This window comes from Ischnura elegans, chromosome 5 (assembly GCF_921293095.1).
Source record: "Ischnura elegans chromosome 5, ioIscEleg1.1, whole genome shotgun sequence".
NCBI classification, from domain to species: Eukaryota; Metazoa; Arthropoda; class Insecta; order Odonata; family Coenagrionidae; genus Ischnura; species Ischnura elegans.
Window position 1 is genome coordinate 79,983,132 of NC_060250.1, and position 144,179 is coordinate 80,127,310.

Below are 144,179 nucleotides of genomic sequence, written 5' to 3' on the forward strand. Positions count from 1 at the left end.
AGTCTTGATAGCATATAATACCAGATTAAATTTCCTACATTAAAACTGCACAACGTTAAAACTGCATTCAATGATTATAAATACCAGAAGGATAATAAGTATCGGTAGTTCACAGAATTTAACATTTAATTTTTATCTGTTCTTGGGGTTAAGGGCTGATATGATACTTAGGTAATGGCCTTCAGGCCATCATTTACAAAAGTATTACACAAAATAAATAATAAATACGCTATTAATACGCAATTCTGGATAAAGGTAATGTCTCAGCATCTAAAAATGCGGGAATTAGCCGTAGTTTTTGAAGTCCTTTCCTGAAAAAAAAACTTTTGCTTTACAGAAGCAGCTTGTCCCCTAAGATTGTATGGAATATATATACAGTCATGAGACCGATAGGAAGTACAACAACCGCCAACGCGGACGATCGATGAGAATAACTACTATTTTCAACGAAACGGTCTTTTGGGATGGAAAAATTACGTCAATTTCAATAAACCCTCCCTACCACCAAATTACAATGCGCTTCCACATGAAACGTCGCTTTTCTTGCACAATTTCCTACTTCATTACAATAAAATTTCCCGTCCGGAAGCGGAAGGTAAGCATACCACTCGTCTAATATCACTTTAATGCAATTACCTTAAGGCATTTATGAATACCAACTCAGACATGTCAAATTGAAACGAAATATTTCTGGGGTTCATTCACTATCCTGTTTTTATCATGGGAGAATGATAAGGGCTGCAGACCATTACATATTAACCAGTCTACTTTTCCTTCTTCATGATGACATGAGTTTTACATGACTGATTACAAAAACGAGGACAATACGGCAACATCCTTCAATTCTGTTTCCTAATTTCTGCGAAGAACATATCCTATTTTTTACATGAGCATACATTAAACTGAATTTGAAAGAATAACTAGTGCAAATACATCATTAGGGGATAACATTGGTATGTCTACTCATAACTTAGTACTGAAATTTCTCTATTATCTTAATAATTAACAATGAATACCTCCCTTCAAAAAATAAGTCTACTGCGCCAACAAATTCAATTTTTTCATTTTGACGGCAATTTGGTTTGGCAAAGGTTTAATTAATTATTTCATGTAATGGATGGAATATGTAAAACTTCATCGATAGGAAAATATAACCTATGAACTTCTCCATTAGTAGTTTTATAACTCAATGGCCGGCTTTCCTTTTCTCTTTTAAGATTTGACGGAATGCAATCAAGAATTCCGCCTAATAATATTCAAATAAGATCATTTCGTTAAAATGCTTTGATTTTATTAAAATTCCTGTCTATATCTAAGTTGAGTGCCAGAATTATATATTTGTTCTCTTATGAATATCTGGAGATGTCGATGACATCCTGTGCCAAAGTTCCAAAAAAATCAATAAATTAAGTAAATATTTATGTTGACAATCCAACTGATCAATCAACCAATGACCCCACATTGCGGTTTTTTAACTATCAAAATAATAAAAATAGAATAGGAGCAGGAATAGAGAACTGGCTTCCCCATATTTAGTGCGAATCTAAAACTAATTTTAGTCCGAGCAAACTCTTATATACCACATACAATCATTTGGTCAAAAGATTCAGAGAAAGCTGACTATTGTCGTAAACGTGCATCAAAGAATTCCTCTTCTTAACACTTATGACTTACATGACTGACACATGCAATAATATCCTTTATTCTCATTCACAACTTCAACTCAACAAGAGTCAATGGCCTAGGGTGACGATCGATGATTTAAAAAAAATTACTTACAAAAACCGTTAAGAATACTCTTTGCAATATGGGTCAACCATACTGAGATTACTTCGGCTCAACACTCCATTGAGCTAACTTTTTTTATATCAATACATTTCTTTTTCATTACATCCTTCATCACCTAATTTCCAAAGCTAATACAGAGCCCTCCATTTTCCACTCTTCCCATGCATTTCCTTTGAGAATTGTTGTTATCTCTCCATAAATTATCACATTCTACCCGATTAAGTTATTTAGGCTTTTCATTCAAATTTTAGAAGGCTTCTCTCCCTCTCTCTTTCAAAATTGTTATGCTTTCTCACATTTCACGCGGTCATTCGTTTGGAGCTTCGTCATTCTTCTAAAGAACCGCATTCCGAATGATTCCATCCACGATATTTTTGGCCTATAGAATACGCAATGAAACTACTCAGTTAGCTTTGTGAGTCTCACACAAAGAGGTTTAAAATACACTGGAGGAAGCAGGATGAGAAATGCGAATGGGAGTCGAGAGAAATAGAAATTAATGTGCCTCGGAAGGTGAGGCATCGCTCAAATTGGCGTTATATCACCATAAGCATCGCAGCCATATTCATCGGGCGGCATTTAATCCATTCTCAATCAAATATTTCCACGAAAGACCTTATCCCGTCTTCTTAATTAATTTGAGAAGAAACTGCCCTTTCCGGTCTACTCGATACCATGGCATGCAGCTATGGTGAAGATCTCTCTATATTACCGGTTGGCAGGCTATCGGTTGATGACTGAGTGCATACGTTATTAATTTTAATTCGTGATATCGTTTGGAAGAGGACGGTGCTTAACCCTCGCGCTGCCAGAGTTCACGATTCTAGCTGCCAGCCAGTGCAGAAGAGACCCCCTTTGCAGGAGGCACCCCCTGAAACAAGGGCTGGTCTGATAGAGTTTTTGCCCCTTAGCGATCCTTATGGTGAGGGAAAGAGCTCAGCACATACAAGATATCCAGGTAGCAATGAAAATATTATGTAAATGCCGCACTCAGCGTACAGAAACGTTCCCGCACTCTAAGGGTTAATAGTGGCTGATTTACGGATAGATACTTGTAGATATCTCCAAACTTTATCGTTTAGTTCTTATTTTCCTTAGATTCTCTTCACCTCATTTGTTAAAATAAGATTTTTTTTACCTAGTCCTAGACCGACCAACTCGGTCCGCCGAATCATATGTGCGTATGACAAGGGCGGCTGGATTGAAGTGACGCTATCTCGGTATGGTATGGTGTTTAGGGGAGGCGACCGACAGATAAGATCACTTGCGCCATATGGGAGAGTCAGGAAGGTAGGGTGGAGAGAAAACCGTCGTCGACATTCTCCTTAAATTATCACGGCATCGATGGCCTCATTCCCAGATTAGACATTGTAATTGTCCAATTTAAGGATAGGCAATAGAAGGTAAGTACTGCCGTACCTTTACTTTATATTGAAATTCTAGTTTTTTTGGTGGCGAACGAATTTTGAATCTACCGCTACTCCGCGATACAGGAAGGTGTTCTCCAAATTCCTCCGTTCCTCCTTTCCAACAGAGGAACCGGAACGGAACACCGGAGACAGCATGGTTTCATGGGGGTTTTTGGCGGTTACAAAGACGCAGCTGAATTCCAAGTAAGTTTGATGTGACATCTAAATAATTTTTTCTTGGCGTTCACTGGCGGCAGTATAGTGTTTCCGCATGCTCCTTATATTTCTTATAACTCAGCCTGTAACATCTCGAGGAAAAATATGGCTCTGCTTGGAACAACATGACCGTCTTGGTAAAACCGTTACTTGGCAACTAAAGGTCGCGTCTTTTTCCGTTGTTCATGGTGAAATTTTCGCTTTTGTTCCTTGTTTACATGATATAATTTAAAGTGGTAGTGTCTGTACGCGAGAACGTATAGGAAATAATGTAAGTGCTAGCGTATAAAATAGAACCTGTTGTTTTGATAACGTAGGCTACGGCTGAATTTGTTGAAAGTCCCATAGAGGTTCCTCTATGGAAAGTCCAAAGGGTCCGTTTGGTTCCGTTCCTAAATCAAATCAAGTAGGGTCTTGGCAATAAATATAACTAGGAATTGTACTTACGTGTAACCGGGGGATTTTGCAACACGCATGTATGATTAATAGGTTTCACGTAAATTATTAATTCTTTGAAATCGGACTACACCGTGTGATTTCTTTCGATATGTATATTCACGCACGCATCGAAAAAGAACATTAATGTTATGATAGGATAACCACCAATGTTTAGCCTTTTTACAAAAAGTTTTTATACTCTTTATCTGTTTGATGGAACTAGGTTAATAATAAAAAAATTTAGGTCCTAAATAAATAAATGATCTATTATGTCAGTAAAGATAAGGCTTAGGGATTAAAAAATTACAATGCCGACGTAACTTTATAGCGTTTAATATATTTTTTCTGCCAAACTTTGCTAAACTACTAAACTATAAACTAATTTAACTACAAACTAAGTAACTGTGCTATTAGTCATCCATGCATTTAATTTAGTGGAAACTATAGGACGACTGTAAGAAACTCGGGATGAATCTAAACAAGGTCTAATTGTAAGTGATATATTGTGTAAACAAACCTTACGGCTATGTTTCATGGTTCATTTATTTGCTCAAACTGCTGCATGAAATCTTATACCCAGAAAATAGAACTTGTGCATCTTTTCGTACAGCCATCGGTACACATTTTGGTGTAGAGTATCGTGAACCTGATATATTTACCTGGAGGCATTTACTGACTATAGCTTTCATGTTGTGGAGTTGAATAAAAATAGCTTATCTGTATTTTTATTTAGTTCCTATCTCTATTTATAAGTTTGTATGTCTCTCTTCTTATAATTGTCTGTATACTTATTTGTCTTCATTCTTTACAGATGTTGCACTGAACCAGGACGATACAGCCACCAATTCTAGTGTGGAAGTTACAGTGAAGAGTTGGCTGGAACATGCTAAAGCAAGGCATGAGAGAGAGGTGTACGTATTCGTTTGATTATTATATAGGTTTGGGCAAGGAGGAATAATTTTGGTCTGGATACTTTTTTGGCAAGTTGCTCCTGTTAAGGGAGCTCATATAAAGTAAATTTAAATAATTATTAAACATCTTGTAATACAAGGTTCACCCTTCCATGCTAAAGGTAGAGAAAATAGTATTTTTATGTATTATTTTCAGATGCAGATTCCACTACCAAGTAATTCAAACATTTGAAAACAATTTTTGTTCTGCATATTGGAGGTGTAATTACCAAAAACATGGTTGAAAAGGATCTCATGCTCTATAAAAGTTCGATGTATAACACCTGTAGAACTTAAGAATGGGATAACTTATTCAACAGGGATGGTAGTTGCACAGTACTACAGAAGCTACTATTTTCTAGTAGCTGTAGCTAACTAAGATGTTTTGAAGTAGGTGTTATTGTAGGAGCTATAGAAATTTCAGTAGCTCACAGCAGGCCTTAGCTGCTATTCCCCTGTTATGTCTCTGTCGAAATGTGAATATTGCCAGTGAGCTAGGTTGTCACTTTTGCCTCGATACCAGACTACATCAGAAGATCTATTTTAATTATTAAGATTGGAAGAATTCGGAGATCTAAATCATGGAATGGCCTTAACTACAGCAAGTTTTTGCTAGTTTTTCAAAGTTTCTATTTTTTTAAGTTGCATCTCGGCCAATGCAGCTAAGTGGTTTGTGTGCCAAGTCAGTGTGGCTGTTTTCACACTAATCCCAAGAGATCTAGTCCACTTTAACTTCCTCCTTTAAATTTTCTAGTTTCCTTTACTCCTAAATCATATTCAGCTCTTCTGCATTAGTATTCCTTAGCTCCAGCTTATGTAACACTTTTCTTTACCTCCACAATTCACTCTAGTGTAGTCATAATCTTCAAGCAAAGACCAATTGTTCAGAAATATTATCCTCCATTTGAATGCTTTTTCCAATATCGTTTTCGAGACCTCTACTTAGCTGTCTGGCAAGGATGGATCAAAGAATTTTTTTCTAGATGGTGCACCAAGGTCTAACAGGCAAACAGTCTTCTCATATTTGGGATTAAAATCTAGTGCAACAATTGTTCTATGAAAAATGTTCTTAATCATAATATATACATTACTAACATATTAATATTTTTATTCAAAATCTTTTCTTATTTAAGAACAAGAAAAAGTCAAAGAAAAGTTTGTAAAATGTATTCGGCCTGTAATGGACAGGTTTCCTAATTTTGAAACCTTAAGAATGTTAAACACGTGACTAATAAGACTGTAGCGTCCTGTCTTATGTAATCGGCTTGTTACGTACAAGATACAATTTCTTGCTACAATGAAATGTTTATATACTTAATTATTACAGGAACAGTGCAGGAGAGCATGACCGCTGAAAAAGATGTGGAGGTTGCCATCCAAAACTGGCTAAGGCACGCCAAGGAGCGGTTGCAGGGGAAGAAGAAAATTAAATAATATGTATGTAGTTTCTTGCATTGTCTTATTTTAGAAGCCAAATATATATTGTGCATGGAATTGATGCCTTATTTATTTAAATTCTTGTCTGGACCTATTATTTATTTGTATCGAACAAAATGCAATCCTAACCTAAACGTGTCCTGAAGGTGTCCGGAGCGGACACTTTCAGGACGTCCGTAGGCCACCTTTTTTACTGACATGCGGACTTGCAGCGGACATCCTTTGGCATGAATTCGCACGTCCGTAGGATGTCCATAGGCCACTTGGCGGACAATCACCGGATGTCCGAAAGGTGTCCGTGTGCTGTGTGGGGTTATGTCTTCCATTTAAATCGCTGGCCAGCTTTGACAACATGGTCATCACCTCTGCGGACTTTTGTGCGACCATTAATCAAACTCATTTGGTTATTAACAGAAAATTAAATTCTAGTAATTTTATGCATTTATGTTATCACAACTCTATTTATTTTCTAACAGAATTTTAAAAGAAGCCACACTAATAAACAGCTTCAGAATACTTCCACAAAGATATCAAATTTAGGAAATTTAATATTGTTATTCAATATAACTTAAAAGTTAAAACACCAATTGACATAATATGGGAAAATTAATTGCACACTAATGCTACAAAGAAGTGAGAACTGCACTACTGATTAGGATGATCAATATGATGGCCTTTCTTCTAGGCATCCCTAAATTTGTCATGTCTAAGCCAATGCTTTGTGTAATTTTCTAATTCCTTAGATGAAGCACTTAGGTGATAAAGTCGAACTGCATCTGTAAAAGAAGGGGTATTCTCTATGACAATGATATCAACAACATGTAGTCCAATTAATCATCATAGGTAATTTAAAAAATTTTTGAAGGATCAATTTATATGGAAAATAAGGAAGAGATATGTTAGGCAATAACTTATGTAGTGGGGATGAAGAGCTTAATAAGAAATAAGTCTTACTGAAGAAAGGGAATGTTTTTTGGGGTGTTTTCACAAAGAAATATCCTTTTGATTTAGAATTGCCTCAGATAGTATCTCTCCTCTAATGATGAAAAAATGTAATATAAAACTTACCAAAAATTATTGTTTTCAGGCCAAGCTCAGAAAATACTCTTTTATTTTTGTAGCCTATCCAGCTATAGTTGGCTTCCAAGATGTCTTTCATGACATACCGGATAGTTCGTTAAAATCATTTATTTAGAAGTGCTGCCTCCAATTAGGGCCAACTCGGAAATCTGCAATGAAATTAACAAAGTATATACATTGTAATCTTCATTTTCAAAGGTAGATGCGTAAATTGTGAAAATTGATAACATTAAAACTCTTTATGACTTTCATTGCAATTTAGGCATTCGTAAAAAATGTACTGAAGCACAAATCAATACCTAAATGATAATGATCGGAGAGAGTTAAATTGATGGCTATGATTTGAACAGCTTATTAATTATTATAATTCTTCGACATATTTCCAATGGTTATACATTTTCAAGAAAAAACTCTTCGTATACGATTTAATTGAGATTGAGACTGATACTTTAATGCCATAACTAACTGCTAACAAAGTGGATTCTTCTGCGAGAACCCTGATATTTCCACTAAATCGGTCTGAATGGATTGTATTTTTACTATGGCCGCGAAAGCAAAGATCATGCTAAATTGTAATTAAACTGTGAACAAGGTAAATCTTAAATACTTATTGGTTATTGGAACAAGGTAAAATCTTAAATACTTATTGGACAGAAATTAGCGGTTCATTAATCGTATTAGTACATACGAAAGATTACATGCACAACCTCGGTGATTTACTAACGAATAGAAAAAATGTTCCATTTACTTACATTTACATGGTCAGCTCAGCAGATATGTGTTGATGCTGACAAGGATATATTCTTATATCTCTCTTCGTGCCGCTAGGATCCACTTTACCCGGTAATTCAGTACACAGAAACAGACAGGAACTTAAAACGGCGTCGATTTAAAAAGTCCCTGAAATAGTATTCTACCAATTCCTTTTTGCCAGTCTTCATTGCGAAACACGGATTATTTACTTCTTCCATTGCGTACTTCAACGTAAATTTGCTTGTAAAATAAGATTCTACAGCATAGCTTAATTCGCAAAGTCACAAAATACAGTAGCTGCGAATGTTTCAGCGCGACGGCTGTTGGGACATGGTATGCAAGATGGCCGCCGGTCGCTTTGGCCTTTGGCGCAAGTTTCAAAATACGATATTTAATCCTTTATATTAAAAAATAATAATTACATAATATAATGGTATCGCGACACAGTGGTAAAATTGTGATGACATTTGTGTCCCCAAAAATAGTGATTGATGTGTATATATTGAGTACAATTCTGGTGCATGAATAGACTGGTAACTTAGTGGTACAATCTGTGTAACATCTGATGCATCACATTGAGTACGGCTGTGGTATCAATGATGTACAGGATGCACAGACTGTACGATTTGTGTAACTTTGTGAGTAGAAAAGTGTAGTAAATGTGTAATTTTACATAATGTACCATATTTTTACACATATTTGTTACACAGATTTTTCGCCAGGGGCTCTGGGGGGAGTTTCATTCCCCAGACCCCCCTGCGCCACTTTGCTGGTGAGCCTTGATGTGGTGTTCCTTTTCACATGTATCCCCCAAGAGCACACCCTGTTACTACTAACAGAGAAATTTGATGGATACATGGTACAGCTGCTTCGCGATGTGCTGACGTCCACTTACTTCTAATACCGTGGAGAGTTCTAAGAGCAATATGATGGTGTAGCCATGAGCTCCCCCCTACCTCCTGCTATTGCCAACTTTTTATGAAAGACTTCCAGGAAAAGGCTCCAAGTTCTGCTCCATTCAGTGGCGGCTGGTGGTAATTTATCTAGGGTGTGCATTAGAGCAGATATAGGATGATTTAATTATATTATGTTAATCCTAATCCATGAGCACCATATTTCGTCGTGATAGAATACATAGAAAGCAAAACATATCACTGGTACACTCTACCCTTAAAATTGAATGAACAGAAATAATATTAGCATGTATGAAAATAATTATTCTCAGCACACCTTTACAAGTGACGGTAGTTGAAATTCTTTCTCTTTTCCTTACACCCTATGAGGAAGTAGTGTAGAAAACGGCCATACAGATGGCTCTGTAGACGGACTAGGATCCTGGGCGCAGGTAGTGTAGGTGGCGGCTACACCACTACACTACCTGCTAGTCAGTCACCATAAATATGCGCGTGCGCACTCGCATGGTTTTGAGTCTGCTCCCATCGCCCCTTTGAACAGCACATACCCCCCCGCTTACCTCGTCCCGCTAGAGCACCCTCAAGCGATCGCACAGACCGAAAATGCGCCCGGCATGATGCCACGGGATCGCACACTTGTAGAGCGGTGAATTCGAAAAGGAGATAGCTGTAGCGTTCGGAGACTCATGTTTCTTGCACATGCGGACAGTACTTTTATCCTTCGCGTTGCAAGGGAATAGTCTTCTTTAATGATTTATTCATCTTTGGGTGTGCACTTGCTAACATGCGTATACGCAAGCGCCGCCACTGGCTCCATTGCAACCAATGCTCTTTCTCCGATGTATGGACGACGCCCTCATGGTGTGGCCTAGTGACATATGGGGGCGCGTGTGTCCCCTTTGCGGTGCTGCCATAGCATTGCTGAACATAGCAGAACCACAATTGTAACTTTTATATATTGTAAGATGGCATTGTCTTGTATATATGTATAATCATTTTAAATAAAAATTTCTTAAACTTTGCCGGTGACTTGATTACTTTTTATTACGAAAAATGGAAAGGTATCCCAAGATATCTTTTGTGCACCCCCCTTGAGTTTTTTCTGCATCCGCCACTAGTGTGGCCCCACAGGAGAAGCAAATTGGATCACTTCCTCAACCACATGAACGGATAACACAGCAGCATCAAGTTCACCATGGAAATAGAAGAATGTAATGGACAACCGTTCCTCGACGTTTCGGTTTACAGACAAGCGGACGGATCACTCGGTCACAGCATTCACCAAAAACCCACCCACACTGACCTTTGCTTACACGAATGGAGTCACCACCACCCATGGCAGTGCATGGTGGTCACGAAAAGCTTAATTCACCGAGCTACCGGTATATCTCACATGGAAAGTCCCTCAAGTGTCACTGCCATATCTCATTCAAATTTAGCTTGGTTACAGGAAATGGATACCCATGGAGTTGTAGTTTTGGTTTCAGTGGCCAATGCTCAATTATTTTCGAGATATTCGCAATGGAAGGTACCAGGAAAACGCCTAAAGTTTTGAAACCCAAATCACAACGAAACACCAGCAGTGCTCTTAATCGTTGCAACGGAGTATGAGGGGGTATTGGGGTTCTGCGTGTTGCATACATTTAGCAGTTTCCTGGTACTCGGAAAGTATTTAGCGTTGGCAGTTGAAAAAAAACTGCATCTAACGGGTATCTACTTCCTATCCAGCAGACAGGTTTTCGGGGTTACTACCGCGTAGATTCATCCCCGCAGACTACAGTTTCGTCGGCATTGCAGCAGGCTTCTTCAGGTCAATCAGCATCGGTCGAGAAACGTTGGGGCCACCCAAAAATTAACGCGGCGACATAGTCCAAAAGTTTTTATTCAACATGACGAGTACCCGCGAAAGTTTTCGCGAAGAATCACTTGTACCTCCTTCGCTCCTCACCCACAAATGTATTGAGGGCCATTTCCATCTATCAACACTCAGACCTGATCTGAAGATGTGGCCAGCATAGCCCATGAAACGTCATCGTCAATCAACTTCGACGCAGCTAATCCGGAAACTATGGAGAGAACCGGAGTGACTGCGTATAAGCAAGGGAAAATTCTCACTCTACACTCATAGCCATTGGGACGATGGCCGAGTCGAACATCGAAACGACGGCATTAATGCAGTTCCTGACCCGGTGGCGATCCCGAGAACGCTCTTAAATCGCCGGGAAAGCTCTAAATATTCAGTCTTCATATTGCAAGATACCCATTTATCTGAGCTATTCACTGCATCTATAACACTGTCCTGCAAAAAAAGTTTAAAAAATACTCGGCTACCATTTAGGGCGTTTCTGGCTAATTTTGGGATCGCTGAATCCGAAAATGACCTCCGTTTTTCTACCACCTTCCATTTTTACCAACAACCCCTAAATTGGGGAAACCAACCCCGTATCTAAACTTATCGCTTTTCAATGGACTTTTACCAACATTATCTGGTTCTGATTAAAAAATCTGACGTTTTGAGTTTGTCAGGGTCATGAAAGACACAAACTTGATTGGGGTTAAAAATATTTAGGGGGTGAAAATCTAAAAAACCTTATTAAAACCATTGAAATAACAATTTTTCTTCGCTTTTTATTGCATATGATATGGTGGCTAATAGGAAAGATTTTAAGGGATGAATACACCGTTCGCCTCCGTTTTTGTAAAGGATTAATATAAAATAAAATATAAGGGGGGAAAAAGGGTTTATAGGAGGTGGTATAAAGAGTTGGCACAATACTTTTTTGTGTTATGCTATACGCAACCTTTCATTTTAAGCCCTGTAAAGTGACAAATTTCACGTTGATCCCTACGAAGTTTTACAATATTTCATGGATTTTAGTTTCATTGGGTGATCTATTTAAAAATTCTTGAGTTTTGAGGGATACAAGGCTTAAGGGCATAAGTGGCCGAAATTTGCAAAAGTTGATCAGGAAGACAATCTGCACCACTCAAAAGTTCTGACACAAATTTTTTAATAACTTGCATTTTTAATTTTTAAAATAAGAATCTACTTTTTTTGTACTGACAACAAACTAACTCCCCTTTGATGACAGTGAGAGTAAATCCAGTCAAATTTACTTATTTTTAGCAAAATTTAATATGGCATTAAGATAGTAACTGGGTGACAATAGGAAGCTGACATTCCGTCAAATTTATTGAGGCATGGCAAAACAATGATTAGATTTCTGCACCAAATTTCAAAATAACTTTTTCACTGCCAATGCACTCGACCGGAAATCGGGGGATCCGTATTCGAATCCCGGTCAAGGCGAATGATTTTTTTCTCTGTGTATTTTTCGCGTAATTTGAGCATTGTGGGTAACTCCGTAAAGTTATTACCTTGGCTAGTCCCGGTATACTTAAAACGTTACGCCCAGTCCATTGGCAACATACCTGTACAACTGCCATGTCTTATTACATTCATTAGCGTCCATCAAATGCTATTGAGTGCATGAGTAACATAACGGGGAACATTTTCACCAATATTGCATTCCCCTTGATTCACATAAGTGCTATCATCTCATTAACCGTCGCTGATGCCTTATTAGAGGTAAGAGAACCATTGCTACTTAATACATTTTACTGGGAAAAATGATGCATCGAAACTTTCAATCGATTACAGTAGACTGACAGTTCAATAATTTCAAGTGAAGAGAAGACTGCATTCTTGTATCGATCCAAACATTGAAGCTCAAATGAAATACACGAACCCGACACTCAAAAGTGTCTCTATATCCTAAAAGTCGTATTCACTTTTGCTGCTGGATGAGGTTAGAGAAGCTAAAGTCACTGGTGTTTTTTAACAATGATGCCTAATGAACGAAACAAAAAATATTTCCTAAATTTCTTATTATATCGCAGTCTAGGGCAGATTAAATATGAAGAAAAGGCTTCAAGGAAGAGGCCATTAGATCGCTGGCTACCAAAACCTTTGATAATCCACAGAATTTTCGGCATAGCTCCGTGTATCACGGTTAACGGCAATCGACGCAGATCCGAGGCTAAATATGTGAAAGCATTTTATGGCACCGCCGTCATATTATCAATAATCTTCAACGTAATTGCGTGAAAATCAATTTCGAAGAAGGACACTTTTGATATACCTTGGCCTCGTGATTAGGTGCTACGATTATTTGGTGTGCTCCATCAGCTGCTACATTTTCGTCTCCAGACTCGATTTCGTGGACAAAATCTTTCAACGCTTCATATCAATCGAGAAAACTATGCAGACGTCCCTCAGATATGATATGAATCCTACAGACGGCAGATTAGCCTCGTCGGTCCACCTGCTTTTCCTATATTTTTTCATGTCTGATACCTTGTTTTTCTCATACATCATCAAATACCCGATCCCCAACATCGGTTTCGGGCTGTCCGTGAGAATGACGATATTTTGGAACACGGCTAACTTTGTCCAGGAGTGGCAGTACTTGCACAGCATGACCATCGTTCGATCTTTCATCAAAGGTTTGAATGCGAAGACGTATGAACTGTTAATTAGTCGGCCAGAATCCATGGTAGGAGAGAAAGGATTCCAGCGGCCGGGCGATGATGTAGATCCGTTGGTGGTGGAGATCAGGACCCTCAGAAAGATCCAATTGCAATCGTTTACGCTGATGAAAAATATCCACCGAGTCTACGGCCTTCCCACTCTGGTTTTCATGACGCGGAGTCTCATGAGCGCCATCTTTGCTGCGTACTTGGGCGCGGCAGTTACTTTGACGAAACACTCTTCCTTCAGCGGTCACACGGTCACTCATTATTTCTGGACTAGCGGTACAGTCCACATTGTAGCAGTGCTGCTTCTCGCAGAATTTTGCCACAGGACAATAAAAGAGGTACAGTGGGACTTTAAATAACTTATGCGGTACTTTATCAAATTTTTAACCCTATATTACTAAACCTGGCTCAGAGTCACGTCGTAACTTTGATGGCGCTATTTTTTTTTACCTTCCAGTGATTTACAAATTTTGGTGCTTTAAACAAATTAACTTAAAGTTTTATAATTTTAATGCATATTTATTAGCCTAACTATACCTTTCATTGATATTAATTTTAATTTCATTTAAAACAAATTTTTTATATAAGGTGCTGGTGAAAAATATTTAAAATACCATTAAATACGCATTTTTATTATAAAATGCATTTTAAATAGTGATATTAAAGAGAAAAACATTGTATTTTCTATCGCTATGCGTGGCTGGCTAATGCTGGAAGGCCGACAAGACTGGAGCATTGGTTTCCGAAGCTCTTCTACAGACTGATGACCATAAGATCAGAAGGGAGGTGAGTAACTCAACAAAAACACTGATTTGTGTCTAAGTTAAATAAAAAAATAACATTTCAGTATAAAAACTCTGTATCTACGGGAAAACCTTCGCATGAAAGAGAAAATAGGTAATGGTTCTGCGCTTACAGCCTATGAAAATTCCACTTGCAGCATTTTTTCCAGGGATATTACTTGTTTGAAATTGAATGCTGCAATATTGAAATTTTAAAGTATTTAGGGAAGACCCTTGTCAAAATTCTCCTTAATACGAGGTATGAAAATTTTACCCCAGTATTTCTATGTCTTTGCACTGCCTACAAAGTAAGAATGATCCTATTTGAGGTACTGGAATGTGTTTGGAAAGGTCTGTTTTAGTTTTAGAAGATCAGAAAATCCAAGATTACTTGTTTTTAACAAAGGGAAAAATACAAAAATGGTATCCACTTGGTGGAAAAATAAAATCGGAAAAGATTCCTCTCGTACTGTATTACAAACATGTACGTTATTGGCTTCAACCATGGATTCAACTTATGGCGAGATATCGACACATTTCACTATTTATATTGAATTCAAAGTCTCCAAATATAACTAACAGTACAGGAATTATCCGAGGACCTCAAAAACATGAGCTGCGTTCGTCACTTGAAATTTAACTTACGGTATTCACACGAGAAATGCTTATCTAATGGTAAATGGGTGAAGCAGGTTTGAGGTAAACATATGTATCGTAGTAGGCTGCTCGGTAATTCCACCGGGTCAGGTTCTCCAACTGCCCTGATGACGATGGACAATTCGTACATCGAAACGCCGAAATGGAGTTGAAGTACCTGACACGGTGGAATTCCAAGTAGCCGTCCATAATTCTATACGCCGGGAAATCCTACGATCATTCTTCACATACTTATGCTTGAGGCATGGTAGCTATATGTGAACCAGGTAAGTAAAACCCAAGCCAGGTGTTATTAGTAGTGTCCTTGCCCTAATTCACCCGTTTTCTGACCTTTTTTTGAGATTATAGAAATAACCAGGGTGCTCGGGATACAGCTATCATAGCGCGAGGTCCATGAATAAAAAGAATTAAATATTTTGTATTAATTATTTTTAACACTAGGTCACAGAGTTTGTTGACTGTAAAACCGTGAAACTTGAAATAAGGTTCATCCCTATAATTCTGTGCCTCGAGTGGCGAATGAAATTAATCAATAATTTCCCACCCCATTAGGAAATGAACAGGTTTATTCTGGTCTTCGGTTCTGACACTCATATAATGAAACCATGATTGGTGCCCAAAATGTGTGGATTATGAAGAGCAAAGTTTCTTTCCCAAGAGTAATAACGTCAATTTAAAATTCTATTTCTGGACACTAGTTTGAGTATCACGTATTGAACAGCAAACAAAAAACGCCAGGGTTTTATCTATGTTTAAAGATATTTTTTTAAATGATCAATATAAATAATTATATAAATAATTATGTGGTAACTTGCAAATAATTATCGTGAAAGATAAGACGCAAAGTGTATTCAATTTAGAGAAATCTGAGAGATCTAAAAACCGCCACAAGAACGTCAAAATGACGTGTCGTGCTCAGGGGTGGATCCAGGATTTTTTTCTGGGAGGGGGACAAGAGTGTGATAGGTCTTCTAATATTTGAGATTAAAAACAAAATACAACTATTACTGTATAAAATATTTTTGGAGGTGTCGTCGGGCTCTCATCGCGGCGATGCCTCCTACCCTTTTCCCGTCCTTTGTTCTTCCTCTCTTGAGATGACGCGGGCGTATAAGTCTCTTACTTGGTTCCTGGCCCTTGAGAGTGTACCCCTTGCGGGCCCACCTTGGGTTTCCGATTCCACTGTATAAAAAATTTATATATTTATTTTGATATGAAAGTTATTAAAATTAACCCTTTCCTGCAGGCGCCTACGAAAGCAAAACGTCTCCACGCTACGAGTAGCATAAGAGTATTTGAAACCTCTCTGTACGGAGTTGTTTTTTTTTTTTGGGGGGGGGGGGGGGGGGGGGCTAGTTGCCCGGGTATTCTCGTTCCTCCGATTTGGGACCTAACTCAACGGGGCGCCCGGCCTTTATCCCTGCCACTTCAGTCGACCCTCCAACCCTTTTTTAGCGGGAGTCCATGGTCAAGTTATTGTGTTACCAATGTCTTTTTACAAATAATTACTGATTATGATGTCCGAGAATTTACTCTTTTGTAAAAATCACATACATTTTTGGAACTTAAAACGAATTTCTACCGTTGATAATAACTAAGTTAGGGCTTCTATATTTTTACTGAAGGTTAGGCGTAACAATTTGCCTAAATGTTGCACGGAGCCGATCCACAAGAGGGTGAATTTTGAAAAGTCGATCTTTGATCTGGGAGACCATTGTCAGAAAAATGGAGTTCGAAGTATCATTCCTATACCTACTCATGAGAACACCAAATATAGTAGTTTTCGTCAGCATGTCCCTGGACCATTATTCGTGCAGAGAAATTTTCTTGGTTCACGGCATCAATAAAGTAATTATGTTATGCAAAAGTTTTAATTTAAATTTTAATTATCACAGCTCCTAAAGTCTCGCCATACAATGAGCACGACCGTAGGTGGACTTAGAGGGGAGCACGAGGGCACGTATCCCCCAGAGGCTTAAAAATAGACAAGATTTCTAATACGATTATATTATTATGTTCGTTTCATTTTGTGTATTATGTATCCTCAATCATTTTGAGCCGCGGATGCGGGCTCGAGGTCGGCCTGGCCGGCCGTGGAAGAGGCATACCAGGACGTGACTGGACGACGCCTGCTGTGGATGAGCCGTGCATGCTGCCTCGAGGTGGGCCTGGCCGGGCGACAAGCTCGGGCCCGGACGACAGCAGTAGAGCAAGCTTGCTCCCCCCCCCCCACCGACAATTTGGGGGGCTTATATAAAGCCTTCCCGAGGACGAGAGGCCACTGTTTTTTCCGGATCTTGACTTGTGCCGGTCGTTGCAGCGCGGCCCTGCTGTCGCCCAGTCATCCCCGCCGCCTGGTGTGAACCTTTCCCCTCCTTAACCCCCCCTCTTTTTCGTACCAACTACACCACCACTACCTCGGACACTTACTTTTGTTGTAAAATACCATATTAAACACTCGCCAGAGGGTGGCGAGTTTTCTCTGATTTTACCCGTGGGGTTTTCCTTTTTTTTACCCCCTTCCCAGTTATTCTCCGTGAGGTGACCTACTCGTCAATTTAATTTCAGTATTTTTCACAAATGAAAGCATAAAATTTTATAATTTGTAAAAGTAAAAATGTAGGGTGTTAGATCGATAAATTGCCTAGCCCGAGTAGTTACGGAAGTTTAGAAGAATCCCTGATAAGGTTTTAATTAAAAAAATAGGATTTTTTGCCACACAAGTACATGACAACAAACTACAACAATATTAATCCTTCATTTTACAGCTCCGTCTATTCTCCCAGCAGCTACTTCATGCAAAGATGCATTTTACTGCTTGGGGTTTCTCCAATGGACAACAGCCTTGTGACTTCGGTGAATATATTAATTTTTTAATGGGAAATACTCATGTATGTTAAGCACAAATTATCACATTACCTACCTGATTTTAATATAAAACATATACCAATATGCTAGAGTAACCGCACAATTGGCAATAATTATAAACTATGAAATAAATTTGACAAAGGAGTAAAACAGTAACGATATAATTTTATTGTTCATTCCTCAAGTAAATATATGGTACTATTTCAGATGACTGCCGCAATAGTGACTTATGTCGTGATATTAATACAATTTGAAGTCTCAAAAGATACATAACGATATAGTCACAATCCTGCCAACGCCTTCTGAGACATTTCAATAAAATACTCTACGATTATCTGAAAAGAATATATGATGTACACACGAGAGATGTATGCTTGAAAGTAAATGAATGAAAAAATTAAATTAATTTTATTCTGTAGCTATATATAATACATTTTTGAAATCTTAAATACAATTTTTAAAATTGGACTGCTTGAAGACGAACAAGAATTTTGGCCTGGTGCCAGTGGCATAGCGAGGGGGGGTCCAGGGGGTCCGGACTCCCCCCCCCGAAATATAAATATAAATATATAAAAATAAAAACATAGTTACTGTGCTTTATGAAAGAAAAAATATTGAAAAAAAAAGGAATTTACGAAAGATTTCTTTGACAAAAGGAAGTTTTTTTCAATTATTCAAAGTGGAAAAATTAGTTAAAACCCTCAACTTAGTACTCGGCTTTTCCAAAACTTTCCCCTCTGGTTTTGGACCCCCCCCCCCCCTCCGAAACTCCTGGCTACGCCAACGGCGCAAGTTATTTGCCTACTAGAATTCATGTACGTCCATGAATTAGAAAGAGACTATTATATATAGTACAACTTTTCATTCAGGGAAATGAAAGCATTGGGGTTGATGCCTACCATAATTCAATCGCCTGTGAAATCAGAGTAACCGAAGAATAGGATGCATAATGATGATATTGAAGAGAAAATTAATGCATTCAATAAATGAGTATGAATTGAACGCATGGCATGATAAAAAGGAAAAGAAGATTATATTAATGTTTTGATAACACATTACATCAATTAGAATATCTCAAAATGGAAATAATATCTTACGGGCGACATGAGGAAGCGCTACGTAAATTAGATAGCAATGAAATTTTTTAAATGCAGAGCCAAATATTCGTAAAAAAAAGTGGCGAATGAAAATTTTATACCACTTTCAACATAATGTAATAACTCCTAATAAGATGTGTAACTGAAATCATTTGACCCAGTTTTTTTCAAGTATGCATCACCAGCCGCATTAGTGATAATTTCATGGTTGAGCTGCATCAATTAAACGGCTTTTTAAGCTCAAAAAACACAGCGAGGAAGAAAATTTCAACTTGGATAGAAACGGTTAGGGTTTGGTATGGGACTCAGGTGATTAGTACCGTGGCAATCAAGATTTAAAAGTTGAATTCACTACCTATTATGCACAGAAAAATTAAAAAAGTCGTATTGTCACAGAAAAAATACTTCACTAGGGCCTTAGCTTGACTTTGTCAAGGTTTTTCAACTGGACTTCTAAATTAGCCAAGGACTTCGAAGATGCAGTAGGTTTAACTCAAAGTATTAAGAATAGGTGTATGAAATGTGTTTATTTAGTCGTCAATGAATATAAGATCAAAGAAACTATCATTAAATATTTTTGAAGGCAATTCCATTTACGTCATTTTCTTTGAAACGTATCGGTTCATCTATCGACTGTGGGTATATTCCAGGAGTATCCCGGCTTTACCCCAAAAGACGGTGCTTATTGATTTTTTCAGCTTGAATTGCTGCATTGAACTGTTTTTCAACTATTGTGTGTAACTAGGACAGTTTCAGTTACATATCCTATTAGGACTACGTAGCCAAGGATATCCAATATCCAATAGGTTTGACTCAAAGTAGCATTATGTAGTATGGTCATCTTGAAGTCGCTGAATTTAAGATCAAAGAAGCTGTCTTTAAAAATTACTGAAGGGAATGTCATTAACGTCATTTTCTTCAAAACCCATCGGCTTATCCATCATCTGCGGGTATATTCCTGGAATAGCCCTGCTCCACCCGAAAAGGTGATTTTTATTAATTTTTACGGATTAAACTGTTTGATTAAATCGCTTTTTAACCGGCGAGCACGGAAGAAGTTTTAAAAATCAGCCACCAATTCGATTTTGGGATGACCAAAAGTCGAATTTTGAGGAGAAGGGCGGTTGATCTATGGCTACCGCAGCCATTTTGCCTGTACAGGCTTCTAGGAATTTCCCCATGGAGCATGCGTTCGAATGGTGAAAGTGATTTGTATCCAGAATGCGTCAAGACATTTTACATAGCAACATTCATTTTTTCCGTCGTTTTGAATGCATACCATGGAAAGCTTGGGATAACCTGGTCTTATCCGCTACCAGCAATCTTATCTCGCTATCTCAGACTGTACGATTCGTTGATTTTACCTATCATTAGCTGTACATTCATAGCGAGACGTAAAGAAGTTAAAAAAATGTTTGCAAAATTCGGCTCAATACGTTCAAACCAAAAGATTTATCAAGGAAAGGAATTGGACCCTATTTTAATAGAATCTTTCTCAATCATCAGTCCGCTATCACTCCTCACGTTCGTAACGGTGAACATGGTGCATTTGTTCGTTTTTAAATCTACGACAACTGGTGGAAGTATGTTGAATAAGTTGGCTATATTCTTCAGCACCGTAACTTTTATGCAGGTATGGCAAATGTTTAGCAAAATGAATGGCATTTGGCATTTCGTTGACAGCCTGAATTCAGACGTAAGGTGCTCGTTAATTTTCACAAAGGAATTCTCAATTGTGAAAGGTGACAGTAGCGAATCCTTTGGCATGGTGAAATTAGTGGAAGATATAAGGCGCCTCCGAAGAATTCATTTGAAGATATTCAGAGTGACTAAAAACTTGATGCAAGTGTACAGTTTACCCACATTCGTTTTTATAACGAGGACCCTCATCACTTCAATTTTCTTTGCGTACAGAGAAACATTGATTCTTCTCAAGATATTTCCCGAAAAAGATGACCCACATGCAAACGGTTACTTTTCGTCTACTTCTATTGTTTACATTTCAGCCACGTGGCTTCTAGTTTCGCTCTTCGAAGCAACGATGAAAAAGGTAAATATATATAAATTTTCTCATTTTCTTTACCGACATTTGTTTCTTTTTTTTAAGCCTGAGATAGAGATGTGAGGAAGACTAGGGGATAATTGAAAATGAGGGCAGGAATGGACACTTAAAATGTGAAAATAAGCAATTTTACTGGAAAGTTTATGTTGGGTGGGAGGCAGAAATTCTGCCAGAGGTTTAGGGGCTATTATATACCCACCAGTGAAACGTGGGGGGGTGTCCCCGTTTGTTGAAATTATCCTATGACAATATTTATTGTTTTCATTGTACTTGAATATACTTGTTTCATACTATTTTCGGTCAAGTTACTATGTAAGTTTGGGGGACCAGGGTCCCCTGGGTTTGGTACAATTAACAAGGAAAGGTATGAGTGCCAGGAAACCTGAAGAAGGCTCCATTTACCAATTATGCATGCGATACGCCATCTTATCGTATCCATTAGGCTATTACACAATTTTATTACGTTTACAAAGAAACCTGATGACAGACCAAGCCTTTTAGGATTTCAGGGAAATGACTAACCAACAAGCGGATAAACAAAAAACGATACAAAATGTAAAAAAAATTGCTAAGAGCGATTTCCACCGACACGAAATTGAACTTTCAGTTTAAACACAGAATTACGGTGGTAGAGTGTATGCTTAGCTAAAGAGAGGAATTAGTACGAAGGCATGGGAGCGTCAGGGCTAAATTGGGCGCGTCCACTTCCATATGAACCTGTCTTCAAAAGAAAACAACCCCTAATGATCAGTTTCCCAAATCGGTCGCCGAAAAGCCAGCTTGCGATATGCCTTTCTTTGATCTAACCAACAGATGAAAATTATAGAGATGAGGACGGACAAAGATAAAGGAAATAACCGAAGGAGTTCATATTGTGCAGCCTTTGGGAGATGGCCAAAAAGAGCTTGCTGAAAAATAAGGCAAAGTACGAATGGATACCGAGACCAGTATTTTAACAGATCATTAGGGATAGCCCCGTGGAATTTTGATAGTAGGTCAATTTCACCGCAAACAACGTTGAGGAAAATTTATGCTGTGGCATTGCTACTACCATGTGGCTTACAAGCATTTCTCATAGCTCGAAAATCAATGAATACGCCAAATTCCTTATTATTTTCTCTTAGGGTAGTCATACGTGCTTTTTTCACGTTGTCAGCAGCAATTAATTCTTTTATTTTTATGAAGAGACATGAGAAAGTGAAAAAAATATTCATAGATTTAACATCAATTTTTGAGAACAGCCGCAACATGAGAAAAAATAAGCTTCGCAGCTTAAATATTGCGCTAATATATCTCAGCGTATGGCTTTTATTCACATGTACGTCTTTCGCTCGCCTTTTGTTTCAAAATAATTTTGTGAAAGACATTTATGACGTTGTAGGCCACCTTATGTTTTACTTCTGGCATTCAATAGCCATTCTACAGATGGGGCAGTTTACACACAAAATTGACGTTATGTGGTTTTTCATCGTCGATTTAAACTGGAAAACGAGTAGATTAGTCTTTTGGTCGAAGAATACATTGGCAATTAGGGATAGGGAGCTCAAATATCGTAAAAGACGAGAATTTTCCGGAGAAATCAGTTAACTGAGGCGGATTCCCGCTAGAATTTTCAAGGCAATGAAAGAGATGGAAATAGTATATGGACTTCCCACTCTTGTGTTCACAACTTGGTCATTCATTGGAAAAGTTATCGCTTTATACCTCGCAACATTAGTCATTTTTGACCTGAGCCCTCAAGTTATATACGAGTCTTCCACGTACCACATGTGGTTTGTCGGAGCATGGCACTTGTACGTCGTTATCCTGCTGGCAGCATACCTTGAAGAAGTCTCTCACAAGGTAATGATTTCAGTGTGTTTGTCGTTCTTCTAGTAGTAATGTAGACTTGGTTTAATGTCCATGTTAATTGCACACGAATTTAAAGGATATTCAAATAGGTAATACATTATCTTAAGATACAGGTAACATTTTCCGCAGCTTCCAATTAAAAATAATAACCTAAATTAGTGGTATAGGCTTATCTGAAATCATAAAATTAAGACTCCTGAACTGTTTCAAAAATTGTCACCGCATAATGTATCACAGGCTATGTTGACCACGCAAGTAATACCCTAATTTTATGCCATAATTGGCATTTAATTTAGAAAATATAGATCTTAAAACTAAATTCTCGAAATGCTCTAGCACTAATAACTGGATATTCAGCAACGGGAGAAATTTTACGATAATGACATAATCCAGCCAAAACAAAATGTCTCAGCATCCGAAGCCCTGAGAGGGAGCCACATTAAGACAATTCTCCAATCAGATTTTACTTAAGTAAATGATTTGTTATCTCATACTTCAATATTTAAGTAAGGAATACGCTCATATTATTGAGGCACCTTGCTCTTGGCTCTCCAGCATGGCCAATGACTCCATAATCTCAATCAGGGAAATGTCATTTTCTAGATGATGATGCCTTGAAGGAATATCTATTAAATGCTATTTCATATGCTACGTACCCAGCAATTCTGTCGTATGTACTTAACTTTGCCAGGATAAGGTCACTATTTTGTCGGCCAAATGTTTACCGACTAAAGCGTTTAATGAGCCCAAAGGATTTCTGGCAACAATTTCTTTTCTAAAAATTAACTTCTCTAGAGCGCAAATGCGTGAATGGTAAAAAGTGGTTATATTATATATGAAATATGTTTCACGACCTACTTCATTCGCGAGAAAATCTCCTTGTATATCACGGCGATTTAAAATTATTATGGCTATGTTACAAAGATTTGAATAGTGCGAAAGATCCGCAGAGAAAAAATCATCCGCCTTGACCGGGATGATTTTTTCTCTGTGGATCTTTCGCACGATTGTGCATTGCGTGTGACTTATTAATTAAGTTATCACCGTGGCTAGTCCCGGTATACTTTAAACGAGATTTGAATAGGTTATTCCATGAACTTCACCATGGAATGAGATGAAACAGAGCCAAAAACTATTAAAAAGTACGTTTAGCTCATTAATATCTCAGAATCCTATGAGTTATAGCTAGAAGCAGTGTAGGAAAGGTGGTTTTTAGAGCTTTTTAGTTTTCTTTTTTAGGTGAACAAGCGAAGTTTTGCAAATAAAAACCATCTTTTCCATAAATAAAACTATTTTAGAATTTTGCACGGTATCGTTGATGTATTATCGCGGATAAGTGGAGACATTAAATAACAGATGTTGAATATTAGAGCATCATTAATTTAAAAAATTATGAGATTTAAAATTTTAAATGCTTTCTTCCAAAACCTAAAGGAGAAAAATCTTAACGGGTTACAATTTGTTTTCCTTTACCTTTTACAAATCTATTTTAAAGCTATCTAAATTTTATGGAATTTGGAAATACTTATCTTAAGGAACCAGTTAGATTAGCTAAGGATAACATAATCAACCCATTCAACCCTTTTTTAAATCTATTTTCACGAAAAAGCTTGATTCTAATAGCATCGGACGGCCTAAGTTGGATCTTGTGATGTTCTTTTAACAGTTTTTAGTGGCATAAGATCTAGTTTTTTCATGCGCGCGCAACACTACTACTTCTTTTATTTACTCTATCGTACCTTATAAAGCTAGCCTCCCAAAATTATGATAGAGAGTGGCACAAAATAATAATATTAAATATTGTTCCCGAAAAAAACTGAGAATATTCAGAAAAAGCATTACGATAATTTATTTATGATATTTGCCAGCAAGTAAGAAGAACTACATCTTTTTCACAGTGATAAAACTGTCATTGGACTATAAAACGCAGGTTAGTGTTAATGTAATCGTTGATCCACGAATTACTGTTCATACACGGACATGAAGATAGTAATCGCGCCTTCGAGTCACGAAAAGACGCGGTGTGGGCGATACACACGCACCTCCGGGCTGGCACAAAGAGAGGATGGGCGTAAGAAAACGTTTTAAAAATAGGAGAGAACTGAATTGGTTACCATATGCAATATTTAACCTATTCAGAATTCTAAAGGCTTCCCCAACAAATTCTTTAGAAAAGAAATTTTTCATATTTGGCGCTGCAGTAATCATATTGCCATGCGGTCTAGAGGCGTTTCTGATAGTTCGCGAATTCACGAGAGAAGCTCATACGCTGCCACAATTTATCTATCTCATGGGACGCTTTACTATGGCACTGACAGCTGGAGCCAATGCAATAACTTTTGCAAAGAGGCTGGGGGAGGTAAAAAGAATCTCAATGGACTTAAAGTCTATTCTTAAGAATAGCAGTAATATGAAAAATAATTATTTAAGGAGAAATACCATTGGTATGATAAATGTAATCAATTTAATTTCGTATACTTGCATAACAATCTTACGCGGAATCAGTACCGTAACTTCTGCAAGAGATATTTATGAAATAATGGGCCTCCTTACTGTCTATTTTTGGCATGCATTGTTATTTATGCAGATATGGCAGTTATCAAGCAAAATTGATGCAGTACGATACGTTATTAGTGATTTGAACTGGAGGACTCATAGATTACATTCATGGTCGTGGAAGTTACCAAAGGACGGAGAGGAAGTTTGGAAAGGTCGTAAAGTGGAATATTTTTTAAAAGAAATCGAAAAATTGAAATGGATCAGCTTAAAAATTTCCATCGTGATGAAATACATTAATAGGGTTTATGGATTTTGCACCCTATTGTTCATGACTCGGACTGTCACTAGCAATATTGTATCTCTTTATATTACTGTACTGGATATACTTCCTCTATTATCCCGAGGTATCCGCCGATCTTCTGCCAACTTCTTGTGGATATTTTCAGCGCTGCATACGATGTTGTCAAGCCTGCTGGTGGTACTTGGAGAAGAGATTTCAAACAAGGTACCGATCCCAATGCGGTTTTTCATTATTCCTCTTTCAAATGCTGATAAAACAATGGTTTGCTCTAATCAATATTCCTGTACTCCTTTCCAGTATTCCTATCCAGTTTTATTCAGATCAACCCAAAATCTTTACTTATAAACAGTTCATGTAATATCGTACTGACAGAACATTTTTGAAATACGTAAATTGTATCTTAATTAAAGTTCCAAAAAGTTTAATTACGAAAACTAAATAAATGAGTGGTTCCAGTTTCGGAAACACGATTTTAAGCACCACAGTTTCGTCTTAAGTTTATTTTCATTAATTATAAATTGGTTGGTTGCGTAAAACTGTGTGAAAATATAAGTACGTACCCATTCAAGGGTATTTTTAGTCAGTCAGTTTTAAATAAAATAAGTCAGTAAATCAATAAATCAGTCAGTTTTAAATAAAATATCTTTTAACATATAGTTATAATTTGTTTCATTATTATGTATTTAGGTTTTCGGCAGTTCGTTATTTGCATGAAGTTTGGATACGTGACCCACAGACTTGGGAAAATAAATGTTCTTTGCAGAGTCACAGTGTCCAGAGTACAGGGTTTATTCCGCCTTCATCCACTATAACCACTTTTATTAATTTGGATTGCTATCTTGACTCAGACCCTATGCAGTAGGGAGATTTGGCGTCATTATATGTTATGTATATATTATGTATTTAATTGAAAAATTGTACCCTAAAAAGCTTTTTTTTTTGCATTGTGCTTGTTTCCTGAACGCTCCCAATAATTCGGCGTTTCCGATAATCCGGCTTAGCCACGGCTGCATATGTGTCGTATTACTGAGATGGCAATTTACTTCACAGTCCTATCAAAAGACTGCTTTGGAGGTCAATTTTCTCAAAGCCGTTTAGTACGGTTGGAAGGGTAAAACAGAAGTCACATCAACCCAATATTTGAGGACGTTAGGTATGATTTTCAGATGCATTATACAATTAAATCTTGAGTTATGTTTTTTTAAATTTCAGGTTATATTTTTTTGCAGAATCCAGGAAAAATGTAACTGAATTGCTAATTTAAAAATCTTTCTCATTAATTTCAACGAAGAAAGTTTTTCGTATCTGAAATAAAGGTAAGTGTTGGGAAGATTTCAGTACATATCCTGTGAAAACTTTAAGACTATATCCTAAGTTTTAAGTGATTAATACGTTCCTGAACAAATCAAAATAAGATTGTAAGATCAGGAGTGATGCTTCCAATTAAGGGTTTTATCAAGCCATTTCATTAATAATGCAGAAATCGTATTGGTAATTGCTTAGGAGGTTTCAATTGAAATCAATAGGGATACACATGAAATGAATATGATTGATTGCACTAAATGTTAGACGGCAGTAACGAAAAATCTTAAGCACTTGAATTTGGTAGAAAATGACAAGAGAAAATTAGATATCTGTCACGTTTTTCCAAGACATAAACATGCCGATGACAACATTTTACATGAAAACTGTCAACAAAAGCGCTTTATTTGCTATATGAGGAATTAACGTGATATAGATACCTTGTTAATTTGAATTTTTAGTCATATAAATTGCAAAATATTGCAGAATATGTCAGCGATAGGCCGATAATTAAAGAGTTGTAAGTGTAAATAATACAAAAAATTTGTGAAAAATATTTTGACGGGAATTTTCGGTATCAGCAGATATCATCAGAATGTAAAAAGATCGGAATCACTCTAAATGGAGGAAAAAACGCCCGAAAAGCAAACACGAAACGAGACAATACATGAAAAATGGAATAAATAAGAGAATGGTGAGGTCAAAGCGTTTACGTGACCTTAAGTGTCGTCGAAGTGGAATATCAGACGCTGTGGTACAGCTGCGGCAAGAATAATTGTCGGCATAACAATTATTTAGGCTTCAATAACTCTATTTGTCTTTAATCAACATCTTGCGTGACTACGTATCTTAGATGAAATATAAACGGGAAGAAAATTCTAAAGATATGGCAAGACAATATTGAGACACGGAAAACTTACCACTCGGGCATTTATTCGCTTTGGGGCCATAGAAATTACGCACCATGAAAGTTTTACGAGAAAGCGACTTGGTCATGTTCCTACCAAAGCCTATTCTTTGCATTCATAGTTTTTTTGGGGTTGCCCCGAGGACTCATGGAGATAAGAAAAAGTGGTTTTGGTCACAACAAAAAATTAATATCTTTTATTCGTTAACTCTTACTATTACCATAAGTCAGCAGTTGTACTTGATGACAAATCTTTTTCCAAAATCGACGTCATCAGAGTTGTTTTACTTTGTAGCTACTCTACGTCACTTCGGTTCTTTTGCGGGTGGCATTAATTGCTGTCTTTTCGCAACGAAGAGAAGAAAAGTTGAAAAAATCTTTTGCAGCTTGATATCACTGACCAAAGCTAGCCGAAGAGGATTAAATCACTCTCGTTGGACCAAGAGTCTAGCTATCTTTCAAACTGTCCATTCATTATTACTCTCCGCTTTAACATTTTTACACATGAAATCTTTCTTAAATACTAAGAATCTTATCCTCATAAGTTACACCTTTACAGGCTTACTGTTGCATATAATAACCACAATGCACGCATTTCAACTACTTAGCAAAATGGTTGCAGTTAATCACATCTTGGATGAAATGAATCGTGCCACCTGCTCTTTGCATAAGGCGGTGAAGGATATTCCCGCTTTAGGTGGTGACCAAAGAAATCAAAACACAATAACACCATTGCTAAATGAAATCAGGCGACTCAAAGAGTTTAATCTGAGAATTTACATCACTAAAAAAGAAATTATGGAGCTCTATGGGATTCCTGCATTGCTGACGATAACATGGGCTGTTTGTGTCAACATTTTTTCCGCATACATCGCGGTCGTATACATTTTCGCCATAAAAAATACGGTGGAATTGGACGCCGGAAGCATATATTCGTGGGGCAGCGGATTTTTACAGTTTTCAACTGCATCATTACTGCTGATTACTGGCGAAAAATTCTTCAAAAAGGTAACGAGAACAGTTTTGAATTACACAGATTTATAACTTGAAATTGTCCAATCTACAGTGGTGAGGAGGGAAGTCAGTGAGGAGTAACTTTTGTATTGAACAGGAAGATGGGTAAGCGTGTGGTAGGTATAGATCAGGTGAGCGATACAATAGGGTGGTTTCCTATTATTTTTTTATTGCCTAAATCGAAAGATTATTACTCCTGGAGTACGTATTTCACGCTTTTAGATTTTTAAATGACGATATCTATTTTTCGCGATTAAATGAAAAGAGAAAATTTTCAAGCGCGCGAAAACGCGACGCTTAAGTATGAATGTCGGGAAGTCTCTCCGCGTGACGTATTTCTGGTTCCCCCTCCCGCCCTGCGAGGTGACCTTGAGGCGAGGCTTAGCGCTGATACGACGCAGGCTACTAGCGGCTAGCCTAGTACCCTGCTGGCTGGTAGCGCTTGGCTTAAATAAGGATTATTAATAACTTATCAAACGAGGAAAACTTTCCGACCTTAGCCAGTTTTAATAAGTGATTGTTAAGACATGTTTCCCTGAGCTCTGCGCCTCATGCATGCAATGGTAACCTCAGACGACGTATAACTCCTATCTTCTCGTATAGAAATTAGGTCCCTGTGACGTCACGTGGAGTGGCATCGCATGGGCGACAATCTGGCCCTTTTCAAATGAGGATAAAAATGGACCATTGCCATTCGTCTAACCCGGTATTTCTAAAACAAAATAATTTGTATATTATGAATACACTAATGGTGGGTAACGAATCGCAATCAATGCCTTTCGTTTTCTTTGATGAAGGAAACTACCCTATTCTGGTGGTGGAAATTGAGGAGCGATCAACGGTCCTTGTGTTGGTTCAAGTTTGCATGCTCAATAGCAACGATTGGGAGGAAAAAGTAGATGAAGTGTATGAACAACTCGAGGAAATAGTTAGAGAAACTTTGGAAAAGATATATATTGTAATGAATGGTGCCTGGAACGTCTCAGTTGGAGAAAGGAGGGATGGAAACGAAATAGGAGAATTTTCATTAGGAATGCAATACGACCGGGAAACAAAGAAGTAGAATTTTGCAGGAGAGACAAGTTATTTACCAGAAACTCGTGGTTCAATCATCAAAAAGGACGCAAGTACACATGGAGGAGTCCAGGTGATACGGGAAGATATCAAATGGACTACAGAATGAAAAAAACTGAGGTATAGGAACAATGTGAAAAACTCGCGAATTTTCTCTGCGGTGGATGTGGTTACAGATTAAAACCTAGTTCTTATGAAATACAGCTTAAGATTCAAAACACTAACGAATACTAGAAAGGCGGAGAAATGAAATGTAGAAGCTCTGACGGTGACTTGGGAAGATATTAGTGTGGAATGATATGCGGGAGATTGGAGATGGGCTTACTATAGATGAAAGGCGGGATAGGATAAAAACAGGAATGGTCAAAGCGGCCGAGAAGTCAACTATTGGTTATTTGGACCAGAGATCAGGACTCCTAGGTGGGTCCTCTGAAGGATGCAACTCACCGGGGCCGGGAACCAAGTCAGAGACTTATACGCCTGCGCTCCCGGGGACGGATTTGGGTGGGAAGGAACAAGGAAAGAGGCGCCGCCGCGATAGGGGCCCGTCTACGCTTCTGGGGTGGGGAAAGGGTTGGAAGGGATGGGACGGGGTAAGACACCTTACCGCTATAGAAGCGGAAAGGGCCCACTTACTAGCGAAACCCGGCATCAGCCATTAATGTGCGAAGGACTTTGGAGGATTTTCCCATTTAAGAGAAAAACCCAGCGATAAAATAATTGGTTATTTTGACAGTAAAAAGATATAGAAAATGTGGATATCTGAGGAAAAGATAAGGAGAATAGAGGGAAGAAGTTATTGAAAGAACGTGGGCGCAGAGGAGGGCAAAAGGGCATACAGAGAAATATGTACATACGTGATTACGGAGACAAGTAAAGAGGGCGAGGAAGTCTTGGTGGGAATGACAGTGTGAGGAAATGGAAAAGTTTCATAAGGAATGAGGAGAGAGACGCAGTATGAGCCAAGACGAAGTCACAATCGAATGGCAAAAGAGGGAAAGCCATGTCAAAAAATAAGTCTAAAGGCGGAATGATGCTAGCTGAGCAACCTGAGGTTCAAAGCAGATTGAAGAGATATGTGGAGGATTTGTATGACAGCTAGAACGGGCCGAAAAGATCCAACATAGAGAAGGAAAGTGCGGTGCAGGAGGTTAATGTTGCGTTAGCAAAGACGTTCTTCATAAATAGGAAAGAGTTGAAGAGAGAATTGTTGTGCAAGAATTTAAATAAATGGTTAGTGAAGAGTCTGATCTGGAGTGTGGCGCTTTACGGTAAGGAAACGTGGACACTTAGGAAGGAGGATGAGAGATGACTGAAGGCGTTTGACAAGTGGGTATGAAGAAGAATGGAGAAGGTGATGCGGGCGGAGAGGGGGAGGAACGAAGAAGTGCTTGGCATGGAGGGTGAGGAGAGTCAGCTTCTAGATGAGACGAGGAGGAGACATAAGGTTTGGATTCAGAGAATACTGAGCGGAGTGGGCATGCTGAAAACAGCGTTAGAGGGATGAAATTTGAGTAAACGAGGCTGATAGAGAATAGGATTATTAGATAGAATTAAATGGTGAAGGCCTTACTGAAAATCGAAGCGGGGAATCAATGAAGACGGGGAACGCTACCAGACTACTTCGTCAATATTCCATTCAAACAGACGTCACTCGGTGAAATACTTTAATAACTATTATTTTCATTCAAGCAACCAAGTTGAGGCTCGGTGATTTTTAAATATGAATTCTACTCTTATTGCGAGTATTCTATCAGCTAAGAATAGAGCACCATTGACTGTTAAACCAATTTTTAAACAAAGCAATTGATTTTAAGTAAATAAGCATAGGCCAATGACCGATAATTACGCAGATAATGTGTCGTACAATATTGCAATGGCAGCAATATTAGATAGCGGAAGCGATTGAGTGCATTAAATGTAACGAATAGGTGTATTTTTGGTTGCAGAACTCAAGCATAATTTCTAATCACTTAGCTCCAATTCATTGAAAACAATAAATTTCATAAAATAGAAAATAATCAATAAAGTACTTCTGCGGTAAAGAATTATGTATTAAAATTTTTACTTTAACACCGTATATCTGAACACTAAGTATCCGATAGTCATGAACATTTCTAAGTCGTAAGTATTTTAAGTCAAACTGAAATACTTTGCAACGAGTAGAGTTCACATATTGAATGACAAGTGTATTCCTGCCTAAAAATCTATTTGATATTTGAAGGAAAAACTGTTGTAGGAAATTAAAATTTATTTCATGGACTAATTTTTCATACTTTTGCCTCACCCTGTCTCCATTTTCCACGGGATGGAAGGCTGATCAAACCAGAGTGTTGGTTGCTGAAGCGATACTCAAGATTAAGAACAATGAGGCGAGGAGAGAGGTAAGGATAACTGTTATAACTAAAAATAAGTTTTAATTTTTCCCTAAAATAAATGGAAGGTAGCCTTCTGGCATTATGATAGCTTAAGTTTAATTATTCTATGAAATGATTTCATACGAATACCTAGGTGGTATTTTGGATTCGAATATGACAAACGCACACTATAAATATTTTTAACGAATGCAATAAAGATTTCTTATTATAATAAATATAATAATAAATTTGAATTATTATGTTAAAATTATTATTATATTATAATGTTAAAAAAATAGCAAAATGTTGTTATTAAAAGGTGATGACACGTAACAGATACATTTCATTTGCAAATCTTTAAGCAGGTAGATATTTTGAGTCATAACTAGCCAATCAAATGCGATCGTTAAAATATTTATTATAACAATCAACAGCATTTTTTAATTTTAGTTTTAAATTATTTTTTATTATAATCCCTATCTACGAGATCAAGATATTTACATCATTTTGTAACACAGACACTTAAATCAACAGATACATTGGCAAACATATAAGCGGTATCAAAAACATAGCTTTTGTTATCGACATGGATCTAACAAAATGTAATAACGATTTCTTTTTTTTACAGCTTCACCTGTTTTCTCTGCAGCTGCTCCACACTAAACTTCGTTTCACGGCCTGTGGATTCTTTCCACTAGACTACAGCTTACTGGTGTCGGTGATTACAAACTTATCATTTATTACTTTAAAACATTACACAATATCTGGAAAAAACGGAATTTATCAAGGGAAAAGCTTTTTTAGAATAAGGTTTCTTCCATAAATGTATATGCGATATTTTGTCTGCAGTAAGTTTGATCATAATATTTAAAGTACAAGAGCCTTAAGAAAAACCATTTGAAGTTTTAGAAACTTAAGAATTAAAGCAGTTTGTTAGATTCATCCAGGGACGCAGCTAAGAATTAAGGCTATGGAGGGTATCAGGCGCAACTAATTCTTTGGGGTAGGGGGTATTGCATACCCACCAGGGTAAGCGGCATTTACGGGGGCCCTTCTCTAGAAAAATTTCAAGTTTAATGTTTGAAAATGGCGAGTTTTACGGCTTTCTGAGGGATATTTGATTAATTCTAACACTATTATATAAGTATTCCTAATCCAATTAAGTAAAATATTTTAAACTTAAACATTTCTCTGAGTACTGGGGGGGGATTATCCCCCAAAGCCCCCCTCGCTACGCCACTGTCTACATCTATATACTACCCCCTAAGTCACCTAAAGAAAGTCATGATGCAGGGATTATTATGACACCAGTCGTTTATTCATAAAAAGGAAATGCTCTAGCGAAATTACGATTAACATTTTTTAAGTCCTTTATGATTCGGGGGAAAAACAAATTGTTAAATGAAATAAAATCACAATGTTTTATTCCACACTTTATTTTAAATCGTACGACCGGTTTCAACACTAAGTGTGAACAACACATGAAGCAATTCCACAAAGTAACGCCTGAGACCGTGTCTTATAGAAAAACGAATTCCCATATCTATCCGTTCGGCAAAACATTTCTCTTAATTTATCGCTTCTGTCGGACCTGGAAATATGGTGGGGCTCTTATATTATGTTATCCGAATCGCTTTTAAAAAGTCATGAAGACGTAGCAAGTAGGTACGTGATAAATTCTCTCGCGTTGTAAAATCTTTCATTTGCCACGTTTAAGTATATTTAGTATGAACTACATTGCTTGTAAAAGAGGTAACAATTTCTAACAAAAGAGGTAACTTATGGTAAGGGCTCTATACCTTCATATATTCACTACAACTCAAAGTTGAATTGAGAGGTTTAATATGAATTCTCTCGATTAGTGTTCTTTGGTGATGCATCATTCGCGTGAAACTTAAATAATGTGATCTTGAAAATTATAGGGTTATTAAATTACACCATTTTCAAAAATTTCATTTATATCAAATACTTGGAAATGACAACCGAATAAATAGTGAAATATTATAAATAGAATAAGAAAATTTGAGGTGTAGGTCAATGTTGCTAACGGTCTACTTCATTAACTCTAAATATGTCATGATGATACCATAAGTTTAAGGTGAGTGATCCGTCACCAAAAAAGACTATCGAGCAGGATGCATGTGTTCTATATATGTGTTGTTGAGGTTTAGAATGATAAACGATTTAAATTTTTCCTTATCAATAATATTCAGGAATCCTTCTCGGGCTCTACATCATTTTAATTCAGTCTAATTTACCGACGTTTCGGTAAACGGCTTGTCATCCATTCTCAAGGCGTGTTACTGTCTGAATACCCAAATTATTTTTGTCTTAATTATTTCATTTTTTTAAATTAGTTTATTACTCTACTTCATTTATTCAGGATTGACGTGTGAATGTAGACATTTAGACTGTTGACATTCAGACTAAGAATGGAATACAAGTCGTTTTCCGAAACTTCAGCCAATACGAGTGAATTAAAATGGTGTAGATCCCGAGAAGAATTCCTGAATAAAATGATGCAGTTTACGTAGAAGTTGTCATCGTTCTGAAAAGCTCAATGGTGATTAACTTATGATGTAAACTCCTCAATGTAACTTACTTTCAAGTCTCTAATGGCTATAATATTGCCTTAACTAGTTGTAACAAAATAATTTGAAGTGAGTATTATAAACGTCCGGTAAGCACCTCCAAAAAATGACGTCTTCCGATGCTTCTATTGTGAACTAACAATTATATCGCGAAACATTTTAATAACATATGTGTTTATCAGCACAGTTGTTCTCCCAATATTCAAGTAGGTAATAGCAATTTGTGCGATTCAGGTAAATATGTGATTGCTCTGTAACAATATATTCAGAAAAATATCATAAAACATATCACAAATATTTCTGCTCTCTCATAAATTTAAAAAAGCATGTGAACAATTATCTTGACTAAAACTTTACATTTTACAGATGGCAGCCGCTGTAGTAACAAATTTGATCATATTGGTGCAGTTCCAACTTGACCAGAAGAATGAAATTACATGTGGTTGTTAGTGGACTGGATACGGCAAGTACCATCAACTGCGGCCGTGGGATATAAACTTTTGAGTGGACTCTTGGCCCAAGTATCCCTACAGAAGAATGATATGCAATTATTTGAGAAATTTCTTAAGAAAAAGTGAAAAGGACTGAAGAGATTTGAAAAAATGAAAATCTCATTACTGAGAGTGAAAAACTTTATAGACTTAATGAGAGAGATGGATAAAACAACTTCATTAGGCATTTTTTAAAAGAATTACGACAGTTATAAAGAAATTGCACGTCAAACTTATGCATAAAACCTCAAAGTGGTCTGAGTGACAAAATGTGAGTCATAGACTTCCAGCACAAACAACTATATATGCCATGAGTAATTTATGACATGGCTAAAATTTGAATGCACATTTTCTTCTTGACAAGATTTCAATTTAATTCACGAAAAAATGAATTTAATACGTTCAAGTATACCGGGATTAGCTACGGTGATAACTTTATGGGAATCACCCGCAATGTATAAGCACTGCGAAAATTATGCAGAGAAAAAAATCATTCGCCTTGACCAGGATTCGAACCCATATCCCCCGATATCCGGTCGACAGAGATCCAGATAAAAAGATTTAATTATGAATTGTTCATAACGTTGCCGACGTAAAGTTTGTAATTCCATGTTCCTGATAAAATGTGTCTATGCAAGGGTTGATAATTATGTACCCGGCATTGGCAACAATGGTGTTTCTTCGTGTCATCTGGCATATACGTCTTAAATGTTGGCATTTGTTACATTATACTTTCTAAGAACGTCTTGCTAGAATTTGCTATTTGTGTTGCTTATCATTAGTTGAAAATTTCATCTCAGTCAAGCAATGAAATTAATTCGCAAGAATTTTCGTGCGATAGTTTACTACGACTTTCGACGCGGATAATCTCAATAACAGTGCATCGATCAACTCACTTCGGCTTTTGGCGATTTTGCACCAGCTAAAACCACTGAATATAACTGATTTCGTTAATTCATTCGTGGCTGTTGTTAAATCAAAGACGAATATAAAGATGATCGTCCAAAATCGATTATACCACCAGAAAATATCGACAATGTGCAAAAAGTGATAAATCACGAACGCAATTTGACATACTGCACGATTGAGGTATTCTCGGGTATTAGCATGACATCCAGACACATTATTTCACGCTAAAATTTATACTAGATAAAAAATTGTTCGCGCTGCATTCCGCCTAATTTAAAAATCACTCAAATAATTCTGGTTCCTATTAGTGCAAAGAAATTCTCAAAAATACAATTGTGCTATCTACGTCAAAAGTCGTGCATAGAATTTGGAACATTTAATCATGGATATATGCATATGAGCCCGAAAGTAAACTGGAATCGTCTACATGGGTCTCCAAGTTGAGCCAAGCCCAACAAAAGTTGTTCGTGCCGGTAGAACTTCGAAGCAAATGATTGCCTGGATTCTTGGGATAAACAGGCATGTGGCTAAAGAGCCTCTAGTGAGTCGTAGAAAGATGAATTCTGAATACCATACAACAGTATTTTTTGCGGAAGTCTTGGAATGAATAAGAAAAACAACCGGCGAGGTAGAATCATCCTTCAACATGACAATGTGAGCTCCCACACATAGATCCCAACAACTTAATATCTGACTGGTCAAAATATCAAAGTGATGGGCCATCCACCTTACAGTTCTTATTTGGCACCAAATGGTTATTTTTTGTTTCCATTAGGGATGGACGGATACAGGATTTTGTTCGGATCCGGATTCGGATCGGATCCTTGATTGCCGGATCTTTCAGATCGAATATTTTGGATCCAAATGCATTTTCAAATTTCTGACGCTGAGACTCCCCCTGCGATTGTTCAATCTCTTGGGAAGAGTCACACTCTGTGCCAGTCGTATTTTGAATTTTTTTATTTTCCACAGCGGAAATTCTCCTACGTAACCTCTGCGAGAGCTTTCAATCAAAACGGTTCATGAGTAGAACAAGAATCGCATGAGGCGGTGCATTCGAAGATAGAATCGCAACTCTTTCCACTCTTAAGGGGCGTTGCATTCACTGTAGGTACCATTTTAAATTTCGGATCCAGATCCGATGTCTTCCGCGACTTGGAATCCGATGTATCCCATGAACGGCAATATCCGCGGATATTTGGATGCAAGATATCCGCTCCGACCATCCCAAGTTTCCATCCTAGAAAAAAATACTAGGTCAACGATTTCCGATGCCAGATGATGCTATTGATTTGTTCAAAACGCATTTTTTGGAGATGCCTCAATCGGATTGTAAAAACTGCTATAAGACCGGTTCAAATATATCAATTAGCAAAATTGTATCGATCAACGAGGAGAATACTTTGTAATGAAATAAAACCGTTTTCAATGCCAAATATTTTTTTTTTATGATTTCGGAGACATAAATAGCAACCCTCGTATTTGGTAGTTGACAATAATAATTTTGTTTCAACATAAATACTTTCGATGTGTAAAAGAGCATGCCCTAGAGGAAGGAAAATGAGTGTATTCCATGAAAAAATTCAGCACATGCGATGCTGAATAACGGAAGCTCAAATTATTACTGCAAAAAGTTTTACACAGGAAATCAGGCGTTAATATATATAATCATTGTCACAATTTTCACCAAAAATAGGTATCCCTGCTAAATTGAAATCGTCAACCATTTTGAGCTAAGATATTCTTTACGTCGAAGTACCAAAAAATATTTTGAAATGGATAAGACAAAATCAATACTAAGATGCAATTCTGAAATACGAGGCACGTCCAGAAAGAAAGTTCCGTTTCAATTTATCTCCGCTGCAGCGCTGCGATCGCAGTTCCGCACATGCGCTGTAGACGCTCTGTATCAAGGAGAAGAAACGTGAGCCATTTGGGGATCGCTGTCAGTCACGTAGGCTTTGTTGTGCTTCTTTACAATGTCGGTGTTGATTGAAAATCCCGCCGCTTGTGAAATCAGATCTGTGATTCGTTTTCTGATTGCGAAGAAAGTGAAACCAAGTGAAACTTATCGGCAAATTTGCGATGTTTACGGACCAAATGCGATGAGTGATTCAATGGTGAGAAGATGGTTCCGACAGTTCAATGACGGACGTAGTGATGTGCACGATGAAGAACGAAGTGGGCGTACATCTTTGGTTACATAAGAACTGGTTCATGCGATTGATGACAAGATCCAGGGAAACCGAAGGTTTACAATTAGTGCTCTCGCTATGGAATTTTCCCAAATTTCACGATCCGTAATGCATGAAACTGTTACCGAAAAACTGAAATTCCGTAAGCTTTGCTCACGTTGGGTACCAAAGATTCTTACTGAGCAACACAAAACAAATCGGATGGGTAGTGCACTTCAGTTTTTGACCAGTTATGCTGAAAGCGGCGAAGAATTTCTGACACAGATAGTCACAGGAGATAAAACTTGGGTTTCTTACGACACCCCTGAAAGTAAGCGGCAATCAATGGAATGGAGGCACACTTCATCCCCAGCAAAAGTGAAGCCGAAGCAAATCTTGAAACCTCGAAAAATGATGTGCACAGTGTTCTGGGACTGAAAAGGCATCTTACTCATTGATTTCTCACCGCGTGGTCAAACAATCAGAGCAGATGCTTATTGCGAGACACTTCGGAAATTGCGCCGCGCGATACAGAATAAGCGCCGAGGATTGCTGTCAAAAGGTGTTGTTTTTCTTCACGACTACGCACGACCACACACTGCAAATGTGACGAAAAACCTCCTACATGGATTTGGCTGGGACGTGTTTGACCATCCTCCGTACAGCCCTGACCTCGCTTCTAGCGACTTTCATCTGTTCTTACATCTCAAGTCTTTCCTTGGCGGTCAACACTTCAACAATGACGACGAACTGAAAGAAACCTTTTACAGCTGGTTGAAGACACAGGCGGCAAATTGCTATGAAGAAGGTATACAAAAACTTGCGCCACGCTATGACAAATGTCTGCAAAATTTCGGAAGTTATGTGGAAAAGTAGTTTAAGAGTTGTAGAATTTTGTGCAATAAATAACTTTTTTGTATCTGTACACAATTTAATTTTATCTCCAAACGGAAATTACTTTCTGGACGTAATTTGTATTTATCAAAAATTATAGGATGGATTTTAAATGTCCCTATTTACATTAAAATTAAAGTTAATTTCTTTGAGAAGATCTGCTTGGCGGGAGTAAAACCTAGTGTTGGAGACCATTCTTGGGCACTTACAACCATTCTTCCGAACCCTAACTCCCGTATGTTTGACGGTAAGTGTCATAAGTGATAGCCTCACAAATCTGTGTTTGTGTGTGTCCGTATGTCCCACGAGGATATTTGTTTCATATAACAAATCTTCGAGGTGCGTGAGTTTGATTTTCCTAGTTTTCTGTATTTTGTCTCTTTCTTAGGTGTGAGTGGGTCACTAGCGTAAGCGGAAGCTTCGCAAACCTGAGTGTGCGTGTGTGATTGAGACTTACACGCAGATTTGGTCCTTCGAACAATCTACCAGGTGAGTGAAGGAGCCTGCGTAATTATTTTCTTCATGTTGTTTCAGATTAATTTTTTGTAGCTATCACCCCACTCTCATCCTTCTAGCTTCTCATTCCTCCGCCTTTTTGCCCAGTAAAGAGTTCGGCCTCAGGGGTTTTATTTGCTTCCATTGTGAAATGGCCGTAGATCGTTCAATCACCTGTATGAAGTATTCTGTTGGCTTGCCGCCAATATTTTCATCATAATTACAAGGCAATCAGATTTCTATACGTTAGTATTCCACACATTCTGATTCATCAAATTATGCGTGTGAAAACATGTATTTTCATAAGGGTAGTAAAAATTTAAGAACCAAAACGCTTTAAGGCCGTTTGACAGGGGGCACGTAATTACGGGGGTTAGCACTGAAAACATGCTGAAATTGCGAGAATGTGAGCTCAGAATCAGAGCAGGGCTGTTTTACCGTCACGCCTTCTCGCAAGTGTTCTAGCAATTCATCACTTAACACGACGCCATTTTGATTGCTCCTTCGTACTCGAGCCAGGTTGCCCAAGGACGCGACCCGTAAAAAACGATCTTTAGACTTCACAAGGCGAAATGTGTAAGAATGGAAGCCATTCGATATGAAATTATATTAGAAACTTTCCTATAGCTTATCATCAACTATTTTCAACAAGTAGTCAATAGGGAAAACACGACAATGGACCACGCAACTGAAACGCATGAATATTTGTAAGGATATTGAAATTGATATCAAGTCACAGACAGCTTAAAAGAGCATTTAAAAGGCTAAGGATACGATGAAAAAGATATCAAGGATATTTACGACTGCTGAGAACGAAAAAGGATACACAAACATTGACCTGCTTGCCGGTTGTCATAAAAACTGTCCGATATGGCCTAAAAATTTCTATTGATGGTATTAAGTGGGAAAAAAGAAGGTGGGCCGACGTGACAGCTTTTTACTTCTCGTCTCGAATGCTTACTAAGCTTCTTTCCCTTCCCTTTCTCGAGCTCGATATAAGCGACAAGAAGCGGGTTGTCGATAAGTCAAGAGGCAACTTAGAAAGGCTCTCAACATGTCTTCCCAGCCATCACCAGGAAAAAAATTGCAGCGTATTAAAAATGGACAAGTTTACTAAAGTTAATTTACTAAACTGTAAGTTTCTTTTATGAAGAAGAAAAGTTTACCAAGCAGATCTAGCAACTCAGATATAGTCATATCTGAGTTGTTAGATCTCTCCATAGATAACTACTGAATGAACAGAGATGGAAAAAGTATTTCCAATATAGAAATAGTTATCACAAAGACTTTACATCCGTCATGTGCTGCTCCAACAGTACTGCACAAAAATACTTTTATCTCAAGATAGCTGCGACCGGAAAAATGTCCCATGGAAAAAATAAGGCAGGAGCTGGATTCACCGGGCAGATTTTCTTGAAAAAGAAGATTAAGCTGAGTTCAAAATAATTGAGTCTTTAGAAGAAAGATTCTATTGAAGGATAAAAATATTTACTAAAATGAAACTTTAAACCCAAGGAATCAAAGCAGACATACAAAGAAATTTGCCAAAAGAATGTTTCGGAGATAACGCTACTCCACACATTTCTTAAAAATGCCAACTGGTGGATTGTTTCAAGCCTTGAAGCCGATGATTAATATCAACGTTTTAATTGGTGTCGCACCACCTTTGCTGTCCAGCAGTGAGGTTCAAGAGTTTTTCCCAAGATACCAACGCAAAAGCTTATTGACTTATTATTTTCTGGCCTTCCTTACGGCAGTAGTGACGACAATATTCATAGTCCTCTCAGCGTCAAAGACATCTGGAAACGGTACGAGCCGTTGTATCATGGTATCTTGGATTGTACTTTACGCTACAGTTGGTGCTCTGTCGGGATGGGTTTACGCACGGAAGTTGAAGGCTGTCGCCGGTATTTTCTACAAATTGAAGAAATTCGAAAAATTATTGCAGTCGTGTGAAACAAAGCCTCTGTTGACGACTAATAAGTCGATCAAGAGGCAGTTGATTTTTGTTATGTTATTCATCGTGCAGTGCTTTTTAACCTTTTGCAGCGTGAGTTACGATCGTCGCACGGTGTTGGATATAGTTATTACGTTTGTCATATGGTTTTGGGCGTTCAACAACTTCATGCAAAACTGGCAGTTTTATAATAAAGTTCTCCTAATTTTCAGTTGCTTTACAAGTCTTAATATAAGGATCGCGTCCCTGGACAAAGAAATCGGACTCAATGGATATATCTCTAAATACTATGAGATACAATGGTACTCATCCTTGGAAAGTGTAAAGCATTTAAAAGAACTCCAATTGAACGCATTCTGCGTGACGAGGAGTTTGAGCAAAATTTATGGATTCTCGAATTTTCTTTTTGCACTGCTGACCTTCATCAATGGAACATTCATCATGTACTATGTCACAGAAGCTGCAATAAGTGAAAGCGATGAATTCATCATGAGTGTAGGAAGTCTCTTATGCAGTTTTCTCTGGGTTGCTTTGTTATCCATCGGATTCTACAACGAAGTTTCGGCTTGCGACCACGTGAGACTAAAGGTGAATATCAATCCTTTTGATTTAGATCAACGACTTATTATATATGTCCTTTCAATAAATTCGTGTCTACCGCTTTGTAAAGTTAAACGAAGACAAACATTGTCGGGGAGGTATGGCCGACATATGGATGTGATGAACGTGGGGAGGAATATGAAGTAATTTTGACTTCCATGAACATAAAAATTTATCGTAATAAAATTTTATCCCAAAACTGCATCACAGACCGAGACACAAGATATTCTACTCCACTCTAGACGGTGCTAGAATAAATCCTGGTGATACAACGTCAAATGTCCGGCTAAAGACAGTTGTTATATGATAAGCTTTCCAATCTCTCATGAGAATATCATGCAGCATAATTTTCTTCACTCTACCGTTTTCATATTGATTGTAGCGCTCAGCACAACAAAAATATAACGAGTTAGAGTCATATAATTGCAGAGATAAAAGGTGTACAACTGAGCTAGCGAAAGAACTATGTTCGTGAAGGATTCTAATGCTATGCACCGGATATCACAGAGCTTACTCAGCTGTCACTGTTATTGTGGACTTTCAACAGTATTTATAAATGTTAATGTACATTATAATTATTTATTAGCCCTCTAAATATGTAAAAGAGGATGTCAAATAGAGATCGTAGGTATCACAATATTGTAATAATCTAAATACGCTAAAGAGGATGTCTGTTTATATGTACGCTATGCGTATCCATACGGCGGTACAGATTGCGACCTAACTTAGTACAAGGTGCATCACTTACTCTAAAACCCAAAGTGCTACTTTTAGTTGCGTCTGACGCGTCCTTTGCGTCGTTTCCTCATTACTGCTTGTTGCGTCACGTCATACAACTTCTGCGGTTGGTCATCCTGCCGGATATGCAAACCTCTTTACGAGCAAAAAGAGAAAACCAAGGTAGCTGCATGGAGGAGGATTGCTTCCATCTCATAGAAGGTTGCTTTCTGTTGCCACATTATGACTCGATGGCTAAGTTCTAACAACGCGTGTCTCAAAAATAGCAGATTTTCAGGATAGCAAAAAAACGAGAAACATTCGTTATTTGCACATTGAAATTAAATACCAAACGTTCATAAAATTTGAAAATGAAGCATTCATTTGCAAACAAAGAGTTGTATATTTCTTGTATTTTATTTTTTAACGTTATTACACTTTGCTTAAGATACCTGTCTCAAAGCGGCTGAATCGATATGTCGCCTTGAAATCGGTTTTCAAAAATGTCCGCGGTGCTGTGATAATGAGTGCAATGCGATCCACTTATTTTTTTTAATATTTTCAGTATGTTTGTAATTGCGAGAAATAACATTGCAAAGTAATGAACTCCATCGATCACCTAACCGCTTCTAAAAATATTGGTTAAACCTCCTAATTATACCTTATTTCCTGGTGAAACTCGAATTTCTTTGCCTGTTAGCGGCACGAGTGGCAACTTCGGTAAACCCATTTAAAAGTGCGGTGGGTGATAACATATTTTGAGGCCATCTTGTGGATTATTTTTTGTAATATTCGTAGAGAAAGTATGAAAATCTTACATGATCATGAAATCTAAGTTTCCCTCTTCTCAGGGCACTATTCTCCTCGAGCAACGCCGGGTGGCCTTCCAGTTAACAATAAGATCTATTCACACATCCTCATAGCTTCTTCACTTCAAATATGCTGGTTTTTATAAGACGCAAATGGTTTGACAATGACTGTAAAATCAATTTTAGACTAGAATGATTCTTTTAAGTCTTCATTTTAATATGGACCTCTGTTGGCGTATCTAGGATTTTATTTAGACTACTCTACAGCATTGGTTCTTTTATCCTATTACTTATTTTATTCTGCAGTCCCAAAAATAGGCAGTACGCCAAAGATAACATATATAACTCTGCTTTATTCCAAAGTGAAGAATTATGATAAGTGAGAGAGAGAGATGCCTCATAGGAGAGGGAAATAACAACGAATTCCTTCAGTTAATACATAAAAAAACAGTGAAAAAGAGGCTAATACGGACTACCACATTGCATATGATGGAAAATTATGCGTAAAGAGGATGAGAGTTGTAAACTTTCGAAATTAGCAGAATCAAAATTGAATTGGACGGGAAATGGCATATCCTACAAGGTCGATAACATCGATGAATGTGTTGATTACGACTCGTCACCTTACTTTTACGTTAAGTTTCCTAAGTGGGTTTTGTTTCTTTGAAATTATAGGCACGTAATTGGTTGAAAAGAGAAAATTTATAAAATTTATGTTAAGTAAAATTGGATGGAGCTGATAAATGGCCGAAATGAAATTTAGAAGTGTGTCCCTTAAGACTAATAAAAATAGGAGTCAACATCTCCGAAACGGGTATCTGGGATGTCTAGGTTGATAATGGTTCAGTTTTCTCAAACGAAATACCGATTTAAGAGATATTTATTCGTATTTTGACTTTCTTTAATAAATACAATTCTAAATTAAAGGCATATATTCCAGCCTCGGTGGGGCGGGGTTAAGTCTTTCCCTGCCACCCAAAAGGTAGTGGGTTCGAGTGCTGCCAATGTTGGTTGCCCCTATTCAGGGCATGGGTACGTTAAAGTTTAATTTGTAAGTTAAAAACCACGATGTGAAAGGTCAGTGGTGCTGTTATCGGTAGTATAGAAAAAATGTGTATTTTTTCCATGGAATATAATAAAGAAGTCACTCAATGGATGCAAAATTAAGTCCTGTAAAATCAATTCAAGTAAACTGATAAGCTAAATAAATATGGTGCTCACAAATCGAAGAGAAAATTTGTATCTATAGCTGTCACAATGAAACGTGTACAGAACTGTCTGGTAATACCAGAAAATTCTTTTGAGGACATTTACGTCAAATCCTTTGTTTGTTATTTGACAGCTCTGGCTCTTTCTGTATAATTCCACGCCAAACGTCTTTTCTTATACTTGAGTCCGATAAAATTGTAGAAGCCAATCAGACAAGCCAATCCTTTCAAAGGAAAGTCCAAGGTCTGTTTCACAGGCTTTTACCAGGCAACATCAGTCAAATTTTTCCTTCATATTAAAATATTGTAGTCATGTAGAGTCAGTGGTAGTTTTGAAGCTTTGAAAATGGTTCGGATGGTATTAAAGGAAACAAGACAATAGAAGAAACCTTAGTTTGGGTTGAGCATTTAATTTCCTCGTGAAAAAAATCCTCACTTAGGAAATCTTTCAGATCCACAGCAAATGTCATAGGCTCCGGATTATTCACAATATTCATATTAATAAGGTCATTTGAATAGAAAAGTGTAAGGTAAAGTAAAAAATATGAAAGAATACACAAATTTGGAGATGCGTGAGAACGGCGCTGGAACGAAAGGCCGTTCGGAGAAAAATTAGAGCGGAAGAAGTGGAAATTAATATAATATTAAATATATATAATATTATTGAGGATTATGCAGATACCATTTAGCAAAAAAAAACATCCAAAAAATTTTTAGGCGAAGATATCCCTGAGGAAAGGCTATAGATGGGAAATGTTTTTGAGATAAAAATTATTCAATATCTTTTTCTATAATGAAGAATGTTGGATTGTACGAGGCTTTAAAGCCGATGATCAGCGTCAACGCTGCAATCGGATTAACGCCACCTTTGCTGTCCAGCAAGGCTAATGGGCTCTTCCATGGATACCAACGGAAAAGCGTTGCCGCTTATTTTCTCCTGGCACTCTTGACAGCCATTGCCACGGTGGTGTACATAGCCCACACGGTGCACACAGAGCATAAGGACGAGACTAGTAGAAACGTGATGGTTTCATGGATTGTAGTTTACGTAGTCATTGGTGCAGTATCATGTTGTGCATATGCATTATGATTGGAGGCTGTCGCCGACAGTTTCCACGAGCTTAAAAAACTTGAGACACTCTTACAATCTTGTGACACGATGCCACTGTTGGTAGCCAACAAGTCGATCAAAAAGCAGCTAATTTTTGTGTCTTTGACTTTCGCTCAGTTCTTTTTGAGCATTTGGAGCGCGATTCACGAGAACTATTCGACATTCAAAGCTATAATTTCGTTTTTCACGTCACTTTGGGTGTTCAACAATTTCATGCAAAACTGGCAGTTTTTCAACAAAGTTCTCTTGCTCCACAGTTTCTTCACAAGCGTGAAAGCAAAGCTCACCTCTTTGGAAGAAAGAATTGAGCTTGGTGGACACATTCATGGCCGCAGTGGAGGACAAACTCATTCCGCGTTGGCTTACGTAAAGCATTTGGGGGAACTCCAACTGAGCGCTTTCAGTGTGGCGAAGAAGATGATTTCGGTTTACGGATTCCCGAATTTCTTTTGTGCGTTGTTGAGCTTCGTCAATGGAACATTCTTATTGTACTATCTAGTGCTTACTGCGCTAATTGAGGGCAATGCGTCGATCATGAGCAAGAAAAATCTCTTGGCTGCCATCGTTTGGGGGACCTTCCTATTCACCGGATTCTACTCGGAAATTTCGGCTTGCGACCGGGTGAGATTAAAGGTAAATATCTGCCCAAGCTTTGGCTCCATTCTTTTTTCACATGTACAAACAGTTCAATTCGCATTGTCAGCTGGTTAGCAAACCGAGGACCCATTGTTACGTAATTCTGCACTTCATGCACTACCACAATCCAATTCTGGATGAACTGCTGCGATCTGAATATCGAGCTCAAAGTTTCACTCCTCATGATGGGAACATCGTCAAGAGACTCATTTTTATCTCTCACCGTTGAAAAACTGGTCAATTGTTGGTTAAAACCTAAATTTGTAACTTCTGCACTTCACGCTCATAATTTAACTGCATCTCCGCACTTCTACATCCTCAAACCTTACCAAGCAAAGGTATTTCATTTTCTTAATACTCTTCATCACTTTTTATATGTATCTCTCCACCGGATCCAATTAGCTATTTTTTCATCGGACCCAATTTACCGTTCCATTCGTCCGTTTGTCCTTCGATGAACGTCATCAACAGAATATATTGCCTCATGAATCTGCCGATATTCTCATAGAGTTTGTCATAAAATACTCGTATTCAGTTTAGGACTTATTCATCATCTGTGGCTTACGCATTCATTGTAGTAGTGTCAGGTTATGCATATGCATTACGGTTGGAGGCTGTCTCCGACAGTTTACAGCAGCTTAAAAAGAAAAAGTAGAAACACTTTTACAATCCTGTGACACGATGCCACTGATGGGTGGCAGCCAGAAAGTCGATCAAAAAGCAAATGGAACAAGACTCCAGGGCGGGCTGACAAGGATACCCTCCTTGGGCAGGGTCTATAAGCGAGAGCCTTTCATTTCTGCACCGCAGAAGGGAGAGGACAAGGAAGGAGGCGCCGCCGCGATAGGAGCCCGACGACGCCTCCTGGTACGGGATAGGGAAGGAAGGGATGGGACAATGTTTCCCGCACCGTCACAAAGGCGGGCGGGTCCTACCACTAGCGAAAGCAGGAAACATCATTGCTGTGCCAGCGATTTTAGAGGATTAATCTATGAGGAAGAATAATCCAACGATCAAATCGCTACATTGATCAAGAGGCAGCTATTTTTTTTGTCTTTGACTTTTGCTCAGCGGGTTTCCTTTCCTACTGGGTTCTCATTATAACTAGAATTTTCGAATGTTTCACCATTTGATTTCTCCCCTCTTGTCAAGGTTCATGACTTACTGTGATAGAGTAAAAGGGAGTAGCTAAAGATGAGGGTTCTCATTCCTTCTTCTCTGCATTTACTTTCTGCTATGACTGCAATGGGACTTAGAAGAACTACTATTCATTCCTAAAAACCTAGAAGTGAACTTAATCTTCGTTCGAAGGCTGAGGAAAAGAACTAGAGCACCAAATTAACCTGTGAAAACATATGTGCTCAGTATCTAAAAGACCAAATATGGATTTCTAGTTTTAATAAGCGATGGAAAATGTTACACAATACAGTAAATGTTACACAATACGCGATGGAAATGAAGCTAAAAGTTAGCTAGTAGTATTTCCGGCCAAAAATAATATTTACACATTTTTTGCTCATGCACGATATAATCAGCGTGAAAATAGGAATAAAAATAAAAATTTAAAAATTCAGTCTTGGCAAATTGAAATGGTTACCAGTTGATTTGATGATTTTAAGTATGATACCGAAAAAATGATATCGGCAAAACTACTGCCTATCCAAAGTCGAAAATGGATAGAGATATGAATGATCAAGTAGTTTATGAATGATAAAGCATAAAATCCTCCCTGTTCACTACGATATAATACACTACGGTGGTTTGTTCACTATTTTCACAAGCGCGTGTCTTTGACTCCTAAAAAATATGCTTACTCTACATCTTGTATTCATGAAACCGGAGGCTAAAGAAACTGAGTTGGAGGTTTCAAAAATGATACTGAAGATCGAAGACAGTGACATAAGAAGCGAGGTATGTAACATGTTGTTATTCAATTATAACCTCTCAGTTTCATAAGTATGCACGCTATGTAAAAGTCCTTTGCGAGTTATTATGACTTGTTTATGAACTGTTTACAAGTTATATAACTCTTTAAAGCTTACAATTTGACTTAGAATTAAGGGCACTGATTTAGTAAAATATATATTTGGCTGCATTTTGTGTTCGTCAATTAAGCTAATGAAAGGGTGAAAAGGGTATCTTTTAACAAGCAAATTCAATATTCCAAAAGAAAAAAATAGCTCAATAGGTGCAAGAAATGAAATATGTATAATTGATTGATTGCATGAGCCTGAAATATTTCTGTAGCTGCATTGGCACAATAAATTCATTTTTATTACATACGCGACTGTGACTAATATTCGTTTTTTCTTACAGCTTCACCTCTTCTCCCTGCAGCTTCTCCACACTGAGATCAAATTCTCTGCCTTCGGCTTCTTTTCCCTCGGCCACAAGCTAAGCACATCGGTAAAGATTTTATTTAATTTAGCATAATAGATACCTCAATTATACTGCGAAGTAAACTGAGTGAATAAAAAAATAAATGGATGAATAAACTATCAGTTAAGCCTGTCAATATATTTTTAGGATTGCTAATTTTATGCCATGAAAACTGAGTAACGAGCTAAATAGTGGAATTAACACTAACCTAGAGCAGTAGTAAAAAAGTGGCATTTTCAAATTGTAACGAACCTTTCTGATTACTAGTAAGCGAAACACGTGCATCAATTAAACAAAATTTATGGAACATATGAAAGAAGAAATGAAAGAGAAGAAATATTTAGCGTTAAAAGAATAAGTTCAACAGATTCAGGCTTCAATTGGTGGAAGTTGAATATTTGAAGAAGAAGACATATTTGAATAAATGAAATAAAACATCGTAGCACGTTTCCACATGAATTTTTAATGCATTCAACGCGCTTCGGCTCAATGAGCCATCATCTGGTACAAGACGAAAAGATTAGCTGATAATAGAATTGAGTGGAGAGCTGCGTCATACCTATCTTAGGATTGTTGACAAGTGATGATCATGATGACGACGGACCTCTAGATAATTACAACCTTTTATAAACTTCCATGTCCATAGCTCTCCCTCCAAGTCATTCTGCTCGTTTGAACGCCGCATGATTTTGCGTGACCGCCTCCATTGAAATGTGCAAAACACGAGGAAATCTGGACATCAAATGAGGCCGTGCACCAGAATCTGTATGATGTCATAAGAATAGCATTTGAAATGATGATCATGAAGAAATTCCGCTTAATTTTGCTTACCCATCGCTATTTGTTAGCTCTCTTGGCTCACAGAGGAACCAATGGCTGATATTCTACCGGATTGGACGATAATCTTCCTCTCACGCAAGAATGCTTGTGTTCATTTATAATTATCCAATCCAAAGGTCGGTATGTTCCATCCATCCATTTTCCTCATTCGAACCTTGTTCCTTTTGTTCCCTGAAGTTCTTATCCTGTCTCTCCTGGCTTTCCTTGGTCTCTTGGTATTCTTCTTAGTAATTTGTTGTTGTTACTTGCAGTTGTGTAGCAATAATTTTCCGGCTAATACGGAATCACATAGAGAAAAATTGAGCACTAATGTGAATTTAAGATAATTTACGCAGCTAAGATCATTCCAACAGTGACATTTTATAATTTAACACTTTCTTTCTATCACAAACTATTCTCTTAATGTAACGGTACATTTTATAGTCAGTGAGGTTACTAAATTAAATCAATATATTCAACTTATTTTAATATTTTTTATGATGATTATCCAAAGCTGGGTGCGAAATTTGATAGATATTTAGTTGATTGCTGGTTACTTTTGACTCGTACACTCTGGCACTCATTATCTTAGATCGGACATCGAAAAGTCCTGAAGAAGAAAGGGTTCAAACTTGAGCGTAAAACTTATCATAACATAATGTTCAAACCTATACCATATAGTAAGCCTCGTCCCTTTATTTACAGATGATTGCCGGAATTGTGACTCATCTAGTTATTTTGATCCAGTTTCAACTTGCAAGCAAGTCCTCATGCAGCTGCCCTCAGACCGCTGAGACGAATACGTTTTCGATTTCCACAGCGTCTTCCTAGCAGCCTTGGCTGGTTTACCTGCCAGGAAAAGTTGGGAGAAAGAATTTAGAGCTTAATTGACGAAGGGATAATGTTTTCAAAATATTTACAACTGCATATTTTCTTATGTATATGTCACGTGTTGCCAAAACCCCTTGGATTCAATATTAATTATATATTTGGATATTTTAACCAGTTAAAATTAGCATATTACAATCTTTGGAGATTGCTGGTGACTACTTTGACGTAAAATGATACTGTCGCAAATACAGAAATCTTAATTTGAAAATGGTAAAGTTTATAAATGAACTATATTATACTGCTGACCATAATTAATCCTACATAGGCTTGAACGATCCCTTATAAATACTGCAAAAAGGGTGATAGTTCGAATATATTAACATGTGTGCCAGCTAAACTGAGCGTTTTATTTTGCTGTCAAATATTTTTTACACTTACAATGCTTATTTCATTATCTTGTTAGGCAGCAATAATATTTCCAGCAGGTTTGTTTGATAGATTGAACTTTATGTAAATAAATTTCACCATTATCATATCATATCAGTGTTTTTACTCCCGTATCTCTCAATAGAATAAAAATTATATTTTGTTGCCTCAGAATTATTGAGAAAAGGCTCTACCTTCAACTTATGATGGGCTTGATTTTAAATTAGGCCCATCTATTTATCTTCATCAATCTTCTTTGAATAGGCTTAATTATAAACGCTTTCCCATCGTAATAATTATCGTCATGAATATCCTTTGGATTAGCCTCTCTTGAAAATGGTATTCAACGATAAATTAATAAGCTGAAGATTTATCCCCACATGTTTATCTCTCTTAATAATCAGAGAAACAGATGATTTCAAAAGCATGAATGATTCAATAGTAAAGCATAAATAAAACAAAAATTAGATATGGTTACTCCATTTGGACACCTATTTCTCAGCTATTTCATATAAATGAAACGTAAAAAGCTATGATTTTCATTCACTCTTCTACTTCACTGATAAATAAATACCTTGAGCTTATTTGGAGTGAGTTCAAGCTAGAAATATTACAATTGTTTCTAAAATATGATCATTGAAACGGTTTTGTACGCATGCTATCTTACAATCATGACATGAAACCAACAGTATAAAATAAATAGGCTTTTCGCACTATTCCGTACAATTCCGAGAAAGCATTGGGGGAACTAGGAGATAAGATTGAAAACCCCAGCTATATAGGAAGGAAAGTTCAAAAATACAAAATGAATCCCTTTCTGCCTCAAAGGACTAGCGTAAAAAAGTTCTCATATCTCAACTGGACGACTTATGATTGTGATAGACTTCCTGCAGAACTGTTATCCTATCCTAGTAATATAATACTATCAATAACAGGTTTAATAAATTTATCTCGGAAAACTAATGTCATTGCCCATGTTAAATTTTCAATTTCACTGACCTAGTTTCCTTTTGGTGACGAATATTCATTTATTACATATTAATTGATACCACTTGGCAAATAACCAACTTGTAATTTGTGTAGTATAATAATAATAATGACGAGCGAATTCATTAATATATACCCTGAAGCTGATAAATCAAACAAATTCAAAATTGTCGAAACAGGTTTCTCATAATGCCTCAGAAGATCTAGGAATATTTAAGGTTTCATTTACTTATTCCTTTATTTTCACACCGCCCGAACACAGCATTTTTTGGCCTTTGGATAAAGGGTTTTAGACAAAAATTAACAATCTAACGTGCACATAGCAGATCTCAGTGGTGGATCAGGATAAGGACAGGGGGAGGGCTAGGTGGGGGCTAAAATTCTAGCAGTAATGGGGGTCGGAAAAGTCAGTCGAAAAAATCACCACTCTATCTAGTGTGAATTGGATACCCAAGAGGGGACTATACAGTAGATAGATCCGCGACTCCAAAAATTTATGCCCCGGTGGAGGATAACTTACACAGTCGGGACCAGAACCCGCGTCCTGTGGTTTGGCATGCAAGGACTTTAACCCGCCGCCACCGAGGCCGACGATCGTAATCTGGTTCCGATCTGAAAGCCGTTTTATTTAAAGAATTTGAAGCCGGTTTGACAATGGAAAGTGGGTTAAAAATCAATCACAAGAATTCATCGAAGAACAGATAAACAGACGAAGTAAGTAAAGAAAAAGTATGTAATAAGTAAAAGAAGTAAATGAAATGCAAGCGCCAGAGCCGGCATATATCTAAATAGATGTTTAAAAATATGACGGTTTAAGTTTGAAATAGTAATTTTTACATAAAATTCGTTGAAATATTAGTAGCGCACAATGAATAGCCCGATTTATGTTTCACAAAAATGGAAAGGTTTACACCTCAAGACAAACCATTAATTTCTGCCAAGAGAAATAAAATTTTATCAAATATATTCTTGAAAATACATTTAAGTTATGCCATATAACCTGCTTAACATTTACACCAGCAATGTGTCTCGTATTGTCCGACACTTCATCAAGGGCAGAGTTACTGGGGAAAGTACAAAGAGAAAGATCGATATGTCATTAAAAATTTAGCTCCTATTAGATGGAGTAGTGTTGACGGCAATACCTAAATTACGTCAGCGATGGCGGCAGTCAGGCAGCCAGGGCATACAGACACCCAGGATATAGTAGGCGTGCATATTTTCACATCTCTAGTACCGTTACTGATCGTATTTAAATGACCTGGAATGTCAGTTGCAGATCTGCTATTGTCTCGTGAGTTCAAGAGGGGGATATGCAGAACGCCAGCAGCCATTTACAGGGCTGCATTGGGGTCTGCTGCTGTATTGGGTTCTTTCGCAGCGGCCCGAACGACCTACTCCTATTGGAAGGAAATGGCCAAAATAGGGGAAATAGCACCTTTTTGGCCAGAGTTTGAAGGCATTTGGATGTCGTTTCACTTTACTATGGGAGCCTTGACTTATGTCTGGTTCCAATTACGCCGTGAAAAGCTCTCTTCCCTTACGAAAAATATAGTTAAGGCTGGCCACGAGGTGGAATTGGAGGGCAAGTTCATCCGAAAGTTAAAGATTACGGGATTTGGTCTGGCGTTTTACTTTGCAATCATGGTTGCCTCAGTTTCATGTGCCTATTACACAGTTATCTGTAAGCGCCCATGGGAAACTTTAAATGTGGTCATGAACTTTTTTTGGGCCTTGGTGATTATAGTTTTCCAATTGTACTATCTATGATACTCTACATGATACTATACAAAATAATAATGCTAAACAAAGGGGAGAGACAAATTGCATTTCTTCGAAGAAGAGATACAGCAGTTTTCCAGAAGTTACACACTAAGGAACCGAGTGATTTTCAAGTAGATAGACTTAGTCCCTCAAAGACAACCATTGTAATCTCATATTGGAATTCGTTTTACTTGGAACTGTATTCAGCATTTTGAGGAGCAAATGAGGTTTTCGGATTTCCCTTAGTGCTCCAGTGTGCTTAAAGCCTGATGAACGCTACTTTCCAGTTATTTAACCAGCTGAGAAATGGAGACGTTACGAAAATTGATTTTCGTTCTTTGCTTGCCAACTCTTTCCTCTTTTTTCTGTACATGTTCGGATTCGTCGCGATCATTTCACTAGGACAGATAACTGAAAAACAGGTAGGTAAGTTATTGCAAGTGAATGTACCAATATAAATATTTTTCGCAATTCTACGAGAGTAATTTTTTAGCATCTCTCATTCTTTTCGATTTCTTTTATGTTGGTTCTTACGGTATCTCGCATCTAAAATTTTGATCACATAGATTGCTTTCGACCATAGATATCATCCATGTCTCTTAGCATAAGCGAATTTAATGCGCACCACGTTCTTTGGTTCTTAATGTGTGAAATGCTCTTTTAAACTTATTTTAACTTTCCCATAAACCATATTTGAAATTTTTCATAAATTACATCATGGGCCGTTGGCCATCTTTCTTTTCAATTAATCGTGTTTTTTTATAAATGTATTTTAATCATGTAATTTCTTCAAGTTTCTTTATATTGCAATATTATTTGTTTCTATTTCACTTCTGCTATTTAATTTTATTCAATTTTAGATTCAAAATCATCAAATTATTTATCTGCATGCTTAGAGGCATCTTAGGTTTATTTTGTATGAGATTTTAAGGTATATCTAATAAGGAATCAAAATGATAAATTCATTTTTCCTTTCCTAATAACTCAAGCGTAAGATTTTTTTTCCCAAATTGGACAATGGAAAAGCAATTCTATGATACGCAAATACTTTTTCTGTCCACAAAAGTTACATATAAATTATTACCAATAATATAAGGCAGAATTCCGCGTTTAAAATTAATCGCTGCACGATCTCGGTCTTAGAGGTGAAGCCGCGTCTAGTTGCCATCGTTCACATGCCAGGCCAATGTTTCGGAGGCGATGCAGGATTCCATCTTTAGGGGACATCAAGCGGCCAATCAATGAGGCGATCGCCTTGTTACTCCAGAAATTGCCTTCTGCATTGCCTCCAAAACGTCGGCCAGGCATGTGAAATGAAAATCATTCATTGCTCTTGGTACGTACCTCTGATGACAACAAATACATGAAGTAGCGTGGCATTTGAAGATCACATTAGAATGACGTAATAGAACCTATATCATGAAGAACATGCATATTTAAATTCTCTTTAAATAACCGTAGCACAAAGTAAAGATAAATAATTTGGTTAATGACGTAGCAAATACTAGTAACATTTTTTATTCAGAGGTCTCACATTTGCTCAAATTTTTATTCAGCTGGGAATTTCATTCCATACCATGGTAGATCTGACGACGAACGATTTACGTTAAGTTGTAGTTCTACATGATGCTAAAGGTTAGTCGGTTCACTCCGGGTTGTCATATGCTTGGTTGCGGACGCGTACTGATAGAGCAGAAGGAAATGATTTATAGTCTTGTCTTTGAGCATAGAGAATAATAAGATACGCAGTGTGTATTTCTAAAGAGAGGAAGTGCCTCTTGCGTGTCTTTACACTCAGTGTGACTGAATAATAGTGCGTGCAGTGACAACTTGATGCGGCTCCACCCCGAATACGAAGATACAACAATTACTCTGGCTTACTCTGGCTATTATTATCTAAATGCAACCAAATTTTTGAATAAAATGAACCTATTCCTGACGATAAAATGGAAAATAAAGAGAATACTAACTTTAGATAGTTCATAGCAAAAAGGAATAAAATAGAGACCATTCATCATACTCATTATTGCCACTTATGCCTAGTTTTATAATCGGATTCCGATAATAGTGGAACTACTTACGCCTTGCAGAGCAAGAAAAAAACATGACCGATTGATGAGTAGCTTAACCCATTGGATTACCTTTATTCTTGTTGTGACTACATACGGTTTCTGCGGTGCCGAGGTTCTAAAAATCTCCATTCTTCCAGTGCCACCGCGTCGGTTGTTTGATGATGACAACAGTTTCACTGGCACTGCTGCCAGCTTCTTCAGGTCATAGATGCCGGTCCACGATGCTCGTCCTCCTTATATACGGGCGAAGTCCCGCTAATGGTGGCCACTTCTCTCTTATGACCCGTTTAATTTGTCTCCACCGATTGCCATGTAAGTAGTAGCCATCGCACAGTGGGCGGAAATCGGAAAAAGCCGGACAAAATTACAAAATGGCTTTTTTTTAGTTATAAACTTGAAACTTCGCAGGTATACTCAAAAATGATTGAAATTTATTAATATGTACTTAATTTGACATAGATCCTACCCGTTACTGAGATACAGAGGCTCAAACGTGAGCAAATTTCCATAAAAACGCCCGTCTTCAATTTTCTCTGAAAATCTTCCAAAATAAGTGAATGGTGAAGTTATGGGTGGATTCTTGCCGAATAAAAAACCACATAATCTGTTAGCATGGTGTTTTTTCTTTAATTTTCCGTAATCTTAAAGAATACAGCCCATAAATTCTTACCGTGCAGTAACAAAATGGCGGATACTGTTTTTAGACAAAGTTTTACATTTAGGTAGAGTTTCAAATAGGTTTTCGGCAAGGTCGCGCAGAGTAACTTATATGAGAGCATTGCTTGAAGATTTTTTGAGGTCTTTATGCAGTTTTCTACGAAATAAGTTTGCGTCGCCGGAAATTGCATTGATTTTTCGATCGCGCGGCAGGGTTCTTCTCCGCGCGTCGGGAGTTGGATTAGCCGCGCCGCGGTAAGGTTATTGAAGCCGTATGGGTTTTAACACTCAAAATTCACCGTTTTTACGTTTTGCTTCAAGACACCGATTCTTAAATGGTCTATGGTGAAGACAGTGGAGGTTGTTCATGCGATGTACTTGCACGTTTCATCGAAGTTCATTTCGTTATCTTTGGATACGATCGAAGACCATGCTTCTATTAAAAGCGTTCAAACCTCGACAAAGTGAGTTGTTTTCCTGGGACTCATACAAAAAGACCTACCAGAAAGATACCAGCTGAGACCCTTATACCTTCTTCAATCACCGATCCCTGACCCTCAGGATTCTAATTTCGAAAACGGTCGTTTTATGACACCCTGGAGCGGAGCCCTGGACAGTAAGCACTAGAAAGTTGTTGAAGCAGATACGATGAAGACAGGGTAGTTTAGGTAGACAATTCCACGGGAACTTCTAGATTTTTTAAAACGTGTATCATACCCTCAGTTCTACTTGGACTGTGGTGAAGGAAAGTTAAGTTCTCTTGAGTGCGCAGAATTTGTTAAAGTGATTTTAATTTGCTTGTGGAGCGTAGAAATTTCAAACTTCCACTTGCCTGTAAGTACGTTTTTGAATAAATCCCCGAACATCTTTTTCGAAATAGTTAATTTAATTTATATTATCAATTTTAGCTGAAACTTTTCTTAGCATTCCTTTCCTAACTAAAATAAATCAAAATTATCAAATGCTACTGTTTAAATTCCAATCGATACGACATATCCAATATGCATTCAGAAAATCATATGTGGCAGTGCAGCGTACACAAACCAACAGAACATTTATCGATATCAGGTGAACGATATTTTACATCTCCTAAGTTATTCATACCCGACGCTATTGCACCGCAGATTTAGAACCCCATGATTCAGCTGTCCTTCAGTGTGTTGCAAACTAAAAACTATCGTTTTTCTTAATTTCGAAATGACTATACTTCCCTGTGGGATAGTAAATTATATGGGTTTTAAGATTAAGAAAAAATTAGGAAAATAAGGTAAGCAATGTAAGCATTACTTTTCCGTTGATCATGGTCAGAAGTAAACAGAACTTGATCGTGTAAAATCCAGAGTTGAAATCATTAAGGCCATTCACCTGCCTTTCGATATAGGTAATGTCTTTCTGATTTTGTAGCTTCTTTTGTCTCTTTTTTTCACCTAAAGCGGATGGGATGACAAAATCGTGTCGACGTCGGCAGTGGATTTTCCCAGATAGTATCATCTTAAATTGTAGAGCCTATATGTGAGAAGTGCCTCCGATGCAATTTAAATTCTTTATCAAAAGTTTAGAGATAAATGTAATTAACCAAGAGAAAGTGGAAACTTCAGTCGTTACCTGTAGCGCCTTTGTTACCTGCTGCTTTTTAATCAAACTAAGAGATACAAGGGAACTCATGAATAGGAATTTATCTAAAGCATCCACTTGTTGCCACATTTGCTTATATTGAGAGTGGCCCGAACTGCCATCAAAACCGTACTTAGAGATTAATGTGTAGTTCACCACACATTTTAATTCTTGAGAGGTGGAAGTGGTGGCTAAGTAGGCTATTGTTCCCAATATGGTGTGGTTCAGTGGTGCTTGAAGGTTTACTTCGCACATGGTCTCAGTTATTTTAATTCCTTCGTTATAAGCTGCCTTTTTTTGCTATCGCTATTCTATCATAACTGGAATACAATTCGTGTCCATGGCTCATTGTCAGAGCTGTCCTACGAAAAGACCGATGTTGACGCTTGGTCAAATCAGAGGCAATCATCAATGACAGTGCCTCTTCCACTGTCATCTCAGGGTGGACCTTTTCACTCGTCCTCCACTTAGAAAGAACTCTCTTAGCCCGAGTAGGGGTCGTAGTTGTTATTTCTACAATTAGGTGAGCTGCTGCAGTGTCTCCCCTCTCTCTCAAACTCACAGATGCCGCGAGAGCAAGCTCAGCAGTAGTAGCAGTAGTTTTAAAAGTTTGAATTTTCTTCTGCGTGATCTAACACATTAGGTGCGACATTTTTTTGGTCGCCCTGGAATGCCTGGCAAATATAATATGAATTTTGTAGCATGAAGCTACGGGGGGGATTTTATTTAGTCAATCAATTTGAGAGGAATAGATGTTTACAAAAATACAATACTCAACCGGCTGTCGTTGAAGTATCGGGAAAGTGATGCATAACAAATTCTGGAAATGTTATAGAGTCAGTGAGCCAACTTTTGTATCGACACAAAAATCATTCATTATTTCGAGAACTCGACCCATTTCTTAAGGTATGGCCATAGGATGCGTTTTGTCAGGAAGTCATTGAGAAATTTCAGAGCATCAGGGCCTTGTCTTAAATTCAGCCTCCGCAATAAATAATGGAGCAAATATTTTTTACCCAGTGAATGATTTTTTTACCAATTCCAATATTATTTTGTAGATATCAAGTCATGTAATAATGTGAGGTGGCATTTTCTATGGAATGGCGGATGGAGCCTATGTAAAATTTAGAAATAATAAATTTGTCGAACCTATGGTGTTCCAATGCCCTAATGCGTACACGGGGAGGAACGTATGGTAAACGTGTAAAGACATGGTAATCTGTATGTCAAAGTAAAACTGAGGGTGTGATGCACATTTTAAAAAAGCTAGAAGTTCCCATCCCAGAATACCTCCGTTAAGACGGCCAAGGGCTCCGCTTCAGGGTGTCATAAAACGACCGTTTTCGAAATTAGAATCCTGAGGGTCAGGGATCGGTGATTGAAGAAGGTATAAGGGTCTCAGCTGGTATCTTTCTGGTAGGTCTTTTTGTATGAGTCCCAGGAAAACAACTCACTTTGTCGAGGTTTGAACGCTTTTAATAGAAGCATGGTCTTCGATCGTATCCAAAGATAACGAAATGAACTTCGATGAAACGTGCAAGTACATCGCATGAACAACCTCCACTGTCTTCACCATAGACCATTTAAGAATCGGTGTCTTGAAGCAAAACGTAAAAACGGTGAATTTTGAGTGTTAAAACCCATACGGCTTCAATAACCTTACCGCGGCGCGGCTAATCCAACTCCCGACGCGCGGAGAAGAACCCTGCCGCGCGATCGAAAAATCAATGCAATTTCCGGCGACGCAAACTTATTTCGTAGAAAACTGCATAAAGACCTCAAAAAATCTTCAAGCAATGCTCTCATATAAGTTACTCTGCGCGACCTTGCCGAAAACCTATTTGAAACTCTACCTAAATGTAAAACTTTGTCTAAAAACAGTATCCGCCATTTTGTTACTGCACGGTAAGAATTTATGGGCTGTATTCTTTAAGATTACGGAAAATTAAAGAAAAAACACCATGCTAACAGATTATGTGGTTTTTTATTCGGCAAGAATCCACCCATAACTTCACCATTCACTTATTTTGGAAGATTTTCAGAGAAAATTGAAGACGGGCGTTTTTATGGAAATTTGCTCACGTTTGAGCCTCTGTATCTCAGTAACGGGTAGGATCTATGTCAAATTAAGTACATATTAATAAATTTCAATCATTTTTGAGTATACCTGCGAAGTTTCAAGTTTATAACTCAAAAAAAGCCATTTTGTAATTTTGTCCGGCTTTTTCCGATTTCCGCCCACTGTGCATCGCCCCGATCAAAAGTGTCCGTCCGGGCTATTCCAATTACTTCTCGGATAAGGCTAAGATAATATCTACCTTCTTTTACTGTTATCCTGGCTTCTTCAAATTTAATGTCATGTCCCGGGGTCCAGGCATGCTCCGATATGGCCGACAGCTGGAATTGCCTATTCTTCGTGGCCCATCGGTGCTCTTGTACTCGTACCTTAAGCGAACGATAAGTCTCACCAATGTATGTTTTCCCGCAAGAGCAAGGCACCTTGTACACATCTTTATAAAGGTCGTGCTGGATTATTTCTTTGGCTGTGTGCAGCAAGTCTCCAATTTTTTTCGTGCAATTGAGCCTCGTGGTGACGCCGCGCTTTATTAGGGCCCTGATAATCTTTTCTGTGGTTCCTGCGACGCGACGTAGGGAATGACGGCCCAGGCTTTTATGTCTTCTGTTTTCTCACATGAGTATGGTTTTATTCTGTTTCTTTCTGGGTAGGCACGCCCCCAAAAATACCATTTATTTTGAGAAAACATTCAAATGATCAATAGCTTATAGATTTTATTAAAGTTTATTACTACGTGAATTGAAAAATTTTACTTGGCTAGTTAAAAATTTGGTTAATGTTTTATGTTGCAATTGGCTCACAAATGATTTTTATTAAAAAAAATAACAATTGTAACAACTTTGCAAAATCATAAACAATATTTGTGTGCCTATTTTTAAATATTTTTTTAATCGTCTTATTTTTGGAAAAAAAGTATCTTCTTTCATTATTGAAAATTTCTCTGAGATCAATGGTACAGCTCTGGAGATATACTGCATTTTATCTGGCACAATTCGAAAAAAATTACTCTCATAGACATTCTATTCCAAGCTTGACTCTGGTTTCTTTCAATAAAAGGTGCTTTTATTCTACATAAATTTCATTTGAATTATTATTATTGGAAGTATTATGAAAATGAAGTAAAATGGCAATTTTTTATGAAATCGAAAGTTTTACCTCTAGGCTGATTTCGTACAATGGAGTTTGAAGCACTGTGATAGGAAAATGAGGAATTCACCAAAAATGCGGACTCGGGTGATGTAAAGTATGATGCGTGGCAAAAGAGACAACAGCTATCAGCTAAATTTCGAAGTAAAGCTCTAAGGATTCTAAGCAGTTACCCAAGGAAAACACATTGAGAAATCATTGGCTTTTTGGATATTTTCTGATTTCTCTTATCATTTCGTTGGTATAAATGGATGATAACGCCTTAAGTAATATTTAAATGCACTTTTATTAAAATAATTCCAGTTACCATTCAATGCTATACTTCGTCATTAATTTTGACGGTGGTTGGTGAGATTTTTTGAGATTAAGGTAACCAAGGTTTTTCATTTTTTTCTATTTTACCTTCTTAGAATAGTGTTTTTATCGGAGCCTCGTATTTACGTTTAAGATAACTCTTTTAGAAGCCACAGAGAGCTAGTAGACTATATATTTCATTTATTGTGACGGTGGTTGGTGGATTTAGGCGATTAAGGTAGCCTTGGTATTAAACTTTTTCTATTCTACCGTGCTTAGAATAGTATTTTTTTATCGAAGCCTCGTATTAACGCTCATTAGTAACTCTTTGCGTAGCAGCAGGGAACTAGTAGCCGATATTTCAATATAACCTACTACTTCATGAATATTGAAATATCTAAGGTTTTCCCGGCGAATAGACTGGAGGAAGAGTTCTCGGATTTCCAGCCGGGTCCAAGGGTTTTTCTGCCCCGACGTTTCGAAGGCTAAGTCTGCCATCGTCTTCAGGGTGAATGAAGACGATAACAGACTTAGCCTTCACCCTGAAGACGATGGCAGACTTAGCCTTCGAAACGTCGGGGCAGAAAAACCCTTGAACCCGGCTGGAAACCCGAGAACTCTTCCTACATTAATGAATATTTTTTTACTATTTCTCGTAGCCCCTTGCAATCGAAATAGGTACCCACTCAAAGCCAAGAAAAATCTTCTTAACATTTTCCACTACCTTTTCCACAGTGGTTCGACAATACCTCGTATTGTACTAGCGTTATCATCCTAGCCATAGAGTTTATATTACTACAAGAAGCTCCATTAGGGAGCAGTTTCCACGTTACAGTGAAACCGGTCTCCACGTATCAAATCACACTCCAACTTGGTCACCAGCTGTGCAAGGATCCGTAGCGGTCAATGAATCTGGCTTTGAATTCACTTCAGGTCTACACATGAATGTCACTTCAGGTCTCGTCTACGGCTTCAAATTTTTACTTTTACTTTTTCATTTACATAAGCCTGCTTTTCACAATTATTTTCATTACTTTCACAGAAAGTGTCACTTTTTTGTGAGAGTATTTTTTGCTCTTGCGGCACGTGACATAATCATATAAATATATAAAGATAAAATAAAAGAAATTGGATCGTGCATAATGTTCCTCTATTTGCAGCACTTGGGTTTCATTGTACTTTTTGCTTGCATAAACGCAAAAAAGTGGCTAAAATATGCATGCTTCTTCACTGATGCATTGGAGTGTTGATGGCATCACTTTCATGAGGCTGTCGATAATCTTTGGCCATGAACTGGATGGGAAGTTATGGGTTTGTTTTTCACTTCAACTCACTTTTAATTTTCATGGCCTATAATGGGCACACACCTCTTTGATGCGTTATAATAAATATGTAAGCCTCAATCCGGTGGATAAGGACAAATATGGAATGCAATTTCATTAATTATATGGACTTCACGGAATTTCAGCTAGCATTTTACTTCGCCTTGGTGCATCATCTTTTCCAGGGAAAAAATGTTTACCAAGATTTTTTTCGAAGCTGGTTCGAAATATTTTTCATTTTTTTTAAAGGAGCTAGTTAGCCAAGTGATTAGAGTATCTTGCTACTAATCGTGATGCGATAACGGGTCGCAATTCCCTGCAGAAGCATTACTAATTAAACCCTTGCCCTGCAAGGCGTCCCAAAGGCTACAAGGAACAAGTCCTTCTACCATGACTGTTTTAAATTCATTTGGCTATAACTTAGACTAGAATTACTCCACCCTCATCCACACAATTAATCTTCTGATTGAAGCCCTAAAGCCTCCCCCACACTGACCGACTTATCCGCGGAAAAATTGCCGGTCGCCTGTCTCCACAGTTTTCCTTTTGTATCTGACGATGCTTCTAGACAATCTGCTGAAATCCGGCCGACAAGCCTGCATGTTTCTGTAGACAAAACATGTTTTTTTTTGTATATCCCATACGAATGGGAAACACGTAGATTAGGTACTAGTATTTTATCTCAAGTCTGCCTGTATGGATATGTCTGTTGACAAGACACCGAATACAACCACCTACTGTCCTAAGACTGCAAAGACGCTAGTTTCCCGTAGGAACACACATCGTGCGCATTATGATCTATCGTCTGGTTGACTTCTTTGTTTCATTTCGCCCAGCGAGCCATAATAAATTCTCAAAATCCCGCGAAGATTCTTGTAATGTTTTTGAAATCTGCACCATTCTAATCGAAGGTCTGAAAGTAAGTTTTGAGCGTAAAGCAAAAGAATGACCTTAAGACACTTGCTAAAGGCGGCTACTGTGAACGCAAAAAAGTCGGCGACGTGTAGGTATCAAATACTGTATCGGCATACTATCTGCAGGCAAATCTGCACAGCCGGCACACAGTCCGCTGACTGTCTGCAAACACAGTCTCCGAGTGTGGCTGAGGCTTTATTGAGTAAATCCAATTCCTCCATTCATCTGAATCACGCCAAATCATTCTCCTCGTACTTGCTTACTTATCCCATACCAGTTAAAAGTTGGTTACGCAACAACGGTTTTTATATTATTAATTTATTTGGCCCACTTTTGGATAGTATACCCATGGTATACCTATTCATGGCAGTGACTACCATTTTTGTAAACCAATATTAATATTAAAATTTTTTGAAATAAACTTAAGATTGGGCATTGACCACTTGGCAAATCATCGGTCATCAGCGCATAATACTCTATTTTCATTTTGATCTATCTCTGCCTGTGGCTTAATTTTAGATGGCGTTTACTGCGCCTGCTAAAGTGAGCCCTCTGGATGAAGCACTGAAAGAGAGAATTCAACTCTTGCTGTTATCTAAACTGTGGTGAATAATTCTCCATGCATGAAATCAGCTGACCCAAAACTCGTCCAATTTGGTTAATAAAAACCGGTTTCGAGATTTTATTTCTCAGTTTTCTTTCACTGTGTTTTTATTCAGGCTTTTATTATACCTGGAAAAAGTCGTACCAATAAGGCACACTCAAATGGGGATACATATCTTTTTAATATAAATTTTGAGTAGGCACGTCATCACTCACCGATAAAGGGGCTCTCTATCATCTTAGTTCTATCTCGTGCCATATTAATAGGATATCGCAATTATTGCGTGTCGAGAGAAATGATAAGTGACTCAAGATTAATAAATCGATACCAGGTGGTGTATATTTCTCGCAACTGCATAACTTTTAGCAGCACATTACGCATCGAAGACGGACGCTGGTATATTTAGCGTTAAAATCCCACTTTTGAATCCTGCAATGACGGATAACCAGTTCATCAGGCCCCTGGTATTTCATCTTTGGATGTTCCAACTACTAGGGATGTCCGTTTGGGATCTTCTGGTCAGAAAAGGGAGTAAAGTGAATCAATGCCCATCACTGTACCTAGGTTACACAATTTTCGTGGCCACTGCTGGCTTTTTTTCTGCTACATGTCGTTAATTCATACTAACGAACAATCTGTCGTAAGTTATCGGGAAGGAAAAATTACGCTATTTACGTGCATATTCCAGGTGGGCTGGATGACCCAACATCATAGTATCGGATTTTTAGAATTCGCTTGGTTTCATGTCCATCGCAACAAACTGGGTTGTTTGATTAATGACCTCACGACTCTCGGATTGGAAGCGCAAAATGAGCAAAAGAGTAGACGAAAACTGCGTGTTTTTGGAATATTTCTCACATTCTTTATATATTTCAAACTTGCGCACCTGGTGGCATACGGATGCTTCGTGTTTAATATTTCGTTGATGGTAATTTGGAACGCTGTTGCAGTATCGAACACCAGCTTATGGAGCATGACTTTTCAATTGCATTTCGTAATGGTTCTGTATCTTACTCATGAAAAGGTTCTAACGTTGAGGATAAGTGTCAAAAAAATAATAACCTGGGGTACTTCACGAAGCATTAGCATAGCCAATGGTATAGCTAGAAACCTTGGGCTTTGGGAAACGAAAATGAAAAACGCTAGTCGTCTAAGAGAAATGGACTACTTAGCTCTAACTCTATTGAAATTGCATTATTCGTGTCGTTCAACCAATGAAATTTTTGGATTTATAACGGCGATTCAATTAGGGTACATCGATTTCTTATAACTAACGATATACGCCTGACAGGGGAAACTAGCTAATTGAACGTCCTTGCTATTCCTGCATACTTCATCGGATACTTGGTCATCATCATCTTCTGCCAATTAACTGAGAAACAGGTGAGTACTGTTCCTAATTCCTTTGAAGTTAAGCAATGGTACCACGGAAATTAGATTTGGAATTGAAATGATAAATTATCAGGTAAAAAATTCGTAGGAGACTATGTGGTACAGTACTTTATTACATGGTGCTCAAAAATGTTGTTGAGAAATACTTTATCAGGAACTGTTACTGGAAAATATCATGCTGTTCAGAAATACTTTATCCAAACGTCAGATCATTTGAAACGTGATTTATTTCTGGCCCTAAGAGCCACTTATCAATATCTTATATGCCGATTGACAAGTAGCACCTAAAAGAAAACGCGTCGTGAGAATTGGAGATGAGGATGGAACCGGATGATTGGCTAAGAAATCAGTTTTCTAAAAGAGCATATCAGAGCACATTAGACTGAAAATATTTCTTAGGTGACGGAAGAGACTTCTTTAATTTTAACTGCAGCTTAAATTAAGAGTCATTGCCAGAAGAGATCAACCTTTTATGTTGGATGAAAGTGAAATAAATTCTTATATTTACACTTTTCTTCTGTTTGCCGCGACGTTTAAATTTTAATCACTCCTTTTCTTCCTCCTGTTTTAAAAGTACAAGGAAAACTTGGACCAGAGCTCAATAAAAAAAGACATTTATAATATATACAATTTTTTTCTGCCAGTTGTTATCTTGAAATCAATAGACGACAAAATTATTCACAACTAAACTTTGCCAATATTTTCATGATATTTTTTTATCATTTTAAGAGCTGCATCAAGTGTTATGTGACAAATGAATTCTGGTTTTGACCCAAAAAAACTTTCTCTCTTGTCACTTACCTCAGCACTCAGAAATATCATCAATGACGCTCGTAGAGCAGATTAACGATTTTAAGTTCACCAATTCCAAACTGCTCTTCGTGCCGGCAAAAAAACGCATACCTTATACCCTTTTTCTTGGCAGCCTAGTTATTACTTAGTACACGCTGCATTTGAAAATTCTTTGTATCGCGTGCAGAATGTTAGGATATGAGAGTTTGCATGAAAGCGAATCAATATGGAATCACCCAGTCCTTTCACTCTAGAAAAAGGTATATCGAAGAGGACATAGTAAAGCCATACACTCCTCAAGTGCATCGTTTCAAGTATTTTGCAGCTTTTCGCCTAAACAAGGATGGATAGGAATATATATAAATCAATAAGACCTTTGCTGGGCTTGTTTCAGATGTCAGGAATGCCCATCACTGATTTGCTGGTTCCAAGTCTGGATAAGGTGACTCTAGGGACGATGCTTAACCCTGCATACCGTATTCTAGTGATCTGTGGGGGTTTGTTTTTCTCTTTCATGTCCCACAAGCAAGACTACCGCGACTGGAAAACAACTGGAGATACACCGGCGTTCTGGGCCGTATTTCAGTCCACCTGGTTGTTAGTGCACCACGTTATCGGAGTATCGGTGTACGGTTGTTTCCTGTTACGACGCGCTAAACTCAGTGCACTGATATGTAGTCTCTCACTCCAGGACACTAAAGTATCAACCGTCGAAAACTTTCCGAGCAAGCTGAAAATATTTGGATTATGCTTAGCATTCTTTGTTCTGCTTAACATTGTTTTTATGAGTCTCTACACCTACGTAATCGTGAAAGAATATGCTGAGGAAATTTGGACCTGTCTTTCATTATTCGTGTGGTCCGTTGGGAATATAAATTTCCAATTTTACTTCTCCTTAGTGCTTTATCTTTTCTGGCAAAGAGTGTTCGTGCTCAACGAAAGAGTTAAAGGGATGGTTCCTGACAGAGGACATGGGGCAATGGACGTTTCTTACGAATTCAGGGAAACATTTCTTCGCGAGGAATCTCGTTTGAAAAAGATGAATCAACTCCGCGAAGTAGAAATACTGACTTGGATGGGCTTGGATCTGCGATCATCATTTCATTCGATGGGATCTATTTTCGGGCTCGTGACGGTGTTCCAAATTGCTTATTGCGTCACTCACGTCACATTTTCTTTGTTTACCAGTATAAATGTGCATATATGGAGCCAACCAGCAATGGATGTCGTGGGAAAAATGTATATATTGTTCACTTACCTATTCGGGCCTGTCTTTTCCATAGTACTTTGCCACATCGCTATGAGAGAGGTAAGTAGATTTTTACCATGGTTAATAGAATAAATACAATGGTTACAAAATTAAAAAAAAAACGAGTCGCCAGTTAAAAATAAATTCAAAATTAGTACAATAGAGGACTTATTAGTGAATCCGTTTCCATTCTGAAAATACAAGGGATGAGTCGATTCCAAATATCGATCCTCGATTCCAGCGATTCTCGGGTACGAAATCGGAATTGAGAATTGATCGCCTAAAGTCGATTCCGATTCCATCGATTCCAATATGATAAATGTTTTGAAAGTAGACTATAAGCCGCCACACACCTGAGCCATTGTGCACTCTACATTATTAAGTTGACATTTTATGTCTGAAAAAGTTAAGGCATTTATTATTAATTAAAGCTGAGCATATATTACTATAAAAATAATTCGCAATTTTTTATAAATATACTTTTCGGTTGACTTAGGTAGCGTCTTTGCTATTTTATTCCATTAAATGCTTAAATTTTAATGACAGCTACTGACATATCAATATTCCACCTGTTAGTTTGAGTTATAATCGGAAACGAGAATCAATTAGAAAGAATCGGAATTGGAATCGAAATAAAAAAGGGAAATCGACTCGTCCATAAAAAAATAAATTGAAAATATCTAAAAATTGCGGTGGATTTGAAAACATGATTCTAATACTCTCTCCGCTGTAACTCACTGAAATTCAAATTGAAATGTCTTTGCAACTATTCTAATTGGGCATTAATTGGGCATTCTAATTGGGAGACATGGACGACATCAACCGGTGGAAAACCCGAGAAACCTTTCTGCAACTGATACGCCGGGAAAATCTAAGATCATACATTCTAATTGAGTTTTACAAGGGAGATAAATGTAGTGAAGAGTTTAAACCGAGAAAAAAATATGCCATACAGCATATCAAATTTCCGAAAGGTTTTCAATCAATTTAAAATCAATCGAACGCTGCATTTTTTTAATCAACTGAGTGTAAATTAGTTCAAGGCAGGTTAAGTATTCATTCTGCTTTGATCCAGATTTTCGGCATTCCATCATTTCCAATCAAACATTTTCATAGTAGTTATGTACAAATACATTTAGCTTTGCTAAGTTCCTTATCACAGTGAAATTGCTATAAGATTATGATGTTATGCTAATAGAAATCTTGAGATATATGTAAACATTTATAAAGGATTAGCACACTTTAGGACTGGGAAAGTACAGATTACAAAATGCAATTACTCACCCATACATCACCACAGAATCCTATAGTAAAATAAGGCTTCTAAGACAAGATTCAGCGTGGACGCGGACGGTCCACGCTGCACGCACGGATAATGTTCCATTGCGTGGTCCCTCCGCCCCGCGGATCATCCGCGCGCGTTCGGCTGCAGAGACAGGTTTGAGCCCAAACATGAACGCGGACGGCTAATGCGGAGCAAGCATTGGAAATAGAGCGAGCTTGCAGATAACATTACGAGTGCATCTTTTCATTATGTATGACGAAAGGGAGAGGACAAGCGAATATAGTTGAAACACTTATATTCATCAGCACGAATCTCAGTGACTGTGGTAACAAAAGCGGCTTTTAATTTTCCTTGCGCCACAATAGGGTGCATCCCAAAACCTCCTTCTACGGGCAATTTTCTTCCTTTTTTCTGACCTGATATACAGCATTTGCTTGAATTGCTCTTGGCAGAAATGATGTTCTTCTACCTTGGTAAGCTACGCACAGCTGACATTTTGCCGGACGCGGACGGATGTCGTCCGTGCCTATGTGAACAAAGGCAACCGCTTCCGGGCCTCGCGCGCGTAGCGCGGACCGCCCCTACCATGTGAAACGGGCTTAAGATATGCTCACCCCTAAGTGTCAATCACTTCTAAGATTGCCGCGAATAGGGGTGCTTGAAGCACTCATAAAATACTTTATTTATTGTTATTCTTCTTCTCCTTTATGCCGTACACTATTCAGTGAGTTGGCTCCTCCAGTATCGTTCTCTTGACCGTTGAATTAGGCTCCAGTAACTCTACTGACTCTCCAATCTTTGATGTTTTGCGCCCTCGAACATTTTCTTCTCTCTCTTTTGCGCTTTCCTTCAACTCTCTCTTCCAAGACCAGACTAAGGACATCGTATTTGTTCCCTTTTAAAATGTGACCTAGAAATCAGAATTTCCTCTTCTCAATTAACTCCGGTCAAGACCTGTTCTTTGCAGAACCTCAGTGTTGGAAACTCTTATGATCCATAAAATTTTGAAAATCCGTCTCAAGAAAAACATTGTCGTTGTTTTCAGTCTTCAGTCTTTCAGACTAGTTTTCATCGATGCTTTCTTTATCATCCAAGTTTTCACTGTATAAAATAAAATGGCTATTACGAAGCACCGCACCAATTTTATTCTGAGCGTCAAGGGAGTGTATTTATGGATCAATATATTTTTAGCTTTCGGATGTTATTTTAGCTGTGCCACTTCAAATTTTCATTTATTTGTTACAATTAAGTGATGAATTAATTACTGAGCAAATTCGTAATTTCTCAGCAATTTCTAATTATGAGTAAGTGAAATTACTAACTGACATTTTAATTCTAGATAATGTAGGAAATAGTAAACAAGACCTATGCACATACATGTCACAATACAAATTTATTCATGCACTAAAATTGATTCATTACATCTGTAGTTATAACACGTAGTCTGAACGTACCACTTCCTCGCCATTTTAAAAGCCGCATCTCGCTAGCGTGACAACCAAGGGAGCAAACGATTGCTTTCCGATGTCGAGATCGACGCAAAACAATAAGCAGCACTATTCCTTCTAGTCTAATATTCTACTCATAAGCGTGACACCATATAGGAATCAAATCGAAAGAAAGCGTGAACGCGTGGACTGAAAATAATCACGAAAGATAAAGCGCTGAAAGTTGTTTAAGTTGTGGAAAAATGCGATTTAAAAGTGTTGCGGTAATAAAAAAAACATTTTAAGAACATGGTTTCATCTTATGGTAATATCAATGCAGCAAATATCTAAAATTACCTCTAAAATATTCTTAGGGAAAAAACACCCCGTTTATCTTTAAAATAAAACAATAGACGTGAAGTGTATTTCGTGACTCATGACATAAGTATTCAGTATGCCCTGAACTCATGCGCATTAAGATTGCCACTGTGAAAAAAATTGTTGAAGGCCTTTACTATTGAGGCTATTCGTTACTATTAAGGAAAATCCCGTCGCGGAATTTTTTGTGTATGAGATTAAAATTATCCAAGAATATACGGAGTATGTTCTCAAGTCAATAATCATTATCAAATCATATTACCTGGGGAAAAAAGTTTGTAAGTCGTAACAATTCAATTGTGATAGAAGTTATCGTATATGGCCTTCACTTTGTTTCAGTATTTTTTTATTTAATGGATACAACCTCAAGCGTTCCTTTCCACAGCCAGCTTCCCTGCAGAGCTGGAAATGAGATAATATTCACCATTTAATTCAATAATCTTATAAAATGAAATGACTATGGCCATTAAAAACTTAGAATAATTGCCATGAAATGAATTTCTTAGTACTTCTCATTTTCATCCGCAGATTTTAACGCTACCTCACCGTGTCAATGGCCAGTGGGGAAAGCTTATCGGAAGATGCATACTAAATAACTATATATTTGCTACCTTTACCACTTTGTTTCCTAAGTGCTCTCACTTAAGGCAATATTATGAGTAAAGCCTTTCGAATACTAAAGTTTTGAAAAAAGATGGTAAATGTTCTGCAAAAATATAATGATCCAAATTTTTCAATCTTGACGTACCTTTGTAATACTTCATTTCGTATCCATAAACACTTAGTCACGAATACATTTAAAAATTATCTAGCTTTATTATCTATTATCTCTTTGGAATATGTGCTCACATCCAGTTGTCAAATGAATTTAATTAATTCGTTGATTAACTATTTGCAAACAAAGTTAGCCTCTCTCATTGATAACATAAAAATTATTCTGGACAATGACATATATTAAGAAGTTCAAACAGTATAGAGTCACTTTTGTCTTAAATTCTTGAGAATGAAACGCATAGGTTGCTATATATGTGTGTGTATGATTATAAGATAACAATTATCGCAATCTTTTCTATTCACTTTTATCCTTTCCAGAAAACTATTCCTTTCACATCTAAAGCTATACTGAGTCATGGCAGAAATAGCACACTATCGACTGTTACTGCCCATTACATCGATAAGTTTTCAAATCGACCACACCAATGATCGAGAATTGAAAAATTTAAATGAATTGGTAAACCTGTTCAGTGTAAATAAACCCTTTCCCTTTCTTCAAAAGCTCTCAGAGCACATTCAATCGCCTTCACGTTATTATTCTCACATTCAACCTCCCGACTCTCACTTCCAGCGCTTGGGAAAGAAAAAGGAATGATGTATTGAGGAGGAACCACGAAGAGGCGCTGAATGGACATTTTTGACGTGAAGCAAATGCGCATTTTGGAGGATTCGTATAATCAATAAATGTAGCTTACGAAGAAAAGACGGGGTTCAGGAACATGAAATGCTAGCCTTCTTAGAATAGGACAATGGCATCGCCAGTATTGTTCTGTCAGTAAATACTTCAACTTATCAGTAAAATCATAAGTTATTGACTGTTTGAACACCATTTATAGTATACTGTAATCAGTTTTTAGGTGGTAACAACATTCCGATAACTTTGAAATGATATTTAGTAGTGAAAGCGATTTCTCTTAGCAATAGAACGACGACGAATTATGAACGTCGATAATAAGTGGTTGTAGTGCACAGCATTGCGCGGATGTAAAATTTGTCAACGTACTAGAAACCGGAAGCGTTGGTAGTTAATCGGGAAAAAAATAGGATACACAGCTGGGGAAGTTTCAAAACACCAACTAATTACTTCACATGGAGCTATGGCTAAGCTTAGAATTAGGCTCGATAATTAAGGTCGAAATTCAACCCAAAAAAACAGAAAGCAGAAATTTTGAAAAAAAAATCCTTCTAACACAGAGGAATAAAGGAATGGAACGAACTGCCTGTAGATCATTGATAACATAGTGATTTATTATGAAGTGTTCGAAATAGGGTCAGTTGGGTCATTTTTTAGCTGTATGGTATTAGAATAAATTTATTGTATGGAGTGCTTGAAATTGGATTATTTGGGTCAATGTTCGTTTGTTAGTTGTATGGTATTAGAATTAATGCATCATTCTTTACTATAGGTGTTTTTGCGTACCTTACATTTTAATTAAATAGGTATACTTGTTATTCATGTGCAAATCTAGTGCTGCCACCTAGAAATAGCCTACTTTCAGCACACTGTACAGTGTACAATGTGTAATAAAATAAAAAACAATAACTTCAACATTGCATTAAGAGAAATTTCTATTAAAAAATGCAGCCTGTTAATGAGTTTCTGGAAGATAGTGGTTAAAGTAATCAGCACTGGTTTGCCAAAAATGGAAGGTAGTCTATCATGAGGGTGATCTCATTCTTATTATTTTAGTTTATTTCTTGATCATCAAGGTCAGTTTTTGTAAATGAGAAAATCAAGGGAAAGATAATAGAAGCAAATACCAAAGAGAAAATAGAAGAACATGAAGAATTCTTGGCAATTAATACTACAGAAATCGAAGATATGCACTGTATGGATGATAATAATAATTCATGAAGAGTTAACGAACACGTACATTCATTAGGCACATTGGATCATTAAAGGCTTAACTGTCAAAACATTTATCTTAAAATGTGTTGAGTTGCATTTTTGTCCCCTCCACAGATTCATCTCTTCCTCACAATAAATATAGACCGGAATAAATGTTTCATACACCAAGGATGAAGTTTGCCATGAAAAATTATTAGCTTAGCTGGGAATTCGATCCCGGTTCTTCCAATTACTGTTCAGGCGTGGAGGCATTTACACCACCAGGTCAGCCCCACAGAGCGAACTTCGAGACGGGTTTTAGTTGAAAAAGGTGTTGACGTCACAAGCCCACTCTATGGAACATGGCACGGAGGTGGTTAGCACGCCACTGTCGGAGAAACAAATCATAATATTTCGCAATTCGGCGACGGCTATTAAAAAGCACTCCATGGAACAAATGACTTTGTGCGCAGTCACGCTAAGCCAATACTTTTTCATGGCGAACTTCTTCATTGGTGTGAAAAATTTCGCGCCCATTCACGTGACTACGTACAAAGCCATGTTCTCCATGCAGTACTTCGAAATATATACGTATTAATCAATAGGTTTTCCTTATAAGCTAGCTGCTCGATGTACTTAAAAAAAAGAAGCACTCGAAACTTAATCTTCCATCTTTTCGAATACATACGATCCTCGCAGCCATAATGAATAAAAAGTATTATTTCAGAAAATTTATCGCAGAAAAAGTAATACTTCAATAAGTATGTTTCTATATTTAAAGGTAATGCATTTCCAACTACTCCAATTTTAGGTATTGGACATGAATTACCAGGGATAACATGTCCTGAGGTTATGAGGCAAAACGAATTCAAATTATTTTATAAAACTTCAATTTATTTACTAAATAAATGGTCATTTACTGAATTATGTACACCTCATATCGAATTTCACGTCTCCTTATATACATAATTTCATCTTTGGTCAACCAGTATCTTAATCAATTGTCTCTCTGTTGAAAGTTACGTGAGTACAATCTGCTTCGTTTGCTTACGGAACGAAGTTGATGAGTGGCGAGATAACAATTCTGCATTAATCTGTCTAGAAGTTGCGACATTCAGCTGAATTACACTAACAAGTTTCCGTCAATTTCAGCTTAACAAGAATTATGCATCTACATCTACATAATACCCTGCGAGCCACCTCTAGGGTGTTTGGCAGGGGGTGATCAATCACCAGCAAAGCCTATAAGCCTATGAAAGTTAAGCCTATACTTCGATCTACGCCCCTGTAAAGATTTCCATCCTCATTCGTCTAACATACTGGAAACGCTGCACTTTTTGTCGTAACAACCCATCACAAACCTGGCGCCCTACGCTGTACTCGATTGATTTCAGCTATTAGTCCTACTTCGTAAGGGTCCCATACCCTAGCAGCATATTCTAAGTGAGGCCTCACTAGAGTCAGGTACCTTATTTCTTTCACCTTTTTTGGGCATTTACCGAGAATTCTTTTCACAAATCCAAGTTTACGGTTAGCTTTCCCGCATAATTCACGTATGTGTTTACCCCTCGACAGATCCCGGGTACTGGTGGCCCCCAAATATTTAACAAATTCGGCATTTGGTAGTGGAATCCCGTTAGCAATCCCGTTGTGGATTGAAAACATTTTTTTTACTTGACAATGAGTCTCAGGCCATGGTGAGTCCAAGAAAAATGGCTCAAGTAATATCTACCTCATTCATTTGCCATATTCTCAATTTAATAAGCAAGCTGACGTATTTATCTCAATCGCAATCCTTTTAATTGCAATCATGCCATGCTGCTTCACACGCCAGTCGGGATATGCCGCCATTCTTCGACGCGCCCCGTTATATTTCCTTACTCATTTCCTTCTTGTGGCGGCAGCCATTGTATTAAGCCTGGTGACCATTCCGTCGTACTTCATGGGCCACGCAATTTAGCGATTTATAAGGGGGAATCACTCATATTAAATCAATAACCCATGAAAGATAAATCGCACACTCTGTGAAAGGAGGAGCATTGCACGAAGGAGTACAAAAGCCTATGGAGCTTCACCGAATGTCCCCCAATCCGTAAGAAACATATTCAATGTTTCCCAGATCTATAATATACCTATTTGACATTTTTAAGAGTGCCTGGGATGTCTATTAAGGATCTTATACATCCGGAATGTGGTAAACAGGGGATCTGGACGACTTTGAATCTAGGATATAGAATATCAGTGGCTGCCATAGGTGTATTCTTCTCCTGCATATCGTTGGTAGTAGACTACATTGAGCTCAAAAAAGAATACGCTACAGAAGAAATGCCTACATTTTGGTTTCAGCTCCAGTGGATTTGGGTTTTGCTATATGATGCCCTCAGTTTGTGGTCTTCACATGGTTTCAGTGCTATCGAAGGAAAATCGGTCACCTGATACTTAATCTCACCAACCTCGGACTTCAGGCAAACGGTGAAAAAATGATCATCAAACTCGACGAATTTGGAAAGTTTCTGATAACTGTTTTATTATTGTACCTACTTTCCACAGCCACCTTAAGCTACTCCTTTGTTTTGAGAAGAAACTGGGAAATATGGACCTCCATTTCATTGACTATATGGAGTGTGGTGAATATTATCGCTCAATTTAATTTTGCTCTGCTTCAATATCTTTGCATTCAAAATGTTTCCACCGAGGCGGAAGGTATTGAAAAAATTGTTACCGACAGTTTGTTTGTGGAAAATGTCAAAGCCAACAAAACCAACGGACCTATTATCAAGAGGAATATCCGGCTAGTGTGGCAAAAGAAGTTATTGCAGGAAATAAAATATTGGAAATTGTTCGACTTAAACTGAACACCTATCACCGTTCTACCTTAGAAGCATTTGGGCTCATCACTGCGTTCCATTTTGCTTACTGCGTACCCCCTTCACATTTGCGATTTTTGAACAAATTAATATGATTTACATGGAGGACGATCTCGCCAAGGTCATGAATATATTGTTGATTCATGTTATAACACGAGTGGTCTCGTCATTATCATTGTGCTCTGTCAAGCATCACGCACAAAGGTGAGTGACTTTTGTCTTTAAAAACTTCAATTTAGTCAAAGCGAAGTTAAACTATGATTATTTATATTCCTAATTGGGAACATGCATGAAATTTGTTCATCATGCTAGTTAGTCTCATTGAATAGAAAATTTTCTCACGAGTCCAAATATATAAGCAAAAACTCTTTTAGTATTCCACAAACGCCAATGAAGGCTAATTAAAAATGCTCAAATATCGCTTGAAGTCACGTGATCAGAAACGTCTTCTGACGTCATCGCACGGAACACCATTCACTTTGCTAAGAGAGAAGAATGATAGAGCTTTCAATACAGGATATCGAAATAAAAATCTTTTTCGAGCTTTGTAGTAGTTCCTAAAAGGACAAATTGACTTAAGAGGGATTTAAGAAAGCACAATACCTCAGTTTACTTTTGGTCGACTTCCTTATTGCGGTTGATTTTCTGAAAAACAGTGATTGCTTCGTCACTAGCGTGATGCGGGAGTAAAATAAGGTATATAAATAATTATGCCATTAATGAAAATTATTTTAGGAACGTTTTTAAATATTTATTTATTGTCCATTAAGACTTAATATATCCATTACTAGCTGAAAATATATCTTATGTACTTACTTAGTTACCTACCATTCGGAACTTAGTTATTCTTCCTTAATCGGCCGGAGTTGAGATCCTAATGATCGTGAAAAGGTAAAAAAATATTTGATAGACACAGAAATAACTTTTAAATACTATTTAATCTGTACTCAAGTTCCTGTTTTTGAACAGAAACCCACTGCAGAAACGATACGAAATTTTAGATTTTGCGTTGACTTGCAGCGAACTTTATGGGCATCACAGCAGCAAATACTTAGTTTACCTTACCAAAAGCCACACATTTCTCGTATAAAACTTATTTTACCCGTGGTTTAATCGTAATCGGTATTTATTCTCATGAATAGCCATCTTCCTTTATACATATAATGTTGAAATCGGTGGACTATTAGGTACTACATATCTAGGGTTGTTTACTAGGTGAAATGAGTGATACATCCTGGTGACCATCCAAGAAATACTGGTGATTTGATAAAACCCTACGGTAACCCTGATTCAAGAGTGTACCTACGTTGAGAAACATCCCGTTGACATTGTAAATAAAGTATTTAACTCCATTCCGTAGGTCATAAACCACTTTCTTCTCCTATTTTTGTCCTTTGGGGCGCAAGAAAAAATCTTTTCCGGCGAGAAACTAGAGGCACTAGAGCGGCGGGCCACTAAATACGATATATATAGTTTTCTCACGTTTTTCTATTGAATATCCATGCTGCAATACACTTATTCCACCAACCAAATGATATGGGTACCCAACGTAGATCACAATCTGCAACCGACTTATCTTCATTTAATCCTTCCAAATCTCCCCAAACAATCCCCTTTATTTACAACAATTGCCATGAGAAAAAATTCCCATGGACCGAACCACGGACCTTTGGCTTTCCGGGCCACTGCGCAGACCACTACGCTATCCAGGTTTTTTAATTCCCATGGCAATTATACCCCCTTTATTCCCCTTTATTTTCTTCAACAAAGCCTTGGCAACCTAAAATATTCACAGTCTGCATTTTGAAGCAAAAACAGCAATTATTTTCGCCTAATTTGCATTTGAGCTCTCGTAGATCGATTTCCTATGTACACTTCCTCAGTCTGTCATCAGTGGATACCGTGCCGTAACGTCACGCTCCGATGACGTCGTGTTTTCAAGTAGCCGATGAAGGTCTATTTTTAAAGATTCATAACTCAGCTAAAAAGCATTATTCATCCACAAAATTTTCGGCGAGTAAATTTGAGGCAGGGAGCTTCTTATTCAAGTACTTTAAAAAATTGTGTATGTTCCCCATTCTCCTATTAGGAATCAGAAAATTCTTATAATTTATATATTTGATTTTTAAACTCATTCAGTTTCATGAAAGAAACAATTTATAAGAACCTACATCTGGAGTATGCTCCTATACGGAAGTGAGGCATGGAAAATGACCACAGCGGAGAAAGCAAGGATAGAGGCCTTCGAAATGTGGTGCTACAGATGAATGATGACAATCAAATGGATCGACCGAGTTAGTAACGAGGAAATCCTAAGAAGGGTAGGAGAGAAGAGAAGCCTCATGAAAACCTTAATAAGAAGACGGAACAACCTTATAGCCACATCTTGAGACATGATGGCCTGATGAAGACAATCGTCGAAGGACAGGTGGAAGGCAAGAATGGAAAAGGAAGACCTCGAACAAAATATATGGAACAAGTAAAGAGAGATGTGAAAGAGAAGAAATACGTAGGAGTGAAAAGATTAGCTGATAGGAGAACTGAGTGGAGAGCTGCGTCAAACCAATCCTAGGATTGTTGACCAATGATGATGATGATCAGTTTCATGCGAGGAAAATTAAAAGTAAGTAGAGCATCGAAATTTACAGCAAAAAGATAGGAAATTAGGAAAATAGTGTTGAGCTATCAATTAGAAAAAATTTAAACGGCATATCGTGATAGGGGCACCTAAATATAGTATTTAACATATTGTTGCAAACGACTAAAATCGTATTTGCATTTATAAGAATATTATATTATGTCAGCAATAAATTGTGAAATAGAAGGGAATTTCTTGGAATATATTCACCTTCATAAAATCCAAGCAATATAATGCATATTTACAACATAATATTTACATCAGTTCCAAAAAAAGTTTTGAAATATAAATAAATTTACGTAACTCGACAAAAAATGAACAGACTGTAATCAAACCCTTTTTATTAATCTAAAGTGTCAAACATTATTGACCTCTTCAAGGAAATTAGTTGAGTATATCAATGACAAGTACCTATTCTATTTTTGATGGCCAACATTTCGGATAATATTGGACATCAACATTTGGATAATAGAAATAATTAAACTGTTTCCACCTCGAACATAGGACGTAAAATTTATTCACCGCTCGTCAATCTTATAATATTGGACAGGCAATGTCATTGTTTTTCTTTATTTTTATATCGGTGAAGATTAAAGATCAGCCGAAATTAATTATGTCATTTGAGACTAAACTCCGTTCATTCTAAACGGCACCTGTTTAATTTACCAGCGAGGATAATTCTGATCCATCATTATTATCATCAATGGTCAACAATCTTAAGATTGGTTTGACGCAGTTCTCCAATCAATCCTCTCAGCTATTTTTTCAGATACATATTTTCACGTATTTAATCTCCTTAACATCCTTCTTTACAAGCTCTACATATTTCATTCGAGGACATCCTTTTGCGTTCTTACCACCCACTTGTCCCTCGTCGATTGTCTTTTTCAGGCCATCATGTCTGTAAATGTAGCCATTTAGGTTGTTCCTTCTTCTTATTAAATATTTCATGGGCCTTCTCTTTTCTCCTATTCTTCTTAGGCTTTCCTCATTGCTATCTCGGTCGATCATTTTTGATCAAATTTCTGATATTATTAGCTCGAAAAAAGCATACCATACCCTCGTTGCACCTTGAGGAAGAAAAACTTAACATGTCCGTAGTTTGGCAGCAGAGAAACGCTTTTTATACTGCGGCTGCAACTCAAAGAAGCGAGAGAGGATGAAAGATCGATTATTTCATAGAACCTTTTGTTACTTCGAATGAATGAAACTCAACAAGCTCTCATTATCGCGATGTAATTGGTGCCGAATCAACGTGCTTCATGGAGCATGGTCGCAGAGTGCATTTGATCTATCTTGCACAGACGCGTTATTTTCCATAGATACAAGAAGGTGGAGCGATAGCTGTGTGTGCGGCGAGAGAGATGGAAAAAAACACCTTTCTCCTCAATCACAAGGCAAACTTCGATCTTTTGAGATCATTGAAACCCTTGTTGACAGTAATATACTGCCTTCTGCCAGGGATGTCTTTGGTAGATCAACGTACCAAAATCTCAAGTACGAAATATCTTTGGCCATGTTTAGAAATCATTTACAAATCATTATTGCCAGGGTTCGGTATCGTAGCTTCCATTATTTCCCTTATCTCCGCTTGCAAGACGTACGAGCAACTTTCAGAGCTAGGAACTCTACCCAAGTTTTGGTCCGTCTTCCAATGTTTCCGTTTGATGACGCACATTGCTCTTGGAAGTTTCACTTTTGCATGGTTCCATTGGAATCGTGCACAAATATTCAAAATCCTTCAATCAGGTTCTCTTCTAGGCCATCAACTTGATTGCAAGGAACATTTTCATTACAAACTCCGCCTTCTAGGAATTGGATTAGCGACCTACTTAGCACTATTTTCAGGAATCGTGATTTTCTCTCGCCTCATTCTAGAAACCAGGACATGGATAGAAACTTTTCAGGTGTTAATGAACTGTTTCTGGGCCGTTGTTTTGCTTATTTCTCAGACATATTTTATAATATTACTTTACTCCTTCCTCCATATAACGCTTATGCAAAACACTGCAATAAAAACTTGCAAATTTGATATTCCAGGAGTTTCCACGAAAGAAAACATTTTGAGCACCAATATGCCTAGTATACTCAACACAAATCGTTTACAGCTCCTGCAGAGTATTAAAACTATAATTTCACTCAGGTTTTTTAATATCAAGCTCTACGCTTTCTTTAAGGCAGTAAATTCAGTTTTTGGCCTACCTACTCTCTTTCAAACAAGTTACTATTTTCTAAACACAACGTGTAAGCTCTTTCACGAAATAAACGAAGGATTTAGACTGACAACACGTACATCACTAGCAGTCCATCATTTTATTTTTGCTATGTATTCAGTGGGATTCGTTGCCATCATTGCTCTTTGTGATGCAACTGGAAAACATGTGAGTAGTAACTTTCTAAAAATTTCCAACATTTTCCATTAATTTTTAAGTAATTTCTATATTTTGATATATTTTGATATATTTCTATATTTTCAACATTTTGATAAATAAATAAATAAATAAATAAATATGTAAAAATCATTTTATCAAATTATCCATAGTATTAATGAGCCGAAGAAAAGCATCGATTCTGCTAATAGTTAGAGGGATTCGATTTAAATTGAATCTATCTTTTACAGCTGATACCTCTGAACGTGAATATTTTAACTCTTTCCAAAAATAATTAATATAACATTTGCCATCGAAATTAAAAAAAAAAACTCTCTAAAGACCTTTTTAAAACCGCTATCAATGGTGTTTTTCCATCACCTTCAGCAGACCACTAAACTCCTTGACTGGACGGGCTGCAAGCTTAGGCTAAACGCTAACTGGTGCACTTGATTGAAAGACACAAAATTATATCATATTCTAGGAATGGGAGACTTGCAGATATCTAACACGAGAGCAGCAAAGCAAAACAAAATAAATTTCCGTACCATTTTTCCCCAAAATTATAACAAAAGATTTCGCAGAAAACGTCCAAGAATATATTCAGCAGAAAAGCGTTCCTCGTAAAAAACATTTCAATTCCCTCATGGAAGATGAATGTAGAGCTTCAAGCCCTTACGCATGGTACTATGTAGTCATTGGCACTCATTGCTTTAAACTTAAAGGCAAATTTTATAGGCCCAGGTCCTTAGTATGAAATTTAGACGCTAAGAATACAAAATATGATAGCCTTCGACATTTCAGTGTCAGAAAAGTATATTTTAGTTCGTGTAAAAATAGTTATCCATGGTGCACGATATCGTTAATTATTAATTTTCATGCGATAGTAAAGAGTTAAACCTAGTTAAAATGTGGAGAAATTGGTAATTTATTGAGTAAAATATCTTTCGTTTTGAATAAATATTAGTATTCCTCCCGTATCATGGACAGTAAAATGCAAACGTTGGTATATATTCCAAAAGACGAGAGAAAAATACAAAAAGGTGATGAAATAAAAAAATTACCAGAGGAAAGACCACGCTTGTTACCATACATATTGATAGTAAACCAGTTGAAGAAATTTACAATGTTAGGAAAATCGATCCATTTATCACGATATTTTCACAATGAAAATGAAAGTGTAGCTAAATATTACATTAATTTGAAATAAATATAAAATATTCGGCTATTTGTACTAACTTCATAAAATTTTTGCTCATGGCATTCAGTCAACGCAGCTCAGTTATGCGAAGTGTTGCTTGAAAACACATTAAGTGCAATTGAAACATCCTCATCTATACTAAACTTGATTGTTTCTGGCTTTACTTTGTGAAAATCGTTCAAAAATTAAATCGTGTGGAAAAGTACAATAACGTTTTATTATTAAGAATGGATTTTCACAAAGTAAAGCCAGAAACAATCAAGTTTATTGAAAACGCCAGTACAGCAAAGAAGGCTAAACTACCGGACCTTGACTATAAAATACAGAGTGGCATCTTTAAACATTTACTTTAATAGTAGATGCCTTGCTCTGGGTTTGACACCGAAGTATGTGACATTAACCACCGCCTCCAAGTCTCCAGCAGCCAAGATAGCTCTAGAGACGGCACGCAGGACATGGATAAGGAAGGAACTCCAGAGCTGGTACATGAAGAGGGACAGCATCGCCCAATATAGATTCCGTCTACACCTGGATCTCTGCAGGGAACTAAGTTGGACGGAATGGACCATTTTTGACGACTACGTTCGCCAACGAAGCAGCGAAATTGCGCACAAGAAAAGGTTGGTGTTAATGAATAAATTGAAGAATCTCACAGAAGACAACCATGTTCCACCACAAAAGCCCCGTATAGATGTACCAGCCAACTGTTTTTATAACAGAGTAGTTAATTTATCTAACGTTGAACTTAATGAGCAAGAGATCCAACTCCTGGAAAAAGGATTTAAATACGTTCCCGACCTTCCCATAGGCAAAAGAGAGCTTGAAAACTTAATCATAGACTGCGACGCAGCCCTATTTAATAGCAACAGGGGACATAAATCAGTGTTCTCTCATAAAATTTCCAATGCAATTAAGAGAATTAACCCCACAGCAAAACAATTTTCCAGTGACTTGAAACCCTTGAAATCCGTCAAAAAACTGTTAAGGGAAGAAAATTTAATTATTGAGAAAGCGGACAAAGGCAACGCAGTTGTTGTGATGGGCAAAGTTGAGTACGCGAAAAAGTGCAACGATTTCATTGAGAACAACCCTGTAGTGGAACTACCTAATGACCCAACATACAAATTTCAGAAGCTGCTGAAAAAAGCCCTAAATTCTGCCCCAAGTATCATTAAAACAAATGAGATGTACAAAGTAACAGTGATGAACCCGCAGGCACCAAGATTTTTTGGTCTTCCAAAGTTACACAAAACAAACATTCCAATCAGACCCGTAGTCTCAAGTGTTGCTGCACCATCAAGAAAACTAGCCTCCCACCTCAATTCAATCTTCAGAGAATTCACCGGATTCAAGCCAAGATACGGGGTGAATAACTCAACTGCACTGTGCCGTCTTCTCACCCAAAGAGAGCCCCCGCCATCCAAACATACGTTAGTATCCTTCGACGTGAAAGATTTATTCACTAACATTCCAATTTCCGAGGCTGTTAAAATAGCAGAAGAAACACTGAGGAAAGCCGGAGCCGATCCACCCTTCCTCGACGATTTTGTGAAATTGCTGACAGTGTGTGTGGAAGAGAATTATTTTAAATTTAATAACAAATTCTACAGACAGAAAGAAGGTTTGGCAATGGGGTCTCCGCTATCGCCGCTTTTAGCGGAACTATATATGGACAAGTTTGAAGAAAAAATTTTCAGTGAAGATTCAGTGAACACCAATTTTATCCATTGCTGGTACAGGTACGTTGACGATGTGTTTGCCATATGGACTGGTACTATGAGGCAACTGGACATATTTTTGAATAAACTGAATACACAAGCCAAAAACATAAAGTTCTCATGTGAAAAAGGATCCAACCATAGTATCAACTTTCTCGATATCACTATTTCAACCTCGGAAAAAGGCTACGACTTCAAAATCTACAGGAAAGAGACTACCACCGACCATGTCATCCCCTCCGACTCCCGCCACCACCCCTCTCATAAGCTAGCCGCCTTTCATGCCATGTTAAACAGAGCGCTCAACATCCCCCTATCTGCCGAGAACCTCGCCATGGAAATCAAAACCATCAAAAACATTGCAGTTAAAAACAGATACGAAGAAAGTGTAATAGATAAATTGTTAAGGAAGAAATACTCCCTCCGGGCACAGAAAATGATATACCATTCATCCATTCATAATGAGCATAAGAAACGCTGGTGCAAACTGAGTTATTATGGAAATATTTCACAGGCAACCGCAAACCTTTTTCCCAGAGAAGACTTTAAAATAGCATATTATAACACATCTAATTTAAGGGCGTTATTATGCAATACAAAAGATAAAATTGACTTAAATGATAGAAGTGGCATTTACAGACTCAAGTGCAGTGACTGTGAGACCTATTACATAGGCCAGACTGGACGTTCGTTCCGAGTAAGAGCAGAGGAACATGGAAGGCATTTGAGAAACGGGGAATTAGAAAAATCGCATTTTGCGAAACATCTATGGGAGAGTGACCACAGGAGCAATTTTGTTCCGGAAATTCTCCACCTTGAGGGAAAGGGAAGAAGGATGGACTGCTTGGAGGAGTTGGAGATAAGGAAGCATATAAAAAATGGAATTTTAGCAAATGAAAATATTTTTGTAAACTATTCCCCGCTCTTGGAGATTCCCCTGAAGCTGAGTGACGCTCCAACCCCAACGCAACCCTCCCCTACCAACGTAATAGCAACCAGATAAACAAGAACAAAATAACTGTTATTATAACGGATTCTGTACCTGATGATGTCGCCTCTGCGACGAAACCGGTCGTATTAATTAAATCGTGTGGAAAAGTACAATAACGTCTCATCTATACTGTTTGAATAGGTTGGGAGAAGTGCAAATAATATCATGAACTATAATGGTATTTAACCTTCCGTAAGGTGCAATATTTGAATTGTTGAGTTCAGGGCAATATGATCGACAGGCACAGATGAGTAAAAGTATTACTAACTCTTATGACTCAGTGGTACACCTTTGGAGCAAAAAAGCACCGTTATTAGAGTAAACGAGCACTTAAATGATATCTTATTTGTATATGTGTATATACCCTTTTACACACCGTCATACGGCCCTGGAACGATCCAGCTAGGTTCAATTTAACGTGCTCTTTTGGCTATAAAGTGTTATGATATGTAATGTATTTTAGCATGCGAATTCTATACGATATGTGTTTTTTATATAGCCCACTTATTTAGCTAATAATGCTCTTATGTAGCTTTATTGTGCAGTTATATTGTTTATCGATGCTGAAACATCCGCCTCTGATCTCTCGGCATGAATGCAAAAAGGTAAAGGCTTCATAAAGCATGCCAAAAGAAACAGCTAATATGAGTGTAAAGGGTCTATGCCGCATATTGGCACGAAGAAATTATATACGATCGGTGTTATTTATTGTGCTAACTTATTAACTAATAATCCTTTTATTTAGCTTCATTGCACCGTTACATTGTTTAAATATGCTGAAAAATCCGCCATTGATCTCTCGGCATAAATGCGAAAAGGAAAAGGCTGCAAAGACCATGTCAAAAGAAACAGCTACTATGGGTATGAAGGGCCTATGCCGCCTATTGGCACGGAGAAATGTAAAAAACAATCGCGTTGTACCCGTCAGTTCCATTGCGCTCGACGGAAGGTTAACGTTACTTGAAATCCTTATTCAAGTGCGTCGCGCATTCATTGATTTCAAAAGACAGCATTCATGCTTCCTTATATTTACCCTTCCTGAGATTGATTTTTAGGGAGAACATAAATGAACCATTCGTGACGACAGGCTTTGATTATCAATCCTTTCACACATTATGAGCAATGCACGTGTCATTACAATTCATCAAGCTCCTGACGATATACTTAAAAGCGAACGCCTCGCATTTCCCATTCAAATTTTCAGTATTGATGAGCACAGCCATCGCTCCACTAAATGGGATGATGCTTGAATATAGCTTTCAAAACCTTTTAACCCTTAAATAATAGATGTAGTCAAAGTTCATCGGCGCCGTGATTGTACTTCACCCCTTCCACCAGATTTGGCCTCAAACCCACGGAATTTCCACATACGTCATTTAAGGAACTGCTGCCTCGCTTGAAGCGTCTCAATGACCAAGACAGAATCGCGGAACGTTTTTTGGGTCTTGTCACCGATTCTGAGTCTCAACAAGGCTTTTGGATTGGCACCGTTTCGACTAGAAGAATCTCGCCGGAGGGGAAAAAGAATAAAAGTGACCGACCGCCTCGTAGTCGGAAGTTTCTTCCAGCTTTCCTTACTCGCGATGATTACGCTCTCCATGATCGTGTTCGACGCTATGCACATTGAAAAATTTCCCGGAAGTTGGCTGTTGAACAAGTACCTGAACATTGTATGGGACTGCGTGGACAACATGCTGTCTACCGTTAGTGCACTAGTCCTGTTTTTTCGCAGGGAACAGAACAGGAGTCTCCTGGTTAGTATCGCAAAGTACGATGATGACTACACAGCTGACAAGGAATATTTACTTCGGGAAAGAAAAGCTGTGGAAGGGCAACTCCTTTACATTCTACTGGCTTTCACAACTTTTGGCGCTTACATATACTATAGCCTTCACGTCCTTGAACTTTACGGATACCTGGAGTGGGCCAAGGTTTTGATCATTGTCCAGTGGATTAGCTACGATCTGATGATGCACCTGCAATTCTACAACGTCCTCTTGCTCTTGCGTGGGCGCCTTATACTATTGAATATAAAATTTGGAAAGTACGTGAGGGATTATGACGAGCAATGCTATGATGGGGGCTTTACATCGATCAAGCTGAACCCAGGATTACGTAACAACCCGCAAATCACGGTGAAGAGCATTAAAAAATTAAAGCGTATGTTCTTCCGAATTCACAAAATGTGCAAGAGAGCAAACTTGGTTCATGGTCTTACGATTTCACTCTCCATCTTTTACAACTTTTTAGACGCCACGATCATTTTGTACTTCGTGCTCACAATGGAGGTGCAGAACAAAGTGGACAAGGATAATCTGCTGGATCTAGTGTTTAACGCATTGCTCATTATCATCCTAAGCACTGTTCTGGTACTTATCGTTCACGTTTGTGAGGGAATACTGAGAGAGGTAAAATTAACTCACTTTCTGTTACGGTGATTAAGAATCAGTTTAAGAAAGGCACGCAAGTTAAATTTCATAAAAATTAACCCTTCCATAAAATATAAACTTCTATTTTAAGAGTAAATACGGTGTTTCAGAGTAATACGAGGCTATTATTATATACCCAATGAGTCGTTTAATAAATCATTCATGAATGGTACACCCCATTTTCTTGCCATTTCAAATTCATGAAATACCAAACAAAAGCCTTCCCCATTTGTGATACAGATAGGTATACATTTTGGGGCATATGTTAAAATTAAAAATACTCTGATTTCTCAACACTAAAATATTCTGTTTTCGATAAAAAGGCTACAAAATGTTGAAAACAAAATCGTTCCCGGTGAATAGTTAGAGCAAAGTTTCAACTAATGGTACCACTAATTTGAGTGTAAATGGTTTGGAAGTAGTGTAAAAATGCATTAGTAAATGCATATCTCATTGAAAAACTAAGATTCGCATAAAAATAATTCATAATCTTATGAAAGCCAAAGTGAATTTGCAAATGAAATTATATTATGTTGTTCTTTTGACTGACATTGACTTCTTTTCCTTTTTCTGGGACTGGTGGACCTATTTTTGCTACATGCTGACAAAACTGGCCAGCTGGTATCGGAGGCTATTCTCAAAGTTAAGGATAACCAGCTACGTCGTGAGGTAATTATAGATTGTAAAATAGCATAAGCTCTTTGCAATGGTAGCGTTTGAGTTTAAGGACGGTTACACTTCGTTGTGTGGATGATAAAAAACCCTATTGCATGGACGCAATTTTATTGTCTCCCGAATACCAATTAGCTTGCTGAAGCGGAACAAAATGCACCTCTCAATACTTTTTGAAAGAATTCCGGAGTGAATATTACAGGAAATACATGAACACATAGTGAAATGACATGAAAATGGTGTACAGGAATTTACAGGCACTTAAAATGCATAACTTTTGTATCAGTAATTGAACACTCTGGTGCTTACTTGACCAAAATGTTTGATAATAATGACTCTCCTATTTTAAGCTCTCATCGATTACAAAATACCCGTAATAACCGAAAACTTCCAAAACTTTCTGTACGACCCTTTCCTTGAAGCAACACCACCAATTCAGAAACACACAATATGCATCAAAATTAGCGATAGCGTAATGAAAGCTACTTTTCCAACAAATGTGAGTATTTACATGTTACTGCACTAGGGTAAGGCGTGTGATAATTTTCTACTTTCAGTGCCTCTTTTCCACAAATGTGTTGAATAAAAAATATATATTTCCATTTGGATTCGTTAAGTCGTCTCCTGGACGTTTGTTCAGAAGTATGTTGAAGAAACTTCAAGAGACTGGTAACTGATGTTATTATGGAAGATTGAAAGCTAAAATACATTTCCCATTTTATGCAATGGAAAATTAAATTAGTTTTGACGCATCTGAAATCATTAAAGCTAAATTTTTGTCGTATTTACCGGCCGAGAAAATTTAAATGCTTTACGTGTATAGCCTGCAGTGGAGAAGTTACACAGGAAAGCTGAGCGATTCGTCAAAAACTGTTACGGGCGTAGAAAAAGGATTCCATACCTGGGAGCCGCTAAAGTTTCGAGAGCTACGCGTAAGGCTTTATCTGCTTTAGAATTGAGAAGAAATATATTTCAGAGTGACACAGAGAACATTATATTAGAACCCCACTGTATTTCGCATCTAGTATAGGTAAAAAAAGGGGAATTTTTGTGGGGGGGTAAAACTTCGAGCAGTAGTGGGGGTCCGAACAAAATTACCAGTCTATCTAGAGTAAACAGGATACCCAAGTGGGGGCTATAGGCCCCTTATCCCCTCTCTGGAACTGCCACCGGATCTAGGTGCGACAGAAAGGATACATTAAGAAGGATATTTCCGAACGGATGGCGTAGGGACATGCAAAAGGTGGGGTTATTTTATAGCCAAAAGTGGTGTTATTTTTCTACAAAAGCGATGTTATTTTGCCCTGAAATCGGTGTTATTTTAACAGCAAAGTAATTTATGTTGATTGAGAGCCATCCTTCCAGTGGCCCACCCATAAATTTAGGATATTACTGATCGAGAATAATTAAAGCAATAATGTACATGGAGTATTGACTGAATTAACCTATTTTACATATTTATCCTTCACGTATACATAAATCTAGCTCACATAGAGAGAAATTACTTTTAAATGTCTGTAATTTCAAATGAAATATTGCTATTGTGATCAAGTTGTCATCTTTTACATTTGTTCTCTTATCTGTTAACACAGTGCTATAGCAGGAAAGAAATCTTTCTCAGTTCATGTTTGCAGAAGGGATCCAAATTTGCTTAAAGGCACTTAGATGCAAACGATGTCTCAGACATTTCAGCTCCTGGATTGCTTTAATTACATCCACTGAACCGTGGGAATTTTTCTTTTGTAGTAGTTTCTGTAATTCTCCCAACCCCAACATCAACTTCTCTGTCTCCATTGATTCCAGGCCATGAATTTTTTGTTTTTAAGTCAGGGTTCATGTCTGTAGACGGAACTTCTTGGGGATCAAAAACTGAGATCTTTTCAAATACCTATTTTTCTGCTTAGGTCTTCTACCATAAGAGAACTAAGTTTGGTTGACGCTTTTTCAGCCATCTGCATAGGTATTGACTTTACAGCAGCTGCTTTAGAGGTTTTCATGTTTTGCAGATGTAATAAGTGGTTTTATAAAAAAAAAAAAGTACTCTTTATGAATTTTCTCGAGGCTCATTTTTAACTTCCTTAACTCTTTCTAAATGGTGGAGTACTCTCCTTAACATGAATGCGGGACTGCGCTCCATGAGACTCTTCGGTCCCCTCTGTATGGAGCATTTATGTTGGACATATGTTAAGAAAGGTCTTTCAGATAATCAAACACTCTCAACACCAACCTTTTCTGATCCTTCCTAGTGGGCATTTTGCATTATCTTGGACTCTGAGGGTAGTTGGTCTCCCTCCTTTCGTGGTTTACAACCCTACCAGCAGCATTGGTTCGCTGTCAACTCATGCTTTGTTTATGTGGATAGCTATATGGATGATTGTTGCTTGCACGTAAATTGCAGACTTTCAATTGAATTCCTCGATTTATTCTGTGAATTTTAAAATTTTGAATGAAGCTCTACCGTCAGCAATAACGAATTTAATGCCTTAACAATTTCCATGTTGATTTTATACTGAAATCGAGATATAAGTTAATATTTATGGTAGAATTTCGTTTAAAAATTTGTAAACGCTGCCAAAAGACAAAGAATTCAATTCTTCGTTTATATTTTTTGAGAAAGAACCATATATTTATTTCGCAAACTAACTGAATGAACAATTGTATGACTGCGGTCCCTTGCCACAAAGAGGGGTAATAAGAGACGAGGGTCTAGGTTCATGCTTCCGGATTTCGGAAGTTACAGATTTTGCCAGTCCATGGTGTTGGCCTGTGTTGGGTCCCGAAACTAAGACTTTGCGAACCCACGAATGTCATAAAAGGAGGAGAGCAAGGAAACGTATTTTCGGCATTAGGCCTGCGTAGGAAAATCTCAGACGAAAATTTTCGCCATTCGTCTCCCGGGTCAAGAAACGTCCTGCCGCATATTTTCGTCATTAGTAGCGAAAGGGTTAACTCTTTATAGAATGTGAGTATTTGGATAGTTTGAACCCTCCATTAATTTTATTAAGTCAACCATCAGATTCCCATGGCATTTTTGGCTAATTTGTAGACATCGTGAATTCGGTTTAGACATCCTCCGGACAAAAAAGTCGCCTTATTTCCTCGAGGGTGTTTCTTTGTGGAAACCATGAATTTTCTCCAATTCATGGGCGATTTTCACCGACTCAGACGCGAATTTCATCGTTTTTTCCTTCTGCTCTGCATGAAATTGTTTTTCGATGCGTAAATTTAAGCCGTAATTTTTTCACGGCATTGGCCGCTCACAGACGCGACTGATTTCCGCGGGCCGCCGTTCCCGCCACAGCGCCGTGAAATCCAGAGAGTCGTCTTGTCGGAAAGTGGCCTGAATTTCACGGCGCTGTGCAGGGAACGGCGGCCGGCGATAAGTCGTTTTGGCACAAAGCTGCCACAATGTAGCTCCGTGTGTATTTCAGGGAATAGACGGCGCACAGCCACTTTTTGCCGCTTTCAGACTTTTGCTTTGCTCCGGCCGTCGTCAACGGCACGGCACTGTGCTTTCAAATAACCATTGGTCTCAATGCATGTCTTCAAGCGAGTCGAATCGCGCAGTTGACGGCACGGCGTTGTTGACGGTCGGCAAGGCAAGGCTCAATCCGGCCCGGCGGTGCGCCGTTTATGCCGTGAAATACACATCGTGCTACCTTGAGGCTACTTTTAAACGCGACGACTTTTCGCCGGCCGCCGTTCACGGCACGGTTCCGTGAAATTCAGGCCACTTTCAAACGGGACATCTCACGGCGCTGTGCCGTGAACGGCGGCCCATGGAAATTCGTCGCGTCGGAAAGCGGCCGATGCAGTGAAAAAGTTATGGCTTAAATGTACGTCTCGAAAAATAATTTCGTGGGAGGAGCATGAGCAGAAGAAAAAAATGGTGAAAATCGCGTCTGAGTTAGTGAAAATCGCCCATGAATAGGAGAAAATCGCAATTAACACGAAATTCGCGTATTCGCGGGAAAACCCCGGAAATCGCGTATTTCGCGGGAAAATCCCGGAATTCGCGTTAAAATTCGCGTTATCGCATTTGCATGTCCCTACGGATGGGTGTAGGAATTCATTTTTCCACCGAACGATGAATTATTTCAATAAATGATGGGCGAAACTTCGTTTGAGCAGTTCCTTTTATTTTGTTAACGGCTGGGATCCTGACTACGAATATTACAAGAGAGGATCCTCAAGTGTGCCTCTAAAAGTGCTGTCACCCACGGCGCATATAAATGGGCTTACAGAAGTCATGTCGCTGACGGACAAATTGATCCGAATTACACGGGAAATTTAGGTAAAATGAGGGTTACTAACCGAAATTTATGCACATGATGATATGATGTATGTGATTCAAAATATTGGAAAAAAGTGAATCGCATTGCACTCATCACCGCGCCGCGGACATTTTCGAAAACCGATTAAAATGCGACATAAGCGGCAACATAAATCAGCCTTCTACATAATGGAATTGGGCCTCCTGTATGCAACCAATGAGGGCTCAGGGGAGCCCTTCGAGGATACAACACACCGGGGCCGGGAACCAAGCCAGTAGCTTATACGCCCGATCACCCGGGGAGGGGCTGGAGAGGAAGGAAAAAGGAAAGAAGAGCCGCCGCGATAGGAGCCCGTCGACGCCTCTGGGGTAGGAAAGGTGTGGAAGGGACGGGACGAGGAAAAAGACACCTAGGCGATATAGAAACGAAGAGGGCCCTACTATTAGCGAAACAAAACATACGCAATTAATGTGCCAGCGATTTTAGTGGGTTTTCCTGTGAGGAAGAAAAATCCATCGATCAAATCGCTAGATACCTCCTGTAAGGAGTCCCCTAGTCCCCTTGGCTTGATCTATGCAGTCCCCTTGGCCCTAAAACTCCCCGCAACACACGCCTATTTAGTCGGCTTGCCGGGCAGTATGTACATGACCTTTGTAGGTGGCACATCTTCTGACACACCAAGGTGTTGGACCGGGTGATATGCGTTCGATAGCCAACCGGACGGCCCGCGTTCAAGTGCCGGCGCCGCTACGGCCGGTATTTTTTCGGTCCGTTCCGGAGAAATTTCAGAATATTCGGGGGAGTTCCGGCGGGGCAATCGATATAGTTCGCAGCAAATATAAAAACACTTTGACAGCCTCTTGGCTGTCAAAGTGGTAACAAACGCTCCTCTACGGCAACTTCATTAGAATTTCGTTCAGCGTAGCAATCGCTACACCTTGAAATGCGGACCTCCGCCAGTTAGGTGGTGGCGCAGAAGACACGTGGTTAATCTCAGTTGTATGCAATAAGCGTGTTTTGATCGCGAGAGTGCGCATCAAACAAAGTTTTCAGGGTTCAGGTTTTTGACACTTTCGCTTTATTGGATCGCAAAAGACCGCGCATCATCGTCGGCTCCCACTTGAGTCCCCGTACAAGCAAAAAAACGATTGCGTGCAAAGTATTATTAAGCCTTGTTCATCAACAAATATTAGTTTAAGCCACGAATTCTAAATATTATAATTATTTATTATTGTATTTCTGCACATTAATGGGGACTAATTTCCTATTATTTCTCTCAACAGCTACGCCTGTTTTCTCACCAGCTGCTGTTCACGAGAATTCGTTTCACTGCTTGCGGATTTTTCTCACTGGACTTCACTCTACTGACATCGGTAACTATAATTAATAATTTGTATCGCACAATGTAGCATCACGCCTGCGTCATTCGCCAGCTATTGCTCTAAAAAATATCAATGGCTAAAATAGCATTTGAAACTCATATTATTTACAGTGATCCACTTTCACCACTGTACCATGAGGACTCATTTCGTGACATTAAATAATAATATATAACTTTATTCCATTTACATTCAAATATATTACATTAGATTACACTTACATAATTATGGGATATATAGGTACCCCTTATTGAATAGTTATGGGGCTACCATCTTACACTTTTTACATGGGTCTGGTGCTAGCACGGAAGAGAAGTAAATATATTTCTTTGCATTCAGTTATTTGTTACCTTGCAGATTGCACACATTATTACAATATGATATCTCAAATATTTACGCAAGGATAACTATCCTTCTTATGTAAACGCATAATTACATACATCGAATATACAATATACCTTTTATTGTAAACTTTTTAAGCCACCTTTCTTAGCAGAAACTCCACTTCCTCATACCTCATAAGCCATTTCTTTACATCGGATGCAAATCCCCATCTTTTTTCCGAGTTTGCCACATTACTTGTTTTACTAAATACTAAATACTTTAGGCACTAAGTATTTGTATGAGTGTCGATAAATTTCAGTCGTCAGCCTAGGTATATGGAAGTTTCTCCAAGATCTGATATCATAAGTTTGTGGTCTGGCCTTTTCACCACTACGGTTATAGAAAACTCTAAGGGCTTTATAAATGAATAGATGCCTCAGTGGGAGGATATCTAATTTTTTGAAAAGAGGAAACGAGTGGCTTTTCCTATACGACCGCGTTATAACCCTGATAACCCTTTTTGGTCCGGGAAGAGGCCGTTTCAGACGGTCATCCATAAGGACCTTAGAATTAGGACATAGGCGGATTAATGGGGAGGGGGAGCCGAGGGTAGCAGCACCCCGCCAGACGCTTAAAATATAGACAAAATTTGTAATTACGTCATTCATCATCACTATCATTACGTTCGCTTTATTTTGTTTATTACGGAATCTTAATCACTAAATTTAATTTTAATTATCAATTAAAACGGAATCTTAACCTACCAGGGTACCTGATAATGACCTCTATGGTCGAAACATGTTGTACGGACGAAATAAATCTGTGGAAAGCTACGAAGTCTCCTTTTCATTTTCGTGTATTAATTTCCACAAATTGGAGCTGAAAACCATTGAATGTTTTAAATTTAATATTGATAACTCTCATAATAAAGCAAAGAGAACATTTATTAGGGTAATTGTTGTATCCTACTTTTAATCTCAAATATAAATAGATCGTTTGCCTGGCAGACCCTTGTGCCCCTCCGAAAGAAATCCTGGATCCTCCCTTGAATAGTGAAAAAGCACCTAGACTTATATAATAGTAAGGGGTTATTTGTGGTATCTGCAGAGAATATATTGTTCAAATATTGTTTTAATAAAAGATCAGGCGTCGAAAATTTAAGTAAAATTAGTTATTATTTAATTAATCAAAATTGATAGGTGACTTTAAACTTTTACTAGCATAGTTACCTTAAATTTATTTATTTATTTATTTTCATTACCCCATAAACAGCACATTTTACGGCCTTTACAATGAGGCATTAACAATTAACAATGAAGGACATTCACATACGCCCATGCCCTGGATAGGGGCAACCTACCCAGGCGGGACTCGAACCCGCGACCTTCGGTTTGGCAGACGAGGACTTTACTCCGCCGCCACCGAGGCCGGCTAAAATAAACAAATTCAAATCATTTAAAAAGGATGCCAATATTCTAGTCTCTTCTAATCAAGTAATTGAGTAACAACTGATTTTATTTTATTTTTATTTTATTGCCGTAAAAATACATTGTTATAACCATTTATTCCTTTCATGCATAACAACTATGCATTCGTAATCAATCATAGCCCTGATGAAGTTATATAAATATACAGAAAAGTTGACAATTATTTACATTTAAAATTAATGAAGACCTCTACTCCAAGTCACTAAATCAACAAAGTGAATATTTAGATTTCAGTAAACAGAATTTAAATATATATTATCAGCACATTTTTTACGTGCAAATTGAATAAATGTGAAGCGGCACAATGCCGTTCAATATTATTGTGCGATGAGGGTTGCACAATATTTTGACGGCGGCCCTTAGACGATATCATTCACCGGTCAGTATTTTGTAAAATATTTTGGTTTGGGCAAAAGATTGTACCGTATGGAAGCAATATTGAAGGCTGTGCAATACTTTGCGCGATCGCGGGAACGGGCGTACAGCCTTGTTGTCCAAACACTCCTTGCCTGAGTTTCAGGAAGTCAAAATGTTGAGTGAAAGTCAATTGTTTTGCGTGATAATTGCTAGGGTCGCAAGTCGCAAAAAAGAATGAAAGAAGGCTCTAAGAAAGGTATTAAATGCCGGGTAATTTTTTCGGTAATTTTCTATCAGCTCATCGTATTGCTCCGCCTTTTTCGCACGATTACTATAATATTTGCACCTCACATCCTACAGTGCCGGAAGGCCACAATACACCACAAAAAAACAGGTTGGTAGAACGCAATTGTATTTACATTTTAAAATCAAAATTACGATTTAAAAAAAAATTAAAACTTGAGATATAGTCAAAAAACTAAAAATCGTGTTTCAATTTTTTTGGGGTTATTATCCATTGTTAAGGTCTGAAACTTTGGGGAAACACACAATTTTTGATGCACTTTAAGTGTATATTTTTTATTTTTCAAAACATCGGGGGGCACTTTTCACGATCTTAACCGGCTAGACCCTTTGGGATATCCGGGCACGTACCCAGGGTAACTTAAATATTTTTTCATAGCAAACTTTATCCTTTAGTGTATTTAACTTTGCACCCGTGCGAGTAACTGCATACAAAGCCACTTGTTTCACACAGTGCACTTGACGGATACTTTCAGGAAGGGCACATATATCACAGAATGTTATCAGATAATCAGCCTCATATATACAATAGTTTAAAAAATTGGATTCTTTAGATCCAACTAGCCGAATTCCAGATGATACATCCAGTGGTGGAAAAGTACAAAGAAACTCTACCTCATATCCTACAATGCACTTCCATGCAAAGTACCAGACCTAGCCATTCACTTCAACTAAAATATACGTACACTTAAGTAATATAATGAGAACACCTAACGATGAGGAAACAACTAATTCAGTGTTTCCTTCTCTCAGATGACGGCGGCTGTCGTGACACATCTTGTCATATTGGTGCAGTTCCAAGCGGCAGATAAAGAAAGCGCATGTTCTTGCAGCGGTCACCTCAACACAACTGCCTTACCAGAAGCACTGGCTTCTACAAAAGCATGAATTTTCCTTAAACTTATCACCTTGAATCGGTAAAGGCAATAATAACTCCACGAAAATACCATTCAATGAGTAAATATTTGCCATATTTAATTAATGGCATTCTATTGCAATGGTTTCATCTAAAAACTATTAAGCTTTTATGATTATGCAAACTTTTCAGCCCTTAATTTCATTGCAAATATGGAAAAATGATAATTATAAATAACTTTCATCATATTCTTGATGTTAAACTCCTCTTGTTCTAAAATGATCGTTCTTGCATTCACACTTTTTATATTCACATAAAAATCTACAACTCATAATAATCGCTGCCGCTTTTTATATTCTAAAAGCTGTACGTAGAATTATTTACGTATGAATAATGATGTAATTATGAACACTGAAATCATTTTTTTAGCATAAAAATGAATGATATACCTATCAGATATGGAATGTTATATTTAGATAATATATATTTGATTATTAAAATATACACTGAATATTTGGTTAATGGTTATGAGATTAATAAGAAACATTTGATACCATACAAAAATTATAGCAATGCCAAGATTCAGAAACCCTTTTGAACTCAACCGTTCTTACAAAAACTTTTTAAACTGCCTCTGTTGAATACTATTTGACACTTCCTTATTTCCTTAAGAATCACACTCCAGAGAAAACAATTAATAGGACCTCGTTTCTTTAAAAAGATTTCAGGGGCTTTTAACAAGACATAGGCATTTTTAATCTAAGGGAATAAATCCATTCTGCTATTGTCAATGAACAAAGTACACGGAGTTCAGTAATCATTTGGATATTACATAAAACATAATTTTTTATTAAAAATTAATGCCCTAAAAATATTGAAAATAACGCAGGGTTTCCGTCAAACGTTTGACGCATGTGTTACTGGGTGAATAATTCAGGCACTCCGGATATTTCTCATGCGTAATATAAAAATATTTAACCTTAGCTCTCCTCTTCGTACTTCAATGCTTAGTTCGCGTATAAACAATGTTAAAGTTAAGTTAGAAAGGCTTCAAAATTCGGAACGCGTCGGAACGCCGTTCCGCCACTAGTTAAGGGAATACATAATAGTCAAATAACACATTCATCAGTTAAGGTGCCTCAAAATTTCTAATATAAGCTATTTCAGCCAAAGCCTAAAATCTTGCAATGGAATGTAAATAATAACTCGTAATAAAAAATAGAGAGAGTCATATATAATTTGCAAAAAAGTTGAGAAAGAAGATTCCGGCACTGCTAATTTTGCAATGGCAACACTGGCTAAAAGGCTAAAATGAACCTGTACCTTTTTAGTTTATGCTCTAAATTTTAATAAGTAGATAAATAGTTTATGACATATATTTTAATTGTAGGGTAAAATTTTTAAATCATATTCATAAATATAACAAGAAAAGTAGTGGTACCAATGTTATGAAAATAGGTTAAAGGTAATGCTTTATATAACCGTTCAAACTCAAGCGTCTACAGCTTTGGTACAGACCGTAATTGACATCAATTTATTCTATGCATTATCAGGTAAGCCAATCCAAGAAGGCAATTATATCAAGGTAAAATTTAAATGGTTGTTTAATTATAGGTGAATTAGCAAAATGTAATGAATAGATTGTATAGATTTGGAATCAGTATATGTATATAATATTTATATACACAAAAAAATAGAATATGAAACGTTTTGGTGGTACAAAAAAGATCTTCAACCACTTCAAAACCTAGGAGCTTGAACCCCAAGCTAAATTGTTCTTGGACTTAGATTCATAGATGAATATTATATTTCGATAGAAAATTGAATGAAGAAACACATACACGCGAGAAATTTTGCTATAAATTTATCTAATATTTAGTTACATCTAAATATGCTGTAAACTCCCTGTTCACTTTTAGTGAAATCAATTCTGACGTTTAGTATAATTTCTGGATGATAAATTATCAGCAGATCCATGTAATTACAGCAGTTAACATTAATTAAGTTAATTAGCCTCAATGTCTATATTATTATCCATGTACGGCGTGATGGACCATTTTGCCAAAATATATATTTTAAATCCATTCGATTTGGCAGAAATGGGAGCCATGCAAACATTCTGGTAGATAATTGACAAATTACGTATTTTTCAAACTTCATTAGCGTGAAAGTTGCCTATCGTCTTTGAGGAAAGATGCAATTAAATTATCAGCTATCGCTCCGTGTTTCCCGGAGTTTTCGAAAACTTTGAGCGGTTTCCGGACTTTCAGGTTGACTCTATTGCTGAGAAGACTACCAAGAAAGTTTCGATGTCTCAGGACACGTATCAGGCCATGTATTCGCTGCTCCTGATAAGTCGTTTCTTCGGTATGGTGCCGTTCCACATTACTTATCGCACCGGCATGGACAGGAGGAAAAAAAATCTTTCCAAACCTTCTTTGTCAGATCGTAAACAAAAAGTAGTTCTTGACGGAATTAGCTCTGATGTTGTAAAAGTTACATCAGGTGGTCAACAAGGAAGCGTAATCGGCCCCCTGTTGTTCATTATATACACTAATGATCTCTGCCCCCGCATTAGCAGTAAAAAACGCTTATTTGCAGACGACGCTGTCATCTATCGCGAAATTAGTGATCACTCTGACTATGAAATTCTATCATCTGACCTAAACAACGTTCATTTGTGGAGCCAAGAGTGGGGACTCGAACTTAATCTGAGCAAAACTCTACTCCCTACTGCTTGTGAATCTTTTTTTGGTGTACAGAAAGTTCCGTGGTGTCTTGAACGTGCTCACTCAGAGTATTCTCACGTACTGGTCCTTCCTTATGATAATATTCAAGACTCGGTTTGTTTTGATGCTCATTTGTTTGAAACAGAGGATATTAGGTTTAAACGCAGATGTACGCTCGTTCATCGACTTCCGAGACAATGAAAAATTCTGCATAAGAAAACTGAGAAATGGATGGATATGCAATTTCAGATTTTCCACATATCTAGGCTGATATCAGGAGTTTATGGTCCGCCATGCGTAGCCTTAATGGTCTACAGTTTTCTGATTACTACCTACGTTGCGTATTTCACCATCCTGTACTTTTTGAACGATTCGGACTTTCCTAATTCAACTGGAAACCCGCTGGTTCCAGGCTTGTGGGTAGTTCATCAGTTGGTGTATATGTCCATCGTCATCAAATGTGTGTCAGGGCAATAGAAGAGGTGAATATTAATCTTTAACTTTAAATAATGTATATTAATCTTACAATTGAGGGAAATAAATATGTCAAAACTAAATCCTTCTGCAACGCACCTTGAAAGAGAGATACTCTCTTTTAAGAATCACAATTTCTAAGAGAAATCAATGGGTTATGCTGATAACGAACTGAGGTATTTTAGCTATTAAAGTAATTTTATTACATTTTTCATTCTTAAATTTGAGAGGACACAATGGCTGCAGAGTATACCTAGTCCGTCTGTTTCATAACCTCATTTTCAGGCATTGGCCCTGTGTTCAGGAATGCCTACTTGGACCAAAGAAATATCTCAGATTCCAATTTTTGCAGCTCAGTCCAATAGTCTCCAATAAGTTATTAATGACCATCTGATGTCTGTGTTCACAACATGTGCATCTCATTTTTCTTGATGAAATATTTTGAATTCATTAGCGAAAGCAGTGTGCAAACTCTTAAATAGAAGTTACTGGCTCATCTGAAAAATTGAGAACCATATGGTTAGAAAATATTAAAACGATTAATAAAAAAACTAATACCGAGCTCTATCACATCTATCTCTATCTATGTTACTCACGAATTAAACAGCGAAAATATATCGTGCTGAATTATCGAGGGGTTATTAGTTTACATTATATCAATTTTTGAGGAACAAATACTTATCTCTCGCCTGAAGCATATGTGACAGGCAGAAAATTTGCGATGATAAAGTGTTGGATATTTTTATAAGATCGGGGAATCGAAATGGATGGCAATCTCTTGAAAGGCTAAAAGAAGGGCCGCCAACTTCGAAAATGTTGCCAACCGAGGAAGTAGGGGGAAGGAGGGAACAATTGGTTTCGGCGCTCTCGCCCTTTCTCAAGGTTAACAGGGGTCGACTCGAAAACAAAAGGGCAAACGCTCAAACGATCCTGAAAAACGTAAAAGGAATACATCTGTGCCGCCTATTCCTGATAACATGTCTGCTTCCATTTTCTATGATTTCTTCGTACGACCACATCTACTATTCCGATGGTCTCAATCGAGCTGTGAATATTGTTTGGATGATGCTGGAGAATTATGGCAACGCCATCGCTTCCGTCGTTATGACACTCAGAGGCCATTAACTGAGACGAATCTGGCTTGAAATCCTATCCCTGGATGAAGATGGAGAGGCAGGCGGGAAGGGTCTTGACCACCTTCGCAGATCTATCCGCATTCAAATGTTTTTCCTACTCTACGTTTACGCTCATTTATTCATCAATTGGTTGGAGAGGGCGAGGGTTAATAGAATATGCCTGGAACTGCTGGCGTTCACTTTGGTGATTTTCTGGACCACGATGGTCGCAATTCAAGGTTGGCAGTGCTACAATGCGTTGATTCTGTTACGTCGTTTCCTCTGCAACTTGAACGAGACACTGCTTCAAAAGGGTAAGCTGAGGGGCAATGTTATTCTTGGCAGCTGCGTTGAGACCAATGAAGGCAACAGAATACGGCACTTGAAGACTATACAGATGCGCGTCTTCCACGCCTACAAATCAGCAAGTTCCACGTACTCTACGGTTTGTATGGCTGATGTCACGTTCGCTTTCGTGAGTGGCACCTTCACTTCTTAATACATGCTGCAGCTTGCCGGGTTAGCGGATGTTCCAGGGATGTCCATTAGGCATGTCCTCTTAGCTCTTGCTTGGGAAACGACCTATATGGCCGGATTCTTGCTCATCGTCACCGCGGGAGAAGGCATAAGGAGAGAGGTAATTTCTAAACAAGTCTCTTCAGCCATCGTGGTAGCAGTAATACCAATATGTGGAGCTCCGGGACGTCCTGGAGAAGGAAACGAAATTTTTGTTGCGCTTTCGTTCGCTCATAGAAATGTTTTCAAAAATGTCCGCAGTGCTGAGATGAGAGCCCATCCTTCCAATTAATACCAATATACGCAATTGAGTATAAGCGCTTACAATGAATGAAATGCATGTATCACATGATATAAATTGTTCAAGTCACTGTCAAGTAAATATAGGCGATTAAAAAGAAAAAAGATTCTGTGTGAGTTTTTCCTTTTGTGTGTCTAAATAAAACAAAACTTACATTTTCCTGTCCACTAAACTTCTTCTTCTTATTCTTGCCCTTTGGTGGACACACAGAAACACTTACTTATGCAGAATAAATAAGCGAAACATAGAAAGAGGGACCTTTGTAGAAAACCATTCATTTTATAATATTGTTTCTTCGACGTGAACCATAAAGAGTATTGAATTAACTATATGAACGCTATGTAAAAATTAGCCTTCGCCTTCAGCTCTCCGTTGACAGTTGCAGCGTTACCTTGTAATATAAAAATACTGAAATCACAAAAGCAAGCACGTATCTGAGTAAATATTTTTTCAAGCGATTACTCTCTCATAAACCAATTATGTCTAAATTGCTTCGAGCTCCTCGAAATCCTCGAGGAAAAAATCATTCCTTCAAGAGGAAATAAGCAAAAAAGTTAGTGACGGCAGTAGGCATGTTAAAACATGATTTTTAAGATATTTATTCTCTTAGACAAAAATTATAAAGTGTCATTCATCTACCTTTAGGCAGACATCAAAAATATATTCTTTGTTTTCAGTTCTAAGTTAACAGTTTCAGTTTTGTTCACGTGTAAATAGGATAGTAGTGAAAATTACAGAAACTTGAAGATATTGGCAATTAATTTCAAACTCAAAAGGTGATGATAATTTTTTTGTGATTAAACGGCAAATGATGTTCAATCTTCGGTTTACTTGATAGCAGACATTACGTGCCTTTAGATACATTATTCAAATATGATATGTAGTTTTTGAATTTTAAAAACGCGAAGATGTTCTAGTTTATTGATGATCGAAGCTCATGACTCAGTAAACTCGCCACGTATTCAACTGAGCGTATTTTCTCCGAGTTGATATGCCGGTGGTACTTCCGTCAAGAAAAGCCATTAAAATAGCTGGTGACGAAGCCAACTTGTCGAGATGGGCACGAACGATAATTGTTCGCTCGGGGTTTTGTGGGCACTTGAACCCTTCATAGCAGTCCATCGTGCTTTAGGTCTTTTTCCTAATACTCCCACATCGTCAATTGCAACTCGGTGTTACAAGAAAAAGTGTATGGTGGCAAAAGTGATATATTTCTCTTTGCTACTTTCAGATATATTCCTTGTGAGATTCTTTATAGATCAAGTACTGTTCTTTGACTATTCTTCTCAGTTCACAGCTGCAGTGATGATGGGTAGGCAGATGATACTTATCACAGTTTGGACTTTAGTGACGTATTTACATGTGCTCAAACTACCAGCATTCCAGAAAACTTTGCTGAAGATTCTGGATTTCGAGGAAGAATTAGGCGCAAAGTTCGTCGAGAATGCAAAGGAAATTCGTCGCACGATGTACATTCTGCTGTTCTTCACCGCAGCTATAATCACCGAGTCTACGTTTCATTTCCTAATAGCTGGATCAAAAGTTGGGATTCTGTCATTCGGGTTCCTGATGACTGTGCGTTTGATGTTTTGCTCTTTCACCGCTGTGATGATCAACTTACAATTCTACAGTTTGGTGCTTATTCTCAAGAGGTGCATCGTGATCACCACTTTCGATCTCAACTCCACAGTGATAGGCTACTACCCGAGATCATTGCTTGGTTCGGATGAACGGTAATATACCCGTTATTATTATGAAGTGATGAAAGATCTTCAAAAACATTACATGTCCACTTATCAGATTTTCAAGGGTCTGAAAGAAATTTACAAATTCCCAACTCTTGGTTTTGTTTTTAGTGTCCTTATATGTGCGATTTTTAATCTCTACATAGTCTTAGATAAAGTTGTGGATATCGATGCATTCTCATGGCCTATTTTGTTCGTGTCTTCGATGTGGGTCGTGAATCTTACTGTAACGTTAGTCCTTGTCGTCACAGCGTGTGAAGAAGCTCAACGACAGGTAAATTGAATATTCAACAATATCATTTATATTTAATGCTTTTCCTTGCCCTTCACATATTTCGGAAGCTTATTCTAATAATTACTATCATGTGTAGATGCTACAAATTAGTAAACACTTAAATCTGTCTCATCTCGCATCTAAACTCTATTATCAACGAGTCGGTCATATAGTGTATCGGTCCCTGACGCCATTTTGCAGTTTCTTTTCAGAATCATTATTCACGTGAGTTTTGACCCCTTGTTTTATACGAAAGTTAAAACCATTTAGGCACTTTTAATCATGGGGAAACTAAAAAAAAAAAACAACCGGAGGATTGCGGTTAGCATTATAGTTTCATGTGCGTATATCTTCCTTTCTTCTAACATAATCAAAATGAATTATAAATAATGAGTGCTTTGAAACTGCTCGATATCATTCTGGGGTGGCACAATTTGATGAGTAGGGTAACAGACGTTATTAATGAATAAACTTGAGTTTACAAAAAGGGTACTAAACGAAGCACCTCCACAACTTTGTGTGGTATCAAAATAATAATGCAATTTTTGAAGAAGACATACGAGACTTTAAAAACCATGGGATAAATTTTATTCTGATTTCAACATAGTTATCATCAGTGGTTAGCAATTCTAGCGTTGATTTTAACCAGCTCTCTACTCTATTCTCGTATCAGCTAATCCTTTCACACCTACGCATTTCTTGTCTTTCACATCCGTCTTTAACTTTTTTTTATTTTCTTTGGGTTCTTTCTTTTGCGTTCTTGTCATCTACTTTTTCACTCGATAATTGCCTTTATAAGGTCGTCATGTTACAAGGTATGGCCTTAAAGTTTACTCCGCCTTCTTAACAAGGTTTTCATGATGCTTCTCTTCTCTCCTACTTCCTCGTTACTAACTCTGTGGATCCATTTGATTGTCGTTATTTAACTAGAGTACCACGTATCCTAGACCTCTTACCTTGATTTCTTCGCTGCTGTCATGGTGCATAGCTAATTTCCTTGGGGAAGTATACTATGAGCAATTATTTCCTAACTACTATGTTTAAATAATCTACTATAAGTTGATAAATATTTTATTTTAATCCTCTATTTGCCTGGGCTATTTATTTGATAGCATATTTATTGCTTCTCCAACCGCTGGATATGTTGCTTACAAATATCCAAAGTCATTCACCTCCTTCTGCTTTTGTTTCCCTAGATAAATGATAGTTTTCTCTCTTTCCCTACTGCTGCACAGTAATATCTGGGTTTTCTTTGTGCTTATTTTCAGCTGATTTCTGCCAAAAAATTTCGTGAGTTGTCAATATTATCTATTTTACAGTTTAATCTGAATGCAACAATACATTTTAAGTTATTCCTCGAATAATTTCATTCATCTTTTTATGGAATAGTATTTTCCTTAGAGAAAACTACTTTGCAGAAATAAATATGCAATAGAATCCATCGAAAATGTTAGATATATAAATGTATTTTAAATGGAGTTCAAAGGTAGATCACAAAATAAACATTTACTTGCTAGATTATGAGGATTGCAAGCAATGCACGGCTCAAAGTAATGTTCATTTATAACCCTGCAGAGGAACAAAAGGAATATGAAAATGTCTCCTCTTGAACATGCATTTCCATGCAATAAACTAACACTGCCATGCATGAAAGAGAACAATTTATTTATCAGACAGAGTATCCATGAAACGAAACCCGTTAAGATTTACGCATTTCATTGAATAATGTTAACAGAATGCTATTTTTCATGCATTTACTAGCATTCTGTACTCAATGTAGAAATAACATGAGTAGAAGTAGTTTCGGTATACATCCAGCCGCGGAGAAGTTGGAATACATATCATATATTAAAAAGTGCGAATGGGTTGAATAATGGGCTCCCACCTTTTGAGCATGGGTTCAAATCCCTCGCTGGTCGAGATTATTCAGAGACTGCATGACCCCCACTTCACTGATTTGTTGGGGGCACCCCAAGAGCAGCACTTCGTCCGTCAGATGGGACCTTAAGCCACGGTGTCCCTTGGCACCTTTCTTTTAGTCTGGTAATGCTGGCCACAGGTTCCCCCCCACGCTTCCTTCCCTACTATTTCCTAATGGCGCAGGTGACCTTAACTGTCGGTCAGCTCCTACAAATACCACGCCATACCAAGAAGAGAGTGGCTCTATAGCATTGCAGAAGTGACATAAGTCCGCCAGTTTTTCACGCACGATGGAATGTAAAAATCTTTTTTCGTTCAATAACTATAAAATGTGATAGTATGCCCCTAAGTGAAACTAAACGTTTCAATGGAAACGTGTTTCATAACCACTCGCAGTGTTTTATGATTAGAATAAAATAAAAAAGATTAAAATCAACGAATGCTGAGCTGTAATGCACATTCATACTAGATTAACCGAGACATTGAATGGCAGGAAAGAGACCTAGATATATACTTGCATTAAATTTACAAATAACTACTCCATCTATCGGGTAAATCGGCTAATTTTTTTCTGCAGCTCACGAAATAAACGGAAAAAAATTTGGTTTCAGTAACGAGAAGTTAATTGTTTAAATTATGTCAATTTTAAAGGAAAAAATACTTTTCTTTCTCCAGAGGCATATTCGGTTGGCAGAGAATTTGTTAGGATAAAATGCTGGATATTTTTGTCGGGACGGAGAATCGAAATTTATGGTAATCTCTTAAAATGCTAAAAGAAGGCCTTTAAGGCGAAGTCCACTTCGTAAATATTGCCAACCGAGAAAGTGGAGGGAAGGAGGGAACAATGGGGTGCTCTCATAAAAATTAAAAAGGTAATTTTTACAAGTTTAGATAAATAAGTTAAAGTTATTAACGAAAGCAAAATATGACTTCATAATTCTCAATATTCGTGTTGCTTCAAAGTTCGTGAAAATCTTAAAATTTTTTCACGCAACAAGAACGCCCTGTGACGTCATAATCCGAGTAAGCAGATTCTCTCCGAGGCAATAAAAAAACAATAGCGACAATAAAAAAATCTACGACGATCCAGATTCATAGCTTGAAGTGTGTGTAAAAACAATTGTGAACACTTCAAAAGGTTTTACAGTGCGCGTATAGCGTAAAAGCTGTCTCCGACTTCGTAAAGACGCATTCTGGGAACAATCTGAAGGTAGATTAATTCATGCTCGATTATTTCTTCTCCAGTAATGAAGATTTCTCGGCGCGGAGTTTAGAAGTAGCAAAATTGAAATGTAACTTATATTAAATCAACAATAACGTTCGCTAGTAATATAAAGCTTGGTTCGTATCTCATTTAACCACTGTCATTAATTGCTTTGATTGTGTACTTGGTGCAATAATTAAGTAGACCAATGAAGGCAACAGAATACGGCAATTGAAGTTCCTTCATTGAAGTGGTTCCTTCATTTTTTACTTCATGATGCACCTTGCCAGGGTAGCGGATGTTCCAGGGATGTCCATTATGCATGTCCTCTTAGCTCTTGCCTGGGTAGCGACCTATATGACCGGATTCTTGCTCATCGTCACCGCGGAAGAAGGCATCAGGAAAGATGTAAGTTATAAACAAGTCACTTTAATCCCTAAGGTTCCATCAAACGTAAATAGGTGGAGTCTTTGTCCGTCCTGGAAAAGGAAAGGTAATTTCTGCTGCTCCATTGATCTTTAATTGAAATTTTTTAAAATTCTCCACAGCACGGCGATGATAGTGCAGGGGTCCATTGATCTATACCTTTATATAGGAACCATTGATCTATACCTATATAACAGGAAATGTGTTTGTTTGTCCGCAATACTTTAAATGCAACTTCACGGATTGCAACTAAAATTACTACCTAGGAGCATTTTATGCTCCCAAACCTCGTAGTGATACTTTCAGTTGCATGTTACGCGTCATTTTCATCGTTTTCTCATTACCAAACGCAGGGAAAAGCGCTTAGAGCCATCTAGCACATATTCCGCACCATTAACATCCCCATTAACTCTGTCATATATTTATATCGCTGTGCTCGCTGCGTGTGAGGTTAAGGTGGATTGGGCGACTTCCAGATCCAACACTGCCTTCTCTCGCAACTTCACCGTTCACAGGTAAGTGAACCACGAATTACCCTGTTCTCCTTTTAACCGTGCATTCCGACAAATCGTTTATCTCTTTAATTTCTTTCATATATTCCCATTGAGAGCTCAAATATGACCATGAATTCCAAGCTCTAAATTTTCCCTTCTCTTGGTACCATTCTTCCCGAGTAACTCCGGGTTGTCGACTAGTTTATTTATGGAGGAGAGTGTTTGTTTGTAAAAAAAATCATAATTTTCACCTGAAGATGGTGATAACTCATTGAAACCCGAGTGGCGCTCAGTAAAAGAGAAGTGGTATTAGAAATTGTGTGAAATTCAGGAAAATGTATAATGTAATAGGTACCACAAAGCACTGCAGGAACAAGTGACTTGTACACAGTCACGCGCACGGATGCAAAGTTAAATACATCAAAGGATGAAGTTCGCCAGGAAAATATTTTTACTTAGCCGGGATACGAACCCATCCCACCCAAAATCACCACGACAGTTTTAGTAAGCACGACCTTCGCCACATATGCCACAGTATGGACTTGTGACGTCAATATCTTGTTCGGTAAAACCCATCCCGAAGTTCGCGCTGATAAAATGGCTTGGTGGTGTAACTGGTTAGCACGCCTGACCGGCATCCGGGATATCCGGGTTCGTATCCCGGGTAACTCATTATTTTTTCATGGCGAACTTAATCCATTGGTGTATCTAATACCACAAAGTTAATATAGAGTAAGTGAATTTTATTTGTCAACAGCTATAACTACAGTATATTTTCCCATTCATTCGGATCGATCGACACCCTGCATCGCGCCTTGCAACTGTAATGAATGAATTTTGAAGTGCTCTTTGATAACATTTAGGTCACATCCATTCGTCATTCAAGTGCTGATCGAGCTCTCAACTAAGCAAACTCGCGACGAGTTCAACTGAGTTTATTTTCTGCGGAGAGAGGTACCGGTGGTACTTCCGTCCTGACAATCTATGAAAATAGCTGGTTACGAAGAAAACTTGTCGACATGTGTACGAAAGATAATCGTTCGTACGGGGTTTTGTGGGCACTTGAACCCTTATTAGCAATCCATCGTGCTATAGGGATTTTTCCCAATACTCCCACACGGTCAATGGGTACCCAGTGTTACAGGAAAAAGTATGTGGTGGCCAAAGTGATATATTTATTTCTGGTACTTTCCGATGTATACTCGGTGAGATTGTTTGTAGATCAAGCGTTAGGACTTGCCTATCGTTCACAATTGACAGCAGCAGTGCTGATTATGTGGCAGACGATACTCAACACCGTTTGGACTCTAGTGGCGTATTTACATGTGTTGAAACAACCAGATTTCCAGAAAACGTTGTTAAAGCTCTTAAATTTCGAAAAAGTGTTAGGTGCAAAGTTCGTCGAGAACATTAAAGAAATCCGTAACACAATGCACATTCTAGTGTTCTTCACCGTAGTTATAATCGCCCAGTTCACAGGACATTTCGCACTAGCTGCATCACAAGTTGGGGTGCTGTCAGTCTCGTTCCTGGTGACTGTGCGTTTGATGTTTTGCTCTTTCATCACTGTGATGATCAATTTACAATTCTATAGTTTGGTGCTTATCCTCAGGAGGTGCATCGTGATCACCACTTTCGATCTCGACTCCATAGTGATAGGCTACTACCCGAGAACATCGCTTGGTTCGGATGAAAGGAGATATTATGAAATGATAAAATATCTTCAAAGACGTTATATGTCCACGTATCAGATTTTCAAGGGTCTGAATGGAATTTACAAGTTGCCAACTCTTGGTCTCGCTTCAACTGTTTTTATGAGTGCTACCTTTGATCTATACATAGTCCTAAATACAATTTTGGACACCAATCCATTCCCGAGGCCGATTTTGATAGTGACATCCGTGTGGGTAATAAATCTTACGGTAACATTAGTCCTTGTCGTCTCAGCATGTGAAAAAGCTCAACGAAAGGTAAATTGAACATTAAAAAATATCATATATAATTAATTTATTTCCTGGTCTATTCCAGAGTTAAAATTTTTGTAAAGATAGGCAAAGAAAATATTGGAATTTTTTAAAGAGTTAAAGCTATAATTTTGTGGAACACTTCAATCAATTATCTCTGACATGTAGACTTCTCTTCTCTTCTACTCTTCTTAAGATTTCCCCATTAGTAAGTTGGACGATCCCTTTGATGCTCATCATTTTTCTCTAGTACAACGTTTCGAAGGCTTTTAACCTTGATTTCTGCATTGATGCTATTATGCATCTCTTTTTCTGTAGAAAAGCATAACTAAATTAATTGTTTCTATGTATTTAATGCTATAAGCAGATATTTCTCAAGGTGAAATGCTCTCTTCACCTGAGATAATCTGCTGATAATTTAATTGTTGCATCTCTAATCGCTGCATATCATACTTACCAAATGTCAGCATTCGTTCACCTCTATCCGTTTTTATTTTTCCCTTCTTAAATATTAGTCTCCAATTCTTCCCTTCTCCTGCTAACTGATATCTGTATTTTATTTTTACTTGTTTTCAGTTGATATCTTCCCATAAATCTCGTGACTTTTAAGATCAATTATTTTGCATTTTTATCTGAATGCAATAAAATGTTTTATTTCGTTCTTAAAATAATTTCATTTATTTATGTACGTAATTAGGCCTGCCATACACGTTCCGGTCCGGCCTCAAGGCCGGGCCTTGAGGCCGGGACTGCGCAGTTTGGCCGGAGCCGCAGGCCTTGAGGCCAAACTGACAGTGTGTGGCGATGCCTTGAGGCGGATTGTCGGCCGGACGGGAAAACAATAGGTCCGGCCTCAAGGCCGCTTGGCCTTGAGGCCGGGCCTCATTGGATTCCCATCCGGCCGTCCGGCCAACAATCCGCCTCAAGGCATCGCCACACACGTTCAGTTTGGCCTCAAGGCCCGGACTGTGCAGTCCAAGCCCTGAGGCCAAACTGAACGTGTGTGGGGGGCCTAATACAACCTTCCTGGATAATACCGGCCTGCTTAAATAAAAATGCAATAGAATCTATTTAAATTAATGAATTTATAAACATTTTTTAATTGGTGCGCAAATCAACTTGAACTTTCTACATAATGAAGAGCAATGCCAGCGATTTATGACTTCAAATAAAGTCATTGTAATCTCTGCGGAGATAGGAAATGATAAAGAAAATAATTACTCTTGAAGATGCATTTCCATGCAATATACAGGCATAGGCATGCCTGAAGGAGCACTTCATTTATCCGACTGGTAAACAAATACCTTTAATATTATTATAAATCCATGAGACAATACCAATTAAGTATTGAGAATTATCAAGGAAAAATTATAACAGAATGCTTTTTTCACACATATACTAGCATTTTGTAATGAATGTTAAAATACAATAACGTTTTAATGATACTGCCAGTCTTCAAACGGGCCAATGAAAGCCTAACATAGATTGCATTTTTCAAGACGGTAACTAAGATTTTTATTCAGTAATATAAATTATTTATAATGTTATTTGATGAATAATTAGGCATTTGATAGTCTTGCCTTAATTTTGGGCACAATAATTACCTAATTTATGACTCACGTAAAATAGAGAAAAAGAATTCAATATCCTGATCAAGAATAAAGCCTCTTTTTTGTGCATGAAATGGAATACGGCGAGATCGTTTGTGAAATATGCATAGTTGCATTTGAAAAGATGAGAACGGAGTAAAAGTCCATTTTCACGGCGAAAAATAAATCCTAAAATAAAGTTTTGAGTCCTGATAGCTGCTAATAGTAAATTCGAATGCCATTTTAAGATATAGAAGTTACCTCTCACAAAGCAGATAAGTATTTGAGTATTGATTTTTCTCGAGTGTGTATGCTCCCTTGTATTCAATCATATCAAAATTTTGCCAATGTCGCTCTAGTGCGGACGACCGACTTGGCATTAACCAAAAAATTTTATCTCATGAAGGGTGAAAGTATTACTTGTTGAGGAGATAAGGAACAAGGCTTATGATGACAGGAGGCATGTACAAAAACATGATTTGTAAATATTCACACTCTTTGACCCGAAGTCTTAGGAGGTTTATAACTACCCATAGACATACCCATACAGAAATTCGCCTTTGCCATCAATTCTAAGTTAATAGTTGCAGAACACTTGTTGTTTGCAAGTCAGTGCAAGAAAATTGAAAAATAGGGACACTTAAATATATTGGTATATTGAAAATAGATTTAAAACTCAAATAATGATCAATTTAATATGATGACAAGGAAAAAACAGGATCATGCTATTTGTGAATTATAAACACTCAACGATTTGCTGGAACCTTTCTGATCGAAGCTTTCGGCTAAGCAAACCAACGGTGTGGTCAAATCGCTTAATTTTCTCCAGTGAGAGATACTAATGGTATTTTTGTCTAGACAATCCCTGAAAATAGCAGGTAAAGAACTCAGCTTGTCGAGACGAGTACGAAATATAATCGATCGCTTGGGGTTTTGTGGGCACTTGAACCGCTACTAGCAAACATCGTGCTTCAGGTCTTTTTCCTAATATTCCAACGGGGTCAATGGGAACCCAGTGTTAAAACAAAAACTGTCTGGTGGCAAAAGTGATATATTTCCCTTTGCTACTTTCAGATATATTCCTTGTGAGATTCTTTACAGATCAAGTACTGTTCTTTGACTATTCTTCTCAGTTCACAGCTGCAGTGATGATAGGTTGGCAGATGATACTTATCACAGTTTGGACTTTAGTGACGTATTTACATGTGCTCAAACTACCAGCATTCCAGAAAACTTTGCTGAAGATTCTGGATTTCGAGGAAGAACTAGGTGCTAAGTTCGTCGAGAATGCAAAGGAAATCCGACGCACAATGTACATTCTACTGTCCTTAACCGCAGCTATAATCGCCGAGTCTACGTTTCATTTCCTAATAGCTGGATCAAAAGTTGGGATTCTGTCATTCGGGCTCCTGATGACTGTGCGTTTGATGTTTTGCTCTTTCACCGCTGTGATGATAAACTTACAATTCTACAGTTTGGTGCTTATCCTCAGGAGGTGCATCGTGATCTCCACGTTCGATCTCAGCTCTATAGTGACAGGATAAGACCCGAGGACATCGCTTGGCTCGGCTGAACGGGAATATACCGTTTATCATGAAGTGATAAAAGATCTTCAAAAACATTACATGTCCACGTATCAGATTTTCAAGTGTCTAAAAACAATTTACAAATATCCAACTCTTGGTTTTGCTATGAGTGTCCTTATGAGTGTGACCTTTGATCTATACATAGTCCTAGATAAAATAGTGGATATTAATTCATTCTCAGGACCAGTTTTGATTGCGTCAACTGCATGGGTTATGAATCTCACAGTAACATTAGTGCTTGTCATCTCAGGATGTGAAAAAGCTCAACAAGAGGTAAATTGATCATTCAAAAATATATTTATATTTTATGCTTTTCCCTGCCTTTCACAGAGTTCGGTACGTCAAATAAAATTTAGGAATACTATTGCGACATGAGGATTTAAATTTGAGGAGGTCTATTAAGCAGTTCCTCTTGCATGATGACACCATTATCGACGATTCTTCCATGTTGTGTGCATGTTCCGATAAACGCCTTTTAGAATACCTTCTTAGGCCTTCGACTTAGGCTTTCGGATAACTTCTAAATATGAAGCGAATTTTTCCATCGTCATGCTTGCGTTCCAGGGGAAATTTAAAAGCCAGCCACAGCGCTGTTCACGTTCTATTAGGAAAGCAGCAGTGATAAAAAGAGGTTCTTGGCTATAATAAAACAAAGCGCTACGGTGGTGAGCGTAAGTTGAGTAGAAATAGACGAGGAAAATCATAAATATGTACGAACCATCTATAACTTCTTTTTACTTGTGGTACCCTCATCAACTGTGGCAAGGAAAGTCATCATTCTTCATAACTCACTATAATATTTTCCTCTTCCATTCCTGTATTATCTTTTAGTGCTTACTACCCACCCATGTTGTCCGGTTTCAAATTCTGACTGTGGAAGAAATTTTTCAAAGGCTGCCCGATCCCTACTTGAGTTCTCTGCAGAGAAAATTTCAAGTGTATCACTCCGTGCGTTGGATGAGATGTTAAGCCGTGGTCCCCTTGGCGCCTTTTGTTAAGAGCAGGCTGTTTCCCAGGCCGGGTATGTCATACATATCATGTAAAAGCTATTGAACGAAAAAATTTGTATGCAACCACAAGAGGAGAAGAAATTCAATAAGAACGGTGATATTTGTGATTAATTAATAACCTTGAGTGTATAGGAAGTATACTAAACCAAGCACTAAGATAACTGCGTTTGCTACTAAAATAATGATACCGTTCAGAAAAAGAGATCCACGCTTTTAATGGCCACGGAGCAATTTTCATTCAAATTTCATTGGTGTTTGAAATCTGAATCAACTATTTACATAAGAGACGGTAGAAGCTCGTAGAAATGGAAACTATGCTAATTGGATTGATGGGACGAAAATGAAGAAAAATAGAAATAGTGAAAGAATCACGCCGATTCCTGGGACTGCAAAGGTATATTGAGCGTTGTAACTAAAACAAAGAGTACTACCCAAAGATTTCATGCAAATTACTTTCTCTAGGAAGCCCATTCATTAGCTTAGTACTCTTCGTAAACCATTTTTAACATGCGTCAAAATAATTGTAACTGAAGGTAATAATCTAATAAATAAGGCAGTCTGATAGGTAGTCATGTGACATTCTATTTTCCAAAGTATTTCTCTTCCCAACAATGGCTTACTAAGGTACATGCATCGATCTATTCACTGGACACATACTAAAATATTGATGTTCCAACAACAGAAAGTGAAGCCCTCCATCAAACATTGGAAGGAGCTCAAACATTATGTGGAAAAACATAATATTTTATTTTTGGACAAAATATAACGACGACTGATTCTTTCTGGGTACGCGTAAGAAGATGTACAATAGCGAGCGAGTTAGGACTGACATCGACACAAATTCAATCTTTAAAGCACTTATTTCAATGTACCACCATCCCGAAAATTACCAGCGAAAGAAGATACGAAAAAAGAAAATTTGGTCTCTCAATAGTTCGATTATCATAGGCATTCAGCATAGTCTGTTTATTACGTCCATTCTCGCTTTCTCTGTGCTGATTCGGATAAGAATGAAAAATTTTTATAGCGGTAATTCTTCTCTAGGTAACGGACTTTTTCTCCTCTGGATTATGTCTGAAGTCACAGTGATTACGATTTCAGCGCAACATTTTACACGATCCCAACATCACATCAAGACCACGAACAGAGATTTGACCACTTGCATGAAGTTGCTATCACCTCTTTCATCGCACAAAGATCGGAGCAAGTTGATAGGATCGGCAAGAGTGAAAAAATGTATTTTTTCCATCAAACTTGTTGAGACAATTTGCAACTTTATTTCGAACGCTATTCATGAGATAAAATTCGCTGACGCCAGGGTCACAATTGTCCTTTTCAATGTTTGGTCAACAGTTAGCTCCTTGCTATGGATGAAAATGTATTACACTCTCAATCTAATGCATTTCTTTCTCAGCACCTTGAATGGATACCTTCGTCACGTGTGTGATTCGCCTCAAGCAGCAATCGTTCACGGAGATTCCTGCCGAATAAAAGTTGGAGAGGAATCAAAGTATTTGGTTGCATACGTCAGAAGGAAAAGAATTGCACATCTCACAATTTTCAGAGCCTTTAAGTGCATGACTAGGATTTACGGAGTCATAGGATTCACTCCTGGTGCATTAAATCTCTTAAACATCACGTTTTTCTGCTACTTCCTGATCGATTACGTGGCAGAAAAGATGCAAGCTCAATTTCACAGTAACACTGTGACGAACGCAGCTTTATGGACGATAATATATTTCGCCCAGATGTGCCTCATCATGGTAGCCTGATACACAACTCAGAAAGAGGTAATGGAATTCTGCTATTTTTCTCTATAATTCTATGCATGAACGTCAATAGTTTGATTCATGCTTCGAGGTTAATCGGTTGATTCATTTCGAATCATACCAAAAATATCTTAAGAACGGATGAGTCGATAAACTCAAAACACTATTCTACAAATGGTCTCATCAGCAATGGGGTAGGAATGTGTTGAAAAAAGCGACAAAATCAATTTCATTCACATTGAAAATAACGCATTAGCCATGGAATAGCTCATAGAATAAGATAAATATTTCCCAAGAGATAATTTTACATTCATTATTTATTGGTATTATTATTTTCGAAATTATATTTACTCTCAGTGATCAGCTCCAGGATACAATTTGTAAATCTTGACGTTCTTTCCATTTCAAAAGCAACGGATTGATCCAATCGCCTACTCAATAATTAGTTTATAATTTGATTAGTTAATTTTTCACTAAATTAGTTGGTACCATAATAGGGAAGTGCACTATTTTTTTATTGCCGAATTTGAAAGTTTAGCCTAAAAAAGAAATATTAGTATAGTCGCTTTTATTTCCTGCATCTGGGGTATGCACTTAAAAACGTTTTGAAAGTCGGAAAATTTTATGTTGCGCTGAAATACAGTGCCTCCATCTTGATTGAGATGTGACGTCACAAGGCAGTACACGCAGTGGAGTATCGCTGTATTCCGTCGCCTTCTTTAGCGTGGCGAGAGTTGCCGGGAATCGGTGGAGTTTGCTCCCTAAAAATGATGGCAAGTACGATAACGTGAATTAAAAAAATAACTATAAATGATTTTTTGTTCCAAATAGCATCTCGGCGTCGAAACGGAATCCTGGATAAGATATTCATTCACGTGCCTAAAGCACAAGCCATACGGAACAAATGGTTCAAGGCTGCTCCTGACTCTTACCTGTCGATGATATTCTGTTTTGAAGATCATTTTAAGGTATTGTAAGATCAAATTGGTGTTTATATTACAATAATTTACTTCATAGGTATACCTCATTCATATCAGAAAGTGTGTTGAGTCAAACTATATAATCTTCCGCGTAGACCTATGTAATGTGTAAACTGAAAGTAGTTTAGCTAAAGAATTATGCCTTCTTGAATTTTATTACATGTTTGTACAAAAGCAATTTATTCCAAAATCCATTGTCCTTCAAATTAACAATTTTTTTTCGTCTACAAATGGAAAAAAATCGAAAATTTTAGACAATACAATTGACAAACATTGAGTGGAGCTGTGATGATGTTGCAGTAGTTGATCAACTTTGTTTCTTGAAGGAAAATCAAGTGAAAACTTAATAAGTTTTAAAGAATGAACTGCGTCTATGGACCTTCGACCGTTTTGGGTGTCACCCTTCATCTTACAAATATGACGTTCATCTTTTACTACGCATTGGACTGGATAATTTGCAAGGAAAGTGCAGCCTGGAGTGGTACCATCCTCCTGGTGTCTTCCTCGTGGATTTTTGCCTTCTTCATTATGCTTGCCTCAATTATCTTCAACTGCAATCGAACGAGGAAATTGGTAATTATACGAGGGTAATCCTAAATGTAAGTCCTCAACATTTTTAGAAATAGAAAAAAACACTGATTTTCTACGATACATAAATTATTTTAAAGATTAATCAATTAACTATTTTTCTACATAATCGCCAATGCGGTCGATATATTATTGTAAACGCTGTGACATTTTTTGTATGGCCATGTCGTACCAGCTCGCCGCCATGTCCTTGAGGGAACGTTGAAATTTTTCTTTCATGTCTTCATCGGAGCTGAATCAACAATTGTTATTTGTCGTTAAATGTTCCATCCAAATGTTTTTTCAACCTATGGAACAGGTGAAAACCGCTGGGAAACTATCAAAACACAGTCACTAATAGCAGCACGAGTAGTTTCTTTGCGTCTCCAACGTTTCGTAGGCCTTACTTTTGGGATTACGTTCGTACATAGGTTTAGCCGAGGTGACTGAACAGAGGAGGCCTCATTCCAATCATATAACGCTAATTTTTATTGCCACGTCGATCGCATTTTAATCAGTTTTCAAAAATGTCCGCGGCGCGGTGATGAGTGCATTGCGATCCAATTTCTTTTCCAATATTTTGCATTATAATGCTTGCTATTGCGGGGAGGAGCATTGAAACGTTATAAATTTGGTAGTGTGAATCATCTTATATAAGCAGTTAGGTTAACACCCCTAATTTTACCTTATTTACTCACGAAACTCGTATCAATTCGTCCGTCAGCGACGCAAGTGGCAACTTTCGTAAACACATTTAAATGCGCGGAGTGTGAGAACACATTTAGAGGCTCACTGGAGAATCCCCTTTTGTAATATTCCTGGGGATAGCTCTCGCAAAAGAACTTGATGCAGTCCAGCTCCACGCTTATATGGTCTACCAAAAATCCATAAGGAAGGTACACCTTTGAGACCTATTGTAAATACCATTGGTTCGCCGACCTATAAGTTAGCCCGTTATCTCTCAAGAGGCATCCAGGATTTCGTCGGTAGAACAGACTCCTTCATAAAAAATTCGGCGCATTTTATAGAGATCCTGAAAGACCTTCGAGTGACCGAAAAAGATATTTTAGTCAGCTTTGATGTCACGTCGCTGTTCACCAAAGTTCCTGTCCCCGATTCAGTGGAAATTTTAAGAACTCTTACAGGTGATGGACTACCAGAAGACTACCCAAACTTGGTAGAATTCTGCCTTAGAAACAATTACTTCCTTTACAACGGGCAAATATATGAACAAAAAAGTGGTGCGGCAATGGGTTCCCCACTTTCACCTGTGATTGCCAATTTATATATGGAGTTTTTCGAGAAGAAGGCACTTGAGACGAGCGAGAAGAAACCATCATGCTGGTTGAGATATGTGGATGATACCTTTGTGATCTGGCCACATGGAAAACCAAAACTTGAGGAATTCCACGTACATCTAAATACAGTACATCCAGACATAAAATTCACAAAAGAACTCGAAGAAGGAGGTTGTCTCCCCCTCTTAGATGTACTGGTTAAAAGAAAAATGGATGGAAGCCTAGGCCATTCAGTGTACAGAAAGAAGACCCACACAGACAGGTATCTGAATTCATCATCGCATCACCACCCACAACAAAAGGCCTGCGTCATTAAAACGCTAACCCACCGAGCCAAAATCGTGTGTGATGCTGAGCATATCAGTGATGAAATGCAACACCTTATGTGGGCACTGAAAGGCAATGGTTATAGTGTCTCTTTCATTAAAAGAGCAATGAAAGAAAAACACCCTCCTCAACATGACGGCCACAAGGGGAAGAAGCCACTTACATACGCTAAAATTCCATACATCTCCGGGGTCACCGATAGAATCGCCAGAATCCTCCATAAAGGCAACATTAAGACTCGCTTCTGCACCGTGAAGAAGATTCAGAATATCCTACCTTCACCGAAGGATAGCCATCCTCCCCTTCAATCTATGGGAGTGTATGAGGTTCCCTGCTGCTGCGGCAGAAGCTACGTGGGACAGAGCAAGCGTTCAATCTCCCAAAGGCTTAAGGAGCACGAAAGGGCGTTAAAATTACATCAGTGGGACGCATCAGCTGTTGCTGAACATTTTGCCTCCAGCCCTGGGCATAGAATAATGTTTGACGCTACACGGGTGTTAGCGAAGACGGAAGAATACCATCCGCGTCTTATACGTGAATCCATCGAGATTGCGAAAAGACCTAATAACTTTAATAGGGAGGATGGGTATAACCTCAGCCGTATATGGAGAGGGTTCCTAGCACAATATAATGGCCAACGGCTATCGGCTAAAATTCAAATCCGGCACAACAATGGGTAGCGAAAAAAACATATATAAGCTCGGGACGAGTATAAATTCCTTCCATTCTCTTGATAACGCTCCCATTAGGAGGAGTGAAACGTCGAGTTAAAATGTTTTCTACACAGCAATACTCGAAAACCACCAGCAACATAGATAAAAGAAGCTGTGAAAGTCTTCAGACGAATATTGTTGTTATTATTATTATTAAATAATTAGTTACAAGTCGACCATGAAGTCGGGTGGTAACATAAAGTTAGGAAGTATATTAAGACACAATAATATACATAAACCAACAAAATACAAAACAAAATACTACCAAAAAATTTTAAAAAGCCCTCAAAAAACCATTTTTTACTCAATACGTATCCCCATTTACATGGCACTTAATCAGCAAAATAAAATACATGTCCACATTTACATTGCCCTCAAAATCCATTTTTACACAACAATACACTAAGACCAAAAAAAGACAAAAAACACCAAATTAAAAAAATACACAATCATTAAGGCCTCAAAATTCAATTTTTTTATCCATTTGATAAATATAGTGGCGTGAGTTAGAAAAGGCTAAAAAAAATTCCTCCGGTTAACCATTCCAATCCTCTATCCCCCGATGTAGTAAAGAAAATTTTAATCTATTTGTCAGCTGCCTTGGGACCTTAATCTTATAATTATGATTCCTCCTCCCCTGATAACTTGGTCCTTTTAACCACTTCGTTAGGTCCCTCCACGCAGGATCACCACTGTAAGATTTCCGTGACGCTTGCCTTCCTTCTGAAATTTCCCGAAACAAATCTAGCTGCTAATCGCTGAACTTTTGTTAGTTGCTTGATCTCCCGATTCAAATGAGGATCCCATACTGACAAGTATTCTAGAATGGGCCTAACAAACGTTTTGTCCGTGAATTCCTTTGTTTTTTTACAGCTTTTTCTAAGGGTCCTCATCAAAAAATGTAATGCCCTGAAAGCTTTGGTCGCAGTTTTTTAAATGGGCGGAGATGAACCAGGTTTAGCATGATTCGTACATTAAAGGTTAAATTATATTTCACAGGGATATTCCGTGATCAAAAAGTAAAATATCAATAAAAGTGTTTGGTTTGACACTTAAAATCTTTATTTTTTTTCATATTCCGTATTATGAAAATGCTGAAAGGCTGACCAAACTGGAATGCTGGTGTCTGAAGCTCTCCTCAAAATTAGGAGTCATGAAGCAAGAAGGGAGGTGAGCAATTTTATCGTAAGATCTTAAATTCCTCGATAAAATGAATAAAATTAAATAAGTAGATATAAGGGTAAAATAATGTAAACGTTAAACTTAATGTAGCATTTTTGGTTTTGCAAAAATTTTATTTCTAAAAAGTATTCAGTGAAATACTCTGTCATATGCCACCTAATGGTACAGCTGAGAAATAAATTGTAGTTCAGATTTATTATCCAATTACATTAAAGATTTGTTACGTGGAAGAATTAAAAAAAATAATTAAAAAATATTTTGTTATATTGAACACTTAATTGATTCCCTGATGATAGCATGATATACAGAATCTCGGGTCGTACTATTGGAAACCAAAGGGTGGAATATAACAAAGTATTTTTATACTTTTCAACGTGAAATATTTCCAAAAAGTAACGCGCAGAGACCGTGTCTTACAAGATTTGTTACATTTAATAACTTCTACATATTCATGAAACAAAAAAGCTTTTAAGGAAGCCATAATAAATATTTGTACGTCATTAAATATTGATATTGAACAATGGGAAATTGCGGAAAATATTTAACTGCTTATGCAGGTCAAGGGTATTTTTTCCGATGGAATAAGTTTGCAAGCACTTTTTACATGAATTTAACTGCTTAAATTGGAGAACAAATTTTGCAAATGTCTTCAAATAATTATATTTCACCAAAATACAATGGAAAGAAATATAAATAAAAATTTTAAATCATGAATATAATGCAATGGTATAATTAATAATTTGATTTTAATTTCAGACGTTCTAGAAACGTTTTATTTTTATATTTCAGCTTCATCTATTCTCTTATCAGCTGCTCCATACAAAGATTCGTTTTTCAGCATGTGGATTCTTCCCTTTGGACTACAGCCTTCTGACATCGGTGATATGACTACTTCTAGAGCTATGTATTTTTAATATCAAGGCAAATAACAAACTCCTCCTAGGCCAAAAACGTAGTGCCCAACTGCCCATTGAAATTCTTATCATGAGTTAGGCAACCTATGAAACTTAAAATGTGATTTTCTGAGCATATTTGCACTGTTTTTACTTTCAAAATTTGTTTAAGAGCATTTCATTTTCCTTCAAAGCAATACCTTTACAATTATTTAACAGTCACGAACTAACTTTATATATCTTTTGAGTATAATTCATTTAAAGGCAATAATTAAAAACTAAAGCGCACATACCGTCACAATCCATTAACATCGCTACAAATTGTTTTGAAGAATTACAAAATTCACTAACTCTTGGTTAACTATGTGGTATTCCATTATTTCCTGGATATAGACAGTTACTTATACCACTTATTTTATAAGAGCGCGACCCGGGTTTCAATGAGTAATCATCATCATCAGGCGCTAATTATAATTTGTTTATCTTGTTGTTAATCTTGTTGTTACCTAGTTACTTGATAAATTTTAAAACAGACGCCAGAATAGGTGAAAAGGATGGGTAGAGGTATTCATTTATAAGGGTACTATCTTGATCATTTACCCAAGGACAAATTCCGCTTGGCTTTTAAACCTTATTCCACCTTAAGGAGACTGATCGTTAAATGCAAGGACCATATAGACCGATTGGATAGATTTGGAGTATATTCTTTGAAATGCAGCGATTGCAATGGTGTGTACGTGGGACAGACAGGAAGAAGTTTTGAAATTAGGAGAAAAGAACATTTAAGTGCTTACAAACATAATAAAGATGAAAAGAGTAATTTTGCTAAGCACTTAATATGTAACTGCCACAGAAGCGACTTTAAAATGAATATTTTAAATTTTTGCAATGACCGTCGAGAACTGGATTCTAGGGAACAGTTAGAAATTTTAAAAATTATTGAAAATCAAGATAGTACCCTTATAAATGAATACCTCTACCCATCCTTTTCACCTATTCTGGCGTCTGTTTTAAAATTCATCAAGTAACTAGGTAACAACAAGATTAACAACAAGATAAACAAATTATAATTAGCGCCTGATGATGATGATTACTCATTGAAACCCGGGTCGCGCTCTTATAAAATAAGTGGTATAAGTAACTGTCTATATCCAGGAAATTGAAGAATTACTTTTAAAGGAAGGTATTTCTATCATTTAGAAATAATACCACGTCGATACGCAAAAATATGGGTCCAAACTTCAATCCATTCCTTTGCTGCGAGATCCAAATTACTTAGAATATAATGCATGTTATCACACAGAGATTTTAAAAGGCCATGATGTTTATCAGCAATGTCGATGTTGACTCAGAAATCTCACGTAATAATTGAATACAAATTTTCTTTTTAAAATACAATATTTCAGAAAATATATCAATATTAATGCATGCAAACTTTGTTTTCAGATGACAGCGGCCGTTGTGACACACCTCGTCATCTTGGTGCAATTTCAACTTTCTGGAAAAGAGAAACCTTCTTGCACCTGCTTCTTGTCAAATTATACTGAGACTACGTCATCTACATCCTCTCCGTTTCTCTAATAAGAACACATCCAAAATATATCCATCTTTCCATTGTATTCTTTCAAAAGCCAGGAAAGGAACGGCGGTCAGGGAAAATAAATTTATAGACCATGGTGTTCTGATTTTCATAGAATTCATTTCGATGTCATTTTTCTTCAAAAATGAAATGCATCTTAATTTACACGAAACTTGATATTTCATTTCACATTTATAATTGTCAACAAGAGTACCACCTACTATTTTGAAATGATGCCTTTTTTCCACTCTTATTGGATAAAACCCTCTTTGGTTATTTTTAAAATGTCAGCTCACTTCTGTCATATTTGCAATGAATGACGGAGTGTATCGGCCATATTGGCTTATTTCACTTGGGCTCAGCGTGCCCCGAAACGCATTTACCAGTCTCTTTCCAGCTATCGTGTGAGTGTGTATCTTTCATTTCATCCTTGTGTCCTCGTCCAATCTGTTGGTGTGTGGTGAGCTGAACCCAGTGCCATCTATTGGTCGCGCTTGTGAGCCAAAGCAAAGGGAGTTGTCTATGCATAAACCCCTGCTGGTAGCGCAACTGGTGGAGTAATCGGCCGGAAACCGGGAAGTTCTGGGTTCGAGCCCCAGTTATTTTAACCCTCTGATTTTCTAGTTTTTTTAATCTTCCACAGGACTGTTGTTCTAGTCCGTTTTCTATTGAACGTTAGTATCCCTTTCTTTCCTTCTCTCTGAATTTATTTGTATGTTGGCGCTGTAAAAAGAGGATGTCTATTTGTCTGTCCGCCATGCGTTTCCACAGGGCTGCTCGGATTTCAATCTAAGTTATTGCATCTCATGCTTGCGGTTGCGTCAGACGCATCCTCATCATCTTCTTCTCATTTCCGAACCCTGCAAGTTAGCCAAGTGCCGCCAAGCACACATTCCCCAAACGACACTTACTCTCCCTCCTTCCGATAACATCCCCATCCAATCTGCCATGCTTGTATTTCTTTGTGCGTGCTGTGTGCGAGATTTTGCGACTTTCTGATCCAATACTACTCTTTCTCATGAAAAACATTGCTTTGTTTTAAACATGGATTCTAAAAAATCGTGTTTCTTCGAACGATCTTTCATATTTTCCCATTTGAGATTTCCCATCGTGAGGTCAATGTGGCCACGAATTCCAAATTTCAAGTTACCCCTTCTCTGGTAACTACCCTTCCCGAGTGACGCCGGGTTAGCGGTTGCCAGACAATGATTTTTTACTAGATCCCGCCCCAAGATTTGATTTTGACGAATCAATGAAGCAATCTTATTCTTTTCCAAAAATCACGTAGATCTTGGCTGTTAGCTATCCACAGCCCACTTTATACCCATTGAAAGGCTACAGATAATAATTTTAAGGTATTAGGGAACTTTGGGGACTACAAAAGTCATTCATTCTTCCGTGTTATACCCTTTACTCAAATAAATATTAGATGCAGACGTCAGGTTTGATATTATTTCATAATTATTTTGGGTATTAGTACATGCATGCGAATCACAAAGTACATGCATAAATATAAGTTAGTACAAGTAACACTCAGAATTAGCTTGAAATAGGTACATAAGAAGTCACCATACACTTGAGTTACAATTACATGCATGCGAATCACAAAGTACATGCATAAATATAAGTTAGTACAAGTAACACTCAGAATTAGCTTGAAATAGGTACATAAGAAGTCACCATACACTTGAGTTACAATTACATCTTATTAAATTTTTACATTACCACAAAAAATCTTTAATGCTATTTAAATTCACACACTATCTACTTCTACGCAATGATTAACAAATAAAATGATAAACTTTTATGAAGAATATCGGAATTTGACGGAAACCAGGAGACACAAGTTTTTGCTGTATCATATTAAGACCAAGAAAAGAGTATTTTTGCGCAAGATATTGATAAGACAGCCCACATAAGTGCTGAAAATTTCGGATACAATCAAAATTCAGACACTTAAGGCAAGACTTTTGGTAATAAGAAAATCTAAGTATTTGCGGATGTTAGATTAACTGAGTTCACGATGAAAACATAAATTCAAACCATTGGAAACTTACGTCCAAATATGAAGGTGAAATCAAGGATAATGGTGCAGAAATGAACGCTGAATGGTCGAAGCCAAATGATTCGTGACGACGCAGCTGATGATCATGGAGACACAGCGGTGAATATCTCCGGCATCGACGTGGTCAAGTTTGCCAATGGACATACACAGGGTGTACTATCCTTTCCAGATAGCTGAAACTGCACTAATATCACCAGATGAGTCACCACCGCAGCTGTCATCTGTAAAAATGATTTAAGCTTAATGGAGATATTTTCAGACCCTCACATTTACATGATTAGTATCCCTCCTCAGACTATTTTAAAAAGAAAGTAATCTCAGAAATAGGACCTAGCTCATCTCAACTGGAATTTTAATGACAAGGTCATATTTCTTTGGCACAAGTATTATTAAACTATGGATAGCATGGACATTCTGGAAAAATTTCGAAATCCTTTTAAATATATTTATAACTCAAGCAAATGTATTGCTACACGCAGAGTAGGAAAAATTATGGTTACTGAGGGATCAGTATTCGATAGACAGACTGTGTCAATATGTTTTCGGGCCACTGCGGAGACCACTAAGCTATCCAGCTTTCTGATATCCCAAGATAATTGTACCAGTGGGTTGCCATCTTTGAGGGACCGTAAGGGACTAACATCTAGTACCAAGAGCCTCAGGATAATTGTCTTGGAAACTCAAGATAGTGGTCTGCGCTGTCGCCAGGAAAACCAAAGGTTTTTGGTTCGATTTTCGGATGAGGGAAATTCTTTATCATGGAAATGCATGCGGATTTCACTGCCGTTCATGCAGTATTTTACAGATTCCTACAGCTTTTTCATTACTTATTCATGCTTTTAGAAATTAAACATTTAAATGTGGCGACTTAATGGAAATTCGTCGAAAACTGCTATTGATGCTCGTTTTTTTTTCAAAAATTTATTACCAGTATAATTTAAGTTTTAATAACTGTGTAAATGAAGTAAAATTGCGAACAGATTAATGAAAATATTGCCGGCCTATTTAGGAATAGATATCTAAGACATATGTAAAGGACGATTTTTTAGAAAGCAAAAATGTAAAAATAATACCAAGTACATATTTTAAAACACATGCAGGCATAATAATAACAATTTGACAAATACGAATAAAATAATATGAGGATAATAGGGTCAGAGAGTATAAAACTTGCTAAGGCCGAATTAACTCCCGCCTTAGGTTCATTTACCCCTGACTTAGGTTCACTTTTGACCTTCATAGGCAAGTCCATACACCATCACACCATATTATAAGCGACTAAGATGGCTCAACGTCAAATGCCGTGGAGAATACGGTACCCTCTAGGAAACTTTTGTTTGTTTTATGTAAAAAATATATATTAATAAAGTGTTATATTTGCTAGGGAATTGCACCACTGCTTATAGTAAACCATTTCTTGTAACCGCTTGACATGCTAGGAATAAGATGCCAACTGATGTTAAAAAATTATCTGCTATAACATTTGAACTAAAATATTACTATTATTTACCTTCTCGGGAAGAGCACATATGTTAATACATTGATGCAAAAATATTATGATTATTTACTGTCTCGGTAATAGCATAAGTTGCTTCTTGTTTTTCAAAAATGTGTTCTTGTTATGGTTCAAATTTTTGCAGTAGGATTTTATTAATTATTTATTTAAAAATGATAGAGTTTATTTATGTTTTTATGGAATCCGGCTTGGAGTTTTTTTTCTAAGGTTTCATGCATTTGCTATCTTTAGTTATGCCAGGAAATGGAATAATATTGCACATAAGATTTCATAAATTGAAGTTTATCATCATTGTAATTATCTATTTTTTAAATAATTTACCAGCAAACTGTACTTAGTTATTTTTGTTCTCATAGATTTTTTCCTGAACAATAAATATTTTTCTATCTATCCATCTGCATAGACTCCCAACAAAATCCCATAGCGATCAATGATAACAATTCTATTACAAATGGTACGGAATCTACAGAAGCCAAGATATATTGCGTTGGGATATGAATTGTAGTGAAAATTTCGAAATGCACTGTTTTCAGTGTATGATATACGAGGGAAGTTATTTTTTCAACATGCGATAGCTCAGCAAAAACACCATGTGAGCGACAGGTGGGTACTGCGCGCATAGGGCAACTGCGCATCCTCCGCACTACACGCTCAACTCATTTCTGATCTTAAGTTTTTAGTTTAAGGTTAGTAGCATTCTAATGACACTGCCTCAATGAAATCTCCCGCCAAGGGTGCACTGCGGAGGGACAGCCAGAAAACTCGCCGAATGGCTTAAGCATTGACAAGTCTTGACCTTAAAGCCGATAAGAGACAATTTTTCTTTAAAACAATGTAGCTAGGGCATGAAACAGTATGAAACATTAAACCCATTCCCATTCAAGACAAAAGGGGAGACATGCTGGCTTCAGGAAGTGTTCTGATCCATGACAACGACCGTCATCTCAGCGCTGATGTAGCCCAACTACTCCTTGAGCAATTTCAATGGGACATTTTCGATCATCCGCCGTGCAATGTCGGCATGGTGCTGAGGGACTTCCATCTTAACACTGAAGTGAAGAAGTGGCTAGGAGGGAAGGGTTTTCAAAAAGGCTTTGAACTTCAGAACTGAGGCAAAATTCGCTGGAGGTCACTGGCGGTACATCTTCTGAATAGGTCATAGTAAAGCTTGTCCACAGGCCTCTTTTGACCAGTGCCTCAATTTCCGAGGCGATTATGTCGAAAGGTTACCAAAAGTGTGCTTAACATTCAGCCATGAAATGATTTTTAATCATTCATTTCGTCTTCTCTTCATGACCCATCGGAGGTTGAAAAAAAACGTCCCTCGTATTAAGAGCAATTTGATCGTACTTAAATAGTATAACAATCTGTTTCCGATTAAAAGTCAAATTCAAAATGCTAACAGTCTCGAAATGGGACTGAATGGATAGCGCTGAGTGGCGTAGTCTTATATGGAAATAAATACCTCTGTCTTTAATCTGCACAATTTAAATGCTATGCAATTTATGCCAACGAGAGGTCAGATGCCTTATGCCAAATCTTGTTAGCCGTGTGAAATGTACTATGTATAGCTGAGATGTTTGAGGGCAGGGAAACTTCAGTTGTAGTTATTGAGTTTGGTTTTGGTCTTAGCTAGTTAGCATAAACTCGTGATCTGTATAAAAACATACAATATTGACATTTGGATCCAGTGTAATCGTACTTACCGAAGTTAGGAGACTGAAGTCAAGAGTGAAGAATCCACAAGCCGTGAAACGCACCTTGGTGTGAAGCAGCTGGTGAGAAAATAATCGCAGCTAGGAAAAATGAGATAAAAATAGTAAATTACTGAGCTTAATTAACAATTTAAGTGATGCATGAAAACGAGAAAAAAATTTCACCGCTACGTATAAAAATCTATCAAAAATATATTTATTTGAATGTCAAGCTTGATTTTCATTTGAGGTGGATTTCAAAATTTTTTCAAAGTCAGAAATTTGTCGGATGCATGAGCTGAAAATAAAAATTGCATTTAAACTTTGAGGATTTTTATACCAAAATTTAATGATGGTGATAGCAGATAATTGACTCAAAATCAGCATATATTCTCTCTAATTTACAATCAAAAACTTCGTGAAAGTAAAGAAGTTCAAATAACTCTTACCTCCCTTCTTGTTTGGTGATCTTGCACCTTAAGTAGAGCCTCAGACACCAATGCACCAGTTTTGTCAGCCTTGATTTTACAGCCCATGAAAGAGAATTGGAATTTGACATTTAGATAAAAAAAGGAAGAATTGTGCTAAAAAATATAATATTTAGCACAAAAAGCGTAAAAATTAAAGAATTATCGTAAAGAACTTCCAATTATGAATTGGATTTTTCATCTCCGCTCAAAACAATATGGGTGTATATTACACATTTTTTCTATTACATAGGACATTTCCTGGAACAAAAAAATCGAAATTTTATAAATAACTCAGTTCAGTTGTGAATTTTTTTGCATGTCGTACTCCTTAATATTGTGTCATAGCAACCAGTCACCTGGTATCTTAGCAATTAATATATTTAAAAACATATTCAACGAGGTAAAACCATGTAACAATCCCAAATGTAAGGCGATGTATTTGAGATACAGTTTTCAAAGTTGTTTGAAAAAATGAAATCCTAAATATCTACAACCTGGAAAATTGACATGACATCCACAGGCATATCAAGTGCAAATGTAGCTTTCCCGCAAAAAGCCAGAATTGGTAATGAATCGAAACGCAGCCACGTAGGAAGAGTGAGAACCAAACCAGAAAGAAGATCCAGGACAAAAAAAAAACAATCATATTTTCGCAGTATATAAGGTACACGTTTCCATTGCTTTGTTTTAATTGGCGCGTGAAGAAAACTGAGACCTTATAGCTTGAAAACAGGGGTGATATTATAACAGTGGCACCTTCATAACATAAGTAAAGTAATCGAAAATAGGTGTTTTACAATGTATCAGAATGTCTCACAGTTAGACTAATGAGGGCTCAGGGAAAGATAAGGAATTTGAAAATTTTCAAATTAACTTTAATAAATTTAACTTATTTTTCTTTACTTCCTGACCACCTTCATTTTTAAAGACTTAAAAAAATGCCAAACAATCGCCGTTTCTGTAACTCCATCGAATTTAAAAATTGACTCATAACATTGAAAAAGTCGACAAATGAACAGATTACAGTACGTTGGACTTAATTCATGACGTTGCATCAAGGCATAAGAGCGTAGTGACGAAATATTTAGTTCTGGGCTAGATATGTCTATGCTAAATGAAACAGAATGATAGTTGCCTTTGATTCAGTTTCTATTTCTGAATAAGCATTAATTCGTGGGAGTTAAAGATAATGAAGGTATTGGGATTCAATCGGAGGGTTTTGTTGATCAAGAGTATTGAAGAATTGCAATTTTTCCTGGGGAAGAAGAAAGGAGCGTTTAAACGCTAATTAAAAGGGGAAAATAATCTTCAAAACCATTTTTTCTCTTATTTCAGACGACCGTCTACGGGAATGTTACGTGTTATAATGCGACAAGAGGTGTATTTGGTAAGAATCAGGACGTCACACCTCTCCAGGATGTACCAGAACATTATCTCCCCGTAACTATCTATCAAAATCAACTAAAAAATCGATCGTGGTGTCCTATTTTATTTATAAATTCAATATGAATTTAAATTGAACATGTATAATTATTCAAGAAACATTCCTTCGACATATATTGGAACTTCTCACTCATTATTACGGCACAGGGGCCTTTTATTCGATACATTTATTCCTAATGCTGGATTAATCGACTGGGATAAACGTACCTCATCAGAAATGGATTCGCACGATGCGATGATTCCCGTGAGGATGTAACATAGTAAAGAAAGCCACACAAGTGTCATGAGCAATTCCAGGTATTTCTTTGTTATACCGAACAAGAAACGTAACGTGGAGAAGTAAGCAAATAAGGTTCCATCCAAAAACAAGATCAGAGTCAGGGTGCAAGTGTGAATTCCATACACTTTAGTTGTTCTACGGCACAGTTTACTTAAAAGAAAATGCCTCTCCACCAAATATCTAAGTGTCTTAATAAAAGCAAAGTTGAACCCTTCGTTTGACCGTATCTTTTGCCTAGAATTGAACTCAAGATACTTGAACCCCTCGCTGGGAGAACAAAGTGAATTCAACTCTGTGTTCAAGACCAACGAACGCGTTTTTATTAAGATCAATATGCAATACCACTGAGCGTTTATGAATACGACGGATATCATCCACCACAAATTCAAGAGGGCCGAAACTAAATATTTCACATCGTACTCCTTTCTAAGGTAAGCGAAAATCATATTCATGGAATTATAACAGATGAAAGATACTATGATAATTGTGAGGGATAGGAACGTCCTCCTCGTTTTTCTGAACCTCAAGCCGTCCCGCAAAAACACGCCGTCGTCATATACGGCGATTCCTTGCAGTACAAACTCGATCGCAGGAGCTGATTTTAAGAAAAAGATCACACAACACATTCCCATGAAAATTTCGCCATTAAACCAAATTTGCAGAACTAGGTAGCTCAACTCCGGTTCAGGTTCTTTCGAAAAAGAAAGTACAATTAATGCAGAAGCAAAACAAATGAATATAATAAGAAATGTGGTTATCCTCCGGTATCTCTCAGATACAAGATCTCTACGCTCGTCTAAAGGGAAAGGCGCAAGGCCAAATAGACGAGATATCTTCAATAATGGCTGAAGTAGGAAGAATATATCTCCACTATGAGGCATTGCGTCCAAAATTAACCTCATTCTAATGGTTTTATGCGCACAGAAGTCACTCAAGGGAAAACTTGGGCCTCCATTGAACAGGTGCAAGCAAGTAACTAACAAAATTGGTGGAGGAAACCTTTCATTATTTGATTACAAATAGAGAGAATTTTTGGAATTACCATGATATTACGACGATTCAATCAAATATGCGCCTGGAGTAGTGAAAAATACACGAAGCATTATGAGTGAGGATATATGACGTTTCATGACAGCTTACTTTTTATGTTGACATGGATCGTGAGGGGCAAACACCTATTTACTGATTCAGATAAAACGATTCACTTGATGAAATGATTCACAACAAGTTAATGGTATCATTCCACTGGAGGAATTGCTCTCAATCACGATATGGTAATGAAATGGATATACCCTGAGAAAACAAAACAACAGATCATATGATTAGTTGCTGTTTATAACAGAGGTAAATCAAAAAAATACTACCTCTAAAAACAGTACCAATAGAAAATTGATTTACCAACCAACACTTAGGGCGCAACAAAAGTAAGGTGATTGATTTTTTGACATAAATAATATGCATAATTATAGAAAATAATTCTGATTACAGATTGCTTATTTTTTTGGCACCAAAAATATTCAAAATATCTACTTACCTCGGCGTAGATAGATTCGCATTCCACAGCAAGCCATAATATTATGCACAATTTGAACAAGATCCAAAAAATAATTATGAGAAGTGGAGCAGGATTAGATTCAAAATTTGACGCAAACATGAAATATAACACAAATACTATGTTACTGAGGCTTAAAAAGACTAAAAAAATACTCTGAAATCCATAAGCAGCCTTGATGCTGAAGCAAATTCTGCGAAGGGCACTTTGATCATTAGACCAATAGGCCACTTGCCTTCGTTTGGTGGGAGATTGACGAGAAAGGGCCGGTGGAGTCGAACCATTCCCCATGCAAGGATCATTTTTCGATATTAAAGGAGTGATATATTCTTGAAACATTGCATTGTTTAGGTGTCTTAGTCTCACCTTTACGAGAAAGAGAATATTGCATTGTTGAATAGCGATGATCTGACAATACTGGTCCCAGATACCCGTAACGATGCAATTAATCATTTGATTAATATTTGATCTCACAACTACGATAAAAATACAACTAGCAGCAATAAACCCAGTTGTAAAACATAAGTATATAAGCATAAAAATTAAAATTTGTCGTATTCCAACGGATTCGCGACTTTGTGGAACCCCTCTAGATGTCAAATCGAAACTGACAATTGACTGTAAAATACCATGAACGCTAGAATGCTTAGCTAAACAGACTCCAAAGGAGAAGATCCCATTTGCCTGGGAAATAGCTGACCATAACTGCATCGCGTAAACGTCAAACACATAAGGTGATTTTCCGTCCGAAAAATCATATCTTGCGAAGCAATGCCAAGATATCGTAATTACAAACAAAGTTACCCATAAGGAAAAGCTATATCGCACAGCATTGACTTCTAAATTAGCAGTATTGCTTTTACAGAAACTAAGCGGGTAAGGAGCAATTCCCACAACTTTACATATTTTTAAGAATGGTGATAATACGATATATATGTTATTATTTTCCGACTTCTTTCTTTCTGGACTACTGTCTTCAGCAAACGTGATTCCCATTTGCTTGATAACCATGTTACGCACGTTAAAAATCAAGGAATAATGCCAACTAAGAATAAATTACGGCATTTGAATAAAAATATTTAAGGCTTTGCTGATTTACGTAGCTCTGAACGGTGCGATTCACGTTTTAATGTAAAATATAATATAACTTTCTGATCGGTTGGAAATGAACTTTGATAACAAGAATTCGTATCATCAAATGAAATCGAGAGATGGTGTGTATCCACAAAATATTTTGAGTTCACTATACGTAAACCCAGTGTTTACAGAATTGCCTAATATATTTCTGAAAGTAGACGCAACGCTCGAAGATAAACATTTTTTGATAAATACTCAAACAAAATGTCATATCTGTCCTCGTTTGCTGTCAAATCATTCACAAGGTGTCTACTATCCGTCCAAAATTCACAATTAGAAAAGGAGAATCGATCGATTTGTACTCAAATGGTCTAAAATAATCCAATGTGACTCCAATAACCATTGCAAACTTTTCCACTGAATTAAAAAAGGGCACACATGAATACGAAGGTAAAATATCAGTCTTTTTCCCGGCGAGTGCTATAGATAAATTTCGTGAAAATTGATACCAATAGTTTACCCTTAACATGCATTGGTGGAGAAATTAAAAAAAAAATAATCAGACTGAAATGCATCATTTTCCTTTGATAAAAACTTCCCGCGTTTGACACTGTGTATGGCTCTTTAAGGCCAACGGCTCGAAGAGAAACTCCATCATCAGCATCAGGGATAAGACTGACTGCTAAGTTTTGTCTAAGTCGGGTTTTTATACATTGAGATAGCTTAATTACAGTGGAAATCCGTATTTGATCTGTAAAGTTAAATTTTCCTAAAAGTTTTTTGCAGAAAACCCGAGAAAATTTTATCAAAGGAATGTAATGAATTTCAACTCATTTCTTAAAACTGCTCCACCAATGCATAGGTACTAATGGAAAACTATTCGCAACAGGAAGATTATATTGTTCACCTTAACATAAGTAGTGTGGCATCGTAAGCGCAATTAGCATTACAGCATGGCAACAAAAATATTTAAAGACATGCTGAAAAATATGAAACCCCATGACGATTCAATGACGAATTGGAAGAAAATATGGCCAAGATGGTCCATGTTGTTATCGATTAAGCAAACCAAGAAAAAAAGAAGCAAGCAAATTGGTCATTGATGAGAGTTCGTAGAAAAAAATGCCAATGAAGAAATATATCTATTTAGTATCCAGTAAATATTTCCGTGGACTATGAAGTCCCCTAACAAACGGTTGAAGAAATCTAAGACTTCCGAAAACCGTTCACAAATACGATTTCATTAGATTTAAAGAATGAATTATCTACCGCTTGAAAACATGGGCGACGATTTATCAACTATCCGCGAAACAAACCTTGACCCTTTACTGTAGTATCTGGGAGACGCAACGCAGTTCATGAGAGCCATTTGCACTGTTATGGAAACAATGGAAAGAAAGAGTGGCAATATTCTAGAAAAAGTTGTTAGCCAGCTCATAGGGAAAGTGGCCGCGACTTGACGTCCCAGCTACGAAATGGAGAGCAGTATCTGAGGAACTATCAACATCATTACCTCAGCAGGAGCTTGGTTTACTGTCCAAAATATCTCCACCACCTCTAGGATTTAAACCCGGCGCATATGAGAAGGGTAGACAACTCCGTTATCACCATGTAAAACCTGCCACATTCCTTTGGTCGGCCGTGCCGTTATTTAAACCATTTGTATAATCAGGACATTCCCTGCTTGTCATTCAAATCCATGTTCAAATTTTGTATGATGGTGCATTTCATGATTGCATGTGGTAATTGCAAGCGGAATAACGCAAACCTGGATCTTATATAAACCTAGAAGGCGCAGTGAATAGTACCAGTTATGATAGCTGTTAGGGCTAACATGGCAGATGTTGCGAACAATTTTGGGCGTCAAATAGTAGTTTTCATACGAATTTGGCCCTTGACTATTTTTCCAAACGTCCGATTATACTAACGCATTAAGTGGCACTTTTGGCAACTAGAGATGTCGAAAACGAAAAAAATAATTCGCTAACATTATTTATTCCAAAATATATGCCACGATGGACTTCATATTTACATTTGTGTCACTAGTAACCTACGCCGCTTTGAGATAAGTCATAATAATGCCATTGAGATATTTTTCTAAAACCTTGCGATAATCATCTTCTTAGAGGTAAATATGTTTCCAAACGATGTGCATAGTTGCGGCTATGACCAGCAGCAATGACTTCAATCTTATTTCACGATATAGTCTAATTATATGCATGCCATTATCGTGCACATGACAAGTTTGAAATTACCAAATTACCGCTTTATGCACAGCATCACACTGCTCAACGATCCAGACAAAAACAACCACAACGTGCGATGTCCACACGAAAGACCATAAAGAAGACGTAATGGTAGTTACGAAAGGATTCCTTAGAAAACCGAACAACGTGAGGTCTATCATTGTAAACAAGACGAAGAACAGAAAGTCCAAGCCGCACACTTGCGTCAACAAGGTAGAGATGGAGTGCAACTTGAACTGCGCATCTGACAGTTTGGCAACCATGTTTCTAGGATAATCACTAGAATGTTGATGACACCTATGGATTCGGTCTAGCGGGCTGTTTCCAAGTTTGCTTGAAGCCATTTTCGTGGCGATAAACATTTCTGTGTCACTATTTAACTTTTGATATCTTGTTTTTATGAGGAAGATCAAGTTCCCATACTGAACCCACAGGATCAATACGTATAAGTTCCATATCACAACAAAAAACTCGGTCACTGCTGTGGTTAATGCAAAATAGCACGTGAGCCATCTATTGAGAGTGTTCATCATGAACACAAATGTTAACAGAAAAATCACTACGAGCTGCAGCGTCACTCTTTTAAGGGTACCTTCATCTCCATCAAAGAGATAACTTCTTCCGATTCCCGAATTGTATTCAGATATTCCATTGTAAATAGCACTGATGTAACGGTGTTTTCTTAAGGCCACCAAGAACACTATAATACCAGCGTACTCGTGCAGGGAGGGCCAAATTATTGCCGTCACACGCAACAACTCGTTTGAGTATTCCAGAAGATCATCCTTGGTGAGGATTGAAGTAAAGGAGCAGGCGACTGTTGTCAGTGATAGTAATCCCCACTTCAGAATACTCAGAGCGTGGGCCCTGTTGGTCCTGAGTCCATTTTCTTCACTTTGGAATCTTTCTTGATAAGGAGGAATTCCTAGGACCATCGCAAGTTTGAGCAATGGTAACATGGCTTGAAATACGTCAAAAGCGGGTATTTTTCCTGTTGATTCCATAGCTGCAAACTTATTTCTAAGTGTTCCGTGAAAATTATTAAATTTCGTGACATTCGGCTCTGTGTCCTTTGATAGTCTGTAATGGGAATTGTTTACCCATCATTCGAATCGAAAAAAGGCAGTCATGCCTGTCTTGGGATAGTAAACCGTGAATGTAATGGATAGGAGGGAAAATAAATCATCTCTGACGTGGCTAAAAATTGGCTGAAATGTCGTAAGGAGGTATTCATGTACGTAGAGGAGAATATATTGTCTCGCTTTCATTGATCAGTTCCTCGTGAGCTCATTGGCAATTATATAACAGTTCCAAGGAAGTAATGTAAGAAAACAAGTTCTATGTAGCCGCAGGGATTATAAATTACTTATATATTATTTTCCCGTGTTTAGAAAATGATGGGGGCCACATTTTCCTATCATTGATAAGTTATTAGCATTTGGTTAATGAAAGCCTGTGCGAATTCCAAAGCAGTTGTATTCGTGACAAGAGCCACTTTTACACAACACTTAAATAACGACATCGTACTTTAATAAAGAAGACCTAGGCATAAAACCCGTGCCATTATATTTTCTGATGCAGGACATTATTTTTACGCAAGAGGAGATGAGGGGTCGGTTTATGTCAATCGATTGGACAGTTAAATAGGTGATTTAAAGTTTGAAAGTAAGATTAGCCACTAGAAAACTTCGCCATGACAAAATGACGATGCAGATTCCAGTTTACAACAGCTTCTTGATCAAAAGCTTACTCCGAAAACGTCCATTCACGCGGGTCGAAAATGCAGAGGGAAATAAATGGCTACATAAATGCTTTCTGCTCAGAAACACCCTAGGTGATGATTCAGAACCCTAAACGTAATGCCAAAAGTTCATTATAAGTGCCACGAAAATGCCAGTGCAGAATGCATGAATTGATTCCCTGGAAAACGGAAGCAAACATGAGATCTCCCATAGACCACAAAGCAAAAATCAGGTAAAATAATCTTCAGAAGAAGACCAAGAGGTAAGAAATAAATTGCAGTTTTATTTGAGCAGTTACAGAGACATTGCAGCCACTATATTCCGAGGAAAACATCCAGAGTAATGATGAAGGCTATCGGTTAATCGCTCTCCGAGCACAGTCTACTAAAGTCGCTTCCATGATGAGAACTTCAAACTTCTTGATGACAACCGTAAATACGATATTATGTTCCAATTCTATTTGCGTTAATGGCGGATAAATTCACATTAATCACCACAGAAAAATTTCGCTTCAACTACTAGGAATTGAACAATTTTTGGCTTTGATGCCAAAAAATTCCCATAGTTAGCAAAAGTACGTGGATCAAGTTCCCCAAGTGAATGAATAACATCCGCTTGCATATATGCGCGAAACATGCGCCAAAAGCCTCCCTCCACGATTTTTACAATCCCAAAAAATGCGTGATTCCTCGATTGTTACTGTCCAGCAAAAGGGAGGCTGTTGAAAGGAAGACCAACATGCTTAGCAAACTCACTAGTCCAAGAGTCACTTTCACCACAATAGCGAAAATGTCCTTTCCCATTTCTATATCATATACTGAAAAATGCTACGGTAAACCTCGCCGATGTAAAAGAGGTTTTTTTTCATAGTCAAGAAGGGCACTGCGTTCGCTGCGCATCCATGCGGTTGTGGCAATAATATTGCCGTATCGCGTGAAAATCGTCACAATACCTCTGACGGTCATTTTTGTAGGGGAGTTAAGTGAAAGTGCAGCGGATGGTCTTTATCGATAGTTGTCCTCACTTTTTACGAGCATCTTCATGCTTCTTGATTATTTTATAGATGCATACATTTTTTCGTGTGGATGGTAGGCCATCAAAACTCACAGAGATCGGGATATGGTACGGAGCGCGTCACAATTGGACTTTTTTTATTGATGCCATGATTCCAAGTACTCATGCCTAAAAAATTTGCAAAAATGAAAATTAAATTGATTCGTTCAGCTACGCACTTTTTGTCCTCTACGGAAAATTTTCTCATACTAGTGAAAGCTACAAGCACTGACACTACTTTTTGATGGTATATAGAATGACTGGTATTAAGAGAATATTTTTTATCAACTGGCTTGGACACAAACATTATTCCATGTATTTGGGAGCGGGTAGCAAGGAAAAGAGGTGCTTAAGGTGTTTTTTTTAATCCGAAGATTCTAAAACAAACAAGTGAACTCAGAAAGAACGCTTTTTTGCAGATGTTATATTTTGGGTTTAGGGCACATTATGCAAACTTCTTTCATGTCCAGAATACAATGTATCTCCGCTTGCTTAAACTGTTCCTACACATGCAACAGTGTGTGAATCCCGTTGGCTATAAGCGTCTGGAGTTAGAAATACAACAGTATAATTTTATAAATAATTACGCATGGCATACCTACCTGCAGGGGTGGAGAAACACGCACGCGTGATTTCTTGATGATAGATGCACGAAAGCACGACCGCTTTCTAAAACTGTTTGTAAAGGTTCTATGACGCTCGATTACTAGCTTTTTCCTTGTCCCTTTTAACCTAAATTTTTTTTTTCATTTTCTGACCACAAGGTAGCTCTACCCTTCATTTTGAACATTCACTTCCAGTTTCCGTTACTGCTAGTATTTTCCAGCCAACTGCGTGATTGCTGTGCCAACGATAACCGCATTAAGGTAAACTTGGGTTCGTTAGTTACTCGATTTTGCACTTAATGCCTAATTTATTGTTTTTCTGCAGAGGAAAATAGAATTTTATCGCATCCAAATCATCCATCAAAGCACAACGTGCAGTAGGATGGTTACCTCTACTTGGTCATCATTAAAATAAAATTAAGAAAATCTTTTGTAATATTGACTTTTTCATTATCAAACCTTATTCGTTGGATGGACTGAGTCCGCTTGCATGGAATTAGAATTAAAATTAATTTTGAGAGTTTCTTGGAGGGAGCGCCTTGAATTTTTTTTTCAACGTTTTGGTATATTTACATGCCTTCATCAGGGCGTTTGGCATATTTATATGCATTCATATGTATGGTAATGAGTACATAAATTGGATGAATGAAGGCATAAAAAATATTACTATTTTTTACAATAATAAAGGGAAAAATAAAAAAAATTCAGCTTAAAATTAATGAAAAAGATGAAAGTTAATGACAATAAATAAAGCATGAATTATTATCTCTTATTATTCTAGTCCCTTTTGATTATGAAGATGCATTTAAATTATTCAAGGCCTTAACTACAGTAAACTAATTGACATTTAGCATAGAGGTCGAGAAAAAAACTCCGAGTGAAATTAATATTTCTTATTTTGATACATTGATACTCACTAAATGTTTACTACTTAATCTCACCTGTCTACGTACATCCTCGCATCCCAACAAGAACCAAGCGAAAATAGATACGTTATGGACTACCCAAAGCAATGAACATCCATGGTGGACTAAAATTCCCTCCACTGGAATTTTATTTAAAAATATCATCGTCGCATCAATGGAGATTGCCGCGGCAAAACACAGGAAATTCAACCCACACAAACAGTTCAGATTGATGAAATTCTTGATAATATTTTTATGATGAACCAACAAATTTTTCAATGAACAGAGACCTTTCCTGTGTAGCACTTCAACCGACTCAAATTTTTCGGAGCTTCCATCTATATTAGGGCCATTTATATTCCTCCGAATAGAAAAGCACGTATAAAGTTCACGGTTAAGTGATCGAAGGCACACTTTTATGATGTAAACCATATTTCCAAACTGAATACTGAGAACCACTTGATAAGTATTCCAGAGCAGAACCAAAATATAGTGTGGAATGTAGAGTATTTCAAAATTGATGTAAAGTCTCTCATAAAATGTGTTAGATAAAAAACGAGAAGTAAATAACATGCATAAAGTCAACTGAATATGAATTTTCTTCCTTAATATTTCGATATTCTTCTTTCCGCCCATAATGTATCTAACGATTGGTAAATAGCGTCGAATTTTTGGTGATTCCACAAAGCCCAAGCAACCACTACCATTCCGAAAATTTCATGGAAGATGGTCAAAGAAAACCAAGTAACGGATAACAACTTCCCTGATTCTGTTATCACACTGATCTTCTTTTCCCCGAGTAACTTCACGGAAACAGCTGAAGTGGCCAAGCAAAGGGTTCCCCATCTCAAAATCAGCTTTCTTCTTCTAGAACCATTACCTCCAAGCTGAGAATGTTTTGTGACAGGAGGGATACCCATTATCCTGCTTCATTTCAGCATTGGTTCCAAGGCATTAATAATTTTTCCGCTTTTTTTTTCATTTTTCGGAGCTGAGTTACTGACACCAAACCCTCAGTCTCAGAAATACAAATGGCTACTAAAGACTCTCAAATAGACTCGAATATAATTACATGAAGTACTGTGGATACATTCGAGGCTAGTTGGGAATAAATAATAATCGATTATAAAATGAGGAAAGGGCACCGAAAAAAAATGAAAGCCCAAAATCAAAGAGATACATTATGTCATAATTGTGGGTGGAGAACAAAAGCATTTCAATTTCCAAAGGCAACAAAAGTCTTCCCTTCCCTAAGATGCGCCATTAATCTAGTACTTTCTTAAGGAGTCACAGAGAATACAGAATAGCTAGTGTTTGTGATATTTTCTTTGAGGTGACGTTATATATTTCATCAGCAGATTGTTGCCGCCGCTTAAAACTGTCAAGCCAAAACTGTCCTAGCATTACACAAACGTCACTAAATGCTTATTAAAAGTGATAGAATACCGCTTGATGTCACGTGACCTGAAACGCCTTCTGACGTCATCGCACGGTACACCATTCACTTCGCTAAGAGAGTAGGAGGGCAGACTCTTGATTGCAATATATCGAAGTAAAAATCATCTACGAACTTTGTGGTAGTTCCTAACAGGACAAGTTTACTTAAGAGGGATTTAAGAAAGCACAATACGACAGTTTACTTTTGGTTGACTTCCATATGGCGGCTGATTTTCTGAAAAAATAGTGATTGCTTCCAAATCTCACCAAACAATTCCCTTCATTTGTTTCAATAACGCCTTGGCGACCCAAAATATTCACAATCTGACGTTAAAACAGCAATTATTTTCTCCATATTTGCGTTTGAGCCCCTGCATAGACCGATTTTTTAATCCACTTTCTCAGTCTATCATCAGTGGATTCCGTGCCGTGACGTCACGCTCCGATGACGTCGTGTTTTCAAGCAGCCGATGAAGATTAATTTTCAAGGACTCATAACTCAGCTAAAAAACATTATTCAACCGCGAAATTTTCGGTGAGTACACTTGAGGCAGGGACCTTCTTATTCTAGTACTTTGAAAAAATTGTGCATGTTCTCCATTATATGAGGTACTGCGGATCCACTTGAGGCTAGTTGGGAATATACAATAATTAGTATTAAAATGAGTGAAAGGCAACAAAAAATTAATGGACGACGTAATGATTGGCCATTTTACTGGTTCAGCTAAATTTTTTTAGTGACTGGCTTCATTCACTATGACTGTCAATAAAGAAACATAACACATTTCATATAATTTTTAACATATTGTAACAAGAAAGGAATAATATTGCATGCTTAAACTGGGTGGCGTGTACACTAGATCTACGTGAATCGTAAAAGAGTAGAGAGAAAAAACATAGAATCTTTTTCCTGCGTGGATAATATCCTTGACCAAGTATCTGAATACAATACATATATTACACGTTTCTATCAGCAAAGCATTATGATTGGCCTGACATTATATCTCAACTGCAATGGGTGCATAAGGGGGAAGAAGAGAAAAATAAATTTTTGCTACGAACTCCATGGGATGAGATGTAATTTAAACAAATGGAAAGATAACTTCTGACTCTACAACGGCGTATTCATTGTTAATGTTATAAACAAATATTATTATAGTGTGTGAATAAACGATGCATTACAAATTATCCCTGTGTGTTTAAGGATATATGAAGCGACTAAAAAGTTATACGCTGGAAATAGGTAAAGATTAATAATTGAAAAAGGTATGATCAAGATAGCAAAGGAACAACATTAATAATTGGGCACAAGTTACTATAAATAGCGCACTTTACATGGTTGCCAGGCATGGCAAAGAAAAATTCCCAAGATAGAAGGATATTGTGAAACTTGCCTGCTATGTTATTGGATAAATAAAAAATGAACCGCAATAGCACTTTAAACAAAGTTTTCAATGATTCCATTTGACTATTAAATCCCAAGAAATAAAAAGAAAAAACTCCTTATCGGAACGCAATTTCCGCAGAGGAACGGAAATGAACAACTATATGTACTAAAGTAATTTGATATTTTTCGGATTTTTGGTGTTATCTATTGGCAAAAACGAAAAATTCCCATGAAAAAAGGATAATAACCACGAATGAATTAGCAATTT

General features: G+C 37.5%; 1 protein-coding gene across 1 annotated transcript; it reads left to right on the forward strand.

Moving 5' to 3' along the window:
* Positions 1–36,713: 36,713 nt before the first annotated feature.
* On the forward strand, positions 36,714–113,811 carry LOC124159736. The gene is made up of 4 exons (XM_046535646.1): positions 36,714–36,827; positions 67,373–67,575; positions 83,354–84,615; positions 113,669–113,811. Exons 1-4 carry the CDS (start codon positions 36,714–36,716, stop codon positions 113,809–113,811), a joined length of 1,722 nt encoding a protein of 573 aa, XP_046391602.1.
* Positions 113,812–144,179: the final 30,368 nt, after the last annotated feature.

Bases quoted from the DNA above. Each gene is read 5' to 3' on its own strand.
- LOC124159736 (XM_046535646.1), top strand. From the start codon at position 36,714: ATGGGTCTCCAAGTTGAGCCAAGCCCAACAAAAGTTGTTCGTGCCGGT. The intron at 36,828-67,372 runs GTGAGTCGTAGA...GGCTTGTTTCAG, and splicing joins ATGTGGCTAAAGAGCCTCTA to ATGTCAGGAATGCCCATCAC. The intron at 67,576-83,353 runs GTTAGTGCACCA...CTTTAATAGTAG, and splicing joins GTATTTCAGTCCACCTGGTT to ATGCCTTGCTCTGGGTTTGA.